We start from the raw sequence: 102576 nt of genomic DNA on the forward strand, positions 1-102576 counted from the left end.
TGTAGTGATCACAGATACCTAAGATTTATTAATTATTACAAGTAGTTGGTATACTTATATATATCGCAAATAAAGTAAGTTTTCATGCTATATACTTACTCTCCACTTTATGGTAAATTTTGACTCGTTTACCCATTTCATACGACAATTTTGAACGACTTTAAAATGGCAGCTTCGGAAAAATCCGTGAAAATGGTTATCATTTTGCTCAAGATATGTTAAGTTTAAAATGAATTTAAGAGATTTCGTGTTATACACATAATATATAATTACTTAGGGACACGCATTCAAAATATCAAACCAATGTACATGTCTTTTCTTGAGAATGTTACTGGCGTACAATCTTGCCCGGTCGAAGTGAAGATTATTGCAGAAAGCTCTGAAAGGGACAAAAAACATTCGGACAGAAAATCAAGATCAGTCTTTTATAAAAAATTTTAACGGACCTTTATCCACAATTTAGACTTTTTATTATCATTTGTTATATTTTTCTAATGACAGAAAATATATTAATTCGGTAGGTGCATCAAGACACAACAAGGTTCACCTCAATCAAACTGCACTGAGCAATTAACATGAAAACTTTTTTATGAAGCCTTATTTATTATGTTATTCACTGTTGAGTTCATAGACAGGGCTACTTTTATACATATTCTTGTAATTGAATGATGAGCTTCGCTTAACCTTAAATTACAAGTGAAAGTTTAAAGGCCTATGCTACAAATAAAACGACATAATAAGTAGATTGAAAATGTAGAATAGAATTTGTTTAAACATTGAATGGAAGCTTGAAAAGTCCATTCCACAAATTTAGCTGTTTTTAGGATCAGGCTTGCAAATCTGTACAGTCTTACCAGTGTCAGCAGTGTCGGCTGCTCAAGTTTAATGACAGCCCATCACACTACCTTATCTATTACAAGTACACAAAGTCAAATAAATGCCCCCCTGGATAATATTTGCAAAGTGTGAAATATATCTCCAAAATTTAATGCATATAAAACGTTTTTGTTAAGTTCATGTTTTGTAGAAATTAAATAATTCTATGATATACATAAAATGAGAATAAGAAAAAGCTATAAACTCAAGATTTCCCATGAAATTATATATGATCTTTTTAAAATATCATAGCAAACTTAAAAGGACGAAAACTGATACCCAACTAGATTTGCATTACTATGTAATAGAAAGAGCACCGAAACACGAGGCTATCTGATTTGTACGAGGGGGCGTAGCCCCCGAGTATTAATCAGATTGCCGAGTGTTTTGGTGTTCTTTCATTTTTGTATCATAGTCAAACATAAAAGCACGTTCCCTGTTGTCACAACATGAAACCCCGGCAAAAATGAACCAATGAACGAACATCTGAATATGATATTTCTGTCGCTTTCCCTTTCTCTGCCGTCACAGTATGTAAACCCCAGCAAAAATGAGCCTATCAATGGGCTAGCTCTGGAGTGCGGGTAACTAATACCCGCACTCCAGTTAACGCACTGTGCATGTATATGTATACGATTTAACCCTGACACATTTTCAACAGATAGGTCTCCAAACTATGATACAAAGTTGTGTATATACCACGGTGGTGAAACTTACCCTTCTTATCAATAGCAAATAAGGAAATGGCATATATTTAAGCTCTGCCCTTTCATAAAGGGGCGGACACCTCTGTTTTCCCTTTCTCGTATGAGGAGGGGAATTCTGCGATGCGTGTATGTGGTCGCACCTAACATGTCCTCGATGCGTGTATGTGGTCGCACGGTCGAATATCTCTGATAAAAATATATTTGGTGCGGAAGCTTCTTCCACGCTTTTTAACTCCTTAATGAGAGTAACAAAGTTCTAATTTGGTTTGTATTTTTATTTCATACATTGAGGTACCAAAGTTAGTTCTGAGATCTTTTTTGTTTTGGGTGAAAATCTCGTTTTTAGAAGGGATATATTGCTCATACACAAAATAGCACACATTGGTTTAAACAAGTATATATAATGTACACATTCTCAGTGAGTAGTTCAATTAGATGTACAAGTTTAACCTAACCTAAATGATGACGGTTTTTGTGTATGATTCGAAATCCCACTATTTATTTCAAACTATAGATATATTGAATAAAAACAACTACAATGTATTTTCAATGATTTCCGAAGCTGCCATTTTTAACTCGCTCCAACATTTCATGAAATGGGGAAACGAGTCCAAAATTACCTGATAGTATCCCACTAGTCAATGGCCAGTAAGTCTATAGCAATATAATTAACTTGTTTTGCATAATATAAATACATGTATACCAACCATGTTTGTAACCTTCCTGTAGTAATCATTAAATTTTAGAGTTCTATCATCACTGGTGCCGGTAATACGGTGTGAACATGCTCGTTTTATTTCATATAAAATATCAACATACAAATAAGTCTGATTGATAAACTATGACCAGATGTAAAATTATTAAAAAAAAACAAAACAACGAAGAACGAGAAAATTCAAAATAAGACGTTTTAATAAAATAAAAAAAATAAATGGCATTTGACCATTGAGTAAAGGTCATTTAGGGGTTAGGGTCATCATGTCCAATTGAGCTATTTTGTCTACAAGAATTAAGGCTTTCGATGCGGCGTCAAGAAAGAAAGATAATCATAGACCGACCACAGTTTTTTTTTCATTTTAGACATCTACATGAGATGTTTTCGTTTTTAACAGAACAGAACAGATATTTTATTAAGACTTGTACAAAGTACATCATCTACAATACATTACATTCACATATGTATAATAGCTGCATGAAAATTAACAAACAAAATCAGGATATCACATTTTACGTATACAATAGTTTCATGACAACAAACAAACATGCAATCAATCAATCAATCAATCAATCAATCAATCTATCAATCAAACAAACAAACAAACAAACAAACATGTAGCTATGGAAAAATGTGTATTTACTATCTACTTTTATAATTAAATAAGATGCTTTTATGGGTATTTTTGGAATCAAAACAAAACATTTGGAGAATGAACATTAATTGTAATCAGACAGTAGCAGTTGAAAGTACATACCTAATGGAAAGAGCTTCTTTAACAAATTTGGATAAACGTATAAGCTCATTTTTATTTTTTGAGTTTAACAATTGAGTAAATATGTAACCTGGGTTGTTGTTTAAATGAAAATACATAGCAATAGCATTATTTTTCACGATGAAACAGTTCATTTTGATGCTAAATTCATGCAATTGGAAAAGTCGCCACAACTAGTTCAAATAAGAATTATCAGCAACTTTATGTTTCCTGGAAACTAATAAAATCTAAATCGTATAGCATTCTTTTTTTTGTTTTATATATTCGAGACACAGTTTACAAAACATTATAATAGGACAGTGTTCACTTTACCTTTATTGGCACTTAATTAAAACTTCGACGACATGTACTAGCTCGGAAGAAGAAAGAATTTACCGTATACCTCCGAAACTCTGATTTTTACCAGGCGTGACCACATAACATAGACTTCAGTGTTATAATATTTTTCTGGTACTTCAGGATCATTGAGTCCAGCATTTTAAAGTATTAAGCTCAAGCCGGTGCTAGGGGGCGTGAGGGATGTTGCACTTTTTCATTAATCCCTCATGTACAGACTCAATCAAACCAAGTCTGCAATTTTCGTGTAATTTTGCTGTTTTTAATGCTTCCGAGGGATACATTTTTTCCAGATATTCATACTTGTATCATTTCTTTCTTTCTTTTCATACTTTTGTACTCATAACTGTGCATCAAATCTTTAATTGCTTTTCACCTGGTTCCACGCACGCACATACATTTGTATATACAGGTATCTTAAGGTATATATCATTTATCAGTCCCGTAGTGGTAGCCTAAAAGCAAGGGTGATGTTTTATTGGGGGCTTTTGACAGTTACATGCAAACACTTGAAACTTTATTGCTTAAAAACAAACAACATGAACAACTTTTTCTGCTGATAGATCTGCAGTTTATCTTAAACACATATCTTTAATAGTCCATTAATGCCAATTTATGACCGATTAAAAGTAGAAAGTGCGCGTTCCTTTGTAGATAGATGATCGATTATCGTTTGGTAAGGTAATAGCTTTTGGAATATCACATTTCCTAGCCACTCAATGTATTAATTACAACGGATATATTTTATCGACTTGTTACCTTACAAAATCTTACTACATGATCTTTATCGATAAAAGGTTTTGTTTTTTTCCGCGGTGATTGTATCTCAAGTGTTTAGAAATTGATCAACCACGTTTTGTTCATAAAAACGTATCAAGTATTAAAATTGCGACAAATAAGAAAGCTAAGAGGAACATTATCATCGCGTTTGAAATTGGAAAATTCTTTTATAGAGTACGAAGTAGTGAATATCTTAAAAGCATAGACGAATAAAAGATCAGCGATTAAATAACAAGTATGACTGATGGGCTGAATACACAGTCTAATAAGGGTAAGCCATTTAAGACATTTGCAAATTTAGAAATATTTAGAAATAGCACACAATATTGGAAATATCGAGAGTGTGTAGCTTGTTTCATAATATATAAAATTAATGTTTAATCATTCATTAGTTATAAAAGGTATATATATGCAATCGTATTAACATTTTCCAGATATAAAGGCATTCGCATGTACTTATCTGAAGCAATTTTCAAAACGACCTCGTTTGATTTTCATTTTCAGGAGAAGCTTGGAAGCTAAGATTCTTGGAATCTCTTGGACACAGCCTCCGTGAGCAACAGCGTTCCGGATTACACTGTGACGTAATCGTTAAAGTTGAAGGGGTTTCGTTCCATTGTCACAAAGCGATCTTATGCGCGGTGTCCCCATATTTCACAGCCATGTTTGCACATGATATGAAAGAGTCGCGAGAATCAGTGGTGACATTTCACGAGACAAAAGCAGATGTGTTTGAGCTACTACTGGATCTTATTTATAATGGTAGAGACATTATAACAGACGACAATATTCAAGATATGTTAGAAATTTCAACCATGATGCAAATAGAAGTAATTATAGAAAGGATAGAAGATTATCTGAAGGAAAAACTCTCAGTTGAAAATTTTATAGATATTTGGTATCTAGCTAAGAAATATAACTGCCAGCGCTTAGTTAAGTTCATTTGGAAATTTATGACGCAACATTTTGAAGATTTGTCCGCAAGTGGAGAGCTTGATTTATTGCCCTATGATACTTTTGAATCATTGTTAGCAGACGATAATCTCGTTGCAAAATCAGAAGATGTCGTCTGCAACGCTGCTTTGAATTGGCTGATAGCAGACGACAAAAACCGTAAAGTTCATACTTCAAATTTGCTTTCTATTCTCCGTCTGCCACTTTGTTCTCCGGATTATATAATGAATATATTCAGCCATTCAGAACAGGTTAAGCATTTGTCAGAAGCTATATCTGCATACCAAAATGCTTTCAGATACCGGATGTGCTTGGCGCAGAAACAAAATTACACGTCGATGCAGACGACAAATAGAGCCGGAAGTCGACAAGATGATGTGATGGTTGTCATAGGAGGAGCTGATACTTCCGAATATTCCGGATCAGGAGTGCGATGCTACAGTTTTGGAAGAAAACAATGGTATACTTTACCACCACTTCCAAAATCTGTAGGACCTTATTACGCCATGTGTACATTTGGGGATGACATTTACGTTTCAGGTGGCCAATATCATCGTGAAACTTTTCATAAATTTGAGTCAGCAACATGCTCTTGGTTGCCAATGGCAAAAATGATAAATGGGAGGTACCAACATGCTATGGTTGCAGTGGGTGATTCTATTTACGTACTGGGTGGAGAAGGAAGCACAAAAATCAAGGAAATCGACGAATATCAGGTCAATAATGGATTGTGGGAAAGTTCTGGGAAACTAGCAGAAGAGATATCTTACGCTAACGCAGCTGTGACAGGTCAGAAAATATTAATCTATGGAGGGAACAGTACCCACAGCGAATATAGTGACTCCGTTCAAAGTTTTGACACCTATGCTAAACAGGTAACGCTTGTGACGTCAATTACGTTACCAGGGCTGGGTTGTCACTCGGTCACGTGCGATTCTAACGTGTACGTGATATCTGTTGACGGAAGAATATCATGCATTACGAACACCCAGGAAGTTTCATTAATCGGAAACATTAAAAACTTTGACCCAAAAAGATTTGCTGTTGTGCAGTTTAAGGGTATATTTTATATTGTGACTAGTTCTAGAAAGGTGAAGGACACGGAGGAAATGTCAAAAGTTCTCGTGTTTGATCCATCTTCGCATGACGTCATAGACACAATGAACATACCTCCGGTTGGTAAAATGCCCTGGCTTACAAGTGGAACCCGGCTATCGTGTGCTAAAATCTCCATTGGTAAACACCATTTACAAGAAGTTGTCGGAACCGGACACAAGGAGAGCACGTGAATGCAATGCAAATAAGTAATTCTAATAACATTCCATGCAAAACTAAAACAGTTGATAATTCAGAAGTCTCAATATATGCATATTATACGTTATTTAAACAGTAAAAAAACCGTTAGGATCTTTGTAACAAGACTCCAACGTTTGTCTAAAATTATTATAAACTTGTTTTTCAGTGAAAACTAGAAAGTCGTCATTCAACGTGAACTTAACGTTTTTTATTCTTCTGCTCTCAGGTCAGTTTTAAACAAATAAAGCCAGATAACCCACTATATTCTCATTCTTGTTTGGGTAACGTAACATTAATGAGACACGTTATTTATTGTAACGTACGTTACAATTGTAACGTAACTTTAAGACTGTTTTCGTCTCGTATGTGAAATTTACCGCGACTGGTTATCAGCCGCCTAACAGTCTAAAGACATGATCCGTATGACAATACTTGATCCCTTCTATTGATAAATTTATCAGCATTGTGTCCTGTTTTATACCTTAGATATCGACAGAGTTGATTTTTTTTTGGAATACGCTTAATAAAAAAATCAATACATTTTTCAGATTTGACTATTTTTATATTATTATTAAATATCTGGCTAAAATGTTTGTTTCCTATTAATGTCAATCCACTTTTTAGAACATAGATCTATAGCCATGTTATTAAAGTCGGGCAAGATCATGTCTTCCTTGGTGCCATGCATCAGAGTTGATGAGATTCTCGCCACTGATGGGATACGACACCACTCAGAACAAGGCTATATACTTCCTCATATTACACCAGTATTGGTTAGTTAACCGAGAACGGTTTTAAATAAACAAATACAAAATCGATTATTTCTAATAGTTTGATATTTCATGCCCTATCTGTAATGTTGAAAAATACGAATCATATTCCACTGATTACCGGGGAAAAATATATTTGTGACTAGGTCCCAGTTACCCAAGTTTAACGTTACAGAAGGCTAGTCAATACAATAGTAAATGAATCACTTAGAGTGTTACTGCAGTCACAGGAAAATGTAAGAGTTGGAAAATGAAATACGAGTCAGTCAATACCTAGTCAATGTTGGACTAAATTAAATCATACTACCGCATATTTTAGCCTGAATTATTTGATATTTCTCTGTTCTAGGTATTTTATGTTTGTAAGAAGAAAAAAGATCGGAGTTGTCAAGAACATTGAAAATTAGTTTGTGAAATAGCTACAGTATACATTTAGTTCTTAAATATACTGTTCACACCACTGCAATGAATTGAAACGACAAAAACGGAATCTCCTTGACTTTATAATACTGCACGTTTGTAACGTCTTTCTCCATTAGATAATCGTGACATTTATATGATTATATTATACATGTATATAAATTATCTATATACACGGCTGCTGTCGATTTATGAAATATTTCTTTGCTTATTTTTCTTGAAAAAATAGTTATACGATTATTTGCAATATAACCATCAACTAACGCCTTAGCCGGGTTATACTCGTATATACAAACGAACGTTTATACATGTTAAGGTCCATATAACCTGTCAGAAATCTTTATAACTAATATATATATATATATATATATATATATATATATATATATATATATATATATATATATATATATATATATATATATATATATATATATATATATATATATATATATATATATATATATATATATATATGTGTTCCTGACGTATCTAAAAAGCATTTTAAAACGGAACAACATACCAAGATAGTCCAGTCAAACGAATAAAGGGTTAGGTTACAAATATTCCAAATATTCTTATGGAAAGCAATATTTCATTGTAAAGGCCGAGAGAATTCGGTCAAGTTTTTTAAAATATAATATGTTCCCGTATTGCCAGGTCAGTTTGGTGGTTTTGGTATGGGGCCAAAATGGAGGGATGGTGTTTTAACAGGGTGGTGCCTAATTGCAGTGGAATATTTAGTTTAAAACTTAACTCTTGAAAAATCGGTCTTCAGTAAAGGAAATTGCCATGTTGGTATAGTTCTTGTTTAGCAACATAAAGACATTTTGTCATATAACAAATGTAATTTTGATGGTATGTATCGTAAACTAATATTTATTCACCCCAATATGTTAAGACATATATATATATATATATATATATATATATATATATATCTTAGCAATAATCTGTCAAAGAACCTTTAGACAAATATCTGTACTTGACAAACCTTTGAATCTAATTATTTCAATAAATAAAGAACGATGAGGCAATGCCCTTGTAAAATGTAAACACGTTTTGGACATGATAATTGGCAATATATGTTGTTGTTGACAAAAATATTAAGAACTATTTTTGTTCTTGGCAAAACATGTTTTCATAGTAGGTAAACATGACTGAGTAAATTTTTGTATTATATAAATATTTTCAATCTGACAATAACAAAAACTTCCAGCGACCATAGCTGGCCTCTGTCACCAGTATTTAGCTGACAAATTGCGGTAGACGGTCCAAAAAAAGGAATTTTTTTTACAGAAAATAAGGGAATTTTGTAACAGAAGATAAGGAAATTTTGTAGCAGAAGATATCACAATCAAAATGATTAATCATAATGAAAAACAAGACCCATCCCTGGACAGTAGCTCCACTTTTCTCGAATAAAAGCAATATATAAGGCAGTCCTTTTCAGACAAAGGGGCATAACCTTTTTTTAGGATTATCTGCTCTTTTGAAATGGGCTCCTTTAAGTACATGTATACCAAATTTAAAGTGAATCGCTTTTATAGTTTCTGAGAAAAGAAAACGGAAAGGTTCAGTCAATGCCAACGGGACGGTCATTACAACAGCTCCACTTGTTTAGCAAATAAAATGATGGACTTGTGACCTTAGGTTAACTATACATGGTATAAGGTCTTAATTCAGAAGCTGATTTGTCATAAAATTCAATTTGCTTACAGGGGAAAGGGTATATTATTAGTTTTAAAGATTTTTGACAGGTAATATGGCTTTATATAAACGCCTGTTTGGAAATATAGCAGCTAGAATTATATTGCAAACAGCCGTTTATATACTGTCATATAACTTGTCAGGAATATTTATAACGAAATCAAAATTCCGCAAACTTCCATTTTTTAGGAAAAAGTGAGATTTCTTAGAAAATTGATATAAAAGCATATGTTACTTTAGTACTCTATTTTATCTTGAACACTCGTTATTCATACATTGGGCTTAATTATGGCTAACGGCCATTAGTTACGGCAAAGTGTTCACTATTTCTTAACATGGGCGACAAAAAAAATAGTTATCTTGAATTCTGTAAAGTTTACTGTTTGTGCTTTAAAAAAACCTTTTAGTTAGATTATATTTTTACTTATGTACATTATCATTTTCGTTATTGTAACCAATATGTGATCTGGGGACTAGTTAACTATCAGATAAGAAACGCTTTGTGATGTACAAAATATTTGGCTGAAATTAAAGTCATTTTAGTCGGTATTATAAATTGAGGACCACAATTTATGCCAAAGAGCCCCTTTTTGGTAAAACACATTTGTATACGTTTTTCACCTACCCAGATGTCGCGGGTTCGAGCTACAACATCAGCTTAAGACGTATCTTACACACCGAGAAGTTTATTTTAATATTTAATCTAAGGTCAGATTTTTTTTATCAATATTTTGTGTCGGCCTTTCACCTACAATCATGTTTGTCTGCTGTTTATCGGTATAAAAAGTATTATACTACATCTAATTTTATTATATATATAATTTTGCCACAATAAGATTACACAGTTTTAAATATTTCATTGATGCAATCATCACTTAAGGTAGTACACCCCTAATGGGCACTATAAGGAATTGTAAATTTGACAACATAGGACAGTTATATGCATTAAATGTCACCTGTATGCAAACTTTAAACAAAATTTACCGTGTGGTTTATGAGTTATGGACATTTTTATGAACTAAAACTTTGCCATTAGAAGGGATTTTTTCAGAAATGAGGAAACTCTAAATAATCTATAATATCATCAATATGAAAAATGTTTTCCTTTTGCTCATTGTTCAGAAATAAATAATGACATTTAGGTAACAAATTAAACAAGCAAAATGATTGTTTTTAAACGAAATGTTTTCAATATGTATTAAAATGTAACCCTACCCCACCCACTTTTAACACTAATTTGACCATTTCCCTATGTAAAAAGCCTTATTTGAAATATCCCTAAATTTTTCCAAAATGAGGGGCTATTTTCAAAGATTGCCTAAATTTTCTTTAATGTATATTGGTTGGTCTTGCAAAATATAAAATACTTTTACCGTTTAGTTTTTATTTTATTAAACTTTGAAAATATCTGGTATCATATTTGCTATTAAATTTGGCATTATTTAGTAAATAAATACCTACAATAATTATATAATTAAATTAAAACACTTTTTTCTTCCATAGGGGGTCTGAGAGATTAATAAAAAATGTTAAAAAGAAAAAAAAAGAAAGAAAAAAAATTGCCCCTCCTGGGGTTTGAACCCACGCCCCCTCAGTTTCAATACACTTTACAGTGATTTTAGCCTGTTTGAATACTCTTCAAAGTGGAGATAGTGCATTAGGGGTGTACTACCTTAAGGTCACGTATGCAAAAAAATCAACCCAGAGTGTCTTTTCTTGAGAATGGTACAGGCGTCTTAAGTGAAAATGCTGTTCTCGAAGGCAGACATGTTTTCTTGATGCTGCCTCTTATGAAACTTTCTAACATTCTGACAGAAAACCAAGCTCACTGTTTTATTTTTTTTTATTCGTATCGTTCCTTTATCCACATTGAGGCTCCGTAATATTTCCCTCCTGAGTGCATCGAAATAGCTCTTCGTGATTGACAGCATTTACAGGTAATACAAAATTCACTTCGACCAAATTTTCCTACGAGTATAAACTTTTGTTTGATTTGAAATTAAGTGTCCTGTGTGTCCTTAAAAAGTGTTTCATTGGCATGAAAGTTTAAAGGCATATGCTTGATATGTTTAAAAGCAAACTGAAAACTGTATAATTAGAATTTATTCAAATTTTGAATGAGCTTAGATCAAAAGCAATATGTGAATATGACAATTGTTAACAACTTATATATTGTATTTTTTCTTGCAGCCCATCACATTATTTTCTATTACAAGTAGGAAAAGTCAAATTTAGATATATAAATGCGTACTTTTGCAAATACGTATGCCCCCAGGTGAATATTTGCCAACAAAGTGAGAAATAGATTATCTCCCATATCTAATGCATATAAAACGTTCATGTTTTGCAAAAATAGAATAATTCATGTTATATATATATATAACAAAAGGTAGAAAAAACTGCAAACTCAAAATTTTCCAAAAAATTATATAAGATATTTCTAAAATTTCAAAGCAGACTTAAAAGGACGAAAACTGATTCCCGTTTGGTTTGCATTACTATAGTTGTATATAAACCAATTCAAAACCTTTCTGTGAAAATTAGCCACCTTATCAAAAATAAGGCAAAGGCATATATTTAGTCTGCCCTTTAATAAAAGGGCGGACAAATCTTTGTCCCTTTCTCGTAAGAGAAGGGGAATCTTGTGATGCGTGTATGTGGTCGCACGGTCACTTTCTTTCAAATATGTCCTCGATGCATGTATGTGGTCGCATGGTCGAATTTTTTTTAATATATTGACAACGTTAGCAACAGTTATATCCCTTTGAACCATTACGCCATTTGCAATGTTATAGGGGGAGGTCACTCTAATCGACTCTTTTTTTAGTGCAACAGTTACCTCCCTTTGAATCCTTAAATCATTTGTAATGGTATCAGAGGAGGTCACTCTAATCACCTCTTTTTTTTGGCACAATAGTTACCTCCCTTTGAATCCTTACGCCATTTGCAATGTTATCATGGGAGGTCACTCTAATCGACTCCATTTTCAGTGCAACAGTAACCTCCCTTTAAACCCTTACCCCATTTGCAATACTTTCAGGGGAGGTCACTCTTATTGCCTTTTTTTTAAATGGCAACAGTTACGTCCCTTTGAATCCTTACGCCATTTGCAATGCTATCAGGGGAGGTCACTCTAATAAACTGAGCGCAACAGTAACCTCCCTTCGAATCCTTACGCCATTTGTAATGCTATCAGGGGAGGTCACTCTAATCAACTCTTTTTTTTAATGCAACAGTTACATCCCTTTGAACCCTTACGCCATTTGCAATGCTATTAGGGGTGGTCACTCTAATCGACTCCATTTTCAGTGCAACAATTACGTCCCTTTGAACACTTAAGCCATTTGCAATCCTTTCAGGGGAGGTCACTCTTATTTTCTCTGTTTTAGCGCAACAGTAATGTCCTTTTGAATCCTTACGCCTTTTGTAATGCTATCAGGGGTGGTCACTCTAATCGACTCATTTTTATGCAACAGTAACGTCTCTTTGAACCCTTACACCATTTGCAATACTATCAGGGGAGGTCACTCTAATCAACTTCATTTTGAGTGCAACAGTTACGTCCTTTGAACCCTTATGCCATTTGTAATGCTATCAGGGGAAGTCAATCTAATCAACTCTTTTTTTTAATGCAACAGTTACATCCCTTTGAACCCTTACGCCATTTGCAATGCTATTAGGGGAGGTCACTCTAATCGACTCCATTTTCAGTGCAACAATTACGTCCCTTTGAACACTTAAGCCATTTGCAATCCTTTCAGGGGAGGTCACTCTTATTGACTCATTTTTAGCGCAACAGTAATGTCCCTTTGAATCCTTACGTCATTTGTAATGCTATCAGGGGTGGTCACTCTAATCGACTCATTTTTACGCAACAGTTACGTCCCTTTGAACCCTTACGCCATTTGCAATACTATCAGGGGAGGTCACTATAATCAACTTCATTTTGAGTGCAACAGTTACGTCCCTTTGAACCCTTATGCCATTTGCAATGCTATCAGGGGTGGTCACTCTTATCAACTCTTTTAGCTCAAAAGTTACCTCCCTTTGAACCCTTACGCCATTTGCATTTTTTAGGGGAGGTCACTCTAATCAACTATTTTTTGAGCGCAACAGTTATCTCCCTCTGAACCCTTAATGTTTTCAGGGGAGGTCACTCTAACTTACTATTTTGAGTGCAACAGTCACAATCTCCTACACAGTCATCTCCCTTACAGGATTACATCTCTGCCATCACATCATTTTCGTCAAGATTTTTGACGATATGAGTTTTTTCAATTTTTATATTTATTTTGAAAAATAAACACAGTTTTGCTAATGTTTAAAGACCCTTAGGTGTAAGATGTGAACTAAAATAAAAAATAATTTTGGGAACATAAATATTATATAATTTTTAAAAATTTTAATACCACACCGTATATTTCCAAAAAACTGGCCACTCTCAAAAGAAAAAATCATTCAAGTTATTATTAATTTCGACTCCACGGTTACAATAATGATTTTTTTTTCAATCATATTGACATATTTGAGACCAGAGTTCAAGTTTTAATGTCGCTGTTTATTACAGATTAAACACTTTTTCAACGATTTCATTGGCCTTTACGCCATTTTTACACAATCCTGTGATAAGACCATCATCACATGATTTGTGTGAAGGCAGTTAAATTGTTACTGTCCATAGCGTAACCGGTGCGCAGAGTTTGCAACAGTCACATCCCTTTTGAATTTACAATTTACAATTATCAAAGTGGTAATTTCACTGTTTCAAACAGTGAAATTACCAGTTTTATATCACTGATATATTTCTATAAACCACCGAAAAGCATGTAATAAATGACGGTAAAAAAATGAACTGAGACAAAAAAATTGAATACGAAATAAATTGTTTTGTTTGTAGTTCTTATTTACTTCTTCTTTATTTTAAAAGGATTAACTTCAGACTTAAGATTTTGTTTCCATTAAAGTACATTGTATTTGCCAAAATATGCACATGATTTTAATATTTTAAAAATTTAAACGTAAAATTCAATACTAGGCTCAATATCATAATTTTTATGATTCTTTTTCCATGTTTTCTAAGATACGATATGTAAATAAACCAGTTTTAGTTCGGCCGAGTATCTTTTTTAAAAATACTTCTTGTTCCTTGTTTTTCCGCTTGGAATATTATCGCAAATAAAACTCCCACATACAGCGAAATAAATCAATTAATCTTTGCAAAAACCTAAACTTTTACAATCTTATACATGTTTGTTGCGACAAAATCAATATTAATTTTACACACTCATTGAAATATTATATTAAACTGACACGCGATCGGATGCTGTCGCTTGACAAATGTTTGGAGAATGGCCAGGACAAAATTGAATATGAAACTAACAAAGGCAATAATACAAATAATAAGTGACAAAGCAGCCCGTTTTTGTCACTGCACTTTACTCATAATAAAATACTATAGTTTCAAGTCATATTTTTAAATTTTTGAAATAGCTGGCAAAATATTTTAAATAATAAAGGGTAATATTCACAAAAAAGAAGTGCAGAGTACTGTTTTTTATCATTTATCTTAATTGATATCATCCATATGAAGTTTCATGACCATAGCCATTTAAGTTAAACATACATGACAAAATTAAAGTATGAAAATAAAAAGGCAATAACTTAAAAATAAAAAATGCAAGTAACTTCTTGTGCACTGCAACTTTTTTAACTGAGATCTATCATCCTATGAAATTCAAGTCCATATCTTTTAACTTTGAGAATGCCAGCAAAAAATAAATATGAATTAAAAGGGCCTCACTTCATAAAAACAAAATGCAAGACCTTGTGCTTGAATTCTTCTTTAAAGGCTTTGGTCTATTATTTACCAAAAGCTTTTATATAAGGGCATAAATGGGCAACGACAATTAAACTGAATTATATAAACGTCACAATTATCAAAATGAAAAAGCGACCGTTCGTGCACGTGCAATTATTCTTAAAAACTTTTCATGCATAAGGTCCCTGACTTTCTTATACATTGGGAAAAGGGGACAAAAAAATCAATGAAAATTACCAATCCAAGAATTAAAGGCGTTTTGTGAAAATAATCTAAATCCTATCAAGTTTAATCTTTTTAAATTTGAGGGATAATGGGTAGTTAAAGTTAAAAAGGGCGAAAAATAAAGGGGCTATGTCGTGACATTTAGCGAGGATTTCACCATCTGTATGTCCCTGCAGGAAAAGGCATTTAGCGGTGGTTTAACTAGAACTGTCACTGTCATGGCGTGAATACCCCCGCATACCACTTTGTCAGAATCAACTGTAGCCATTTAGAGTTCAAGGACAACCTCCCTGCCAAATCTGAGGTAACTAAGCCAGTGCATTGCTAAGTTATGTATTCTACATGCTTCAAATGTGAAAATGTCAAAAACAATACACTGTTTAGTTTAAACTAACTAAACAGTGTATTGATTTTGACATTTTCACATTTGAAGTATGTAGAATACATAACTTAGCAATGCACTGTGAGCAATTGAGGGGAAAAGCTTTTTTTAAAGTCAAGGTCCCTGTGACCTTGACCTTTGACCCAGTGACCTCAAAATCAATAGGGGTCACCTTATGGTCATGATCAACCTTTATGCCAAATATAAAGACTATGGGTCAATCTTAAGTTATTGGGCGGACAAACTTTTTGAAGTCAAAGTCCATGTGACCTTGACCTTTGACCCAGAGACCTTAAAATCAATTACTAATCATGACTAACCTCCATGCCAAATATGAAGACTGTGAGTCAAAAGAATATTAAGTTATTAGGCGGACAAGCTTTTTTTAGTCAAGCCCCTGTGACCTTGACCTTTGACCCAGTGACCTCAAAATCTATAGGGGTCATCTACTAATCATGACTAACCTGTATGCCAATTATGAAGACTGTGAGTCAAAGGTTTCTTAAGTTATTGGGTTGACAAACTTTTTTAAGTCAAAGTCCCTGTGACCTTGACCATTGGCCCAGTGACCTCAAAATCAATAGGGGTCATCTACTAATCATGACTAACCTCCATGCCAAATATGAAGACTGTGGGTCAAATCATTCTTAAGTTATTGGGCAGACAAGCTTTTTATAGTCAAGGCCCTGTATTTTTGACCTTTGACCCAGTGACCTCATAATCAATAGGGGTTACCTAATGGTCATTATTAACCTCCATCCCAAATATGTAGACTGTGGGTCAAAAGTGTTTTAAGTTATTAATCGGACAAACTTTAAGAAGTCAAAATCTCTGTGGCCTTGACCTTTGACCTGAAAATCAAAAGGGGTCACCCACTAATCATGACTAATCTCCATGCCAAATATGAAGACTGTGAATTAAAGGGATCTTTAGTTATTGGGCGGGACAAGGTTTTTATAGTCAAGGCCCCTGTGACCTTGACCTTTGACCCAAGGACTTAAAAATCAATAGGGGACATCCACTACTCATGACTAACCTCCATGCCAAATATAAAAACTGTTGGTCAAAAGTTTCTTAAGTTATTGGGGGGACAAGCTTTTTATAGTCAAGGCACCTGTGACCTTGACCTTTAACCCAGTGACCTCAAAACCAATAGGGGACATCCACTTCACATGACTAACCTCGATGCCAAATATGAAGACTGTTGGTCAAAAGTTTCTTAAGTTATTGGGCGGACAAGCTTTTTTTAGTCAAGGCCCCTGTGACCTTGACCTTTAACCCAGTGACCTCAAAATCAATAGGGGTCATCTACTAGTCATGACTAACCTCTATGCCAAATATGAAGACTGTGGGTCAAAGGAATCTTAAGTTATTGGGCGGACAAGAAAAAACAATGGACGGCTGGACGAACAAGCTGATTCCAGTATACCCCCTTACAACTTCGTTAATAATCTAAGGTTTGGTTTTAACAGAGTGGCGCATAATTACTAAAACATGTATATTGGTTTTGTTTATTTGAGGCATAACTCAAACAATCAGTATTCGACGTTGGCTATAGCTCTTAATTGTTTAGCAACATAAAGACATCTTGTAAAATACAAATGTATTTTTGTTGGTATGTGTATTATTTGTAATATTTATTCATTCAAACATAAGACTTTCAATATATTTAAAACGTACATGTACGAGGGGTTATCCAAAAATTCGTGGACTTTTTAAATATCTTTTGAACGTCAACGTGTATTACAATAAAATTTTATCCGCATACATTGTAGAATATAATCAACATGTTTTGAAACGAATAGTTAACTGCGTCAATAAATAATGATTTCATATTGCTTTTAAATAAGCACATACACGGCACCCGGCGCACGGTAGAAAAGCGCAGTTAGTCATCGTATATTTTTTGCTAAAAAAATACTAATTAACGTAGAAAAACCGCTAAACATCGCATATTTCTTCTATGATGTCATTTAAGTAATTCTTTAAAATAATGGACGTCATTTCCGTCAATTTTTGTTAAAATCGCCAGAAACGCCGGACGACGATATTGTTTACAACGGGAAAATGACGGATACGCAGAAATAAGAAAATAGCGTGATCATCAAATTTTGTTGTAATTTGGGAATGACACTAACAAAAACATTTGGAAATAAAACAGCAGTCGAACAGAGAAAATAAAATTTCACTATCATTAGAGTTTAAGTGGCATAAAAAATTAGTGATGGACATTACTTTGTGAAGCATTAATGGTTATTGACTGCGTAACGTTTAAGCATAAGTTGTACGTTAAATATTATGACGTTGACGTCAATAACTTTTTGGAGTGCGCCGCTGTCGCGGACATGTGTTTATGTAAAATTAAATATTGCTGTAATATAAGAAGCTACTAACATGAATTTTTCTGTGTTTATTTGTTATTTATTATTCTAAGCAATGTAAGAATTTCAAATCAATATCTCTAATATATTTTACGCAACAAAGAAAGTCCACGAATTTTTGGATAACCCCTCGTATATATAAGCAATTTATAGTCCAAGAACCTTTAGAGAAATAACTGTGCTTGATAACCCTTTGAATCTGGTATTTTAATGAATAAAGAATGACGAGGCAATGACTTTGTGAATTGTAAACAACATTTAGAAGTGATAATTGGCAATATATGTTGTTGTTGACAAAATATTAAGAGATATTTTTGTTCTTGGCAAAACATGTTTTCATAGTAGGTAAACATGATTGAGTAAATTTTTTCATTATATAAATATTTTGAATTTGACAAATACTGCCATAGCTGGCCTCTGTCACCAGTATTTAGATGAACTAACCCAGCTGACAAATTGCGGTAGACTATCAAAAAAAGGAATTATTTTTTACAGAAAATAACGGAATTATGTAACAGAAGATAAGGGAATTTTGTAACAGAAGATAAGGAAATTTGGAAACAGAAGATATCACAATCAAAATGATTAATCATAATGAAAAACAAACCCATCCCCAGACAGTAGCTCCACTTTTCTCGAATAAAAGCAATATATTAGGCAGTCCCTTTTAGACAAAGGGGCAGTTTCTTTAGGATTATCTGCCCTTTTGAAATGGCGTCCTTTAATGACAATAAACATATACATGTATACCAAGTTTAAAGTGAATTGCTTTTATAGTTTCTGAGAAAAGAAAAGGAAAATGTAAAGCCGATGCAGACAAGAGGGTCATTAAAATAGCTTCTTTGAAAAGGGCAGATAATAAAATCATACCTTGCAACCAAAGTTTAGCAATACATGGTATATAGAGGATATTTGTTTAGTTCACTGTAAGATCTGAATATATTTCTACGAGTGAGCTCCAAAAGGTATATTTCAGCCACGAGTGTAATATGAACTTTCGGTGTTCACGAGAAAAAATATATTTTAGTCTTACTCTGTACTAAACAAATTTTCTGTTAATTATATGCAAAGAAACGTTTAAAAAGACATTTAGCCTAATAGTAAATGAAAAGCGCGCCAAATAATAATACAATGTGACGTCATTTACGACGTCACATCATTAAGTTGGTTTCCAGTACTGTGAACGCTTGTATTTCACTGAAACAACGTAAGGGGCTTAAATTCAAAACAGTGAAATTATCAAATTGATAATTCACTGTTTAAAACAGTGAAAATATCAATTTTTATTTCACTGATATATTTCTATAAACCACTGAAAAGCTTGTAATAAAAAAGAGGCTTTTTGTTAAGTTCAGTGTAAGATCGGAACATATTTCACCGAGTGAGCACCAAAAGGTATATTTCATGAATGGCGCAGCCACAAGTGAAATGTGAACTTTTGGTGTTCACGAGGTGAAATGTATGGTCTTAATTCAGAAGTTGATTTGCCATAAAATCAAATTCACTTACTAAATGGGGGAAGGGCATATACAAGGTAATATTGAATCACAATGAAACAAGAACATGTTTGTTAAACACAAATGCCCCCGGCTCAGATTCTTGTCAATAGCAATATTTAAAAAAATGTTTACCCATTTACTCAGTTATGGATAGAAAAATTGCCAAAAAATTGTAAACACAAGTTATATAGCTTGACAAAGTCATAGCATTTTGTAATTGTGAAAAATATAAGTTGCCAAGTCATTGCTCTGACTTATGAAGATGAAAAATATTCAACTTCATGCAAGTTATCTTCCTACCAAATATGAAATACACCTGTCATTAAATAAAGGCTGTATGGGCAAAAGTGTAAAAATATATTTTTAGCACTGGTGGCCTTAACCAAACTGACCCCTAACTCTATCCAAAAGAAGAATACTATGTAAGTTATCTTCCTACCAAATATGAAATATATCTGTCAATAAATAAAGGCTGTATGGGCAAAAGTGTAAAAATCTATTTTTAGCACTGGTGACCTTAACCAAACTGACCCCTAACTCTATCCAAAAGAAGAATACCATGCAAGTTATCTCCTACCAAATATGAAATACATCTGTCAATAAATAAAGGCTGTATGGGCAAAAGTGTAAAAATCTATTTTTAGCACTGGTGACCTTGACCCAACTGACCCCTTACTCCATCCAAAGGAAGAATACCATGCAAGTTATCTTCCTACCACATATGAAATACATCTGTCAATAAATAAAAGCTGTAAGGGCAAAAGTGTAAAATTCTATTTTTAGCACAAGTGACCTTGACCCACTGATCCCTACCCCAATCAAAATGATGACCATGCAAGTTATCTTCCTACCAAATATAAAATATATCTGTCACTTAATAAAGGCTGTATGAGCAAATGTGTAAAAATCTATTTTTAGCACTCGTGACCTTGACCCAACTGACCACTAACTCCATCAAAGTTTATGTTTCTATCAATTATAAATAATATATGTCTATAGAATAAGGTCAATACACCTGTAACAAGAGGGCCATGATGGCCCTGAAGTCGCTCACCTGTATATAGGGGCCAATTTTGACCCCAGGGCTTTTATTTGAACAAACTTGGTAGACACTCACTAGAAGATGTTTCATGCCAAATATCTAAGCTCTAGCTCTTACGTTTTTTTAAAAGAAGATATTTAAAGTTTTTTTCTTTCGGTTGCCATGGCAACCAGAGTTCTGCATGGAATTAAATTCTTTGAACAATTTTTAAAGGTGACCACCAAAGGAACATTCCTGTGAAGTTTGAATGAAATTGGCTTAGTAGTTTATGAGGAGATGTCATTTAAAATAAAAGTTTACGGCCGGACGCCGGACGAAAAGCGATCACAAAAGCTCACCCTTTGTGACAGGTGAGCTAAAAATGTAAAAATCTATTTTTAACATTGGTGACCTTGACATTGGTAACATTGACCTTGACCCAAATGACCCCTTACTACACCCAAAGAAGGAGGACCACCCTTGGTATGTTTGTATTAAACTAAAACATCAACTAAAATATAAAGGCTGTATGAGCAAAAATGTTTATATTTATTTTTTAAACCAGTGACCTTGACCTTGACCCTAGAGACCGCTTACTCCACAAAAAATTAGAGGACCATCAAAGGTATCCACCTACTAAATATGAAAGATATCATTAAAGAAATTAAGCAGTTAGGAGAAATTTAAGATAAATCCAACTTGCCGAAATAGGTAAACCAGACAAGGCCCTATTTTCAAAGTGAAAAAAGGGAAATAACTGGGAAATATGGATGACACAGTTATATAACTTGGCAATATCATGTACTTTGTATTGATAAGTAAGTGTGGAAATTATAAAGCCATTAGTATAGATAGAACTTGAGATATTTCCAACTTGCCGTTTTAGGTTAACCATTATTCATTTTCTAAGTGCTGAAAAGGGCAATAACATGGTAAATATGAAAGCCAGAGTTATGTAACTTGCCAAGATCATGTACTTTGTATTGATTAGTAAGTGTGTAAACTTAGAAGCCATTGGTACAGGTAGAACTTAAGAAAAATCCAACTTGCCGTTCTAGGTTAACCTCGTACGGACAGATGGATGGACGGACGGACGGACGGTTCAATCACTATATGCCCGGGGGCATAAAAAGAAACAACTAAATTTCAACAAGAACTTCTGTTTTAATCATGAACATGATAAATGGAACATACTTAAACAATAAATTTATACAATATTACATCTGAATCAGAAATTGACATACATTGTACCTTTATTTCATTATTTTAGATAGTGTTTATATAAATGAATCGGCACACCTCCTGACGATTTAACTAGTTTTATAAATAAAAAAAACTTAGAAACCAAAGGACAATTGACCAGACATATTTTATCCTTCATATTAAATGTAATTATAACACTTACGATCGATTATGATTGATCGATTTTGATTCATGTTTATAAAGATCAGGGAGAAAAAAATATATGAAATTCTAATTTTTCATAACTGTATGTAACAGATAAATTTTAGATTACAACAAAAGTTACAATTTGACAAAATAACACCTAAATCCTAACAAATATCAATTATAAAATAGACAAAACTTAAAATACATTTACTGAGAGAAAATCAAACCAAAACAAAACAATAACACTGCATGCCGTGTCCACCCTCTCATGAATGTTAAGGGAAACCAATTTTATCCAAAAAAAAAAAAAAAATCTGCTAAAAAGGGGCGTAACTCTTAAATTACAGCTCTCAGAATTATACCTCCTTGTCTAAGATAAGCAAGTACTTCAAGTTTCATGTTGATAACTTTTAAAATGATTGAATAATTGGCTACATTTGAGTTTTTGGATGACATGACAACGACCACACAGCGATCATCGTAGCTTGACTGTTTCTTCCAAACTGACAAGCAAAGAATGAAAAAGGCACATTTAATTTTTCCCCTCTTAATACATTGAAACAATAATAAATGAAACAAATATGTGTACTCTATAATGTATATTTTATACAAAAGAAAAGACAATTTTTATCACACTCTAAATAACAAGACTCAAATGTGCAATAAAAATCAATTAACTCTACAATCAGTGTCAGTTTTTATGAAATTCTTTTGAATCCCTATGCATGAACATTCCTATATCACTATAGTCCTTTTCTAAACATATATGTTATAGCCTTATAAAAACGAAAGCTTTGAACTTTTGAGTTCGCCTCTAAGCAGAATTAAAACAACAACCATGCAGTACTGGAGACACATGAAGTATTCCTCTTTCTTTATTTTTTTTCAATAAATTGATTTTAACACACTACTCATTTGAATCTTTAACAATCAGCTCTGCTATGGCATCAGATTGCATGTACATGCCATCTGATCATGGTCTGCACTGTTTGAAATTCAATCAATACTTATTTTTGAAAATTTTACCTAAATGTGATGAATGGTTCTGTCCAAATTAAAAGATGGACAAGTCCATTTAAGATATTATATGTCCTCAGGGTTAAAGAAAGTACTTTTTTTTTTTCATACACCATACCAAGGATATAAATAACAACACACCGGACTATAAACTTTACAATGTTATATAAGGGACAGAACCTTCACAATCTTTAAAAAAATACATAAAGTCAACAATTTTACTATGATATCCCCAAAATCAAACTGAAAAGAAACCAACAAACTGTGGAGACAAATGACTAAAACAGTTCTAATACTGGACATAATTTACGTCTGCTTTTCATTTCTAGTCAATCCTTCCCACTCCACTTAATTAAAAACAAACAGTTTCACCAGATCAATGACCTTACACAGAAAATTAATTTCCGGAATAGTAAACAATAATTTATCAGCTAAAGTTGTTTTTCTTGTTTTTGTCTGATCCCAGAAAAAAACAAAACGTTACATAAAACAGGAAACCTTAAGTAAACAAAAAAAAACAATGTCTGGAGAAACAACATCTTATAAACTATTGAACCCAAACATGATATATAGCACGTGCAAAGGACAAACAAGTGTGGTCAGTGATCAAATGTATCGCCTCATGATAGCCAATTGCATGTTGCAGCTACTATGTAGCAGGCAACACAAAAATCATTTACAGGGCAAAACGCGCATGTTATTCAAGGGCCATAACTCAGCCTTAATCATTCAACCTGAAAACCTGTGTAAAATGTGCAAGCACTTGAGCAACTGCTCAATCCTGTAAAGTTTCATTGAAATTGCGTTAGTTAGAGGTGTAGTCAGGACAAATTTTAAAAATAACAAGAGCTGTCGGTAGGACAGCATGCTCGACTATTCTAAGTGCTTGATAGTAAAAGAGCCTTGATAATGTTAATTTTTTTAAGTTCACTAAAGAGCCATTTTTTTTTTATAAATTCATGTTATAGGCCTTAGAGAGAGTCTAATTATACAGTATTGGCTTGACTATTTGGAAGGTAATGTCACAAGGGTGTTTTATTGAGTATAATAATACTAATAACCTATGAATACATAAATTTGACAGAAAAGGTACAAAGGCTTGTTATTAAGATGTTTTATCAAGTAAATTACTGCTTTATTATTATGAATGCATAAAATTGTCCCAAAAAAGGCACAAACCCTTCAGTAGTTATTGAGATAACAGCTTACAAGCAAAACTTTACCATGAATTTCTAAGTTGAAAAAGGGGAGAAAAATCAGCCTAAATGCAAGATAGAATTATGGATCTTTGTCAAGGACTTACAATTATGACCCTGAATGCATATGTGAAGTTTTAAATAAATATCTTTAATAGTTATTGAGATATGTAAAACTTGCATGCAAACATTAACCAAGAGACTAAGTAGAAAAGGGAATATGAATCAGCCTTAATGCAAGATAGAGTTATGGAACTTGGTCAGTGACATACAATTATGACCATCCAATTATGACCCTAAGTGCATGTGTGAAGTTTCAAGTAAATATCTTTGAAGACCTTTAACCTTTAACCAAAATTTCTAACTTTCAAAGGGGCAAATAATTCTGCAAATATTGCAGGCAGAGTTATGCATTTTTGCAAACTGATGTACATTGTTACTATAAAAAAGTATTTTAAATTTCAATTGAATTTCTCAAGCAACAATTGAGATATTTGACTTTATAAAAAAACTTTAACCAAAATTTCTAAGTTCCAAAGGTTAAATTATTCTGTCAATATTGTAGGCAGAGTTATCCAACTTGTCAATCTGATGTACCTTGTTACTATAAATAAGTATTGTAAGTTTCAATTGAATATCTCAAGCAATAATTGAGATATTTGACTTTACAAAAAACTTTAACCAAAATTTCTAAGTTAAAAAGGGGCATAATTCTGTCAAAATTGTAAGCAGAGTTATCCAACTTGTCAATCTGATGTACCTTGTTACTATAAATAAGTATTGTAAGTTTCAATTGAATATCTCAAGTAATAATTGAGATATTTGACTTTACAAAAAACTTTAACCAACGCAGACGCCGACGCTGACGCCGGGGCGACTACAATAGCTCTCATATTCTTCGAATAGTCAAGCTAAAAATCACTAAAGGGCCATTACTCTGACAAAAAACATTCAACCAGAAAAGGCCTACCATATGCACAACTAGACATGGTACTGATTCCTGTAAAGTTTCTTTGAAATTGCACTAGTAGTTTTTGAGAAGTAGTCCGGACAAGTTTTGTGACGGAGAGACATACTTATGAAATGATACTTATGTGACTTTTCTTTTGATCTTTTTAGTCACACAAGCCCTATAAAACACACACACACACGTAAAATGGAATGAATAGGATCAAAGAAACTGTACCGTTACCTACTGTTCTAGTCAAACAAGTACCTTTGTGTTTGTACAGACAGACAGATGACAGAGAAGTGATCCCTACATGTCGCCACTACTCTGTAGAGGCGACACAAAAATGGTTTATGACCTATAAAATGTCTAAATAAGGAGTCTAACCTTTACATCCCTTATATTGTATAATGGACTTGTCATGTCTTGAATCCTAGGACTGTCCATTGTGAATATAGGGGATTTTGATATAAAAATAATGAATCTGCGTAAATTAAAGTATAAGTGCCTGGTCAAACTTCGCAAAGTGTGCAATCTGGTATGACCCTATTCCAGTCTGGTATGATCCTATACCAGTCTGGTATGACCCTATACGGATGAAATTAAGTAATTCAAACAATTATTGCTGATTTAACAATGAGGATTAAAACAAAAACTGAATAATTACATGTCTAAGAATGAGAATGAGAAGTTCAATAATAATACAAAAATAGTTGTTAATATATGAGCACAAAAACATTAATTACATTCACTATAATGGCACAAAATATAAAACATGAAATATCAACAAAATATACATGTATCAGAGAAAAAATAATGAAAATAATTCTTATTGATAATGATAAATTCAACACATAAACAAGTTCTCAGCTCAACTTGAAAAATGGACTGGTCCATTATTAAATTTAGAATAATCCATTACATGAATTAGAGATGAAAGGATTAAAATAACATACAAACTAGAAATGTGTCATCATGCCACGGATGCCCCCGCATGCAGCCAAAATTTCAGATGGTGCTTTAATTATTTTTTTCATTTTAAGTTCAAAGCCCTTAAAACTTTTCAATGTTAACACAAACCATTTTCATACAATGTTCAAGGCACTGAAATTATTCAGTCTAAACCTTTTAAAAATAGTATATTGCATATTTGTAGCCAAAATAATAAGTGCTGAAAGTGAAAGTTCAAAAATTTCCAACATTCAGGAAAGATAAGTTTGTCTTAAATCATTGAACTACAACCAAATTCAAACTTAAACTGCTTATTCCTAAGATGTATCTATATTATTTTCAAAGTGAAAGGGACATAACTCTGCCAAAAAATCATCAAACCATGACCAAATTCCAACTTGACCTGCCCATTCCTTTGACATATCCATATGTCAAATTTAAGTTGCATATGTAACACTGTTGGGTAGATAATGAACAGAAACTGTAAATTTCATATTATTTTCAAAGTGAAAGGGGCATTACTCTGCCAAAAATCATTGAACCATGACCAAACTCAAACTTGGCCTGGGCATTCCAAAAACATATCCATATGTCAAATTTTAGTTGAATGTGTTGTACCATTGGGGAGATAATAAACGGAAACTGAAAATTTCATATTACTTTCAAAGTGAAAGGGGCATAACTCTGCCAAAAATCATTGAACCATGACCAAATTTGAACTTGACCTGCGCATTCCTTCGACGCACCCGTATGTCAAGTTTGAGTTGAATGTGTTGTACTTTTGGGGAGATAATGAACGGAAACTGAAAATTTCATATTATTTTCAAAGTAAAAGGGGCATAACTCTGCCAAAAATCATCAAACCAAGACCAAATTCGAACTTGACCTGTATTTTCTCATGACATATCCATATGTCAAGTTTGAGTTGAATGTGTTGTACCATTTGGGAGATAATGAACGGAAACTGAAATTTCATATTATTTTCAAAGTAAAAGGGGCATAACTCTGCCAAAAATCATCGAACCATGACCAACTTCGAACTTGACCTGTATTTTCTCATGACATATCCATATGTCAAATTTGAGTTGAATGTGTGCAACCGTTCTTAAGATATTGAACGGAAACTGATGATGATGGAATGACAGAATGACGGAAGGACGGAAGGACGGAATGACGGAACAGGGTAACACTATATGCCCCGGCCATTACATGGCGGGGGCATAATAAAAATGTATAAAAATAATGAAAAAAATAAAAATAAATAAAAAGATCTTGTGAAGGCATGGCCTCGGTGATTTTAATTTGTTTGATATTGCTGTTATGTAAAAATGAAAAAATAAAACATTAATCATAACAAACATAAATGTGCTTTCCCCTCCCTTAACCCATTTAAAACTAGTGAATACTGGACATATTCTGCATTAGAAATGGAATCATCAATTATCATTGGGGGGAGATTTTTCAGGAATTAAAGGCCCATTATGCCTTAGAAATGCTATCAAATTTTTTTTCTAAAAAATATCTTAATTTTTGGTATCTTGTTACAATTTCCAAAAAATATACTCTTTTTCCCTTTACATGAACTATCCTTTGATGTTTTTGTTCGGTCAACAATTGCTATAATTATTGTGAATTAGTATTTTGTATGGAAGTCAAAATACTATTTTGTTTACATTTTGCTACCTTTACAACACATTTCTGCATGTCCAGTGCTACTTTTTTTGGAAATTAATCATGTGACATGCTCTAATTTCATTATTAAAACATTATTAGACAAACGTTTGAAATTTTTAAAGAATTAAGAAATATGTCAGATTAAGGAAATTCATTATTATCCAATGTCAAATTTAGGGAATTCATTATCATCCAATGTCAAATTTAGGAAATTCATTATCATCCAATGTCAATTTTAGGAAATTCATTATCAAACAAAATTTTCAGTCAATCAAAATATTTAGATTAAGCAAGTAACCAGAATATATAGTCTTTTATAACAGAATGAATTGTTGAAAGAATAATTTTGTTTGACAGTAGCAGGGGTTAAACAAGACATCAGTCACACAAACTGATACAAATGTTCATGTTTACTTGAACAGTAATAATCTGATTTGGCCCCAAGTAACTAACAACTTCACAAACGAGAGCTGTTGGTAGGACAGCATGCTTGACTATTCTCAGTGCTTGAAAGTAAAACAAGACTTTTTATGCTCGCAAATAAGTAAGTGAAGTTTCAATCAATTCACTTCAGTAATTTTGGAGATAAAAACTTGCACGCAAAAACTTATACAAAGTGTGACTGCAGCTCCGACTCCGACCAACCCTATCACTGTATGCTGCCACTTTTTAGTCGGAGCCTTTAATAAATTCTAAATATAAAATCAAATCAACATATAGTCTATATATACAATGTATTTTCTAAGTAATATAACAAAATCTACAAGATACTTAACAAAACATTTCATTGTCTTACATCTTTTAAATTTTTCAGAGCATTTTCTATAATGTAAATGAAAATTTTATTAAATAATTTTTGCAAAAAAATGTATAAATAGTCAAATTTCAAATGGATATGATAAGAGGCATTTACATTTAGGAGTATGTTCACGTCACAAATTAGAATAAACTTCTATAATTAAAAGTAAACTATTAAAACTTACTAACCTTTTTACATGTTTTCTTTGTATCACAATTTCATTGAAAACTTTATATATAAAAAACGTATATTAAAAACAACTGCTTAAATGTACCAACTTAAACAATACAAAACTTTAAACAATTACAGCATGACTGTCCTTGAACCCTTAACCTGCGGGAATTATATTATCTTCTGCCACCATGCCATCCATATGGAGTCTGACTCTGCTTTATACTGTTGGCAGACAAACTTGCATTTTTTTATCTTGATATCCCCAAAATATATAATGAACTGTTCCTAAAATAATAGCTGGACAAGTCCATTTAAGAAATTCAGCAGGTTAAGGGTTACAAATGTTTCCGATCATTATGAAACCCCCGCCCCGGCGACACCTTCCTTTGCCGCTGCGACCTTATATTCACTCAATTTCTGAGGTATACACTCGATTATTTTTTGTATTTTTTCATTGTTCTGGTACTTTTCTATGTTTGCTGGATCATCGTTCACTTCTTGGAATGCTTTAATTACATCTTTGTCCTATAAAGATGGAAATCATAAAATAAGCATGTCATTGTCCTATAAAGATGGAAGTCCTAAAATAAGCATGTCATTGTCCCATAAAGATGGAAGTCCTAAAATAAACATGTCATTGTTCTATAAAGATGGAAGTCCTAAAATAAGCATGTCATTGTCCTATAAAGATGGAAGTCCTAAAATAAGCATGTCATTGTCCCATAAAGATGGAAGTCCTAAAATAAACATGTCATTGTCCTATAAAGATGGAAGTCCTAAAATAAGCATGTCATTGTTCTATAAAGATGGAAGTCCTAAAATAAGCATGTCATTGTCCTATAAAGATGGAAGTCCTAAAATAAGCATGTCATTGTCCTATAAAGATGGAAGTCCTAAAATAAGCATGTCATTGTCCTATAAAGATGGAAGTCCTAAAATAAGCATGTCATTGTCCTATAAAGATGGAAGTCCTAAAATAAGCATGTCATTGTCCCATAAAGATGGAAGTCCTAAAAATAAGCATGTCATTGTCCATAAAGATGGAAGTCCTAAAATAAGCATGTCATTGTTCTATAAAGATGGAAGTCCTAAAATAAGCATGTCATTGTCCTATAAAGATGGAAGTCCTAAAATAAGCATGTCATTGTCCTATAAAGATGGAAGTCCTAAAATAAGCATGTCATTGTCCCATAAAGATGGAAGTCCTAAAATAAGCATGTCATTGTCCTATAAAGATGGAAGTCCTAAAATAAGCATGTCATTGTCCTATAAAGATGGAAGTCCTAAAATAAGCATGTCATTGTCCCATAAAGATGGAAGTCCTAAAATAAGCATGTCATTGTCCCATAAAGATGGAAGTCCTAAAATAAGCATGTCATTGTTCTATAAAGATGGAAGTCCTAAAATAAGCATGTCATTGTCCTATAAAGATGGAAGTCCTAAAATAAGCATGTCATTGTCCTATAAAGATGGAAGTCCTAAAATAAGCATGTCATTGTCCCATAAAGATGGAAGTCCTAAAAATAAGCATGTGATTGTCCTATAAAGATGGAAGTCCTAAAATAAGCATGTCATTGTCCTATAAAGATGGAAGTCCTAAAATAAGCATGTGATTGTCCTATAAAGATGGAAGTCCTAAAATAAGCATGTCATTGTTCTATAAAGATGGAAGTCCTAAAATAAGCATGTCATTGTCCTATAAAGATGGAAGTCCTAAAATAAGCATGTCATTGTCCTATAAAGATGGAAGTCCTAAAATAAGCATGTCATTGTCCTATAAAGATGGAAATCCTAAAATAAGCATGTCATAGGATCGTTTAATACATTTTATCACACACCTGTGCTGCTTTTGTGACTACATTAAAACAGCGCATATACTTTGACCTCATCTGTGTTATACAAACATAGGGTAAAGATGCCCTTAATGTTAGCATTACTCTATTACATAGGGTTGTACATGAAAATTCTCTTTAAACAGTTCTTACTCCAGGTATGCAATACATGTATTAGTGTAGATTTAATACTAAAATATTTATATGAACTCATTTCTCAATAAACAATATTACTTTGAAAAGGCTTACATAATGTGATTTTTTTTCAATTTGTTCCATAAACTTAATATTGAACCCATCAAAATACACTCTATATATTCTGTATTGTAAGGAATACAGTGTGTGTACTGGCTCCTAGGAATTCAAGGAGACAACTTTTGGGAGTAGAACAGTAATTATCTTAGCAAGAGTTGTCTATCTTTATTTCTTCAGAATATTTGTTGAAGTTTTACTACTCAAACATCTTGGATATATATTTTTTGGTGCTCAAAATAGGGAATGGAAGTCCATAAAAATATGTCAATACAAGTTGAGTTTGAAAGTCCGCTGTCACAATCATTATCGTTTTCTTGAAACTTTTAAATATACAATGTATCAGGAGTTTAACATTACCTTGAAAATTTTAAGGATTTCTGGGTCTTTTAGAAAGCTGTCGATATCTGGATTAGCTACATCTTCTCCTGATGCCGCTTCTAAAATACAAACAAAAATTGATCTCATACCGTTCTTAGTCATTCCAAAATTTTGACTGCATGGCCGAGTGGTTAACACGTTGGATTGGTAATCTAAGGATTTCTAGCTGTGTAGGTTCACAACATCATCAGGGACAAACTGTTACAAGTGGTTCATGGTTTCAAGCGGTATATTATTTTAAGTCTTATATCTTTTTTAAAAATATGACCTTTTTTTTCATTTTTTTTCTCTGTATAGTGGTACATTATTTCAGTGGTATATTGTTGTTTTTAATGGTATATTGTTTAACATAGCAAATTGTTGTATTAAATGGTATATTGATATTGTTGGTTTAAGTGGTATGTTGTTGTTTTAAATAGCATGTTGCTGTTTAAAGTGGTTTAATGTTGTTGCTTGTTTTAAGTGGTATTAAGATTTATTAAGATTTCAATTTCCTGTGTTTCAACTGTAATTTAAATGAATTTGGTAAATTGATTTTCTTTGCAAATAAATGAAAAGAATACAGACCTAACAACCTGGCAGCATCTGGATATTCTTTCAGAAAATCAGTGTCTTTTTCTGTACCATCCTATAATACAAAATTAACACCAACTCATTAATATCATAAAGCTGGGACTTAAAATGACCTTGCGTTTCAGCATGAAGCTATATATTGTTGAGGTTATATGGAGAATTGCAAGCAATACCATAAGAGGAATACCCCTTCTATCATAGAAAACTTCTGACACCTGACAAGAACTACTGACCTTCCAAGAGCAAGAAGTTGTTTAACAGCTTGAATATATATGTATGTTAAACTAATATTTATAGTCAAAAAAAGAAAAACACTGTCAAATAAGTGAAAAGAAACTTCATAGCTTTTAACCACAATATAAGTAGGGTACATGAAAATGGTTTCAAATATCCTCAGAGATTTACATCCATTAAGAAGGTAAACCAAAATGGTGTCAAAAAGCCTCTTAGTTAAACCACCATGTAAGTAGGTTATCTGAAATTTTGTCAAGATACCTAATTGATAAACCAACAATTAAGTAGATCACATGAAAAGGACACCAAGGAACCTAATATACTAACTACCATGTAGGTATACCTAAAATGGTGTCAAGAATCCACAGAGCCTAACATTCTGTATGTGTCAAGAATCCACAGAGCCTAACATTCTGTAAGTTATCTGAAAATGGTGTCAAAATACCTAATAGTTTAACCACCATATTAGTAGGTCAAATGAAATTGGTGCCATAAAACCTCAAAGTTTAACCACCAATTAAGTAGGTTATCTAAAATTGCTGTCATGAAACCTAATAGGCTAGAGCATACAAGTAGAAGAGTATTTGATGCTTTCTCTGGCAATATATACCCTATATGACAAACCTAAAAGAATCAATAATGTTAAAGATAAGGTCAAAGGATTGGCCATAAGCCACCTAAAGTAATTGGGTGAGGGTTAAAAACAACATCTTATTACATATATTAAACATTAATAGGTAAAGGAAAAACAGTTATGTTAATTGAATGTCTTAATTATGTTGACCAAGTTATACACCCTTACATTATTTTTCCCTGGAGTAAGGATGATTAATTCCTTATTAGAAGGAAGTTACTTCCCTTTGTCTTCATTTGAGACAAGTCCGGATTGATTCCTTATTAGAATGAAGATACTTCCCTTACTGTATCTTCATTAGAGACAAGATGATTGTTTCCTCATTAGAAGGAAGTTACTTCCCTTTGTCTTCATTTGAGCCATGATGATTGATTCCCTATTAGAAGGGAGTTAATTTCCTTAGTCTTTATTTGAGACAAGTCATGATTGATTCCTTATTAGAAGGAAGTTACTTCCCTTAGTCTTTATTTGAGACAAGTCCTGATTGATTCCTTATTAGAAGGAAGTTACTTCCCTTTGTCTTCATTTGAGACAAGTCCTGATTGATTCCTTATTAGAAGGAAGTTACTTCCCTTCCATTAGTCTTCATTTGAGACTTGTCATAATTGATTCCTTATTAGAAGGAAGTAACTTTCCTTAGTCTTTATTTGAGACAAGTCATGATTGATTCCTTATTAGAAGAAAGATACTTTCCTTTTTTGGTCTTCATATGAGCCATGATGAAGTTAGACTCCTTTTTCCTATTTCTACCTGAAGCTAGGATGCTTGATTACTTATTAGAACTAATTGACACCATCTTACTTCATTTTTACACCACTTTTTTTTTCGTTTTAACATCACCTTATTTCATTTATGTGGGCTATTATAACCATATCATTATTTTTCATGGGGATTTATTTCCTTTTTAAGTTGTTGTTTTTTTGTGATTAATCTATGAATTTAAGATCCAATGAACATTATTTGCAAAAATAACGACAATGGCCTTTGACAAGACCACAAAATTTCATGCCAACAAAATTAAGTGAACTCACAGTACTTCACATCACATGAGAAGAAAAAGCTAAAGCCTAAAGCAAATGGTGATATATTCAGTCATGATGCTCTAACTCTTAGATCTTCTGTAAACAAGTAAAGATAAGTTTTTGCCTACAATGGCAGTTGTTGACAATATTCTACATCTGATGGATATAAAAGCCGTTATCAAGTGGACCAAGTTTGATGAAGAAGAGGTTTGTAGCTTTCTGACATCTGATTAAAATATTGTATTCATCATATGCAAAGACTTCAATTCAAAGTTGTTTATATATTCTTTTAAACTTCAATGGTAAAAGAAGAGTTCAGCTGCCCTTCTGTGTATTACTTCTGGCAAAAGCGGGCACCTGCACACCATTTTAAAAATGTGTTGTAGTCTATGCACTTCAGCCAAGATGATTGATTACATTAGATTGAAGTTACACTGCTTTTTTCTTTGTCTACCCGAAGCCAGGATGCTTTTGCCTGAAGTAATGCACAGAAGGGAACCTGAACTCTTCTTTTACCATAGAAGTTTAAAAGGATAGTAGCCGCGTCATGACAAAACCAACATAGTGCGTTTGCGACTAGCATGGATCCAGACCAGCCTGAGCATCCAGCAGTCTGATCAGGATCCATGCTGTTCGCTTACAAACCCTATTACAAGTAGAGAAACTGTTAGTGAACAGCATGGATCCTGATCAGACTGCGCAAATGCGCAAGACTGCGCAAATGCGCAGGCTGGTCTGGATCCATGCTGGTTGCAAACCCCATTATGTTGGTTTGTCGTGACGTGGCTCATTTATATTATTAATTTTGAATCATTGTCTTTTATAATGGGTCATAGTTTGCTACAATGTTGTGCAATTGTACAACAAAAATTTACACAAAGACACTTCTTGTGTGCACTGTGACATCAAATGTGCCAAAAGTGACAGCAGACACAATAAAAACATCAACATAAGCATGGATACCAAGCAGAAAAAGCCAAAATGATGTAACAGAAGAAACAGTATTGTTTCCTTAAAGAATTTGGATAAAAATTTTCCAACAAGATTGAAGATTGTGTCAGCTGATAGCAATCACAGAAATATTATTACCAATATTAAGATTGTGTACGGCAACAACAATGGATCTTAAGCTAGCTGGATAGCTTCCTCACATGAAAGAATCCAAAGTCCCTGTCGGGATTCGAACCCACAACAATGGATCAGACACCGTGACTGTAGCAATAGCTTGAAAAAGTCAGGCTAAAAAATTGGATTGTAGCTACTGACATGTGAGCAGTTCTCGTACAAAAATTATAGTTACTTAAAAAATAATTTTTATTACGCTGACTCTGACACCAAAAAATTGAATGTTACACATCAATATTTGGCTCGTCACACAAATCACGGAAATTTCATTATGTTCTTAACATAGAATAAGCCTAAGTTATGAGGCCTCATACGGGGTACTGAAATTATCCATTATTTTGTATCAAGAGAAGTAGTTCCCGTACATAAAATATAACCCAGTATAATAATACAATGTTGTTAAATCAGACATAATTTAGTATTTATAATTGTTGAAGAGACCATTTTCCCAGAGGTAGGTAGATGTAATTCAGGATAAAGAACATCGACTAAACGCTGGTATCTATTACCCGGTACTGGTACCCCAACACAATCACAGGCAATGGCATGCTTGTATGCATGATATTTTACTCATTAAAGTCATAAAATTATTAAATATAGTATTATAGGTAAAAATTCTGATAATTAAACAGTGTCCATGTATCTGTACACAGGTGGTTTTACTGGAAAACCCTTTGACAGGCCTCATATGTAAGTATTTTTGCGCATGTGCCCAAGGAATAAATCAGCAAGGTCACGTTTTGACAACCCACAGGTGAAAGTGATTTAAAATAAAAACTTTTTATATATACTGCTGAAATGACACTTACATTCTGACTAGTTTTTGCATTTGCTTGATTTGATATCAATTTTTGAAGAATGCAAGAAAAAATCAAGCGTTCAAACAAAAACAGGGTACTGCTTCTATACGGGAACTGTTTGCATGCCAGTACATCAGTTGCAAAGCAAAAATTAATTTGGCCATTTTGGATGAGAAAAACCAAAACAAAATAATTTGGTAATTGATTCATATTTATTTCTTTAAGTAGCTAGGAAACAGTTATTTTATATTTTGAAACAGCTATTGTTTTTTCTTTAACATTTTGCGTAATTAGGCATCGATAAAACAGCTGCTAAATAGCCAGAAACAGGTTTTTCCCTGACAAGATCCCCCCTCTTTTGGTAACCACAATTATCAGTAGTTTGAAAGATTTACATGTATGCAGTAATCAGTCTGTAAGTTACACTTTTTTATTCCCTTTACAATCACTTTTCAAATCTCATACTAATTCTATAAGCTTTCAGGAGAAAAAGATCATTTTGTTGATCCCTGTTTTAAAAAAGCTTGCCAGATTTTAAATGAACACAGGATATGACAGAATAGGTCATGATACATATTTCATCACAAAGAAAAACTATCCAGTCACCAATATTGCTATGATATGCATAAAATTTAAAAAACACATTTGCTATTGATTATTCACCTTGGCTTCTGTTTTTGGTTTGGCCCCTCCTTGACCCTCCTCTGAAGAAAAAAAAAATGTTTGAAAAATAATTAAATACACAATTTATACCAAAATTTAAATAATTTCATACATAAATAGATTGGGTCAATGTTATTTGTATTACGCTGTACTATCCTCTCTGTGCAAGTAAATTATATTTTGATATGATGATAAAATTAGAATTTAAATTTTTTTCACTGGAATGCTAGTGTGTTAAAGCATATGTTTGTGTAAGAGTTTAGCATTTTTCCCAACAAGCTTACAGTGTACAATTTTAGCATTAAAGGCACTCCACAGAGGTTTTTTGGACATGACGTGACTGAAAATATTTTTTCAAGATTAATGTTCCACTTAATGTAGGTCTATAACAGTAACTTGTGTGCAAAATTCAGATTGTTCAATAACTTTTTTTCTCGAGTAAGTATTCTAGTTGTGACAAATGACCCAAAATTGAAAAGAGGTGCAACACTTTTCAATCAAATCAGGCTAAGAATAGCACAAAAATATGAATTTCAATTTATTTCTGAGTATATTTCTTAATAAACTTCTCATATATTTCTGTTTTAAGTACCACAACAGATCTATGGATGAAATACAGATTTTATAGGCTTTTATACCTCAGTGGAGTTAAATAATTTTTTGGGATAAATGTTCCATATGATGTAGGTATAGACCAATTATGTAGGTATAGACCAATTATGTAGATATAGACCAATTATTTGTGTACAAACTTACAGGTTATCCACACACGTAATTTTTCCCGAATAATTATTTAAAACGTTTTTATCTCAAATCAGGCTCAAAATAGCACAAAATTACAATTTTTAAATTTATTTCTGAGTATATTTTTAAATTATCAGATCATTTATTATTTGATCTATTTAAGAAATTCAAATTTTATGTTTTTAGACTTTTGGACTGTAGTGGAGTTCCTTTAACAAGATGAAACACTTCAGCAGTATTTACCTGTCTTACTATCACCATTTGCTTGTTCTTTATTTTCCTCCATTTTTTTCTGCTCTTCTTTAGCTTTTTCAATCCTTTTGTATTCCTCTAAAATTACAATAAATAACAAACATTTCATAAATCATTCAACCTTTGTTTGTTTGTTTTGGTTTTACGTCACACCGACACAGTATAAGTCATTCGGCGAGGTTCCACCTTTTCTGGTGGTGGAGGACCTCAGGTGCCCCTCCGTGCATTATTTCAGGCAAGAACAGGCACCTAAGTAGAACCACCAACATTCCGTAAGCTAGCTGAATAGCTTCCTCATATGAAAAAATCCAAAGTCCCTGTTGGGATTCAAACCCACAGCGGTGAGGGGCAAGTGGTTTGAAGTCAACGACTTTAACAACTAGGCCACGAACCCCCCTACCTTTGTTTGTAGTGACTCTACAGACAAACCTGTGTGACAGACAATCTCCATGTAAAACTAAACATTTAAGGCCTGTGTTATATAAGACCATACATTTAAGACCTGTCAAATAAGACCAAACATTTAAGGCCTGTGTTATATAAGACCATACATTTAAGACCTGTCATATAAGACCATACATTTAAGACCTGTCATATAAGTCCATACATTTAAGACCTGTCATATAAGACCATACATTTAAGACCTGTCATATAAGACCAAACATTTAAGACCTGTCATATAAGACCAAACATTTAAGACCTGTAATATAAGACCATACATTTAAGACCTGTCATATAAGACCATACATTTAAGACCTGTCATATAAGACCATACATTTAAGACCTGTCATATAAGACCATACATTTAAGACCTGTCATATAAGACCATACATTTAAGACCTGTCATATAAGACCAAACATTTAAGACCTGTCATATAAGATTATACATGTAAGACCATACATTTAAGACCTGTCTTATAAGACCATACATGTAAGACCTGTCACATGAGACCAAACTTTTAGTTTCCTGTCCTATCAATCATAGACAAAATATGCATCATAACAACTCTTAAATACAAAGATCACTGACTCAATTTCTCTTGATTTGCTGCTACAGGCAGGTTTGATTGTTTTTTCTTTGATGGGTTTTACAATTGATAGATCCCTACTCTGACCTTTTATTTGAATAACAATAGATTTAACCACAAAAATTGACATGTGCTATTTTGTTCAGAAATATGTTCTGGTGAAATTCTTATTGTATCCATTTATCTGATAATTAGAATTAGACAGGTCAGGGATTTATGCATTACAATATCAAGAAAAAGCTATGACAATAAAAATAGCTCAATATATCATTTTGTCTTCAGACATATTGGATTGCAAGAGTTGGAAATAAACTTGATACCTTGTTAGGTGGAAGTCAAGAGTTACATATAATATCAGAGTTACTTAAAGTATACTAACCGAACAACTGTTTGCAGATTTTCTTGTGTGTGAACCAATGCATTTTCTGACAGACTGGAGTACAATAATGAGCCTAAAGTGAAAAATATACTTAATATATTAAGTGAAAAATACAAAATACATGTACATCATAAAATGAGAAATATAGCATAACTTGGAGTGAAAAATACACAAATAAAACCTGTACAAAATTGTAATATATACTAAATTTCTGCACCAACACAGTAAAGGTCAAATGGTGACTTTCCAGCTTTACTTATGAAGACCTCAGGTGCCCCTTTGTGCATTATTCAGACTCAAACAGGCACCTGAGTCGAACCACCCCATTCTGTCAGCTAGCTGGATAGCTTTCTCACATAAAAGAATCTGGAGAAGCTACATTTAAAATAACCTACAATGAGAAACAAAATTAAAAGCAAGTCTGAGGCATAATGGGCCTTTAAAACATACCATTTTACAAGCTGAACATTTCTTTATAGCATTGGGTTCGCCACATGTACTACATTCCTCCACCTCATCAAAGCCAAACTTTTGTCCATTTACACCTTGATTCAATATGTTTAATGAAGTGGGATGTTCACCCTGAAATGTTGATGACAAAGATGTTAAATATTGACAATATAAACTATATGTTTCAGCGATTTTTTCTCTACTTTGGGAATGGTGCCGGCACCAGACCTATTGGGAAAAAGATGCGTTATTTTTACTTAAATAGGGAATTTTTTATGCATTTTTTCATCTACAAAAAAGATTAGTCATCATTAATAAAAACAGCAGTCCAGGTAGAACTATTGAGTGGTGATTTATATGAATTTGTTGGATTTAAATGATTTCAGAGAAAGCACTTGGCCTTGTGGGAATTTTGAACAGCCATTTTGAGAATTTAAACATTGGAAATTGGGAATTTTAATGTCTATTTTCTATTGGGAACAGTACCGTTTTAGGGTAGTAGTTATATAAAGGAAAAAAACATTGTGTTTTTAACATTGCTTATGACATTTATATAAATATCTACACGGATGCTGTCACTTGATACAATAATTTCTTCTTTTTCTATAATAAAGGAAGTTTTCTATATCATAATGTGGTTCAACTTGTTCAATAAATTCAATATTGAACTTAACACTCATTTAATATCCTCTATATATTTAGTTCACAATAAATTTAGTTTTCTTGAGAGATATAAAGGTAATTACAATTTTTGTAGCTGACAACTGTCTGACCATATTCTGTAAGAGTTGAGATTCCGCAAATGGGAATTCTTTAAGTGCTTGCCGTATAAGTTGATCTTGCAATACTGGATGACCATCCCCAGGTCTCCCTCTTAATAACCTGTTCAACAAAAAAATAGAATCTTAGGAAATATCAATATTTGAAAAAACAGGATAAACAAGATATGTTTGTAAAACATGTATGCCCCCTATCAGCAGCCAATTAGTCATGTGATAAGGTTATTATGCATGACTTCTGACCCAGTGATCAAACAATTAATAAGGGTTATCAAGAATCTACTGGTCATGACCTTAACCTTTGACCCCTTGACCCAAAACTCAATAGGGGTCATCTGCTGGTCATGACCAATCATCATACAAAGTTTGAAGTTCCTAGGCCTAAGTGTTTTTAGTTAATTGATCTGAAACCGTTTTTACCTACAAGGTCAATGTGACCTTGACCTTTGACCCCTTGACCCCAAAATCAATAGGTCATCTGCTGGTCATGACCAATCACCATACCAAGTTTGAAGTTCCTAGGCCTAAGGCTTCTTTAGTTATTGATCGGAAACCGTTTTAACATACAAGGTCAATGTGACTTTGACCTTTGACCCCAAAATCAATAGGGGTCATCTGCTGGTCATGACCAATCACCATGCCAAGTTTGAAGTTCCTAGGCCGAAGCATTCATTAGTTATTGATCAGAAACCGTTTGTACTTACAATGTAATGTGATCTTGACCTTTGACCCCTTGATCCCAAAATCAATAGGGGTAATCGGCTGGTCATGACAAATCACCATACCAAGTTTGAAGTTCCTAGGCCTAAGTGTTCTTAAGTTATTGATCAGAAACAGTTTTCACTTACAAGGTCAATGTGACCTTGACCTTTGACCCCTTGACCCAAAACTCAAAAGGGGTCATCTGCTGGTCACGACCAATCATCATACAAAGTTTGAAGTTCCTAGGCCTAAGCATTTTTAGTTAATTGATCAGAAACCGTTTTTACCTACAAGGTCAATGTGACCTTGACCTTTGACCCCAAAATCAATAGGTCATCTGCTGGTCACAACCAATCATCATACAAAGTTTGAAGTTCCTAGGCCTAAGCATTTTTACTTAATTGATCGGAAACCGTTTTTACCTACAAGGTCAATGTGACCTTGACCTTTGACCCCAAAATCAATAGGTCATCTGCTGGTCATGACCAATCACCATACCAAGTTTGAAGTTCCTAGGCCTGAGGGTTCTTAAGTTATTGATTGGAAAGCATTTTTACCTACAAGGTCAATGTGACCTTGCCCTTTGACCCCTTAACCCCAATATCAATAGGGGTCATCTGCTGGTCATAACCAATCACCATACCAAGTTTGAAGTTCCTAGGCCTAAGGGTTCTTTTGTTATTGACCAGAAACCGTTTTTACCCAAGAGGTCAATGTGACCTTGACCTTTGACCCCTTGACCCCAAAATCAATAGGGGTCATCTACAGATCATGACCAATCACCATACTAAGTTTGAAGTTCCTAGGCCTTAAAGTTCATAAGTTATTGATCGGAAACCGTTTTTACCTACAAGGTCAATGTGACCTTGACCTTTGACCCCTTGACCCCAAAATCAATAGGGGTCATTTGCTGGTCATAACCAATTACCATACGAAGTTTGAAGTTCCTAGGCCTAAGGGTTCTTTTGTTATTGATCAGAAACCGTTTTTACCTAAGAGGTCAATGTGACCTTGACCTTTGACCCCTTGACCCCAAAATCAATAGGGATCATCTACTGATCATGACCAATCACCATACCAAGTTTGAAGTTCCTAGGCCTTAAAGTTCTTTAGTTATTGATTGGAAACTGTTTTTGCTAACAAGGTCAATGTGACCTTGACCTTTGACCCCTTGACCCCAAAATCAATAGGGGTCATCTACTGATCATGACCAATCACCATTACCAAGTTTGAAGTCCCTAGGCCTAAGGGTTCTTTCGTTATTGATTGGAAACCGTTTTTACCTACAAGGTCAATGTGACCTTGACCTTTGACCCCTTAACCCCAAAATCTCCCTTGACCCCAAAATCAATAGGGGTCATCTACTGGTCATGACCAATCACCATACCAAGTTTGAAGTTCCTAGGCCTAAGGGTTCTTTAGTTATCACTCGGAAACCATTTGGTCTACGGACCGACAGACCGACGGACCGACAAGTGCAAAGCAGTGCAAAGCAGTATACCCCCTTTTCCTCGAAATGGGGGCATAATAATGAAAATCAAATTACCGTATTTACTCGTCTATAAGTTGGATCACTCATATGACGGGGGTACTTGAAAGAACAGATGGAAGAAGATTTTGCAATCCTGATAAATTTTTTATTAATTTTTTTTTTTAGTTCACACTTGAGCAACCATTTTTGGTCTGAAAGAACTAATTCAATAAAGATTCTACAATCTGGTCCCATGGTATATACGTAATGCTATTGCTACTGTTCTAATCAGGGGAGTTAACTGCTGCTCTCTTAATATTCTCGACTGACACAATGATTTATACACTCTTGAAATAATTATAATACATGATGTAGTATTTTCCTGTAAACTCTAACATATTTGTTTCTTTATAGTATATATATGAAAAAGCATTCAAGGAATTTATAAGACTTTACAAATATAAAAATTATATTTTTTTTCTGAGCTTCAAACTTTATTTTGATGGATATAAAAAGATAAGGTAGTTCTTTAGCATATGCAACTGGATACAACAGTATGCGAAGGCTTTATCAACTTCTAAAAATCAGATACATATAAGTTTGTATTATATCATTAAAAAAAAGTTTGCAGTGGGAGATAAATTACTACAGTTTCGATATTATACCTTTCATTTTAACAAATGATCAAAGAAAAAATTGTCAAAATTTGTAACAAATAACGCAACAATCTATTGATGATATCATTGACATCGCTAGAATTGCGTGTATACTTACTTTTTAATCCATTCATCAAGACTAGTGTCATCTTTAGCTTTACGTATGATGGTTGCGAAGTAATGGGCTTTCATTGCCATGACATCATCAGTGTCCTTAGATTTCATTGCCTTCTCACAGATCATGTCTAATACTTTACATACTTTATAACTCTCGTCCATGAGTTCTGAATTATCTTTTAGATGTAGTGAGACCTGTTAAATAGCAATATCTATATAAATCACAATTTCAAAATTTTCTCTGCAAAGACTTCACATAACAGGAGAACGAATAAAAGTCTGGACAGAAATATTGTGTAAGTGGGGATGCAGAGACAAACAGATGCTGCAATTTTAATATGCTGCCCATTAGGGGCATAAAAAAACAACAACAAAAAAACCACATCTGCTTTAATGGAGAAATGTTAATATACAGTCACAGAGGTAACATTTACCTTAACAGGATGCATGTTGGACATATTGAGTAATTTTAGCAAAGCTGGTAGCACCATTGGTGGTAGTTTGGGTTCTTTTTCTTGACCTAAAAACAACACACAGAAAAAACATTAGATAAAAAAAAACCAGAGCAAACCTATGAAGTTTTATTTATTATGATATCCAAATTAACAAAAACACTATTTCATCTCAAATCATAAAATGAAAGTTAAATTTTTAGAAAATCTTTAAAATCTCAACACAGGTACAGTTCTTGTGTTTTAGTACAGTATTTCTCATTATTTTATCATTTTATTATGTAACATTGACAGTTTATAATAAATAAATACCATACCATTTGTACTATGCACTCTTTTACTCCTTTTTTTTGGTACTGTTTAAGATCTTAAAATTTGCTTTTTAAATATTATATGTTTTAAGTTGTGTACATCTTGTACAGTAACAATATCGTTATTATGTGATTATATGCCTGTAAAGCCAATGATACGAAATAAAATATATTCTTTTTCATTCTATAAACTAGTAAAATATTACAGTCAAAGAATATTTGTAATATTTTGATATGTTTTTACAGTTTTTCAACAGAGCATTTCAACATTACATCTTTAAAGTATTTCAACATGACTTTACCTCTAGGCACTGTGTAATATTCAAGGTCATGTTTGTCATAATAGTTGTTTATCACTGCTACACACTGATGCTGACCTGTAAACGGAGATAAACATTTAAACAAATATATGAAGCTTAATAATATTACACTTTGATCCTTTCTTTAAATAATCAAAGATGAAAAAAATACACAAAGAAATATCTTGAAGTTCATTATACCTTTCTGGTCATTTTTTTTTGTAATTCTTATTTTCAGTTCATTTTCCTTATGTGAGAGTGTATTTCCACTGGTACATCATTAAAAAATATACTTAGTTCAATACCCTGCTGTGACCTTGACGTTTGAGCTTGGGACCAAGATCTTGCAAGCAATATGGTGATTATAAGGACCATTTTATTGGGAAATCCCATCATGCATGCAAAATTTATGGCTCGGACATTAAGAATATTATTTTCAACACACATACAGACACCGCCTCCGTGGTGGAGGGGTTAGAGTCGATGACTTCTAATCCAGTTACCTCTCTGGCGTGGGTTCAATCCCCGGGAGATGCTTTGGTAGTTTAGAGCGGAGGAAGGTAGTCTTGTACTGGTGTAACTCTCCAGGAAAGATGGTTAGGAAACTACCTGCCTATATGACTGAAATACTGTTGGAAAAAGGCGTAAATGAAACAAACAAACACACATACAGACAAGGGTAAGACTGTGCACCCCCATTTTATGGCAAGGAACATGGCTGCTGTGGAGCATGTTCATGAAGATTGTTAAACTTTATTCAAAATTTGAGAAACTTTGGAGAAAATCTTACCAACAAAAGCGGCCATCTGTGCTGCATTTCTCCCCACTGTGTTAGTACGATCTTTCCTTGCTCCATGTTGTAACATTAACCTTGTCACATCCGGATTCCCTGAAATATCATGTGATTCAAAAATAACTTGGTAAACATATTCCTTTTTTAGATAGTCTTACTGTAATGCTTTCCAGCCAAAAAAAATCTTACATTGGCCAGTATCGTAGCAAATCGGTTATTTCCAGAAGGTTATCTTGTCTTCTAAATCTTGGGCATTAGATTATTTACAATCACTCATCCTTTATTGCTATGTACTAAATTCTGGTTATATGCCGCTAAAAATTATTGAATACCAAAGTATGTGAAAAAAAATAATGATCAGGAAATGACAGATTTATATCGACATTGGCCGATGTTAGAAATTTTTTTGCCGGGAAAGCATTGCAGTAAAACTACCTTAAATTCAAACAAAAGTTTATAAACTTTACGCCAATAATCATGTAAAGGGACTAAACTATACAGTAGTGTCTAAATAAAAAGAAAATCACATCAAGAGTAAGCTCCCTTTTATTGGAAAACAAAATACTGAGTATTAAAACATTCTATTAAAAACTAACCTGATAATGCTGCAAACATAAGGGCAGTATAACCATTCTCATGTTGATCTGAGTTAACATTGGCCCCTACACTTATCAACTGATCTGCAATGTCACATTTTCCCCTGAATGCTGCATGCTGTAGAGGGGTCATCCCAGACTGAAATGTTTGGTAAAATGTTACAATAAAATAATAATCTGCCATAAATATGAAAGACTTTTATAAGTTGAAAGTTACAGGTAAATTCTGATCAATATTGTCAGAAATTTTCTTCAGCCGCATGAGTTATTTATCGTTCATGCCAAGTAAGTAATAAAAGAGAAAAGAATTATGGCAAAATGTGAAATTATTTTGGCTTTCACCTTTTCACCCACTATACACACTTGGATGGGAATAATGTCACTTTAATGGTAAGTGAATGTACCATACTATCAAGCAAATAATCAGCTTCTTTTGCTTTAGCCTAATATATCATAATATTTTAGTTTTACTTTTCGCTAGGGTTTTTACTCAATCTCATTAAAATCAGATCATCATGTTTTGCTCTGGTACCTTAACCAATCTGCAAAGGCAAGGGAACGTACTGAAAAACTTGGGACCGTTTTAAATAAAACCAACAAATCACTGGCTTATGTTTATTGTATGACAGTCAGACAGACTTTAACTGCATGGGACAGATATCTCATAATGAACAATAAGAAATTTTGAAGTAGAGCTGCCCCATTACCATTACACAAAGTCTGTAGGGAAATGTGAATTAATGCCTTGTTAGCCTTGACTATTAACTTTTATTCTTTTTACCTATTTTCAAATTATATTAAATCAGTCAATTTCTATTTATTCTGAACAATTCAAGAAGCTGCTTTCAAAGCATTTAGATTTTATTTTTAGACACAGCTCAAATGGTTTTAAAGCTTAGAAATTTTCCACTTTCTATATCTGATATTTTACAATTTTATTGATCTCTGATATGTTCTATATTACGGCATCAGATACAGATATTAGATTTAATGACTTGTGAAGATGACAACTGATAAATGCACCTGTCATTCACATGTTAGGAAGAAGGTGATAACAACAAGAACCAGGTGTATTGACCAAACTGTAGCAGTTCTGTACAAGGGAAGTAACTACTGTATTGGAAATCAATAATTGTGAAACACTGGTTCTCTCCCTTTATTGTAAATCAATAAAAGCTAAAGGTGCAGTAAAGTTTTATGATAATGAGTCTTTGTTGTGATGATGATAAGATAGTATTAACACCATTAAAGTGTGCTATAAATAAATGCTGTATTTTCACTTTATTACATCAGGTCACCACCATTTTCTGAATTCTTATGATACTACTACAAAATTAAACATGTATACACTTGTAACTTTTATTGGTTTATTTACAGTGAAGTTGTCATAAAATCCTACATAAATGCAAATAAGATAAGAGAAATCAACAAAATACATAATCTATCTTCAAATATCAAATAAAGATGCAAAAAAATTGCAGTGGGCAAGTTTATGGTTGTTTTGGTTTTATATAACTTCCAGTTTGCCTAAACAAATAACAATTGAGAAAATATACATGTATATACATTTACATAAACATAATAATAAAGTCGGTAAACAGAAAGAACCTTTGAACCCTTAAGTCTCAGGCTGAATAATAATAAAGTTTGCTTTACTTAGATATAAATATACAGTTAAATTTCCTTAAAGTGGCCTTTAGGTTTTCTTAAAGGCCAATTATGCCTCAGAAATGCTTTTATGTTTATTTCTCAAAAGCTCATTAATTTTGTTGTACTTTAGTTTTATAATATCCAAAAAGTTACTAATTGGTTAATTACCTTCAACATCTTTTTTATCTGTTGCATTTTGGCAATCAGTACACTTACAATAAATAAGTATTTTCTATGGAAGTCAAAATACTACTTTGTTTACATTTTACTACTTCTATGACAAATTATTTCAAATTTATCTCTACTTTCTTATCTAACATTCACAAAAGCCATTACATGTATTTCACCATTATAAAATTAATGTTTGCCCTTTCTAAAGAAGTAAAAATTTATTTGTTTCTGAGGCATGTGTTGCAAAATTACTGCATCTAATTACTGCATCTTGAAAAAAAGAAATGACAGAAAAAAGTGTATAATTTTTGTAAACACCTCTATTGACAAATATTGGTTGTGACGCCTTGACCTAACTGTAGCTAATTGATACTATACATCGTGCTCAGCAAAAGGAAATATTCTTCAGGGTTTCCCTTTGCAGTAAATAACAAAAAAATGTAACTCTTTTCTCAGCAACTGTTTTTAGGGGATTCTTTTTCATTAATTTTAGGATTCATTTTCTTTAAATGAGAAAAAACAATATCCATATTTATCATAATAGTCTGACCAATGAAATAGCCAGAAAAAGGCCTAGATTCATTGCTGATTTAATCCCACAGAGATAGTGTCTAAGTGGCTTTACAGCTCAGTCAGTAAAGCTGTGGTACATTATTCCGAGGGTCCCGGGTTCGAGTCCCGGTCAGACTGAACATTTTTCTCACCCCGTGACAATTTTGTTTACACTTAACTTACCTCATCAAGACAATCAACCTTCACATCTTTCTCCTGCAATAATACCTTAACCTCTGCTAAAGCACCTGTAAGTAAAAAAGATATGGATATCAGTAACACTGATTGTGTGATTGATGTAGCAACTTCTCCGCAACAGGCTTGACATTACTGGGACAGAGATAGTGACCAAAACTCCTATTTGACAACAATTTTTTTTGTCTGACAGATCTAAAAAAAATGGTAGGGTCGGGCAGATTTTTATCATGTAGGGTAGAGTGACTCTAACAAAACAATTTTTTTGGTCAAATAGTAGGCATGAAAAAATATATAAGACAGTGCCACTGTGACTGTTAACACTTCAAAAACTAATTTCAATACTATTTTTTACATTTTACACTACATACCACTAAATTAAATTAACATTATCAGAATAGAACATCAGAAGCATGTTTTATGAAAATAAAGTTCAAATGCTGTAAGGAGCGAGCCATTGTTTCCTTTAATATAGCAAGAAACATTACATTCATTGCTTAGTACTGGTTGCCATATTTCATATTTTGCTCTTTATTTAACCTGTCTGCAAAATTAAAACAACATTTTGTCTGCAAAACAGATTTTCCTATTTTCACCTATCATTTGAAATTGATATTTTGCTCTTTGTGTAACTTGTCTGAAAAACTCAAACTAAATTCTGTCTGCAAAATACAGAATTTCCTTATTTTCCTCTATCATTTCATATTTTGTTCTTTATGTAACTTTTCTGAAAAATTAAAACAACATTCTGTCTGCTAAACAGATTTTTTTTCTATTTTCACCTTTCACTTGATTTTTTGCTCTTTGTGTAACTTGTCTGAAAAATTCAATCTATATTCTGTCTGCAAAATACAGATTTTCCTTATTTTCCCCTATCATTTCATATTTTGTTCTTTATGTAACCTGTTTGCAAAATTCAATCAACATTCTGTCTGCAAAACAGATTTTCCTATTTTCACCTATCATTTGAAATTGATATTTTGTTCTTTATGTAACTTGCCTGAAAAACTCAATCTAAATTCTGTCTGCAAAATACAGATTTTCCTTATTTTCCCCTATCATTTAATATTTTGTTCTTTATGTAACCTATTTGCAAAATTCAATCAACATCCTGTCTGCAAAACAGATTTTCCTATTTTCACCTATCATTTGAAATTGATATTTTGTTCTTTATGTAATTTTTCTGAAAAATTCAATCTAAATTCTGTCTGCAAAATACAGATTAGCATAGTCACCATCTTTGAAAGTCTCCCATTCACACCTCTTGCAAAGTCTGTTGGCAAAGTATACATTTTGTTCGTTTTTGTTACTTTTATGACAAAATATTTAACATTGCACCCTATTTTCTTCAGGTAACAAACATCAAACATGATCTTAAACCATCATTTAAATATCATGTGCGCCCTTTCTAAGGAAGAAACAAAATAATTGTTTCTGAGGCATTACATGCATGCAAACAAGATACTTCACCCCTCAAACATTGAAGACACTTAACCCCTCAAGACACTTCACCCCAAAAATCAGTAAGACAATTCATCCCTCATCCATTTTTTTTATAAAGTTAAATACTTCAACAACAAATAAAGCTTTTATATGTTTAATTATTTTTAATAATTCAACATCAAATAAATCTTTGATATGTTTATTTTAATAACTTTTTCCAGTTAACATAATTTTTAATACATAACATGAAGAACATTTATTGTTTATCAGGGCTTCCCTTAATGGAAGTTTGGGGTCATTTACTCCTTGATTTGGCTTGTGACTTCCAAAATTTAATACTTTTTCTTCTTTACCTATATAACATGACTTCCAAAATCAGAGATTTTGCAGTCTCTGACTTTCAAATTTTGAAACTTAATGGAAGCCCTGGTATATATAAATCACATGCATTAGATCTATGTGCCGTGAGTTATCTTACTTAACTTTACTTTATCCAGCATAGGGTCGCGAGATCAGAAATTTTTTGTAACCCCCTCAAGGTCTGACACCATACATGCCATAACGTCCCGGATGTCCGGGAAAGTCCCAGAAATAAGGTGTCTGTCCTGGAGGTATCCCAGAGATGATTTATGTCCGGGTAAAATAAATCTAAGTTAGTGTACTTTGTAGCCATAAATTTGACATTTTTATACCGGGAAGTCAAAGTCCGGGCCCGCTTTGGCTTGCCCAACTATAGACTACACGTGTATATTTAAAAGAAAATCAAATAAAAAAACAATTAAAAAATATATAGAATTCTATACCTATCAATGAAATTTTCAGTGTCAGTTCTAGTTAGGCGCCGCCATTTACAATGTAACTCAATGATAAAAGGAGGTGTATTCCGATAACGGAACAAATCTCAACTTTTCGGATTAATAATACAGTAATCGTCGAGTGTTCCGAGTGAAAACGGAAGCCGGTATATATAATACCGAATGACACCTTTAAAACGGAAAAAATGAAAGGATTTTTTACCGACTTCCCTGTTCATAGGCTTTGCCTAATTTCATATTATAATCTTATTGTCAAGTTATTATAAACTATTCTAGAATGATAATAAAGAACGATTATCCCCTTCCAGCATTGCAATGGTGACACTAATCCTCTGATTGGTATATCTATGTGCTCCTTCCAACAAACAATTATTGGCAATAATTTTGATCAATTAAAAGATTAATTGTTTACCCCCTGTCAGGCTGTGGGCAGAGCTGCATCAGTACTAAGGATGTAGTACTTAAGTACCAGTACCAGTACATAAAACTATAACAAGCCTGTAACGTCTAATCTATTGGACTACACTGAGTGATACAACATACATGTAGATCTAAATTATTTTGAAGCAACCTGAAAATTAAAAATAAAACTTATCATACCTCTATTGATTGCATCAATCAACTTCTTTTCATTCTCTGATAAGTCTGGAAAGGTCTGTTTTGTCTTCTCTGATGCCATTTTATCTAAAAAAGCTGTAAAGTAGATGTTAGTTTCGCTTTTGCTTTAAGGGCAAACTGCAAGGGTATCTTTTACAGTTAGCACCGCTTCTATTACCCGAAAGGACCATACTTACAACGAAAGTGTTATTACCTAAAATAGTACATTTTTATGATGTGTACGTGGCGCTAATAACCGTTGTCAGTTGGAAAAACATTTTATGTATGCTACAGAAGAATTATCATAAACACTTATGCAAAAAGAGATAAAAATCACAATACTGATAATAATAATAATAATAAAATCTTTATTTGGAGAAGGATACTGTAGATTCATGTTTACACAAAAAAAAACAAAAAAACAAAAAAAAAAAAAAAAAAAAAACGGAAAATGTAAACATGTATTTCACAATAACAAAATAAATCATGTTTGAAATTGTGATAATCAGAAAATGTTTCTTTACATATGTTTCTGAAAGATAGTAGTTTCAATCATCGTTTGATAGAAATAGGTAATTTGTTCAAAACAGTATACATGTACGTTCACTGAAATAAGAAAAAATATTCTTTAAATAATAAGTATATGGTATAGTTTTCAGCATTGAAAGTAAATAATGTTTATTGTGAGAAAAATCAAACAATTCACTCATATAACACGGTGCAATATACTGGTCAAAGATTTTTAAGTCATATAATTCATGTGTGGTATTTCACCATTTAATTAAATTTCAGTGCCTATAGGAATAATACTGCCCGTTTCTCATAGAATATTTTGAAACAGAAACTTGCTTTGACTTGTATGTACAGACACATAAAATAATCCCCTGGAAAAAATGGAGTCAGATTTGTAGTTGTTTCAAGATGGGAAATGTTCATGTTTCTAATAAGAATGAGGCAGCATTTGGTCTCTGTTTTTGTAGAAAATGAATTTAATTGCAACCTACGCTGTTAATGTATAAATAGCATGTTAACGACATTACTTAGGTTACTAGTTCTACTGTCTGGCATGTTAAAAATTATTTAAAAAAAAAACTAAAACAATATAGTTTATGAAAACATGTTTCATTTAATTTGTTTGGGTCATCTGAAGACTGCTGCTTTATCTATCTTCAGCCTGTCAAAACATACAGGGCTATTGAGTATTGACCTTAAGACTCTTTAACTCTTTAGAACGTTATATTTCTTTGTTTTCTGTTTTTGTTTCCATTAGTGCCAAACACTAGAAAACAACATTCTAAATGAAGACGCACATAGGTGTTGTTGGCTGCAGTTCTGACCTGTTAGCTGACTGCTTAATGAGTCAACTGAAGAGCAAATATTATGTTTGAATCTGTGCAAGAAATTTAATTGAAGAAATATACAGGAGAAATAAATGAAACAAAAATATAACTAGGAAAAATGGAAACAAAAATGATAGTGTTGATACAGTTTAAAGGTTAAAACAGCCTTAAAACACTCCTAGATCATGAAACAGTTTATTTATATCTTGTGCAATGTCAAGCAGCAGAGAATATCAAAGTATAATGATTGCTGGGTAAAAAGATGACATATCATAATCATATGGATTAGTTTAAAGGGAAGAGAATGTATGTGTTTAGTGAGCCGAGCAATACTGTACGTAAGAAGGACTTGGTACTGATCATGTAAAACATCAGTAACACTACATCAGTCCTAGTTTTAGTTTCCAAGGGAACACCAATTTAATTTATTAATATCTGGAAAGGGCACGTTTATAACACTGCTGCTGGGCAAGGGGAAGAATCTTTGATTGTACTGCACTGTACCAGGAGGTTCAATGTAAGAAGGACTTTGTGCTGCATTTATTTTATTACTATTGGTTTTATATTAGATGTGCTGCAAGCTGTAATGTAGGGCTTAATTGTCCTAATTAAAGTGCCTAAGAGCTATGTTCCATCAAACAAACCTTAGCAACTATTTTTTATAATTAAGCGATTGATCTGGGTGAATTTCGTTTTTAACCTTGTTTTTGAACCGTCTTGTATTGAACATTGCTCTACCCCGGGGCTATTTTTCTGTTTGTTTTTCTTTCTGTTTGTTTTTCTTTCATTACTTTTTTCCATACTTGTTTGTTTCTCACTTTAGATGTATTAAATCATTGATGTTTTTTATTGATCAGATCCACAAAGATGGTAATAGCTTAGTATTTAATATTTATTAATGTTTGAGCTCAGAGTAACGTCATTTATGTGCAAATTAGAGACATTTTTTTTTAAATTTTACGATTATCACAATTAATTTGTATTAAATATTTGCCTTTTTTCTTCTATTTGGAAAGCTGTTTGACAAAATGTGTTTGTTTCATGAAAGAAACAGATGGTCACATAATGTTCTTAATTTTATCAGCAAAAATAGCTGGTGTTAAAATTGACAAAATCTGATAAGTCGTTCTAGATCAAAGTTGTAAGGGCCAAGGCGGACCCTGTAGAACTCCTATCCAGAAAGGAAACTTGACATGTGACGTACTTTAATCTCTTTGGATCGGTTTAAAAGGAATGATTTGACAAAAATCGACCACTTTTGGATTAACAATAAATTCTATTCTTACAACACTACAGTCACTGATTTTGTGGGGAAAAAAATGTTTTTAAGCATTCAAGAAATAATATAACTTTCCGTAGATTACAAAAGCTTTTCGCTATTCATGAGAGTCGCGGAGACCGGTAGGCTGAAATCTACAATTTTCTCTTTTTCTTGTATTTAGAGAAATATTGAAGGTATAATAAACTCTTTGAAATATATGTATACCTATTTTTTCATGTTATACCAGGCTTCGCGAAACTGCTGAAAAATTTGCCTGACATTCGGTCAGACAAACTTTCAATTCTTGTCTGACCGAAAGAACTTTTGTCTGACCAAATTTTTCCCCCCAAATATATGTATATGGTAATACCTTGGTGTTTTTTTTAAAGACATAACAACTTTTAAAGATTTGCAACACAATTTTATTCCCTTAAATAAAACATTAGTTTATCCAGATTGATGCATGGACTCACAGGTGCTAGTCACATATATTCAAATATTTTACATAACCAGTCTATATATGTATATAAAGATATATACTATATAGCCCATATAAAACTTTAAAAAGTTTGTTTCAAGCACCTGTGGATGGACTCTGTTTGGAAATCAAAACATTCATGATCAAAGCGGCCATTTTTCCATTTACCCACAAATTTTCTCGGCGGGCGCCTGTACTCGTATTCCTTTTGTTTCGCTTTTTTTCTTCATTGGATAGTTTACGATTTTTGCCGGGCGTAGCGCCAGCGTAATAATGTATCCACATGTCATACTGCCAGTTTTCAATCACAACCACTTTTCAATCATCCCTAGAATTTTTCTTATTTTTGACCTTATTTGTCATGTAACCAAACTGTAAGCACATCTTGTATTTACCTTGACTACATTTATTAGCAGCAATGTCAATTATGGCGATAAAAAAGAAAATGCTAGCATTTTAGTTCAAAATATGTAAAATGTGTGTTTTCCACTAATCCTTTATTTACCCAGTTACAAATCGCAATAATTTTCTAAAAATAATTGACTTACAGACTCAGTTTTTTGTCATTCTGCAGAAATGGATATTAAGTTGGACAACTGTTTCAATATCATGAAGTCATAATGTCTACTGCACTTTGAAAGCTATTATTTTAATATGTACATATTTTACCATACAATTCTTAATTTAAAGGTAATACGTCAGTAAAGTAACAGTAACTTAACCAAGGAAAAACATTCTCTCTGATAACTTTTCAGTAAGCTTTCACTAGAATGGGGTCATACTCATATAGACCCTAAGATCCTAAAAATTTCTCAAGAACATGCTTTCTCTGTTATGCAAATTGAAATGTACATCCATACCCCAATTACGACAGCTTTACCACTGCAAATAGATATCTAGATTGAAAAATGGCATTATAATTAGGTTACAATTGTTTATTACCATTTATCTGAAGTTGAGTTTGTCAAAATTTCTCCATAATACATAACTGATTATATTTTAACATTGTATGACAATTTTTATGTGGTACAGCTTATATTTTGTTAACTGATTGAAAAGTGGTTGTGAAATTTTGAAGAACAGGAAAATGGGTCAGTAATGATTTGTCCTCGATTCATAATAATAATTCAGGTAATTTTTTAAAAAGTTGGTGCATTTATTAGCTAAAATGATAATATTCGCAGAATTGAAAGAGATTTTTTTTAAATATAATTTCACTGTCAGTTATTGTAAAAAAATCTGTTAGCTGATCGGAAAGAGGCAGTACGGGGATAGTAACACCGACATTTTGGTTATTGACAGTCGTATGTATCGGACACTTATAATGAAACGGCGAATCAAAACTCATTTTACATTTTTTTATTCAAGGGAGAAAACTTTGTCTTGATCGGTCTTGGATATATCCCGGTATTCGTACCGGACATAAGGTCCGGAACTCCGAAAAAAATATCGGACCGGCCTGATATTTGCCGGACATGTCCGACGGTCCGGCAACTTTCGCGAAGCCTGGTTATACACCTTTCTTCACAATGGGTGCTTGTATGATATTGCAATGGGACTCTGTTTCTGTAATGTCACCTAAATTCGCGACGTAAAAAATAAACTTTTCATTTTGTTATTCCAATTTTATCGAAAAAATGACCATTTTTAAAAGAGTTTTATAGAGTTATATACTATAGTTCTGTATTTAGTATGTCTATACTCCAGCAGGAATCACTCATTATCAGGTTATCAGTTGATAGAAGAGTCTTACTTTCACTTTGAGTGCAAGTTCTCACTTTGAAATATTTTTGCTTCTGGGCAAAACACGCCATATCAAAATTACCCAAAAACCATTGGCATGCTAAATTAAACACTTAAGTCATCTTATGAAAACATAAATTTTGATCTCTTCATGAACAAAAGTAGAAAATAAAGACCTATTAACAAAATAAACTGTGACAATGATATTTGTTAATTCATGATGAAATCCTTCTATTTAATTAAATTCCTTATACAACCGAAAAACAAATGGTCGTCACACAGTGAGAGAAACGAACGAACCAAATATTTGCCCATGCACCATCAGTGTGTACAATTATATTTATCCGTTCAAAAATTTAGAATCAATCTGTAAAGTGCATCACTTAAACAGTATGGCAGAAAGGCAAAAATAGATTGTTGTTTATACTTTATTTTAAATTGATTAAATGTGAAGGCCATTTGTTTATTGACTGAATAAGGAATTCAATTAAATAAAAAGACTTAAACATGATTTTTAGGATGTGAGAGTTTAATTACTTTGTTAAAAGGTAATTAAAAAAAGTGAAAATATCTCAAAGCAACATCATTTATAGGACTACCTGTTAGAGGTACAGGTACTGTTCCCCTAAAACAGAGAGAGAGCCCTGATAGTTTATACTTTTTTTGCAGCAAAGTCCAAGACTTGGGATTTAAAAAGCTTTTGAACTTAGGAAAGGGTCAAAATGTCAGGTTTTCCCACCAGTAAGGGTGATGAATATATCAAATAAAAATGTTCAGGGCTTTCTCTCAGAAATGTTTATGGGTGTTATGATTGCATTTACTAAATAGGGATATTTTTCAATATTTAGGAGTATACTTCAACAATCTTTTGGCATGCATATATACATGTATTTGACAGGCAATTGGTTTAAATCTGTTAATTCTAGATTTTCATTATCAAACCTTAGTGTCTTATAATTATGTATTTATATTTTTAGACGATGTCAGTGACCCCAGCCCACAGAACAAGATGTTTCTTTGATGTTGACATTGATGGCCAAAATGGTATTGAAGTTATTTTCATTACTTTTAATTCCCATTACAGTAGACTTGTTTTGCAAGGTTGACTTATTTGCCCTCACTGAGTATCATCTTACTAGCAATATTTAGTTTTTTTACACCTGCAACATTTAACTAGATTATGTTGATGCATGAAATAAAGCATGGCATAAGGGCTATTTACCTCTATTTTAATCTTGAAACTAGAGCTGTTCGACAGTAAGCAGATAAATATGAAAGCTCAATGTCTCTGTGTAATTTAATCTCAAAGAAAACATTAAATAGTTCTTGCAAAAAAATCATTTGACTATATTTTATAAAAATAATAAAATTCAGTTAGAATAACACCATATTAAATAATATTTCTCTTTTTCAGCCGGCAGAATTGTATTTGAGTTGTACTCAGACATCACACCTAAAACCTGTGACAACTTCAGAGCATTATGTACAGGTATGTGTTTTCTCTAACAAACTTCTTGTTTAAGATATTACAAGATTTTTGGTTGCTCCTGAGAGGTATTGCCATAGAACAGTTAGATTTATTGAGAATGTTCAGGATCGAAAATCCCACTCGTCCGCTCGTAATTATGAGTAGAATGCATGACGAGTAGACAAAGTTACACATCTTGTTCGCTAGTAGTGAAGAGTAATGAAGCTAAAATAATGATCTGATTTTAATGAGATTGCAGTACTTGTGCCAAATGAGGAAACATGATCATGACCCTAGTAGGGCTTGAACCCATGGTCCCTGGTTTGAGATGCAGATGCCTTAACCACTGGGCCACCTCTTCTTACTTATAAAGTCACTTTTAAGTCACTTATGTGACAAGCTGTTTTTAGCTCGACTTTTCTATGAAAAGGGGAGCTATCCTACTCGCCCCGGCGTCGGCGTCGGCGTCAGCGTTGGCGTCACACCTTGGTTAAGTTTTTCGTACCACCCCACTTTATTTCAGAAGTATTACAAGTATGGCTTTGAAACTTACCATACTTGTTCACCATCATAACCTCCATCTACAGACAAGAGTACATAACTCTGTCAAGGTTTTTGACAGAATTATGGCCCTTTTTTAGCTCGACTTTTCTATGAAAAGGGGAGCTATCCTACTCGCCCCGGCGTCGGCGTCGGCGTCGGCGTTGGCGTCACACCTTGGTTAAGTTTTTCGTACCACCCCACTTTATTTCAGAAGTATTACAAGTATGGCTTTGAAACTTACCATACTTGTTCACCATCATAACCTCCATCTACAGACAAGAGTACATAACTCTGTCAAGGTTTTTGACAGAATTATGGCCCTTTTTTGACTTAGAAAGTGTATTGAGCTTGGTTAAGTTTTTTGTACCACCTCACTTTATTTCAAAACCATTGGAGGTATTGCTTTGAAACTGACCATACTTGTTTACCATCACGACCTTCATCAACAGACAAGAGGACATAACTCTGTCAAGGTTTTTGACAGAATTATGCCCCTTTTTGACTTAGAAAATACATTGAATATGGGTAAAATCCACTTATTGCCTTAACCCTTTGAGATATTGCTTTGAAACTTTTAATGCTATTTCACATCATTACCCCCATCTGTACGCAAGAGAAGGTAACTCTGTCAAGGATTTGTTTTAAAAATTAAGGCCTTTTATCGACTTAGAATCTTGGTTAAGTTTTTAGTACCAGTCCACTTTTTGACTGAACTGTTTGAGATATTAATTTGAAAGTTGGAATACTTGTTTACAATCATGATTCCCAAACATGTCCAGGAGAAGGTAATTCTGTCAAAGATTTTATTTGAATTATGGCCCTTAACTGTCAATGTTTTGTATTATAGGCAAGCACTAAAAAACTTAAAAAATCTAAAAAAATTCATTCCTATCCACTGAACCTGCAGTGTTCAAGGGTATCACACAATTCAGTAAAATAATTCTTCACTAAATATCTTAATGCTCATGGCCATTGTTCACTTTAAAAATACAGACATTCTTGTATTGCCTTTTACTGCAAAAACTTTTTTTATTGGCAAGCAATAAAAAAGTCGAGCGCGCTGTCTTACGGACAGCTCTTGTTTGTTTTGTTTTTAAAAATGAGGCTAGAATTAAAAGGTATGAATTTGTTGCAGGTGAAAAAGGTGTGAGTGAAAAGAGTGATCTGCCCCTCCACTATCGTGGCGCCCCCTTTCATCGTATTGTAAAGGACTTTATGATTCAAGGCGGTGATTTTACAAAAGGTAAGTTTCTTTTATTCACATTGATATATAAGGATTATTTAACCAGTAACTCTAAAATTATCAAAATATGTATGAAAAGTTTTTTGAATAGTGAAAAAGTGTATCTTATGTATCACAAATATTTACTTGAATTTTTTCTAAAGAAGAATTTTGAATTTCAAAGTCTAGTCAGTTTTCCTACTGGAGAAGAAGTAACAAGATATGTCATGTTTTCTGAAAGTTGCCCAACTGTAACATGTGAAGCATATCTGGTACCTATTTTCTTGAGCGATCAAGAGGAATAAAGTGTTTATCTTTCTGATGGAAATTTGGTGGAACTAATCTGATTGGTTCAACAAATTTTTTTCTATGTGTATCTGACATAATATAAGTTTACATGTAATTCCACAAAGCTTGCTCTTTTTTGGTTGTTGGAAATTTTCTGTCAGTCTATCCAGTAAAATTTATTTCTGAAAAAGGTTAATGTAGTTTGTGCTAATGTGGTAATCATATTTTTTTGCAGGTGATGGAACAGGGGGTGAATCTGTATATGGAGGGCAGTTTCCAGGTTTGTAAATAATTCTTTGAGCATTAACGCTATTTTTGAGAAATATTTTCATGATTACTTTTAATGTCATACTGCATTTCAGTAACTTTTTTGTCTCTCAGCAGTTACAAGAGTTTGCATATATGGCTAGAAAAATATATGGCTAGAAGGGGGGACTTACAACACAGTATAAGTCATATCCTTTCGACGGCCATAGCATAATAAAACGTACCGAAAAATCGACTTCTCAAAAGCCGGGCGCTATAGTCATAAGAAGGCTATAACGTAATAAACCGGTATAAAATTTTGGCTTCCTGAAAGCCACTACTGTTTTGCCGTAGGAAGGGCACCAAAATTTAGTTTTAAATGACTAAATTCTTGAAGTTTACCTTTCATTTATTTCATTCTGTTAAATGTTGTTCAAATAAAAACACCAAATATGTTAATTGTATAGTGCCCTTTATTGACAGATATAGTAAATGTTTAGATATACAGTACACTTTTTAATTAATGAGGTAATCAAATCGATATCCAAATTAATTGAAGAAAATCTTCTAAATGGTATAGTATTTTAAAATGCATTTATTCATACATAAAACGGAGTTTCTGTAAGCAGTTCTCTTATTTGAAACAAAAATAAGTTGAACTTACTAAATTCACGTTGAAATGCATAGTATCAATCACCCTTCCTGAGAAAAATTGATTTTCATTGATTTTCAATAATTACGTTTTAAAACGTTGTGGACGTTTTACTCAACAGGGTATTCTAATGGGCTATATCGGTAAATAACGTAAAATTTACCGTTTTAAAACGTTCAGAACTTGTTTTGATAAAACAAGGATTGTGAGTCTGTTTATTGCAGTTGAACGTAATATTAACAGTGTTATACGGTATGGCTTTGTTGTTTATCGTAACCAGTTGAACAGCCATAGCGTAATATTTTGATTTTTCATAAACACATTAAAAAACCAGAATGTACGAAAACGAGGTTTTTACGGGTTTGCATGACACAAAATTCAAGTTTTACGCTGATTTACGCTACGGTTTCTAGAAAGGTATATTTTTGATACGTTTTACTACGCTATGGACGTCAGGTCGTAAAATAAGACTGGCTTTCAGAAATGTAAAAATTCGATACGTTTTCTTACGCTTTGGCCGTCCTACGGGTATAGCGGATGGCCGTCGAAAGGATATGGCTACTTTCCAGCTTTACTAATGAAGGGAGACCTCAGGTGCCATTCTGAACATTATAATAGGCACGAATGGGCACCAAAGTAGAACCACTGACGTTCGATAAGCTAGCTAGATAGTTTCTTTAAATGTTGAGAATTAATCCAACAGGGGTAAGGGGCAAGTGATTTGAAGTTTACGACCGTAACCACTTGGCCATGGATGCCCCTACGGTTGGAAGTAACCTCAGAAGAAGAACTTGTACAAATATATATGTACTATTATCCAGGAACATGTGTTAAGTAATTGGCGGTTGTCACATGGCTGAAATAAAGATTGAACTCTCAGTGATAAATAGTGAAATGTTTTTACTTGATTTTTAGATGAGAACTTTGTAGAGAAACATGGTAAAGAATTTTTGCTATCTATGGCAAACAGGGGTAAGGACACTAATGGATCACAATTCTTCATGTAAGTGTTAAATTTCATTTTTTTGAAATGTGATATTTGTTGTGTGTGTTTGTTGCTAGAGCTCATAGAAATTGATGGACTTTGGAAGGATAGCATTGGTCTAGTTATCTGGCTATCTTTAAAGAGTTATCTTCCCTTCAGTTTCTATGGTTTTAAAGATACCCTATGCAGGTAGGCTGTTTTCTTAAGAAATGGATGCTGTCCAGTCATTAATTACTTTGTAGGTAAAAGATAAACAGAATCCTTCTGTTAATACATCAAACAATTTAACATAAGCCAAAACAAGTATTGACAGTGTAGTAACAAAGTAGAAAGTTTGGTCAATTGTACATTATTTTGTGTCAAAGAAAGTTTGGTAACCCCTGCATTTGGTTTACAAGCTTTGCTTTATCCAGAGTTAGTTCCCTTGATTAATTTGATAGTTCCCTTGATAAATTTGATAGTGTTTGGCAGATAGATGGCGCTATCAAAAATCATGGTTTGTACATACAATGACCCCTATGTCATACAGTTACATTTAAACTTGCCAGTACATAAATTGTGATTAAAAAGCAACAATCAAGACTTGCATTTAACAGGTGAGTTTAAAGTAAGAAAAAGTTAATTGTGCAAAATTGCTAAGGTACATTATTAAACTAAAGGTAAGTATCTAGCAAAGTTGGTAACAGAATCTTCCTTTACTATTTTTTATCAAGCTTTTTACAAACTTTTTTTTGTATCTTTTAAAAGAAAACTGCATTTTCGCAATAGTAGAAAATTCTTGCATTTTTCTTTTTTTAAAATGTTGTTTTTTCCTTTGGTTGAACTTCTTTTTTTTTCATGTGTATCACTGATGCTGTTTGGTACAAGAGGCATTGAACCGTCCTCGTGAGATAGCTTAGAAATATTGAAAGTAGATGATTCTACCCAAGTGTGGCGTGCCTATACATACCACAAATATTGCACAAAAGCCTATGGGAATATAACCATCCAAAAAAAAAGTGTATACTTCCCAAATATGCTCTTAAACAGTGTTTTTAACAGCAAATCAGTTTCATATTTTGCTTATAAAAAAAAAATGAAAGTAAAAAGGGCGTTTGTTTTCACATTTTTATCATTTTATACTTACATATAGAGAGGTGTAGCAGTGTGGGATGACACCGCCAGGTAACTGTTTCAGGGCAACAAGAGAATATCATTTGCATAAAAAAATTATCATTCACCATTTTATATATAACTTTAATCTTCTTTTCCCGACAGTTTCAAATGGTGAAAGCAATTCCTAAATGACTGTAAAAGTGTCAGTGTTATTTACAATTGTTTTATACAATTTATATATTTTTTTCGAAATACCATTGACCTTTGAATTATAAAATATACTACCGTAATTTATTAATGTCCTTGCTTGATTTTCAATTATAGGTGAAATTATTTTTATAATATTTTAAGTTTTATTCTTTGATAATACCTTCACATGTTATCAATTTTTGTGATCTTTTGATATGCCTATCCTTGGCATGACACATTTAATAATGGCCAAATTTCGTTTTTGTATTTTTCATATTGCCGATCAATAGAACTACAAAGCCTGCTCCTCATTTAGATGGGTATGTATTTTCATATATTTATTAACAAGACATCTATTCTTGTAGCCGTATTTAATTCCCATAGCAGTATTTATTTGCTTTCCCCTTAGGGGTTGCCTTTAAGGGTTGAGGCATCAGAAATGCATGCAGCCACTGTTTATCCCTGTGTGATCATAAGAGACGACTAAATGAGCTTTTCCTCTCTGGCGTTGGTTTGATCCCCGGGATATGCTTTGGTAGTTTAGCACGGAGAAAGGTAGTCTATTACTGGTGTAACTCTCCAGGAACAATGGTTAGGAAACTACCTGCCTATATGACCGAAATACTGTTGGGAAAAGGCGTAAAATGAAACAAACAAACAAACAAAACTAAATGAACTAGAAATTACTAGAGTCTAATGCATCTATTAACTCCAGCAGGTGAGGTGGTTTTGTCCCCTGGTGTTACTTTTAAGTTTGTAACATTCTAGGTTAGCCATAATAATCTTTGCTGCTTCAGCGCCATATGACATAAATTGTGTAAAACCAAACCAAGCAAAGACATATACTTGCCTATTTGAAGAAACACCTAAGAGGGGGATGTAAATTTTAAATTCAACTCACCAGTTTTGTTTTACATGCTTTGAATAATTTTGCTCTGTATGTAAGCTGAGCTATTACTCTTACCTTGCTAACCAACCACATGATTTATTAATCATCCATGAGAGACAAATGACCGTTAAACTCAATGTCTGAGATCAAATTACACAGAAAAGTTTTGTCTGGTCCAAGGTTTGAACCACATACCCTTTGATTACAAAACTGATGCCCTCCCTATCGAGCTATGCAGACTGACATTAATTGATTTAAAAAATATGTAAATGATTAATCATCACAAACTTTTTATTAGTCATTGTATCTCAACCAAACCCATGCATTAAAATATACTTTAGAATATAATCTATTTCAGTAAACATGTAGTATTCGGTCAGGTTGTCAGCGGTCAGGAGATTGTCAAACAGATAGAAAACCTTGATACCGACAAGAAAAACCGTCCACTTGTCCCCGTAACAATAGCTAACAGTGGAGAGTTGGTATTACAGCCTAAAGCAAAAGGTAATAGTATTTCAGGCAAAAGAATATTCTTCTAGGGAGTTTCTCCTAAAGATTTTTGTGGATTTTTTTTTTTTACAAACATCTCTTGTTATTGAAATTTATATATTGTTGTGCGGCATTTTTAGCTTGTGTTTCGAAAACAAAGATAAGCTATTATGATCAATGTGTTATCATTGTGCAAAATCGTTACTCAATCAATTTTAAAGGTATCTGTAAAAATTATGGAATACATGCTTATAATGACAAGAAACAGTTGTAAGACAAGGGGCATAAGTCTGGAAGTTATATTTTTGGAGTAATGCCCCTTTTTGACTTTTGTCAAATTTTTGTCAAAAGAGGTTGTTTTAACAGACGAGCATTAAAATGCGCTGTTTTTGTTTTTCAATTTATTTAGTTTCATGAAACAAGTCATTGACCAAGTCCTGAAACTTATGAATGAGCATGAATATTGACACTGTAAATTGTATATATTTTATAGGTAAAAAAAAGAAAAGCGTTGCTGAGTCAGAAAAGGAGTCTGATTCTGCAGAGTCAAGTTCTGAATCTGATTCTAGTGACTCTGAACAAGAGAAAAAGAAGAAGAAAAAGAAGAAAAAAGAAAAGAAAAAATCCAAGAAAAAGAAAAAAGAGAAGAAAAAGAAGAAGCAAAAACAGTCTAGGTAAAACCAATGATACTGAATTATAGTTTAGATTTTGTAACACTCGTCCTGCCAACGCATTTGGGTTTTTTCCATTAGTGGAGGCTATCAAGCTAGCTTAAGGAAGGTCGTAATTGTTCCTCTCTTCAGGTTGCCTGCTTGTGCCTGAAATAATAGTGCAGCTCAAGATGAAATATTTTTAGTCTAGAAGATAAATTACTTGAAGTTGTAGTTCAGAAGTTGAAATATTATTGCTAAAGTGTAGTAGATGAAATATTTCTATCTATTGTTCAGTAGATAAAATATTTCCTTTTATAGTTAAGAAGATGTAATGTTTACTTATTAAAGTTCAGAAACTGTACTTTTTCTAGGGTACAGAAGATAAAAAGATTCTATTTGTAGTTTAGAAGATGAAATATTTCTATTTATAGTTTAGAAGATGAAATATTTGTATTTATTGTGTATAAGATAAAATACTTCTAATTTTAGTTCAGAAAAGATGTTATATCTTTTTATAGTTCAGAAAAGATGGATATATCTATTTATAGTTCAGAAGATGAAGGGGAGATCAAGAAAGAGGAAGAATCTAGTACAGTATATGGTAATATACGTCCTGAGGAAATACCAGATGTTCCTAGTAACAAGTTTCTGTCTAGGGATAGGCAAGACATGGATCAGTGAGTTAATTTTGTTCAAAGTGGTATATCTCAAGATTCTGTTGTGTTTTAATTTATTGGTCAAAATATTACCAGAAATTATGCAGCATTTACCCCTACTGATACTATATATTTTTCAGTTTTTGTTCAGCTTGCAGCTAAATTAAATTATTTTTGTATAATCATGCTATTATTATCATTATAGGTTTTTTTATTTGGGTTCAATATCATAATTATATTCCTTTATTCCGTACTTGTGTTTTAAAGGGGAATGGAGGCCTATAGGTTAAGATGTCTTCCACTCAGTCCGGAGATTGTGGGTTAAAGCCCTGATATTGTCACGACCATGTTTCTTCATATGACTCAAGTATTGGTTAGTTTCAGAAAGTGGACTCGAAAGTGATCTATAGAAGTTGCATGAATTAAACAAATATATTTATACTAAACATAATTATAATCATATTTAATTGAAACAAAATTTTTCTTTTCTTTATAATTAAAGACAATTTACTTATGTAAATCTTTTTCTCACATGGCTTAACAATTATTCTCTCGTTTTAAGACCTGGCAAAGAGAATCAGAGAGACCAGTCAAGGTCAAGGATACGATACACGTCCAGCGGAGATAAGATTAAGGGGAGAGGAACTATTGTAAGCTCATTAAAATATGTTATACAGTAAAACCCATGTAGAGCAACACCCTTTGGGAGACAAATGTATTGGTTGTTTCTAAGAGGTGTTGCTCTACAGAGGTAAAATATAGTGGAAGTCTTTAATTCTGGAAGAAATAATAGTGTTGTTTTAAAGAGGTAATTGCTCTACAGAGGGCCACTCTGTAGGGGTTATACTGTAATTTTAATAGCTTTTTCATGATCAGAGTAAATGATCAGAGTAAAGGTCAATTTATAGAGTATTAAGAGTTAAGACTTTTGATTTGTGAGATCCAGTCTTACTGTTAAGCCTTCTTCACAATAGTATCCCGAGAGCTGTTAATAACTCAGCAGTGACATTTTGCTTGAAGATAGTCTGACTACATTTTGTTCTAAACAATACGTAACATAACATATAAGTTTTCGCAATAATAACAGAAAATAACAGTTACTGATACTGCAAAAAAAGAGATCATATTAATAGTTTGATTCTTTTCTGATATCATTTTTTCAGTACATCTTTGGTGGGATTTTCTTTATTCATGATTTATTTTTGTCTATTTTGATTTTTCCCCCTTGTAGCGTTTTCACAGAAGTTGGAGTCGAGAAAGAAGTGCCACTCCACCACATTGGCGCAGAGAGCAGCAACGTGCCAAACCAAAGGGGCAAGACAATAATAGAGAGGCTCAAGGTCAAGGCCGGTGGGAAAGAGGTGATCGCATGGAGCGAGAACAGCCACCAAACCGAAGAGGTGACCGTATGGAAAGGGACCAATTGGATCGCAGAGGAGAACGCATGGAGCGAGATCAACAAGATCGTCGGTTTAGGGAAGACAGACCTAACAGGGCGGAGTTGAGGGACAGGTTAGGACGGAGGGAAAGAGAAGGAAGAGGGCAACTAGATTTGAGAGATAAGTTTCAGCGTGGTAGAGATAGGAGCAATAGTGACAGGTAATCATTTATTATGGTAATCATTTATTATAAGTTTGTGTGTTAATGACATCTCTTATTTAAAGGAACTCATTGAGGTTTTTTGACATGACATGACTGGAAATAAATCTTTGAGATTAATGCTCCATTTGATGATGGTCCAGACAAGTAACTTGTGCTCAAAATTTCATGTCTGTTTTTTCCAGAATAATCATTGCATCGTGTTACACACAAATCAACCTAAGAATAGCACAAAAATACAGTTTTTAATATTTCTGAGTATATTTCTTAATTTTCTTTTCCATATCTTTATAATTGCCCCTGTTGATTTTTGTAAGAAAGTCAAATTTATGGTTTTTTTTACCTCAGTGATGTCCCTTTAACAAATGTCAATTTTTATGATTTTCTGGGGTTTTTTTGTGATATGTCAGCAATATATTATTCCAAAAGAGGGCATCACCTTTTTACAGACAATAAGTTTAATTCATGAAGTTATTAAGTCTGTCTCCTACTTGACATAATTTGAAATACCACGTTTTCATCATGGTGCATGGTTAAAATTTGAATATAAACAATCATTTGAAAATCAAATGAAAACACAGCAAATCCATTGCACAGTTTCAGCTCATCTAAGAAGCAATTGATAAATCCCTACTTTTACCTTTTAATTTGAATAACAATAGATTTAACCACAAAAATTGACATGTGCTCTTTTGTTAACAAATATGTTATGGTGAAATTCATTAATCTGATAATTAAGAGATCTATGCATAGCCTTCCTGTTGAGGTTATGTGTAATTATATGTTTAATACTTGGACTTACACAGAACCAGATATTAAAATGAATTATTATTTTACTTCTAACATATAGTGAAGGAGAACAAGCAAAGGGGCAAAAGAAGAAAGATAAAAGTACTATTATAATGGTATTTTGTTTCATTATGTTAATTTTACTTACTTAACAAATTAAATCATTAATCTTAACCTTTCCCTGTGCAGTGGATTCTACCCATGCGACCAGTGCAGTTTAAGGTCAGGAGTACCATCTGATCATGGTCTGCACTGTTCCTTTTCTAGTCAGTACTAATTTTTAGGTTTTCTCAAATCACAATAAAAGATTTTTGTCCTGATTAAAACATGGACAAGTTTATTTGAGATATTTGGTATGGTAAGGGTTATATTTATGTTGTAGTGATAAAACAACACAGTTTGTTAGGATTACACTTGTATGATATCTTTCTAACGTCACACATTTTATTATGATTTGACATAAAATGCAAACGGTTGAATTTTTGTCTGTTTACATATCAAGATATATTAAAATGTATGCTTGTGATTTCTAAACTAACAGTTTCATTTGATATTTCTGTTTGATAGTTTGTTGAATTGCAATATTAAATATAACATAAGAATTGCTTTTCAACTAATACAAGTGGCAGCCTGGCCGAGTGGTTAACGCGTTGGACTAGTAATCTTAAGATTGCTGACCGTGTGGGTTCAAACCCTGTCAAGGGGCAAGCCGTTGTTTCCTTAAGCAAGAAACTTTACATTCATTGCTTAGTACTGGTTGGTTCCAGGAACGGATTTGAGATTGTTTCAATAAGCTTATAAGTTATAGCTTCCAACACAATCAAACTAAAATAAATTTGTATAAACTAACTTATACAAATCAGGAAAAAAATGTGTAAATCTTCATTACCTGTTTAATTTCTAAAAGGGGAGGTAAATCTAGAAGAGATAGCAGCAGTGAGGGTTCAGATTTAGATGTTTCACAAAGAAATGGGATGGATTCTGGTCGTGGGGGCAATCGCGATCCAGAAAAGATTGATTTGAGAGACCGAATCCGGAAAAAACAGCCTGAAGAAGAACGTGTGCCAAGCAGACGTCACCAGGGCACTGATTCATCATCTGAAGAGGGTGAAATACACGATCGACGTCACAATGATGATCAAGAGGATTCGGAGTCTGAAACAGAAAAGCTTCGTAGAGCGGCATTAGCGTCACGCCTCACAAGAACAGTACAGCTGAAGAAAGGGTCTCCATCTCGCAAGGTACAAGTGAAGAGAGGCGATACCTCTGATTCAGAATCAGAGAAAGAAACCTTGAAGGGTAAGAAACATTCAAGGTCAAGTTCATCTGAAGATGAACCCAGGAGAAATGTGACAGTTTCAAGTAAATTGGTTGAACAAAAAAAGGCTTCTGTAGTAAGGGAAAGACGCCGAAAGTCTAGGTCTCCCTCTTCTTCACCAGAACGGCCTCCAAGAAAAAGAGGTCAAAGGTCGAGATCAAGATCACCAGTCAGACGCAGACGGTCATCTTCTGCTGCATCACCTGTAAAGACCAAAAGGTCAAAGTCAAAATCACCAGTAAGGAAACGTAAATCACCATCACCGATAAGGTCAAAGAGGTCACCTTCAAGGTCACCTGTGAGGAAGAGGTTACGGTCACCTGCTAGACGTCCATCTAGAAAATCTAGGTCAAGCTCTAGGGAGGACAAACGTAGAAATTCCTCAAGTAGTTCCAGAAGTAGGTCAAGGTCAAGAGAAGGAAAGCCTAGGAGGATAAGGTTTATATTTTAATACCCCATATTTTACTGAATATTTAGTATAAATTGAAACTAAATCCATTTTCTGTTGCATTACAAAACATCAGCCATTCTACTCAGTTGCCCATTGGTGCCTAAAATAATGCACAAAAGGGCACCTGAGGTTTTCCTCCACCAGTAAAGCTGAAAATTGCCATATGACCTATACTGTGTTGATGCAATGTAAAACCCACAAAAAAAATATAAAAAATAATTTAAGGCATGATAGTACTTTTTAGTGGATGATGAATTTTTTTAAATAGTTTATTAAGTTATTGTTTTGTTTAATATTTAATGTTTGATCTTTATGAAGTGTTTTTACCCTTTTATTATCAGCATATCTTTTTGTAAGGATTACAATACAACTTTGACACATTTCAGGGATCCTCCATCTGCCAAGTATGGCTTCAAAAGAAGGTCATCAAGTAGTTCTTCTAGGTCAAGGTCAAGGGGTCGATTTAGGTCAAGGTCAACTTCTCGGGACAGACGGAGAAGAAGTGACACACGCAGAGATAGGGGAATAGACAGAAAAAAACTGGAAGAAGCTGCAAGGTGAAATTCTATGTCCCTTTAGCTAGAAACAATTTTATTGATCAAACCTTATCTGATAATTATTCTCTCACCAAGTGCCCTTCCACATTGCATGGTTTTGTGAATTGTCATTTGGCATAACTATGGCCTTGTGTCCTTTTTGCAAATGAAATAGACAGATGAATAATCTTCTGTGTACAATCTTATATATTTCTGTAAGGATTTAAATCAAACCTTCTTGGACCTATTTTAATCAAGTGCCCTGTTGCATATTGTCAATGTTTTGGGATTGAAACATTAGATGAAGACTGGGAAATTTGGTTTTTGTCACAATTGCTTGCCACTTGTTTGAGTGCTTTTGTACTTACATACAATAAATCATTGCTACACATAGAAATGTACCAAAAATATGCAATAAAAAAATAGATACGAAATTGTCATTTACTACTTGTATCATTATAACTTTTCTGCATAAAAATTTATAAATAATCAATTTTGAGAGACCACTTTTTAACAATGACCACCTTTCAAAAATGACTACCTTTTGCAATTCATATTTTTTTTTCTTTTACACAAATTTGACATAAAAAAAAATAAAAAAAATAAAATAAAAAAAAATTAAAAAGATACATGCAAGCTTGACAGTTAAGAGTCTATATAAAAGTTTGTTTTTATTTGTATACATACAGAATGGCTCGCATAAAATCTGAGAGCCCTCCACCCACTCATTGGAAGAAAGGACAGAAACCATGGAAACCCAAGGGTCCAGAAGCTGATCAACAAAAATTGTAAGTTTTTTTTTAACATTTCCTAATTTTTACTGATACTTAAATTTCATAATTAGTGAGAAAGGATGGGACTCTGGCTACGCTGATAAAGTAGTTGATATTCATACCACTTGCTCATCAAAGCATGTGTTTTATAAACTTTTTAGGGAATTTTCTTTCTTTTCAGTTATTTGGCAATAACAGAAATGGTTTCTACTGTTTATGCTCTTGACTAAAAAAAGAAATGTGATTTACTATGTGCTGCCTTTAAGATAAAAATTGTGTTCTTTCCTATGTTGCTCTAACTAGGGTACAGAAAATTGGTTTACTTTTGCGCTTATTAAAGATAATGGAAAGTTTTGATTAACCCTTAAAGCCTCAGTAATGATAACTGTAATTGTGTTTTCCTTGCATGCTCTTGACTAAAAATAAAAAAAAGTATGTTTATGGTCTTTGTTTTAGCAATGTTTATGTTTCCATGTTCTTGACAAATAAATGAAAATTGTTGATTTAACTAGACTCTTGGCAAAAAATACGAAAAATGATGATTAGTATGTTTTTCTGAAAGGAATTTGAACAGTAAAAAGTAAAAATAAGAGTATTACCAAATTTCATTGAAACCTGATAGAATAAATGTTTCTTGATTATTCTTTTTACCATATACTGTTTACATAATACAAAAAAATTGGCATTTGAAGTTTAGTTTTCTTTGCTTAAACACCTCACATGTAGGGATCACAAGATGTTATTTTTATTGAATGTACATCTTCTACATTGCAGCCTTTGTAAAATCATAACAAAACATATTCTGATTCTACTTTGTTTTTACAGAGATAAAGCAGTACTACCCCCTGTTGCCCCCTATGTTGGTGCCAGTATGTCTGCTGCATCAGGGGAGATAGATGTCCTTCAAATGTCAAGGTCACCTGTGTCAGAGGTCAAAGGTAATTGTATTTATATACCATGTGTGTTATAGCAATTGCTGATCTTCAAATGTTATTAAAAGTCTTGCTAAGTGTTTTATACTTTCAAGTTACTCTTAATTTAAATCATGATACATGTAATTTAAATCATGATTGAACTGCCTTATATTTTTGGTAGCGCTATTTTCATTGAAGTTTGTTTAGAATCAACATAGGAAATAAATAATAGATTATATGTTTCTCAGATATTCTTATAAGAACAGTTTCATTATGTTGACCACTGGTCCTCCTTTCCTCTGTTGTTATAGTTTTGTTGAGTAAAAAATCAGTTGTTTTCATCCAAAGAGTAACTTGAAATAAACCTATATATTTAGATTTTTGAGCTAAATATTGAATATATAATTATTTCTTATAGATCAACTGGCTGGTTCCCCTCAAAAACAGGAAAGCAAGTCTGATGTTCTCCCAGTGAAGATACAATATCACCTTGATGACCCAAATGTCAAAGCTCGACCAATCATTGTCTCTGAAAAGAGAACAAAACCTAAAAGGTCAAGGTCATTGAGTAGTGATAGTTCAAAATCTAGGTCATCTAGAAGTTCTGTGTCTTCAAGGTCACGATCAAGGTCAGTGGATAATAGTGATTCTGAAACGGAGGAACAACGAAAAGAGAAAGAGAAGAAAAAAGTTGAGGTATATATGTTGTTCATTGGAAATTAATTATAGAGAAGTTATTTCTTACCTTAGTGCACAATTTATAAATGCTGCTAAAAGAGCTGTGAGATATTGGTGTAAAATACTCAAACTAATGTGATAGGATACAAAAAATTTGACTAAAAAAATGATTAAGGTATACTGTGTGCATACTTTAAGAAAATACATAAAAGCTATAAAGGTATGAGTAACAACATAAGTGAATACATTTGTAAATAATGATGTATTTGGCAAGATAAATTATGAACCAAGTTTTATTGGAGTTACTATTATTATAGATGGGCAAATGTTATCATAGGTATTTGAGTGAAATTTTACTAAAAGAAAATAAACTGACAATGCTTGAGTATCATAGTAAATGCTTCATTACTTAATATACAAAACATTTATAGGAGAATATGAACTAAGTTCAGATAAAAAAAAATTTGGGTACATGACCGAGGCAATATTTACATTTATATTTCAGGAGAGGATAAAATGGCAGCCACCACCAGACCCCGATGATATTGACAAAGACGATCATAGTCCTGTATCCCCAACAAAAATGAGTGTAAGTAAATTATTTCATTATAAAAAGGTGCACTGTATTGATAAAAATCACCACACCTTGATAATGTCTAGGTTTTAACTGGGTTCAAAAGGTTAAATATATAGAATTAGAATTCTTTACACAGGTCAACATGGGATTTGAAACAGAAAGATATGCAAAATATATTGAAGAAATGTACTTCGAATAGATTGAGAATACTTTAGCCCGATATAAGTGAAAAGCATAATTTTGAATTTCTTACATATATTTGCTGGTGTACTTTATACAGAAAGATAGGCAAAAATAATTCAAAAAAATAAATTATAAATGCTATTTTTGTACTTTTCTTAGCTTGATATGATGGAAAATTTGCCAAGCTGAAAATTTGCCAAGCATTTCAATTTTTGAAATGGGAATAATGATTCTTGAAAAACAGAATGAGCTAATGATCTGAAATTTTGCACACAAGTTATTGGTCTAGACCTACATCATATGAAACTTTCATCTTGAAAAAATAATTCCAGTCCTGTCATGTCAAAAAACCTCATTGGAGTCTCTTCTGATTATTTATCCCATTTTGGCAAATTGCCGCTAGTTTTTATATACATATGAGCCGCGCCATGACAAAACCAACCTCCATGCTAGTCGCAAACCCATTATGTTGGTTTTGTTATGGCGCGGCTCATATAACAGATTATACAGTCTAAAATTGACATTTCTAAGAAAAATCTATTACTTTTATAATGATGAATAAATGTACATTTTAGGTTGCCGTGGATGTTGATGAAGCTAGTAGGTCTTCTCTCAAAACTCCGCCTCTACCCAAGATAGCTGAAGTCGCTGAAGCTACCTCGGAATTAGCCAGGTATCTTAAGACATTTTACAATCTGACAGTTTGTGGTAAAGAAAAGCTTATGTTACTAAAAATATTCTTGCAGTTTTGAACAAATAGCTGAAATCTACCAATGTTGATTTATTAAAGACGTTTTTGGGAGTTTTCATATAGACATATAGGCAAAATTAAAACTGTTTAATGGAATTTCTTAAAACTTGGCATGTTGTTAGAATATGATAATAGAAACATTTTAAACAGAAAAATTCCTGAAAACGTCCTTAACATGGCCTAGAGAAAAATCTGGAAATTTAATTTGCGCATGTCATCTTGCAGCATGAAATAATAATAAAGTATCACTATTATGAATTTCTACTCATTTTTAATCATAATAATATTATATCTTAAGCCTAAGATTGTTTTCATTTAACAGGAAGATGAAGGGTTCGCATGAAAATTTGGCTGCATCAAAATTAACACTTTTAGCTTATATAATAACTCTAAGTCAATTATAAGTCATTTTTGAGTGGAAGTGGCTATGTTATAACCAATTACAGTAGTGGAATGTCTACAACCTGACAAGTCTATATGCTGTTACCTTTCTGCATTTAATTATTAAAATACCTTTAATTTAAAATGGACAGTTCCATATTCAAAGCAGAGCAAGACTATTGTAGGAAATTAGGGTAAAGATTGATATATTTTTCTACAAATCGTCACCGTAATTCATTAACAGTTGAATTACTTCTAAATTAAATAAGAGTTAACCTTATATTGCACTGAGGTTACAAAATATACACATATTTAATTTTGAAAACAAATTTTACAAATTTGTATAATAATATGTTTATAATCCCAAGTCTTAATGTAACTGAAAGAAACTGAAACTGGTCAAGAAAGCCTTCGAAAGATCACACTTGTGTCCTGTTCAGTACAGACTTTTGATGTTTTCTCTTTTTTTTTATGGCAGAAAAAAGCGAGGAAGATGGGACAGTGCAGAGTCATTGAAGAAGGTCGAGGTGAAGCCAACCCCTCCTGTTGCCGAGGTGGACAGGTACAATCCTGGCTCACCAACCAAGCCAAATGGTAAGTTTAAATGTGTTCTTATATTAACATACATGTATTGTCGAATGGCTACTCTTATAAGGGCAACTTCACTGTGAAAAGAAATCAAAAATAAATCTAAGTCATTATTAGCTTGTCTGTTTCGAGGAAAAAGTTGCTACATCCTTGTTATAGTGGGGCTTAAACTATGTAGCCCATTATTCAAACATTTTAAAAGGTACCACTATGAAACTTTGAATACTTGCTTATCATGACAAGGGGCAGTTGGAAGACAAGGGGCATAATTCTGAAAGCTACATTTTTGGAGTTATGCCCCTTTTAATAATGTGTTGTAAAAGTTGCAAAATGTAAACAAAGTAGTATTTTGATTTCCATACAATATACTTATTCACTAAAACTAAACTAAAAGCCAAAACAAAAAGCAACTGATGAAAAAGATGGTTTAAGTAATTGACCAATGAGTATCTTTAAATAAAAGCATTTCTGTCTTTGAGGAAATTTAAAGAAATTGTTTGAAACTATTGTAAAATTTACCTCAAACATCTCTTTTCATAGACATATGTATTGTCATGGTTACAAACATCTCCTTTACAGGTAAATATTTTTAAATTGTTTCATACTTCATTTGATGGTAAAAAAACATTTGGTTTGTATATGACCAAACATATTGTTTAGTATTGATGTGTACATTTCAGATGGATCCCCTGGTCTTCCCCCAATGCCGTCAGATCCGGAGCCAGCACCCCCACCGCCCCCACCACTTCCTGTAGAATGTCTACCCCCTCCTCCCCCACTAGACGACTCTCATGCTATAGGAAAGAAAGATTTCCAGTCGAAACAATCCAAAGAAATTTCAAAATCGGTGCCATCTGTAGGGGACAAGGCTATTTCATCAGTATTTGAGAACAGTAGCCCATTAAAAGGGCAGATCGGAGTTGTGAAGCCAATGTCGATTTTACCTAAAGTAATTAATGCAGACATTCCAATGCCTGCTGAGCAAAAGCCATCAGAAGATGAGGCCTCCAAGGATAAGAAAACAAAGGAAACTAAAAATGAATCTGGACCATCAACTTTAAAGGAATCAAGGGATAAAGAAAGGAGAAGATCAAAATCTTCAAGACAAAGGTCAAAGTCAAGGTCAAAATCTAGAGAAAGAAGTTCTTCAACCCGTAAAAGGTCACCCATAAGAAGGAGAAGAAGTTCTCCATCTCCTAAAAGAAGTAGGAAAAGATCACCCTCACCCTCTCCGAAGAAAAGGCGATCTAGATCACCAAGGAGAAGGAGGTCAAGGTCACCAAGAAGAATTTCAAGGTCACCAAAAAGGCCAAGGAAAAGGTCATCATCTGGTTCTGTGTCTCCTAGGAGATACTCTCCTGTTCCTCCAAGAAGGAGATCAAGGTCTCCGAGGCGTAGAAGGACAAGATCCCCTAGACGAAGGTCAAGGTCACCTCGTAGATCAAGGTCTCCACGTAGAAGATATTCCAGATCTAGATCCAGGTTGGTTACCTATCAAACTGTTTAAAGTTTTTTTTTTTAAGCTCATCCTTGACAAAATGAAGGTGATTTTTGTGATCGCTTTTCGTTCATACCGACCTTTGCTTCGTTAAAACTAATACTTTAAATACACGTAGTCATAAAGCACTAGAATTTCATCCAATCTTGAATGAATATTCCTTTTGGTGGTCATCTTTGAAACTTGTTCTTGAAATGAATTTAATTTATCAGAATTTGGCCAAGAGGCATGATGACATTTTAAATATCTTATTATTATAAAAACGCCAAATGTAGTAATGCATAGTATATTTTCATGAAATTTATTCCTAGTGACATACCCAATGTACATTTAAAACTGGGTCAATTGCTTCTTTGGCATATTGATTTTTTTATTGATATGTAAAAACTTAAAAATTTTTTTTAAAGACTAAAAGCTAAGCTAAGATATTTTAAGCAAGAAAATTTTCTTTGGGTGTCTGAAGACAATGCAAAAGAAAGCCCTTGAAAGTAAAAGAAGGTCCATTTAAATTTCTTATGCATGTAGTTAAAAAACTTAAAATGTTTAATTTCTTTTTAAAAAATACAAAGAGTAGGAGCTCAGAATTTACAAAATATTTCCTAATGGATAGTTAGCCAGTTGTTCAAATAAGGAGCCCTGGTTCAATTGCCGGCGCCCCGGGGGTCCATGATTTTCCTTATATGTTGTATAGCAAAAACTTAAAAAATCTTCTTTGAAAAAAAACAAATAGCTAGAGTTTAGATACTAAGCATGAAACATCTTCTAGTGAGTGTCTACAAAGTTTGTTCAAATAAAAGCCCTGGGGTCAAAATTGGCCCCGCCCTGGGGGGTCATTGATTTTCCTTATATGTGTATAGCAAAATCTTAAAAAATCTTCTTTGAAAAAACTCAAATAGCTATAGCTAAGATATTAGATATTAAGCATGAAACATTTTCCAGTAAGTGTCTACAAAGATTGTTCAAATAAAAGCCCTGGGGTCAAAACTGGCCCTGCCCCTGGGGTCTCATTGTTTTTTACTATATGTGTAAAGAAAAAACACAACGAGCTAGACCTTAGATGTTTAGCATGAAACCTCTTCTAATGGGTGTCGACCATGTTTAATCAAATAAAAGTCCTGGAGTTTTAAACTGGCCCCACTCCGGGGGCCTATATACAGGTGAGCGACTTCAGGGCCATCATGGCCCTCTTGTTTTTTAAATCTTCTCCTTTGACAGTAAACGCTGTATTTATTTTATGTTTAGGCAGTTTCTTCATACCACAAATTTTGCTTTTAAAAACAAAGTATTTGGGAGAAAGCACAGTGAGTATAGTGTATGCATGTTGAATTGGTCTACCATCATTGAAATGAAATATTTCTTGAAAGTGATGTCCTTATTCTTTGATATTTGTTACTTTGAAGATGAATATCAAAATTGTCCTTATTCAGAATTATGGCAAGAGGATGGGTGACATTTTACTATCTTTATTGATTGATAAATAAACAGCATTTTCATAAGTGGTTATTTTGTGTATCATAGGTATATTTTCATTGTAATATTTATTGCCCAATAGTGAAATACATTTTCAAAACTGGTTGCTCATTGATTTTCTTTTGCTATGTTTATTTTGTTGAATGATGTAAATTAACTGTGAATTGTATATTTGTAAATGACTGTATGAATTTAATGCAAGATATAATTTTGTAATAATTTTTTGCAGAAGTCGTGGAAGACATGCGAAAAAGAGGAGTCGATCACCTGTGAAACGTAAAAGAAGGTAACCAATGAAAATTTCTTATGTTCACATTGTTATTTGTTTAAAAAAGTATTCTATTTATAAATGTTTAATTTACATGTTAATTAGAGATAATTAATTGTACGAATAAAGTAGGAAGCTTCAGAAGTTTACAAAAATTATCAAACAAATACACTCAGTATATGTCTGCCAGCTTATCTCAATAGGGGTAGCATCCAGTTATTCAGATGTTGCTGGTGCGATCCTTGGACAAGGCAGAATTTCTCCATGACAATTAATCTCGGACGTTGAGTCTGATAGTAAGTTGTCTCTCACCGCTGATCAGAAATAATTTGGGATAAGTAGTACGTCACTGGCAGAGAAAATGGTAAATACTGGTTAGTTATCCAAGGAAGACGGTTAGATGGGTTGGCATCGGAGTTGAAACCAAAGACGTGTGATAAAATCACTGTAAAAACCATAAAAACAAACAAATTTTCAGTATACAATCTAAGCTAACATTTGTCCCATATGCAGCTGTAGAACTGGGAAACTGTTAAACATATTCCTTTGATCAAAGTTTTAATGATAAATCAGTTGATCATAGGATAATCATGCCTAATTTTGAAATTAAAATTTTAATTTCCAAAAATATGATATTACATACATGTATATAGATTTATATTGTTGCAATATTACAGGCAAAGTAGTAGCTCGTCATCAAGCAGTTCCCGCTCCCGGTCATCACGGAGACGTAACAAAAGGTCACCAAGTAGTAGTGACTCGAGTAGAAGCAGGTCGTCACGACGACGGAGGAAGAAGAGTTCAAGTAGCAGTCGAAGTAGATCTTAAAAGGATAATAGAATGACAAACATTTTAAAACTGTTTTTTTTTTATTATCTATTTTTCTTTTTAATAAAATGAAAGGTTTATTTCATTAATTTTCACGGTATGAATTTTGTACATTTCTTGGCTTTTGTCATTTTATTGTTTGTTGAAAAATACATAGTTTTAAAGCTCGATTAAGGGTGTCTAAATGTACATGTCTATGCTTATAGTAAAGAGTCAGGCCAGCCTGGATGTCCGAGCAGGGTTACTTAGAGCCATGGGAAAATGTCCTACAATTGACTGCTTTTGCATTTTTAGCAAGACTTTTTAAAGAATAGCGAAAGATATTGTAGACTTTTCCAGGTGCCTATGTTATAATTTAGTTAAGTTTTTGCATGCAAATGGATATTTCTAAAACTACTGAAGGGAATGGGTTAAAACTTCACACAGTTATTTGAGAGTATAATAGGATGTCAACTTTAAAGGCCATAACTCTGCCGTGGATTTTGACAGAATTATGGCCCTTTTTGAACTTGGAAAATTTTACATTATCCAGGCTCTTTGTATACTATCAAGCACTGAGAATAGCCAACCGATGGCTCTTGTGAATTTTTAATAATTGTAATGAAAGTGACAATAATTTGTACATGTAAAGTGGTGTAAATTAGGTTCTTTTTTATGAAAAGGAACTTATCAAAGACAATTAATTTTAAATTTTATTAAAAGATTTGTTTTTACATTTAAAGGAACTCCACTGTGGTAGAAAGCCTAAAAAACATAAAATCTGAATTTCTTACATGTAATAGCTGGGGCACTACATGTAATAGCTGGGGCACTTAAAACAGAAATATATGCAAAAATATACTTGGAAATAAATTGAAAATAGTATTTTTGAGTGAAAAGTTGCAACACTTTTCAATTTTTGGAATTAGAATAATGATTCTTGAAAAACAGAGTGAGCGAATGATCTGATATTTTACATACCAGTTGTTGGTTTAGACCTACATCAAATAGAACATTTATCTTGAAAAAATATTTCCTGTCCCATCATGTCAAAAAAACATCAGTGGAGTCCCTTGAATGTAGACAATAGTTTCTTGTTGATATAGATAAGTTCATGTGAATTAATGGTGTTGTGTTTTCGTTGTTCGTTTTTTTGTGGGTATTTTTCTGATACAAAAAATGGTGACTTTTTGATAATTGTAACATAACTACTGAAGTACAGTTTTATTTTACTGGGAAATGAGAGGTATTTTGGATTTTCTGGTAACTGTCCGAATATTTGTGTATATTTAGGTAAAACTCATACCACTATACAGTACTTGATTTGACTTTTTGATTTAAAGCTGCATGTCGCCAGATGAGCCGAAAATCTTCAAGAAAATCAATTTTGAGAAAATTTACTAAGATTTTTAGAAAAATGAAAATATTCAATATTTAAGTAATGATTTTTGCAGTATTTATCACCATATATCTACTGTGTAACTAACACAGTTCGGGCTATTTTGCATGTTTTTTAAACTGTATTTGGTAATATATTTTGATTGAATGTGCTGTTTGAAATGTGTAAATTATTTTCTTTGTTCACTTCACAATATTTTACTCCTGAATACATTTTCAAAGTTTTCATGAATCTAGATGCAATCTGCTTTAAACATTTTAATGCAAAAAAAACAAACCCAAAAAAACATTTGAGCCGCCTCACAACAAAACCAACATAATGTGTTTGCGACCAGCATGGATCCAGACCAGCCTGCGCAGTCTGGTCAGGATCCATGCTGTTTGCTTACAAACTCTATAACAAGTAGAGAAACTGATAGCGAACAGCATGGATCCTGATCAGACTGCGCGGATGCGCAGGCTGGTCTGGATCCATGCTGGTCGCAAACGCATTATGTTGGTTTTGTGGTGACGCTGCTCATTTACATACATGTAGACAGTAGCAATACAATGGTATAACATAGGCGGGGAAAAAGGTTGACACACAACTTCTCCCAGTATTAACAATGGGTCTTTTATATACTAAACTAAAAGATTTTTGCTAGTAAATTTCCAATTTAGTATGTCGCACACAGGCAAGTTCATTGATTAGCCTGCTAAATATAGAATATAAGTTATTTATAGTGTACAATTTATTCTTTTTTCTGTTATATTTCACATTAATTGAGATATTTCTTTTGGTTAAACTCTATATATATGGTAATACATGGTAATTGTAAAGTTTTTTTTAAAGTCCAATGTATTATAGTACAAAATGTATACATTTCTAATATACTGGCAACCTTAATTTCATATATTTGTTAAATTGGTTGACTTTAAATTCCTCTTATTTTCAAATTTTGTAATTTTTCAACGTTTGTGAAAATGAATAAAATGGTGGGTCATTATTTATTTTCTTCCAGGACATGATACATTCATTATAGTATGATTTACAATTATTTTTTAGAAGTTAGCAAAGGAAAGATTTGTTCAACATGGGATTAAATTTATAAATATTGTTACACTTGTTTTCGTTGTATTTACCATGTAAAAATTTCTTTTCAGTTGAGAGAAAATTTTGTAAGAGTATTTCATTTGCATGCTGAAAGACACTTTAGCTCCACTTCACTTGTAGCAGAGTGCAGCTTTTGTCATTACCCTCTTTTGTGTGTTCACTTTATGTTAACTTTATGTTAAGGCGGCGTGGCCGGCTTGTTAACGCGTCGGCAGAAATGGTGTTTAATTAAATTAAACATACGCCGCGTGTGTTCAATCCCCCTTCAGGGGTTGAAGCCATTGTTTCCTTAAGCAAGGAACTTTACACTCGTTACTAAGCACTGGTTTGTTCCAGGAACAAATTCGAGACTGTTTCAATATCCTTATACTGTAGCTTTTAACACAATCGAACTAAAAATAAATTATATAAAAAGTATCAAAGATATTCGCTTCAACTAGCTTACGGTACATCAGCGGTTCTACTCGTCTGAAACAATGTGCTGAGGGGCACCTTCGGTTTCCTTCACCAGTAAAGCTGGGAAGTCGTCGTATGACATACTGTGTGGGGTAAATAACAGTAGTGCAACGTTAAAAGAAACACTTCAAACTTGAAATACTTAAATTGTTATTTTAAAGGACAGGTAACCTTAGGATGTTTTTGGTACAGTTACAACCCTTTTTCCTTGGAATTTCGCTTCTTATTCTTTCAAAACACGTCACAGATAATCACTGTAAGCATGAAATACTTTACATTAAATATTGTATTCAATACTGAGAGGAGTGGAGCGAGCTATCCGCGACCATATGAAATACAACCACATTACTTTGTACAATTATACTGCACACTTCGAATATCGGCCAGTCTGTCTTCTGGTAGAAAACTAATCGGTGATTTCAGTGAAACATTGTTGTATAACTTCCATGACGTAGATTACATTGTCGGTGTGACTTTTCTTTTTCTTTTTTCGTTTTATTCCGGTATAAATACCGAAGTGGTTCTCCCTTGTGTGAGGGCTTTGTTTCATGAACAGCGCCAACCCCCTTGATCTTTCTATACCGAAGGAGCGGTGGGGAAGTTGAAAGTATCTAAGGTCGTGGGTCCGAGCACTAATTTGGTCACGGCCATGATTTCTCATACGACACCAGTACTGTATGAACTATAGAATATGTCTAAAAGTCAAATAAAAATAGATTTTATACCCATTCTGGCTTCGAATTATACGGATAATTACACACCTGTATATACTACTTGTTTCAAAGTGTTCGTTGTCCGCTAAGCTCATTGGCTTGACGTTTTGAACTTTTGTCTCGTACAAATATACATGTAATGATTATGCACTGATTTAGCAGACATTTAATCTATATAGATTAAAGATTTTCGACCACTGGTCACTCGGCTTTATATTTTAATCCTGCTAGATGTAATAACTTTGAATAATTTTTAATCCTAAACGATTAATAGGATTCTAAAACTTTAAAATTCATGATTTTCTTTTACAACATAGGTACAGAATTAATGGATTCTAAACAAACCGTTTGTTTTATATACGGAAATGAAATAATTTTAAGTATTTTGTATTTTCTAAACAAAGTGGTGGCATAATGCGAAAATGAATAACTTCTGTAGCAGATTTCGGAATTTGAAATGTGGTTATTAAATGGTTGAATAATAGATAGTCGAATACTGGACGATTTTTTTCTTATTTTGAAATTAAATGATAAAAAACTATGTGGTTCCCAACAGATAACCGTCCGCCAAGCACACACAACACGCCGCGCACAGATCGCAGGTTACCAAAATTAAATGACAAAGGAAGCACTATAAGCCGTAAGTCAGACCGTCCTGTTCTGCCACCGGCGCAAGGAACCAGTACTGGTAAGCCGTTCTTTGTAGAGGATGACAGACGATCTAAAATAACCGTAGTGTCTTTAAAATCGGACAGAACATCTAGGACAGTACAGACAGTCCAGTCGACATTATCACCACGGACACCAGTTGCCCCACCTCCGAAAGGCGCGAAAGGAATGTTTATAAAAGCAAAGACTAAAGTGAAAGACGGCTTCAGGTAAGGTTGTTTTTTTAGTAATTTAAAGACACATTATGCCTCAGAAATATTGTTTTCTTCTTTATAAAAGGCAAATATGAGGTTTACAACATTAAAATTATGGTTTTTTTTGGCAAGCAATATGCTTATCATCTTAAGAAAGTAGCACTGTATATATTAGTTGTCATGAAAATAGAAAATTGAAAACAAAGTAGTATTTTGACTTCCATACAAAATAAATCACTTTAACTGTACTAATTGCGGAAAAGCAAAAGAAGGTTCAGCTAATTGGTCAATGAGTAACGTTTTGGAAACACCCAGCTAAAATCTTTTGAGAAAACAAGAAAAAAAGCATTTCTGATTTAATATTTATGAAATGAAATATTGTATAACAGAAAGTACCCCTTGCCTATAAATTGAAACAACGTCATACGTAAATGTCATAATATAGATGTAGTATACAGAAACAAACTGCGGGTGCCAACAAGCAGTAGTTTATAACAGAAACAAATTGCTGATGCTACAAAACACGGATATGAAATTTACTACAACAGAAATTTGCAAATGCCGACATAAAATTGACTTTATAAACAAATTGTGGTTACCGACAAACACGGATATAAAGTTGACTATATTAAACAAATTGTGGTTACCGACAAACACGGATATAAATTTGACTATACAAACAAATTGTGGTTACCGACAAACACGGATATAAAGTTGACTATATTAAACAAATTGTGGTTACCGACAAACACGGATATAAAGTTGACTATACAAACAAATTGTGGTTACCGACAAACACGGATATAAAGTTGACTATACAAACAAATTGTGGTTACCGACAAACACGGATATAAAGTTGACTATATAAACAAATTGTGGTTACCGACAAACACGGATATAAAGTTGACTACATATGTTTACAAACAAATTGTGGTTACCGACAAACACGGATATAAAGTTGACTATATAAACAAATTGTGGTTAGCGACAAACACCGATGTAAAGTTGACTATACGAGTAAACAAATTGTGGTTACCGAAAAACAACGATATAAAGTTGTTTATACGAGTAAACAAAATGTGTTTACCGACAAACACTGATATAAAGTTGACTACAAAAATACAAACATATATAGTTGACTATACCAGTAAACAAATTGCAGATGCCGACACACTCAGATATAAAGTTAACTACATTAACAAATTGCGGATGCCGACACACACGGATTTAAAGTTATGTACATAAACAAATTGTGGATGCCGATAAACACGGATATACAGTTAACTACATAAACAAATTGCGGATGGCGACAAACACGGATATAAAGTTAACTACGTAAACAAATTGCGGATGGCGACCAACACGGATATACAGTTAACTACATAAATAAATTGCGGATGCCGACAAACACGGATTTAAAGTTATCAATATATGATACGGATTTGACGCGCTGTTACGCATTCAGTGAATCAAACAGTTCTCCTTATAACAATATTTACCAGTTTTATATCTCTGAAGTTAATCTTCTAAGTAACACCAATATATAATTTCTAAGTCAGACGTATTAAAATGTAATGTTCATCTTTTTTGTATTACAGAGAATCTTCAATAAAAAGAATTGTGGCATCAGGCCTATGTGTGGCGACGACGCTTCTACTGTTATTCGGAGTGTTTCTGCCTTTTTGGAACGTGTACACTTACACAGTCGATGATGTGACCACTGGCTACTATGGGGGTTTGTGGAACTACTGTCTGAGGGTCACTGGTGGGAGTACGACCTGCACCATGTACACAGAGTATTATTTAGCACGTATGTTACGATTTCGAGAAGTTTGTTTTCAATATATGAGCCGCGTCACGACAAAACCAACATAATGGGTTTGCGGCCAGCATGGATCCAGACCAGCCTGTGCATCCGCGCAGTCTGATCAGGATCCATGCTGTTCGCTTACAGACCCTGTAACAAGTAGAGAAACTGATAGCGGACAGCATGGATCCTGATCAGACTGCGCGGATGCGCAGGCTGGTCTGGATCCATGCTGGTCGCAAACGCGCTATATTGGTTTTGTCGTGACGCGGCTCATATATTCCCCTTATCGTTCTTTTCTAATACACTGTACATCAAATTGTAACATTTAAGTGGAGCGGTGGCCTAGTGGTTAAGGTGTCTGCCTCTAACCCCAGGGATGATTGGTTCCGACCCTGTTTCTTCATTTGACACCAGTACTGGTTGGTTCCAGGAAGCGGACTCGAAAGTGATTAATATAAGTTGCAAGAACTTGTTCATTCGAGCTTAGGTAGATATGTTTTAACCAAATAGTAACATTTTGAAAAAAAATATTTGCTCCGTATTTTGAATTCTAAATTGAGTAATAAAAAAAAAAACTAACTAGGCTACAACTGTAACTGCCTTGAAACGTTTTTAGGTGTTTCTGTTAACGTTAGGGTGGAATATTTCAGATTGAGCAAGTCATTCTCGTCAACTTCCCAGAATGAACTACATTTTTGCCAACATTCTTTCTAGCTTTCCCCTCTAGATTCGCATAATCCGCAATCTTTTCTTTATTTTTTCTATTTTAATTCAGCTTGTCTGTTATTTAGCCATTCTTTTTATCATTAATTTCTGTAAATACATTTGAATTTATGTTTACATATAGTGTGTTACTGCTCCATCTTTTAAATAAAACGGTTAGGTTATATTGGAGCGTAACATCATTGTAATAACCTGCCGATACAACAACTTACCGCCTGATTTCAAGGCCCATTGAGCCCCATAAATGCCTTTATTTCTATTTCTATTTAAAAGTCTTTTATTTGTGGTGTACTTTATAATACTTTTATTGGTTCAAAAAGTAACTCAGAATCATATTTTTTATGTGCATTGCCTTTTGGCAGTTGGTACAGTTATATGAATTAATTATTTAATTTTTATATTACATGCATATAGTTACGTCGCATACATAACCGATTTTTTTTCTTTTTTCTTTCTTCATTTTGTTATTTGTTTTTTGGTTTTTTTTTTCTTTTTTGCATCCGATTTTTAAGTATGTGTCTTATATTCAATTTCTTAATCATACATAGGGGTTATGCACGGTGGCACTGAGCAGACATGCACAATTTGTTTTTAAAAATGCACTTCTCTCTTTTTTATCTCGTTACTATACTAATTCGAGGGAACGACTTAGAGCCACCGTAGTTCTTTTGTAAATGAAAAAAATCACACAAATGTTATATATATTTTTGTAGACTGGTTCCGAGCCGTACGATTTTTGGAATTGATGGCGTTTATGGGAATGCTTGGACTAATGGGTTTGGTAGTTGCCTACATGTTCTTTCTGCGAGAGATTAAATATATCTTTCTTCAATGGATCATAATTGGGCTATGCTTTGGTGTAGGTATGTAAGAAACTAAGATGTTTTACAACTATGTTTACTTTTACACGTTAAGGAGCTACAACTCTGTAATTCAAAAAATAATTTCAGGTCATTTTAAACAGGAATTCAAGTTCGAAGGTTAAGCAAGTTCTGTGGAAATCTGTTTCAGAACGAATCAAATCAAATATAAAATTGCTATAATGCAGACACTCATAATTTGGCCATCTAAGGGGCACAACTCGGACATGAGTGATGGAATCAAACCTCAATCGATATTTTTAATGATACAATTTGTGTCTGATCAAACTGGTGAAAATGGCAGATTCCGAACTGAAATTCCAGCTTATAAATAAAAGACAGGTTGCCGGATTGTTTTTCTGGTTAATTTCAATATATCCAGTACGTATGTTAGATTAATATTAACTCCGACTTAGATGACTTTGTAAAGTTTAAATACAAACAGCTCTTACATTTATCATGGACTACATTTTGTTTGTTTTCCAGCTTTATTCAGTCTACTAGGATTGATTGTTTACGCCTCTTCTTACTCTAACTCAAGTCACATCAGCAGTGCGTATGGACTTACATTTTGCGCGTTCTTTGGCACTTGCGCTGCTGGTGCCCTTTTTCTATGGGACAAACTGACAATGGGAAAAGAAATTGACGCTACAACGGGATTTAGAGGATTATCCGGGTACCAAAGTTCAAGGCCGTCAAAGATGCGCAGCCGACTCTCTCACGTAAAGAGCACGAGATCCCATGGTCAAAGGTCAACGGATAGGTCAACAGTGGTCAGTAAAGTGTCAAGCGTCCCAAGAAGCACGAGATTAGGTGCTAATCCAAGCGTTGGTGCTGGCACTCAGCTTCCTACAACCAAAGAAGTGTAAAGATTGCCAATTAATCATTCTAAAGCAATCAGAATAGAACCCTTTTGACTATTTCCCAATGACTTAATTCGTGTTTGATAACTTTGTTGCTATGTGATATATTTTGTTGAAATCCTAAATTGTGTGTATTGATATTTATTTTGTCAGAGCGTAAAAAACGTTTTGCTATAAGTGTTTAGGTTGAATGATATAAATACGTTATAATTATATATGTATTGTAATATAGTTAAGAATAAATAATTAACTTGGATCTTTTGCCGATATAAACCTTATATGAGTATGACAAGCAAAGTGCGTTGAACCAAAAGGTACAGTTTACAAGAAAGGTTCGTTTGTTAGAGTATAATACAAAATATCTTCCTGACTCCAATATTAATAATATAAACAATATTTTTGGCACTATTCATGAGAAAGCTGCTTCTTACCCCTTACCGTGTGAGAACCGGAAGTGATTAGCTTTTGGCACCAGTGTTAGGCCAGGCCAGATAGCAAAATCAGGCTCTATACTGTTGGTAGTTTCATATTGAATTGTTCCAAATTCAAAGCTCGATAAATTTGACAGGGATAATTCTGCACTGATTTCAATACTTTTATTATGACAAATTAACACAGGTTTCTTAAGCAATAAGTAGTACTGTATCTCCATTACTTCTTTTCTGAAAGAAGACTGTTGTGTTACAAACGATTTTATTTTAATAGAACAAGTAACCTATTGATAAAAATTGGTTACCGATTCTCCGATCTATAAAAGGCACAATATTTTTTGCAGCAACACCATTCTCGATATTGAACTTAAAAAAAAACTACCTTTTTTCCTATACAGTAAAAAATCTGTAGAGCAACACCCTTCGAGAGTAGCAAAAATGTTTGTTGATGAGATGTTACTTTACAGGACTAAAATCTTATTTGTAGTCTAAATTTGAACTTTTTGAAAAAATTATTAGTTGTACATACATAGTGCATTATATAATCGGACAAAATAGCGTCGCGGGTAAAAATAAATACCGTAACTATTTCGGTTATTTTTGACTGTATGCTATTATAAATTATTAAGCTCTTGGATTGATGAACTTTCAATCAAATGACACCAAATAATCATCCCAGAATGGGACAGTAAAGATTATTTATATGCCGAAGTAATCTGTGTCCATGTGTGCTGAAGTTCTCAAAAAAGATCCTGTCTCCTGGAGCTTTCTTTTAGTCAGATTCTCATTAGTATCTTGGAATATTTCCACGTTTTTGATAGAAATCGATCGCTTTACCTTCTTTAAACAATTTCCGAGCAATTTCCTTTACCCTCAGGTTATTCTTTCTTTTTTATTTAAAACCAAGCAGACTAATCAAATCACACCATGTAAGAGACGTCATACGTCTGTACGTGTTTTAGAAATAACCAATTGAATCCAATTTCTGTTCATGACGCGGGTATTGGTAGCATTTGACACATAAACATGTCTACATCATTATGAAGCTCCACCATTTTGTCTGAATAATTATATTGCACCATACTGATCACTCTTCGGCCACTTCAGGCCAGGTACATAATCGACACAGGGTTTACATTAACAACAAAACAAATTCCTCCTTTTTTAGATTCTTTATATATTTATAGTACAGGGAATGGTTTATAATAGATGATATGTATATATTTTATATAAAAATGTATAAAAATACCTCGCTTCCTTTATATATACATAAGAACTGATTCCATAAATGAATTAATGACATATACATATGAATTGACTAAAAACTATATTATCTGTAAGAATATTAAACTGAAATCTGAATTAAACAGAAAGATCACTGAATAAATTGAATTAACTTGTGTTCCTAAGTAATTAAATTAATTTCTATCTGTGTACAAATATATATCAGAAAAAGAAATTATATAACCAAAGAAATTATATAACCAAAGAAATTATATAACCGAAATAGATCTGATTGATTTACTGGTGCATATATTATGAATATGTATTTCAAAAACATGCATATGTATTACATGATGTACAAATATTTGAATATGCATGAATACTAAAACAGATAATTTGCATATTCATAAAAACATTTAATGAAAGAAGATATGGGTGTATATAAGCACTTTTATTCATTGACCTAATTACAGTTTTGAAAATCATGCAGAAAAAAAAACCCTTTCACTTCCTATGTAAATGTTATATTTTTCTTTTGTCATATTTTAAATGAAAATCAAATGCTTTTAATATCAATATTCTCTTATTTTTTACTGTGTTTACAGACACCTGTTAGATTGCCTGATTAACTAATAGTTTATACATGATGACTCTAGTAATAATGAATGCAAGAAACAAAATTAATCTTAATATCATAATAAGATGTAAATTGCAAATAAAGTTTGAAATGCTAATGATCTTGTGTATAATACATGTATATAGTTATACTATAAGCTCTTAAAAAATATTTCAAAATCAATCCAAGGGCCTGTAATCTTGTAAGTTCCTTAACAAGTTTTTCGCAAATTACTTCCCTTGATTAACACATGTTCAGAAGTGAAATACTACGAATAAAACTCTAGTATATAGATCTTGCTGGAATAATTTATGCAAAAAAGAAACGTGCGTAAAATCAATATTTAGGGAAATTTGACTAAAACAAGTGATATCAACTGATGAAAATATATAACTTAATTACATGTATTTACTATAAATACTTAGTAGAAGTAGTAGTAAAAGAGGTACATTAAGTGATATGTCCTCAGTCTTTGGGAAAAAGTGTGAAAATTTAGCAAGATATTGGTTTGCATGAAACAGAATTTCAAATCAGGACTTTCAATGTTTAAAAAATTTAAGTATAAACTCCAAAATGACCCCTGGAATGACTTTTTCTATACATGTAATTGCTTGAAAGGCATAATATACATATGCAAAATGTGCATACATAATGTCATCTTGGATACTTCTATAGCATGTCATGAATATACAGATGGTACAACAACTTTATGTTATATTTAATCCATAGAAATTATATTTAGGTCATATGGTTAATATTGAAGGTTTCACTGATACAGAAGCAATCCTGATGTTCCCCCACCCCCTTTCATTAATTCAGTCACAAGTCTGCACATAGAATGAACCATTCTCCTATTACAATTTTTAGTCACCAAGATTTAAAATGTCCGGCACCATATCCTCCGCAAAAAAGGAGGAAAATCTTAAAGTCTGTAAGTCAGCCACTTTAACAATTCTAAATTAGAATCCACACTTGATGGACTTGATTGAATATGATAAATTATAATGTATATGGTACATACATAATAACCACAGTTTTTGCACAAAAACCCTTGGCAATTCATGAAAAAGTGAAATGTACAAATCACATAAAACATTCTTGAATGGAAAATTCAGCTCAAAAAAAAAAAAAATTTTTAAAAAAGCACTTTCATGTCACAACCATCATGTATAACAATAATTATCAATATAAATGATAAAGATCATTCTTTACTTGCTTTACCATAAAATGCTTGCGGCTAAATGATTTGAAAACAATACAATATAATATATTCCATGATAAAAATTTATATACATTATTGTAAACGGGCAATCATGTAAAGCCAACATGTACGACTATGAATATTTGAATTTTTTCAAAATTTACCAAATTTACAAGTTGACGTCACATATCTGATTAAATGTCATGCTCTTGAAGTAGTTTTGAAAAAAAAAATCATTTTCACAAATGCGCAATCACACATTTTGTATAAAGATCCGCAGGATGAGCTTTTTCAATTTTTCCCTGCAATTTTTTTGTGTTGGGAACTAAAAGTGTAAAATTATCTACTAAACTAAAACTCTAGTAGTAATGAGCAAAATTCATTCAATGCAAAAATCAAGAATACAGTTACTGTTAAATGCTTATAATTTCCCAAAATAATTTATAACAGTCTTTTATGAGAGATTGTAAAATTTATTCCAAAATGGCTTGAAGTCAAGAAATAGTGTTTGCGAAAAAGAAATAGTTTCCACTATTCTAAGGCTTATAAATTTTGATTCAAACACAGATGGTGTAAAATGTTCCAGCAATGCTGATTTTTTTCAAGTGTCTGAATCCTGAATTATCCAGGAATATATTAAAATTTCTTAGAAACTACATGAAATAATGATGTTTTTCCTCCAGATTTTTCAGAAATCTGTAAACTTATATGAACTCTGGAGGCATGCCAGTTTAACAATTACCTAATTACTTACATAATGCAGAAAATGTTTTTTTTAAGTTTAACTTCACAAATATGATGATAAACTTTTATTTTCACATGGCAAAGCATACCATGTAAAATAAAAATTTGATTTTTAAAAAGATTTTTTCCATGGTTTAAGTTGCTAAACAAGAGGGCCATGATGGCCCTAGATCGCTCACCTGAATTATCAAACTCATCCAAACAATTACCTAGACAAGCATTCTGACCAAGTCTCATGACAGGTGAGTCAAAAATGTGACCACTACAGTGTTAACAAGGATTATCCATATTTGAGCAGTGCGACCTAGTTTTTTACCCAGGTGACACATATTCAAACTTGACCTAGAAATCATCAAAACAAACTTTCAGACCAATTTCCAGGATACTTGGATCAAAATAGTAGCAACTAGAGTGTTAACAAGATTTTTCTATTTTTAGCTCCGGTGACCTAGTTTCACATGGGATTTCGAACTCATCCAAGCAATTACCTAGACAAACATCCTGACCAAGTTTGATGATAATTGAGTCGAAAATGTGACCACTAGAATGTTAACAAGGTTTTTCCATATTTGGGCGGTGTGACCTAGTTTTTCATCCAAGATGACCCATGTTCGATCTTGACTTAGAAATCATCAAAACAAACTTTCAGACCAATTAACAGAATATTTGGATCACAACAGTAGCCACTAAAGTGTTAACAAGATTTTTTCTATTTTTAGCTCCTGTGACCTAGTTTTTCATCCGAAATGTCCCATGTTCGATTTATTCCCAGCAATGACCTAGACAAGTTTCCTGACCAAGTTTGATGACAATTGAGTCAAAATTGTGACCACTAGAGTGTTAACAAGGTTTTTCTATTTTTAGCTCCTGTGACCTAGTTTTTCATCCGAGATGACCCATGTTCGAACTCATCCGAGCTATCACCTAGACAAGCATCTTGATCAAGTTTGATGATGATTGATGCAAAAATGTGACCGCTAAAGTGTTAACAAGGTTTTTCTATTTTTAGCTCTGGTGACCTACTTTTTCCTCCGAGATGACCCATGTTCGAACTCATCCAAGCTATCAACTAGATAAGCATCCTGACCAAGTTTGATGATGATTGATGCAAAAATGTGACCACTAGAGTGTTCACAAGGTTTTTCTATTTATAGCTCCGGTGACCTAGTTTTTCATCCGAGATGACCCATATTCGAACTCATCCGGGCTATTATCTAAACAAGCATCCTGACAAAGTTTGATGATGATTGGGTCAAAAATGTGACCACTAGAGTGTTCACAAGGTTTTTCTATTTTTAGCTCCTGTGACCTAGTTTTTCATCAGAGATGACCCATGTTCGAACTCATCCAAGCAATTGACTAGACAAGCATTCTGACCAAGTTTGATGATGATTGGTTCAAAAAATGTGACCACTAGAGTGTTCACAAGGTTTTTCTATTTATAGCTCCTGTGACCTACTTTTTCATCCGAGATGACCCATGTTCGAACTCATCCAAGCTATCACCTAGACAAACATCCTGACCAAGTTTGATGATGATTGGGTCAAAAATGTGACCTCTAGAGTGTTCACAAGGTTTTTCTATTTTTAGCTCTTGTGACCTAGTTTTTCATCCGAGATGACCCATGTTCGAACTCATCCGAGCTTTCAACTAGATAAGCATCCTGACCAAGTTTGATGATGATTGAGGCAAAAATGCGACCGCTAGAGTGTTCACAAGTAATTGTGGACGGCCGGACGGACGACGGACGACGGACGACGGACATTCACCGATCCTAAAAGCTCACCCTGAGCAAGCTCAGGTGAGCTAAAAAAAGTTTAAAGAAATCAATTCACAACCTATGATCGAGCTTGCAACAATGTAACAGCATCACGATTTATTTTGTTATCTGATAACAAAGAAAAGTTAAAAATATAAGATACTATTCACAATCATAAAAATACATATGAACACTTTCATTCTGTTTGTAAAACAGTCATAAATTTTATGATACAAGATTAAAAAGATTTTGTAATGATTTCTATTTACAAATGGCACAAAAACAAGAAAAAACTGTACAATTCAAAAACCGTTTTTTGCAATTAAAAAGTACAAAAAGCTGGTGTTCAAGCATTTAAAAAAAAAAAATTCTATTATGGAATGATATTGATATTTTGATCACAGATAAACCAAAAATCATAATTTTACACTTAACTGTTCAGCAAAATGTCTTCCGAATTAAACATGGAAAACTTGATTTTTTTGTATCTTTGGTCATGCATAATTGAATAAACTTAATATTAACAAAAATTTAACTCTGAAAATTCAATTTAATTATACATAAATCCATTTATAAATTTCATATATTAAGGTGGTACATATTAATTGAATAGGTATAACAAAATTCAGCTCAAATAGAAACAAAGCTACGACTCTCACTGCCAAAAAGAAGACCCTGATTATTGCAGTAAATGAAATCTGGGTGCATTTAAACTAAACAGTTTTTTCTTGCCTTGTTAAAACAACCTTGTACTAACAGTCTAGCACTAGATCCTGCTAGTAGTTAAACTTGAGTCTATAATGTAAAACTTGGGCTATAATTAGCACTAACACGATGATGGTAGATATGATCCCGCCCAATGCCGCTCCTTTTGCGTAGGACCCGTATTTCGATGCCTGGATGTATTCCTTCTTCTTGAAGAAATCTCTAGACATCTCTGTAAAAACAAAATAATATAAATGGATACAAATTAACCAATCTTTAGCAACATATTTGTTTGCATCATTTCAAAATCAAATGACAGTTTAACTGATTTTAAAATGATGGAGTTTAGAGTTTCAGGCACCTAATCATATATTCAAATAGCAAATATCTGTTCTCATAATTGAATTGGATTGATCTTCTTTTTTCCAAGTTATGCAAGGTAATCAGCAGTGCAACATATTTAGCATTATGTTAATGCATAGCATTATTTGAAATTTATTCACAACAATATTTATATCTTATTCAAATTATGAGAAAATTTTAAACATGATTATCACTGTTAACTAGTTTGATATCAGTTCACTATTAGTTACATTGAATTCTAACACGACTCGCATTTTTCCCTATTGAACATAGAAGAACAGAAAGTGTGTGTTATTATGCTATAAAATCACTGTTTGACGTTCTATGTTTAGACATGTGACGTAACCTCTACAAAAATCCGACGCACTGACAATAAGAACGGAAACAAATTAGGCACAATTTTGTTTAATATCAGGTACGGCAACATTTATTTGTTGATGTCATGTTAGAATCGAAATAATATATCCAAATCAGGGATTTTATTGCTTGATAACATCACTGTTTGTCGTTTGGATGCGCATCATTATATCACTCGGGCTACGCCCTCGTGATATAATTCCTCGCATCCAAACTCCAAACAGTGATGCTATTGAGCAATAAAATCACAGTTTGGGATATATTATTTCTTAAATAAAGACTGTACTGTGTAAACCTTCTTTTTTTAAGTGACTATTTTTGTATAGATATTGACAGTTTACTTGTAAGCAGTAACATGTGAAAAAAAACAACCCTTTATTAAATGCATTACTTTTTTAAATAATGCTAATTAAATGTTTTACCCTTTGAAATGATGCTAATTAACTTTTTAAAAGGATGTTAAATGCATTACTTTTTTTCAAAATACAGTTATGCCAATTTAATGTACTATGTCAATTCTATGCCTGACTTTTAAATATAATTAGCTGCATGATGTGGTGAATTATTCTATAAACAAACTACCTCAAAGAAAAATGATATGAATATTTATATCACTGGAGAAAAACAGATCAAATAAATCATTACCAGCAAGAAGAATGGCTGCAATTCCAAAAATAGGATTGCAAAATAAGGAGCAGAATGCAAATCCCCAGTTATCTTGCGCCCGTTGCATCTCATTCGGAGCTTCAGCCGTGACAGGAAGTACGAAGAAGGAGGCTTGAGATGGTGTGTAAGTCGAGAGGTAACTCTTGTAACTAGGGGTGATACTCGCCATACTAGCCTGTGACGAGTAATGGGACGGCCATTGATGCATTTCAAACGCGGACTGGGAGTCCATCTCGCTCCCGTCCAACTGAGATTTACTGTCATAGTACTGCATGGTTGTTTCTTTCTACTGAAATAAACATTAAATAATATCAAATTAAGAAAGGTTTTAACAAACAAATCTGCGAAGTTGTTATGTAAAACATTTGCTATTAATTTACTGACTTATTTTAATAGTATTAATCTTGCTGACTTTCCACTGAAACCTATCAGTGCTCATGCAATAGCTGGTGGCATATGGGAAACATAGTTATGACACTAGCTGCATTACTAGAAACCATGTTCTACTAGTCGTAAGGTGTGCATTTGAAACCTTAAAAGGCTATTTGGTGTGCCGCTTTGAATTCATAATAACTTATTGCACCAATAAGTTTAATTACTAACAAGAATGACTAGCTCAGCTTCATATCGATAATATGGTGTGAAATGGATGTGACACTTTCATTATGTAAAGATTTCGAGTTACAGCTGTTTCGAACCAAACCCTCAGTTACATAATCTGCAGCTTCACTGCTGCTTGACCATACTTGACTTGTTCATTGAAGCATTTTGCTTTTGATATCTCTAAATTAACATTCTTTAAATTATCTAGTCCCACATGATGTTAGGAAACAGTATCAAGATTTGTAGCCCATGATCAACAACACATAGAATTGTATGCATCATACAGGGTAACCAACTAAAATCAATTTGGCTTTGATATTCATGATGTAATCTGTGACAGAAAAGTTTTATGTAATTAATCACATGATAATCAGATATTTACATCATACTGGTTTAAAATTGTTTACCATTACTATAAGCAGTATACATTGTATACATTAAAGGGACAGCTATAAGATACAAGGGAATCCAGGCACCAGTAACTAGCTCTTAATGATAAGACCCCTTGGTTCTTTTACATGCCCAGTGTATAGCACTTATACATGCAAGGATTACCTGGATTTCTTACCAGTACACCTCTAGGTAGGTGGGAAACACTGAAAGTGTCACTGAAAAAAGTGTGTAACCCTGGACCTCCGGAGTAATAATCAGTGGTCTAACCAATTCTGAGTGAGCTATCGCGTATATATGTATAATGACTAGCATATTGATCAATCACAACTTGAAATATGACAAGAGCTATACCATCATACACATGAACTAACTTTGAAATACTATCCCAGATCCCGAAACGTGAAATTTTTCTTGACCACTGGCATGACTGCAAGTATGTTGAATAAATATTTTTCTATTTACAGCGGCTTAATTCTGTGATAGTAAAGAATAACATTATAACAATAAAGGCGAAACAAATACAATGGCAATCAGATCTACATGCAAGTAATACGGGGAAGTCAAAGACCGGGCCCGCGAAGCGGGTCCGGGCTTTGGCTTGCCCGGCTATAGACTACACGTGTATATTTAAAAGAAAATCAAATAAAAAACATTTAAAAAATACATAGAATTCTATACCTATCAACGAAATTTTCAGTGTCAGTTCTAGTCGGGCGCCGCCATTTACAATGTAACTCAATGATAATAGGCGGGGTATTCCGATAACGTATCAAATCTCAACTTTTCGGATAAATAATAATCGTCGAGTGTTCCGAGTGAAAACGGAAGCAGTGCATGTAATACCGAATGACACCTTTAAAACGGAAGGAATGAAAGGAATATTTTAACGACTTCCCCGTTCATAGGCTTTGCCTAATTTCATATTATTTTAAGTATATAATATCTAAACTTTAGTAATACTTGACAGTTATCATAACTGTCAGAGAACTTATCTAAATTCTAATAACAGATAAAGAAAAATGGGATAGTTAAAGGTGCAAAACGAAGCAACTAAATATTATACTTTGTCTAAGCACACTGACGTAAATACTGACTATGCTATGTCCCTAAGATGTATATTGATCTATGAAAGTTATTATCTCTATCTCTTTGTGGCAGCATTGTCCTACGAAAGGCTATCATACCCGGCTTATATTATGAAATATGGCGGAAGTGAATCACCTAAAAATTCCAGGTAAAATCAAGGTGTATTACCTGTTTGAACACCTGTATTCAATACTAGAATAGTTAACTTTACGTCAATTTGTATTCTTAATCTTAAAACGCCAACGTTTAAATCTGATATATTCCTTGTCTTTACATAGCGTTGATTTTAAGTTGGAAGTTTCAAATTTGTAAACATGTTCGCCATTAATTGAATTGTCAATACGCATGCGCACAGGTGAAAAATGTTTTCATCGCTTAGTCAGAATTTCCGGTGTAGTGGTATACGAATTACCTCCCTTAGACCACGTTACCTCCCTTAGACCACGTATAGAGCGGTGTGCACCCGGCGCGCGCCTCCCAAAATTGTTCATAATGTTAGTTTGAAAGATCATCTTTCATATTCTTAAAAAATGATGAAAATAATACTAATAAAAAATAATGAAAAGCGTTTTTAACTCAGATCCCGTTTAATTATTGAAATTAAGTATCTGATCGAACTATAGGCTATAACAAATAATATTTTTGGATAGTGCAACCATATTGACGAGGGCACGAATAAATTAGCGATATTCTGGTTTTCTTAAAAGTCAATTTACGATTTTTTTTGTTTGCTTTTGCAACTGGTACGTTAAGTAAAATCATGATTTGCTAAAAATAGTTTTCATGATTAAACCTGTATGCAAATTTTTGTGACAACCCTCGATCTCATTGGAATCACACATTGGATAAGATGTGCAAGCTAGTATCTCCATAACTAGTGAATAGAATTGATTGGAAATTCACACATTTGTTCTCTATGATTATCTTACATGATTGGCACAAGTCCCATAACTCTGAATTTCCCTTTTTTCATAACTTTATGCTCCTTTTCTAACTGCCAAGCACATGGAGAAGTAGAGCGCGCTGTCTTTATGGACATCTCTTGTTATATATCAATTTAGCTAGCTTACGGAAGGTTCGTGTTTTACATTGTCCACTCGCGCCTGAAAAAAAATGCATAGAGGGGCATACTGAGGCAAAAGTAGAGCCATAACCGTTTACAATACATTGTTGTTGCAAATTGAAAACCAAATCTCAGGACCATTAATAAGTTAAATGTTCCTAGTAAAACTACAGAGCAATTTTGATTGAGTTTCCAATGCACTTTACATTTTATAATTAATTTTGAGAATTGACATTTCCTCGCCTTCAAAAAAAAAAAACGTCAATCAGTTTTCTCATCAGATGTACAGTCGATTACAGTAACGTTACACTGTAAACTTAACAATTGTTATTGTCATAATTCGATTTGTTTGTTTGTTTGATTGGGTTTCACGTCACACCGACACAGTATAGGTCATATGGCGACGTCCCAGCTTTACTGGTGGAGGAAGACCTCGGGTGCCCTTCCGTCCATTATATCAGGCACGAGCGGGCACCTGAGTAGAACACCTGAGTAGAACCACCGACGTTCCGTAAGCTTGCTGGATAGCTTCCTCACATGAAAGAATCCAAAGTCCCTGTCGGGATTTGAACCCACAGCGGTGAAGGGCAAGTGGTTTGTCATAATTCGATAGTTGTCATATTGTTGTACATGTATAAAATAGCGTTATGTTCATCTGCAGGAAAATATCGTGAATTAAGGTTATGACTGAAAAAGTTTGTTTGAAATATATCATCAACAAACATGCTATTTTGTAAAATTAACAATAAAAAATGTATAGTTTAATGTATTGTCAGTTACATTATGTAAAACAAAGATTAAAATGGTCAGTCAGCAGGTAAAAATAGGAATAACTTGACATTTTGCCATAATCTTGTGTTTAATTTTGTATTTTATAATGAAAAAATCAATAAATTAAGCCAAATGAGCAGCGATTTTTTCTAAAAATATAAATCAAAATGTATTGGTAACGCTCAATTCTTAAAGTGTATAAAGCTATATATCTGATGCAAAAATTATTGTTTGAATTAAAAAAAAAAGGATACTCGCTTGTACATGCACAAAATTATTGCTAAACGGATAAAACCCTACTTAAAATAGCAAAATTATATATTTATTCCGGAACATTTTATTCTGTTTACGTAAATTATTCATGTGTATTAAATAACAGTCATATTCTATGTTAAAACTTTTTCGGGAATCAACCATAAATATAATGGGACCAATATCAGTTTACTGTTGATAAATTTTATTAAAATCTTTCATAAGATATAAATTTATACTTTTTAAAAAGAGTGGGACAGTCTTTTTATGATTCAGGCAGTTTTTATAATTATCATACACATTTTTCATTCATTCACCATTATAACAGCCAATCTTTTAAAAAAATAGTACCGATTCAAGTCAACATGACAGAATAAAATGAGCATATTGCCACGTTAAGATGAAAGAAAACAAACTAACTCAATAAATCACAGCATTCACTTGCTTACATGTTTTAAACAGAAATACCGTAACTGGTCTCTGTATGTTTACTCATATAAGAAATAAAACTGATATTTGCATGATTTGATATGATTGGTACAATTTTAAAAATGTAACATTACGTAAATAAATCGCATTTTGAAATTCAATACCCTCGATCGTATATATACATATACTTCAGTAGTGAAAAAAGACCGTTTAAACATTTTGAAGTTTTGAGATAACATGCTTAAATTTTATTTAAGTAAATAACCCAAACAAATGCATTTTACATACAACAATTGATTTGTATTACTTAGGTATGCACAGTAGGAAGAAAAGTCTCTATGTACGGAAGCACAGAGGAGACATGGTGGTTTTCGTGGCCACCACGAAATTGAACAATAACACGATAATTTATTCGTAGACACGAGATAATTCACAAATCAAGTCATTAGATTATCTCGTGACTACGAGTTGGTTAACGAAACACCATCATACAAATCAGTCTGCCATATTTTCTCGTAGCCACGAGTAAGGATTTTTTGTTTGTTTTTATTTCTATTTCTCTTATTTACATGCGTAAATCTTAACATTTCTTAGTTAATTTAGCCATTTCGTATATAACTCAATTAAGTGTGGATTAACAAGAAACTTAGAAAGCGCCTGCTGATTGATTTATATACTAAATTAAATGTAGTTTAAGAAATAAAGAGGTTAATTTACATTACTCTAAGAACACATGCATGCACTAAACAAAATCTGTTATGAATACGTGACTGATGGCCATTATGTACCTCATTTTAAACGCCAGCGTTGATTGATTGATTGATAGAATCTATTGTGTCAAAATGTCTGTGACGTAATACCACATTGATCATGATAAAGAATAGATATTTGTAAAATTCCCTGTACCTTACATTTTATTGTTTATATAATATATGATATAACCTTATTTGTGAAGAATTACCAATATCATAAGTTTTAAACAAATACATGTAACAGTCTAAATTTGTTGATAAAGGAAGGAAATAGAAATGTATTTTCTGAAAAAAGTCTTCGCCATATCCTTTACTTATAAATTATACATGTATGTATTTTTTAAAACTTATTTTTAATTTATGTAATAAATTGTTGTGTATATGTTACAAATTCTTGGATATTTTTAAAAATTGCGTTGGAAGAAAAAGTGATGTACGTGTATATAATTTCTGTTAAACTTTAAATTCGGTTGTGACTAAGGACCACGGCATTTATGATTAAGTCCACATTGAATTTACCTGAGCCCATTTTCAGCCACCACATCATTCCTTGGCAGGTTGTCAAGCAGTTCCTTACTTTCACTTTCGCAAGGAAACTTAAAAATTCTGTACATGCTAGAGCAGAGGAACAGTTTGAATGACAGAATAAAGGATTTCATGATCATTAACAACGAAAGTGACCTGCACGGTCCGGGAACCGAACCCGGGTCACCCGATTCACAGCCCAACATATTATACTTATTGAGCTATTCGGGCGGCATTTAACTGTAAGTTACATCCTTATTTACACTACATAGGATCTTTAAGTGTATTAAACCTGAAGTAAAGCAATAAACATCTATAATTTTTTTGTCAAGTTCACGATGGTACTTATTTTAGGACATGGACATGTTTGTCTGTTTGTTTTTTTTGTTTGACTGGGTTTTACGTCACACCGACACAGTATAGGTCATAATTATGGCGATGTTCCAGCTTGAATGGTAGAGGAAGACATCAAGTGCCCTTCCGTGCATTATTTGAGAAGAACCACCGACGTTTTCCGTAAGCTAAGAAGGTTAGCTTCCTCACGTGAAAGAATCCAAAGTCCCTGTCGGGATTCGAAACCCACAGCGGTGAAGGGTAAGTGGTTTGAAGTCAACGACCTTAACCACTCGCCTGATTAAACACAATATCAAATATTTGTGTATAAAGATACATTTTCTGAACTTTTTTTTTTAAAGCTGTAACACAATTAAGCATAAGAAAACCCTACCGGATGTTAATTGTAAGTCACGGCGCGATTCAAAATGTATAGAAGAGTGTTTTTTTCAAAACTACTGTGTTGAATACCTTGCCAAACTCACATCTCCACCTTGCGTTCATTTTATGACAACTTTATAGTACATTGAGTCAATTAGGAATAACACATCGAAACTAAATAATGATAATAAAAAATACTGTTTTGAAGTGCCAGATGTCAAGTCAGTTCATATCCAAGCTCATTAAAAACAGGAAACAAATCAACAGCTCGAAATTAAAAGGGACAAAAAAAAAAACCAAAACAACAACAAAACAAAACAACATTAGCAAACAAACCAAGGGAAAAAATCGAAGTAACGCTGAATGTTGTGCTGAATGGTGAGCCGGCTTCACGGTCCAGCTGCGGTCGGAAAAAAAGGAAAAAGAAACAAACAAAAAACCCGAATGTCAATCTAAATGTTGTGCTGAATGTCGAGCCAGGATTACTCCACATTTTAAAGAGATTAATGTATTTATGTTGATTAATATGTATAATTATATATTCACATTGTAAAGCTTGCCCAGTTTCTCCCTTTTCTGGGGG

At 33.1% G+C, this 102576-nt stretch overlaps 5 protein-coding genes across 6 annotated transcripts; 3 read left to right on the forward strand and 2 right to left on the reverse strand.

Annotated features, from left to right (window-relative positions):
* Positions 1–3959: 3959 nt before the first annotated feature.
* LOC132738953 (kelch-like protein 24) lies at positions 3960–6764 on the forward strand. Its single transcript, XM_060726580.1, has 2 exons — positions 3960–4460; positions 4694–6764. Exons 1-2 carry the CDS (start codon positions 4427–4429, stop codon positions 6430–6432), a joined length of 1773 nt encoding a protein of 590 aa, XP_060582563.1. The 5' UTR covers positions 3960–4426; the 3' UTR covers positions 6433–6764.
* Positions 6765–28713: 21949 nt separating this feature from the next.
* On the reverse strand, positions 28714–50956 carry LOC132738965 (ankyrin repeat and MYND domain-containing protein 2-like). The gene is made up of 15 exons (XM_060726595.1): positions 50786–50956; positions 47916–47980; positions 45360–45498; positions 44761–44859; positions 43974–44048; positions 43343–43428; positions 42910–43103; positions 39930–40065; positions 39184–39315; positions 38734–38806; positions 37318–37404; positions 36331–36371; positions 31847–31907; positions 31259–31338; positions 28714–29339 (listed from the first exon to the last, which is right to left on the reverse strand). Exons 1-15 carry the CDS (start codon positions 50862–50864, stop codon positions 29169–29171), a joined length of 1518 nt encoding a protein of 505 aa, XP_060582578.1. The 5' UTR covers positions 50865–50956; the 3' UTR covers positions 28714–29168.
* Positions 50957–53424: 2468 nt separating this feature from the next.
* LOC132738957 (peptidyl-prolyl cis-trans isomerase G-like) lies at positions 53425–80179 on the forward strand. Its single transcript, XM_060726583.1, has 24 exons — positions 53425–53577; positions 56582–56648; positions 57019–57093; positions 58751–58858; positions 59361–59405; positions 60939–61026; positions 62583–62612; positions 63540–63685; positions 64164–64344; positions 64872–65000; positions 65542–65629; positions 66211–66578; positions 67429–67483; positions 68249–69123; positions 69523–69693; positions 70362–70460; positions 71271–71383; positions 71778–72055; positions 72543–72626; positions 73373–73470; positions 74408–74523; positions 75198–75999; positions 77715–77771; positions 78431–80179. The coding sequence occupies exons 2-24, from the start codon at positions 56585–56587 to the stop codon at positions 78579–78581; spliced, it is 4221 nt and encodes a 1406-aa protein (XP_060582566.1). The 5' UTR covers positions 53425–53577; positions 56582–56584; the 3' UTR covers positions 78582–80179.
* A 2338-nt stretch (positions 80180–82517) lies between these two features.
* LOC132738954 (uncharacterized) lies at positions 82518–87570 on the forward strand. Its single transcript, XM_060726581.1, has 4 exons — positions 82518–83098; positions 84682–84893; positions 86330–86479; positions 86963–87570. The coding sequence occupies exons 1-4, from the start codon at positions 82761–82763 to the stop codon at positions 87343–87345; spliced, it is 1083 nt and encodes a 360-aa protein (XP_060582564.1). The 5' UTR covers positions 82518–82760; the 3' UTR covers positions 87346–87570.
* A 6338-nt stretch (positions 87571–93908) lies between these two features.
* On the reverse strand, positions 93909–97843 carry LOC132738966 (uncharacterized). Of its 2 annotated transcripts, none has more exons than XM_060726597.1 (3): positions 97656–97843; positions 95385–95691; positions 93909–94251 (listed from the first exon to the last, which is right to left on the reverse strand). In XM_060726597.1, exons 2-3 carry the CDS (start codon positions 95677–95679, stop codon positions 94091–94093), a joined length of 456 nt encoding a protein of 151 aa, XP_060582580.1. In that variant the 5' UTR covers positions 95680–95691; positions 97656–97843; the 3' UTR covers positions 93909–94090. The 2 variants fall into 2 exon arrangements, with proteins under 2 accessions (XP_060582580.1, XP_060582579.1); XM_060726596.1 differs by having other exon boundaries at positions 93915–94251; positions 95385–95694.
* Between the last annotated feature and the right edge of the window lie 4733 nt (positions 97844–102576).

Source organism: Ruditapes philippinarum, unplaced genomic scaffold (assembly GCF_026571515.1).
Source record: "Ruditapes philippinarum isolate M1 unplaced genomic scaffold, ASM2657151v2 ctg5096_1_1_1_1, whole genome shotgun sequence".
Taxonomy (NCBI): domain Eukaryota; kingdom Metazoa; phylum Mollusca; class Bivalvia; order Venerida; family Veneridae; genus Ruditapes; species Ruditapes philippinarum.

What these genes read in the sequence shown, in the direction of transcription:
- LOC132738953 (XM_060726580.1), top strand. Translation starts at nt 4,427, where the DNA reads ATGACTGATGGGCTGAATACACAGTCTAATAAGG. An exon ending in GAATACACAGTCTAATAAGG is followed by an intron (nt 4,461 to 4,693) that starts GTAAGCCATTTA and finishes TTTCATTTTCAG; the next exon opens with GAGAAGCTTGGAAGCTAAGA.
- LOC132738965 (XM_060726595.1), bottom strand. Translation starts at nt 50,864, where the DNA reads ATGGCATCAGAGAAGACAAAACAGACCTTTCCAGACTTATCAGAGAAT. An exon ending in GATTGATGCAATCAATAGAG is followed by an intron (nt 47,981 to 50,785) that starts GTATGATAAGTT and finishes TTTTACTTACAG; the next exon opens with GTGCTTTAGCAGAGGTTAAG. An exon ending in CTTGATGAATGGATTAAAAA is followed by an intron (nt 40,066 to 42,909) that starts GTAAGTATACAC and finishes TTTGTTGAACAG; the next exon opens with GTTATTAAGAGGGAGACCTG.
- LOC132738957 (XM_060726583.1), top strand. Translation starts at nt 56,585, where the DNA reads ATGTCAGTGACCCCAGCCCACAGAACAAGATGTTTCTTTGATGTTGAC. An exon ending in CCTGCTCCTCATTTAGATGG is followed by an intron (nt 62,613 to 63,539) that starts GTATGTATTTTC and finishes AATCTATTTCAG; the next exon opens with TAAACATGTAGTATTCGGTC. An exon ending in CTCACCAACCAAGCCAAATG is followed by an intron (nt 74,524 to 75,197) that starts GTAAGTTTAAAT and finishes TGTACATTTCAG; the next exon opens with ATGGATCCCCTGGTCTTCCC.
- LOC132738954 (XM_060726581.1), top strand. Translation starts at nt 82,761, where the DNA reads ATGTGGTTCCCAACAGATAACCGTCCGCCAAGCACACACAACACGCCG. An exon ending in AAAGTGAAAGACGGCTTCAG is followed by an intron (nt 83,099 to 84,681) that starts GTAAGGTTGTTT and finishes TTTGTATTACAG; the next exon opens with AGAATCTTCAATAAAAAGAA. An exon ending in CACAGAGTATTATTTAGCAC is followed by an intron (nt 84,894 to 86,329) that starts GTATGTTACGAT and finishes ATATTTTTGTAG; the next exon opens with ACTGGTTCCGAGCCGTACGA.
- LOC132738966 (XM_060726597.1), bottom strand. Translation starts at nt 95,679, where the DNA reads ATGCAGTACTATGACAGTAAATCTCAGTTGGACGGGAGCGAGATGGAC. An exon ending in TGCAGCCATTCTTCTTGCTG is followed by an intron (nt 94,252 to 95,384) that starts GTAATGATTTAT and finishes TTGTTTTTACAG; the next exon opens with AGATGTCTAGAGATTTCTTC.